General features: G+C 33.5%; 9 protein-coding genes and 2 long non-coding RNA genes across 35 annotated transcripts; 4 read left to right on the plus strand and 7 right to left on the minus strand.

Moving 5' to 3' along the window:
• The first annotated feature begins 9,066 nt into the window (after positions 1–9,066).
• Positions 9,067–16,603, plus strand: LOC107416206 (protein MEI2-like 2). 5 transcript variants are annotated; one of them, XM_016024672.4, is made up of 13 exons: positions 9,067–9,493; positions 10,490–10,542; positions 10,650–10,793; positions 10,878–11,344; positions 12,305–12,463; positions 12,555–12,671; positions 12,788–12,939; positions 13,571–13,662; positions 13,791–14,727; positions 14,832–14,916; positions 15,080–15,148; positions 15,247–15,426; positions 15,911–16,603. In XM_016024672.4, exons 2-13 carry the CDS (start codon positions 10,500–10,502, stop codon positions 16,025–16,027), a joined length of 2,562 nt encoding a protein of 853 aa, XP_015880158.3. In that variant the 5' UTR covers positions 9,067–9,493; positions 10,490–10,499; the 3' UTR covers positions 16,028–16,603. The 5 variants fall into 5 exon arrangements, with proteins under 5 accessions (XP_015880158.3, XP_024928467.3, XP_015880159.3 ...); XM_025072699.3 differs by having other exon boundaries at positions 10,490–10,530; XM_016024673.4 differs by having other exon boundaries at positions 9,067–9,488.
• A 3,598-nt stretch (positions 16,604–20,201) lies between these two features.
• Positions 20,202–29,375, minus strand: LOC112491264 (uncharacterized). Of its 4 annotated transcripts, none has more exons than XR_009638767.1 (9): positions 25,763–29,372; positions 24,027–25,339; positions 23,412–23,558; positions 23,129–23,264; positions 22,255–22,316; positions 21,766–21,865; positions 21,051–21,132; positions 20,618–20,718; positions 20,202–20,540 (listed from the first exon to the last, which is right to left on the minus strand). It is a non-coding gene; the product is annotated as an uncharacterized LOC112491264 (long non-coding RNA). The 4 variants fall into 4 exon arrangements; XR_009638768.1 differs by having other exon boundaries at positions 23,412–23,570; XR_009638765.1 differs by having other exon boundaries at positions 23,412–25,339; positions 25,763–29,375.
• A 478-nt stretch (positions 29,376–29,853) lies between these two features.
• LOC107416195 (ribose-phosphate pyrophosphokinase 4) lies at positions 29,854–34,546 on the minus strand. 5 transcript variants are annotated; one of them, XM_016024658.4, is made up of 7 exons: positions 34,249–34,545; positions 31,943–32,258; positions 31,477–31,572; positions 31,265–31,333; positions 31,064–31,192; positions 30,245–30,341; positions 29,854–30,112 (listed from the first exon to the last, which is right to left on the minus strand). In XM_016024658.4, exons 1-7 carry the CDS (start codon positions 34,365–34,367, stop codon positions 30,036–30,038), a joined length of 903 nt encoding a protein of 300 aa, XP_015880144.2. In that variant the 5' UTR covers positions 34,368–34,545; the 3' UTR covers positions 29,854–30,035. The 5 variants fall into 5 exon arrangements, with proteins under 5 accessions (XP_015880144.2, XP_060672631.1, XP_015880142.2 ...); XM_060816648.1 differs by having other exon boundaries at positions 29,854–30,160; XM_016024656.4 differs by having other exon boundaries at positions 29,854–30,166; positions 34,249–34,544.
• Positions 34,547–43,338: 8,792 nt separating this feature from the next.
• Positions 43,339–46,005, plus strand: LOC107416202 (glycerol-3-phosphate acyltransferase 1). The gene is made up of 2 exons (XM_016024668.4): positions 43,339–44,211; positions 44,585–46,005. The coding sequence occupies exons 1-2, from the start codon at positions 43,486–43,488 to the stop codon at positions 45,500–45,502; spliced, it is 1,644 nt and encodes a 547-aa protein (XP_015880154.3). The 5' UTR covers positions 43,339–43,485; the 3' UTR covers positions 45,503–46,005.
• Positions 46,006–47,932: 1,927 nt separating this feature from the next.
• On the minus strand, positions 47,933–49,298 carry LOC107416200 (uncharacterized). Its single transcript, XM_016024665.4, has one exon. The coding sequence runs from the start codon at positions 49,181–49,183 to the stop codon at positions 48,203–48,205; it is 981 nt and encodes a 326-aa protein (XP_015880151.3). The 5' UTR covers positions 49,184–49,298; the 3' UTR covers positions 47,933–48,202.
• A 2,597-nt stretch (positions 49,299–51,895) lies between these two features.
• Positions 51,896–55,815, minus strand: LOC107416193 (glucan endo-1,3-beta-glucosidase 3). Its single transcript, XM_048471187.2, has 4 exons — positions 54,951–55,815; positions 52,898–53,389; positions 52,724–52,754; positions 51,896–52,615 (listed from the first exon to the last, which is right to left on the minus strand). The coding sequence occupies exons 1-4, from the start codon at positions 55,021–55,023 to the stop codon at positions 52,456–52,458; spliced, it is 756 nt and encodes a 251-aa protein (XP_048327144.2). The 5' UTR covers positions 55,024–55,815; the 3' UTR covers positions 51,896–52,455.
• A 1,388-nt stretch (positions 55,816–57,203) lies between these two features.
• LOC107416201 (pentatricopeptide repeat-containing protein At2g42920, chloroplastic) lies at positions 57,204–59,239 on the plus strand. The gene has a single exon (XM_016024667.4). The coding sequence runs from the start codon at positions 57,352–57,354 to the stop codon at positions 58,927–58,929; it is 1,578 nt and encodes a 525-aa protein (XP_015880153.3). The 5' UTR covers positions 57,204–57,351; the 3' UTR covers positions 58,930–59,239.
• Positions 59,209–60,838, minus strand: LOC107416205 (AT-hook motif nuclear-localized protein 16). Its single transcript, XM_016024671.4, has 2 exons — positions 60,701–60,838; positions 59,209–60,244 (listed from the first exon to the last, which is right to left on the minus strand). The coding sequence occupies exon 2, from the start codon at positions 60,179–60,181 to the stop codon at positions 59,381–59,383; it is 801 nt and encodes a 266-aa protein (XP_015880157.3). The 5' UTR covers positions 60,182–60,244; positions 60,701–60,838; the 3' UTR covers positions 59,209–59,380.
• Positions 60,671–69,400, minus strand: LOC107416203 (uncharacterized). Of its 3 annotated transcripts, none has more exons than XM_016024670.4 (10): positions 68,997–69,400; positions 68,149–68,192; positions 67,568–67,685; positions 67,362–67,470; positions 66,025–66,722; positions 64,229–64,562; positions 63,887–64,151; positions 62,360–62,521; positions 61,484–61,912; positions 60,671–61,151 (listed from the first exon to the last, which is right to left on the minus strand). In XM_016024670.4, the coding sequence occupies exons 1-10, from the start codon at positions 69,166–69,168 to the stop codon at positions 60,870–60,872; spliced, it is 2,613 nt and encodes an 870-aa protein (XP_015880156.3). In that variant the 5' UTR covers positions 69,169–69,400; the 3' UTR covers positions 60,671–60,869. The 3 variants fall into 3 exon arrangements, with proteins under 3 accessions (XP_015880156.3, XP_015880155.3, XP_024928464.3); XM_016024669.4 differs by having other exon boundaries at positions 66,016–66,722; positions 68,997–69,398; XM_025072696.3 differs by lacking the exon at positions 68,149–68,192 and having other exon boundaries at positions 66,016–66,722; positions 68,997–69,137.
• An 11,786-nt stretch (positions 69,401–81,186) lies between these two features.
• LOC107416191 (uncharacterized) lies at positions 81,187–87,084 on the plus strand. Of its 5 annotated transcripts, none has more exons than XM_025072503.3 (8): positions 81,187–81,474; positions 82,368–83,178; positions 83,887–84,075; positions 84,217–84,308; positions 84,869–84,928; positions 85,052–85,121; positions 85,727–85,930; positions 86,506–87,084. In XM_025072503.3, exons 2-8 carry the CDS (start codon positions 82,423–82,425, stop codon positions 86,884–86,886), a joined length of 1,752 nt encoding a protein of 583 aa, XP_024928271.3. In that variant the 5' UTR covers positions 81,187–81,474; positions 82,368–82,422; the 3' UTR covers positions 86,887–87,084. The 5 variants fall into 5 exon arrangements, with proteins under 5 accessions (XP_024928271.3, XP_024928272.3, XP_048327157.2 ...); XM_025072504.3 differs by having other exon boundaries at positions 81,413–81,519; XM_048471200.2 differs by lacking the exon at positions 81,187–81,474 and adding an exon at positions 81,543–81,729.
• A 3,594-nt stretch (positions 87,085–90,678) lies between these two features.
• LOC107416197 (uncharacterized) lies at positions 90,679–94,725 on the minus strand. 8 transcript variants are annotated; one of them, XR_007240541.2, is made up of 8 exons: positions 94,491–94,723; positions 94,000–94,173; positions 93,104–93,175; positions 92,699–93,007; positions 92,315–92,440; positions 91,964–92,012; positions 91,623–91,879; positions 90,683–91,530 (listed from the first exon to the last, which is right to left on the minus strand). It is a non-coding gene; the product is annotated as an uncharacterized LOC107416197 (long non-coding RNA). The 8 variants fall into 8 exon arrangements; XR_009638843.1 differs by having other exon boundaries at positions 90,679–91,530; positions 91,623–92,012; positions 94,491–94,725; XR_009638845.1 differs by having other exon boundaries at positions 90,688–91,530; positions 91,623–92,012; positions 92,937–93,007; positions 94,491–94,721.
• Between the last annotated feature and the right edge of the window lie 49,454 nt (positions 94,726–144,179).

Below are 144,179 nucleotides of genomic sequence, written 5' to 3' on the forward strand. Positions count from 1 at the left end.
GCAATATTATAAATATACTTTACCTGTTTACAATTGTTTATAGGATCATCTAAATCGAAATTTAATTTAATTAGTTACTTCAAACAAATTTTAATTTAAGCAGTGGTCATTATTTACCCTAAAATAATTCACACATCGAAGTTCACTTCAATATATCTTTCAATATTTAGTTCTTATAATATCTGTTATGAGAACTTTTATTTTCGAATGTCACTAACTTCTTAATAATTATTAAAACACATTTTTACAAATATGCATAAAATGTAATAAATATGGATATGTAGTTGGTAAAATGCATACCAATGTTAACTAAAGAAACAAATGGATAAAATTTTAGATCAAGATTAATTCTAAGTCAAGTTTGATGGTTCAAAAATTAGTAGGATTGGAACAAAACAGAATCCACACCACTTAAATATTATATTAACTAACACCATTTTTGTCCTAATTAAGATTCAATAAGATATTCTTATGAAGATTAGAAAATGAATTTCATATATATATTCCAATTAAAAAATTTGTGCTGTATATTGGTTTTAATATGTTTGGTATTTGAAAGCAAGCCTCATACCCTCCAAACATTGACATTTTATCGAACCTGAATTGACTTTGGAGTTATGAGTAAACAATATATATAATGGGGGAAATAAAAATAAAAGATTATTTTTTTGTTTTTGTTTTTGTTTTTGTTTTTGTGCTTTTATCTATATATATATATATATATATATATAAACTAAAAATCTCAATAATGAGAGAATGATACATAATAGTTAGGAAGTCATAAATCAAGATAAGCATGGTAGGCCATAACTCCTAGTCATACAACCAATGCTGCTGCATATTTGTCAAGCCACTACTTTGTAGACGAAGCTTAATAGGATCCACTTATATTTTAGTACATTATATATAATTTTTCAAAAAAAAAAAAATTTTGGTTAAAATATTTAAAATTTTTAATACCAGTCCTAACTTCATTTATAGAGGAAGTTGATGGGTGAGATATTTGATGTATGTATATACCTACATGCCCAAAAAAATCTCCAAGACACATCACCATATAAAAACCATCATATATTTCAAATATTGATTATTGGGTATCGTCCTAAGCTTAAATATATGTGTGTGTGTGTGTGTGTCAATTTTGTTCTTCTTATAGGAAATAATATATCATAAGTTAGAATTGAAGGATATAATGACTTGATTTTTGCTATGAGTGTTACCTCGATCATAATTAATAAGGAAAAAAATTATATGGTGAAATGACAATCTTTAATGCTCACCTTATATATATATATATATATATATATTATTATTGTATATTCAAAGAAACGAAGGGGAAAAAACATGTCTTTTATTATAATTTGTAAAATAATTTTGTTTCACAATTGGTTTGATCTAGGAGTGTATAGATTGAAATCATATAATTATTGTTGGGAGTTTGAGAGAATCCCACACTGTTCACAATTTAGCTTTTTGAGTGGTATATATTAAAAAAAAAAAACCTCAAAACTCATATTGATGAGCTCAACTCCATTCTCTTCATTTGGAGATCTTAGAACAATATGTATTATGTATAGGGCTTGGCTAATTGACAAAAAAAAGGAGAAAAAATTCAAAAGTTTTAGCTTCAAGCACTCTAGCACTATTCCTGTATTGAATTACCATTTCTCTCACATTTATTTTATATTTTCCTTTAACACACGAGAAGCCTCTAAAACATCAATTTCTAAAAGGGATTTTATTTATTTATTTATTTATTAATTTTTGGTTGAAAAGACACAAAAGGGAATCGCGGACACAAAGAGAAAGTGGATAATATATCAACAAAAAAAGGTAATTAGAAAAATCTAGATACATGTTAATTAAGCAGTCAATCTTTTGAGTAAGAAATTAATAGGTGCATTAGAAAAAAAAAATCACATGGATTGAGATTAGCATCTATTTAAACTTTATCATTACATCAACAAAATTGGTAATAAGAAAAAGATCTAGGTATATTTTAGTTAAGCAGCCAATGTTTGCAGTAAGAAATTAAAAGGTAGATTAGAAAAAATCACATGGATTGAGATTAGTATCTATTTAAGCTTCATCATTAATATTTGATCCTGGTAAGGATTTAAATTGTCCCATATATATGAGATTCCTAATAATAAAACTTGAAAAAAAAAAAAACAAATTGAGAAACTTGTAATTATGGAAAATTTAGAGATGGAATTAAGACAAACTATTTGATGTGGATAACAGGGGTCATATGCATGCACTATAGACATTGGTTTTAGGGGTTAGTACTCTTTCACTGTCATCAACCAAAGAAAATTGAAATTAATACAAATATTAACCGCATGACAAAAAATATATATATATATATATATATTTTTTTTTTTTTTGCTGAAACTAAATATCATTTTGTGTATAGCAATTAACATCCCAAAATACGAATCTTTGTGAGGAATCTGTTTAAAGTTTAATTGTCATGTCAAGTTGATATGTGGAGCCCAGCGATTGAAGTCGGCAACATTTGTTTATTAGCATGTGGGAAATCCACAATAACGTGATACAAAAAATATATATATATATATTAAAATTTCAACCAATTCCAATTAAATAAATAAAAGCTGCCTGTCTGTATGTTTGTTCCCCTACCATCCACTCTCCCTTTTTCAGTTTTTATTTTTTCCTCTTTTTCTCTCCACTTTTGGGCAAAGCTAGCTGCCTAATTCTCTTCATTATTTTATAAATATCTCCCATCAACTTGGTTTTCAATTACCCAATTGAATGCTTTTATTATCACATCGTCTTCATATTAAAGACAAAAATAATTTGGTTGCATAAAATTGTTATTTCATAATCAATTAATTAATTAATATACAAGAAGACATTTGTATATCTACAGATATATATGTCCATTGAATTTATATTATAATTGGACTACATGTTAAAACTAGAGGAATCAATGATAAATAAATAATGTATACAAACATTTATCAAAAGAATTAACTAAATTAGTGACTCAATAAACATTATTTGATAAAATATATCAATCAATCACCTCTTAGTTAAATAAATTGCCTTGCCGTGAAATCTCCACAATAGAATGATTGAATAAAAAGAGTACTAATGAACTTTTTGGGAAAATATATAGGACAGTGGTTTGAATTCTTTTCAGTTGATGAATTTTATATTGTTTATGCATGAAAAGGAGCTTTGGAGATTGTGATCTGAAACTTGCATGCCCACCATTCAATCATTTTGTTGCTTTCTTTCTTTCTTTCTTTCTTTTCTTTTTTTTTTTAAATAATAATAATAATAAGAAGATGAAGAAGATATTTTTTTTGCTTGAAAAAGATGAAGAAGATTATGTAGGAAGAGGGTGGCCCTTAAAAAATGACGATGAAGCTTTGTTTTTATCTATAAAAGCGGCCCTAATTGCACACACATATAGTAGGGACAATAGGGACATTTATTCATGTGACCTATATAATTTGTTGAAGTTTTATTGCGAGTCTAATCCGGCCCCCCTCATGGGTTTGCCTACACATATGTACTCAAAAATCTCAAAAGATAATCTGAAGCCACACAAAAAACCAAAAAAAAAAAAAAATCTCAAAAGAGAATTAAACTAAGCTTTGGGACCAAAATTTAGTATCATTATTTGAAATTGGGAGCAAAGTATAAGAACCAAAAGTATATTTGACCCTCAATTTAATTATCCTCTTTTCTACCTACCAAAATTTAGTATCTTTATATCCCCTAAATAAAGTACAGTTGGCATATGTATTATGCAGTAAAGTAGTATTACCGACAATACACTTTATACCATTCACCAAAAAAAAAGAAAAAAGAAAAAAGAAGATGATATACTTTATACCAATTATCTAATTAATAATATGTTTGGTTTGTATTGAATCTCACTTATTTTGTACACATACGAATATTAATTTATTTATTATAGTATATATATATATTCACATCATTAATTTGGTTTTCATATGATATTTATTTTGATTCTGGTAGATTTACATATCAAAGATTTGATCAAACTAATCTGGAAGAAAGATTTGAAAATAAAAGAAAGTTTCATTTATTTTTGATTTTTTTTAAGTGGCTTTTTTTTTTTTTTGGGGGGGGGGAAGAGATAATGGTTGTATATTATTGCTTATAATTGAAGAATAATGAAAGACCCACATAAAAAAAGGAAACTATGTGCGTGCATTCTTTTTTCCCTTGTTTCACTTTTTTATTTTTTTATTTAGCCTCACATATTATATGACTCCATGCATTCAAATAAAATTTTCCCCAAATTAAACTCGTTTATATCCTATAGTTATGTTATTATATTTTTCTCCGATGATATATCATATAATTGTTAATTGGCAACCGACATAAGCTAACGAAGGAGTGAAGGGAGTAGTATTGTCTGTAATAGTATCATTTATATTAACAATTTTATCTTATTATTTATATACAAGTATTATTATTTTAGTGGCCTTTTTGACCCGCAAATCCACAATATTCTTTATGAATCCGCATATAATTCATACGAAGAACTTTTAATTTATTTATTAAAAATATAAAACAAATTCTTAATATAAATTTGTTTTATACATAAATAGATTGATTCTCAAATTAATTAAAAAAATCTGATGAGGAAGACATGCTAACTCATGCAAATTGCAAAATCCAGATTAAGCAATCCAAAGCTTGGGAGCCCAACCAAAACCGATCCAAAGACGCGTCAAACCGGCCAGAAGACACAACAACTAACCGTTACTTTTTTCATTTTTATTATTCCAAGCCAGTCCTCACCAGCTGCACGGATCCGTAAAACTCAATTAAAAGAAAGTCAAATTTGGGATGTTAGTCGAAATTACGAGTTTATCCCTCTCCGAATTTCTACGTATAAAAATACGCGAATCCGTATATACACTCGTATGAGAAAAAGAAAGTAGTATGGTAAACGTCGTCGTAACGTGGAAGTGCGTAGGGAGAAGAGAAAAAGGGATATACTTATACTTAACCCACATGACAAGGATATACCTGTCGGTTATTCCCGTCCACGTGGCCACGTGAAGTTTCCTTCGATCGTAGAAGAAGGAATAGGTGGATCCCACTTTCTTTTTTTTTCTTTCCGTTTTGCTTTGAAGGGAAAAAAAAAATAATAATAATAATAATAAAACGTGGGTCCCACATCATCTGTCCTCCTGTACCCCACACTACGCTGAAGGAGTGAAGAAGATTGAAAGGTGTTCTTTTTTTGTCTCCCTCTGTTGGTGATCTGTGAATCATCCTCTCTCTCTCTCTCTCTCTCTCTCTCTCTCTCTCTCTCTCTCTCTCTCTCTCTCTCTCTCTCATTCTAAACCCCATTTAAAAAAAAAAAAAAGAGAATAAATAAAAAATTTAGTAATTATAAGGACCAAAAAAAAAAAGAGTAAAAAATATACTTATTGAAAATAAAAATGCTTGCATTTTATAAATTATTTTTTAAAATTTTATTAAATATTATTATTGTCATTGTTTTTATATTTTTATGTTTATTGAAGAATGGATAATCAAACGTGATGACAATATACGACTTTTCTTTTTAAAAAAAAATAAAAAAAAAAAAGAAGAAGAAGAAAAGCATTCAGATAATGTCATATCACTGTGTATTTCTCAAATTTAGTAGTAAAAAAATTGATATACACGTTATTTTGAATTTTGTTACATATGACAGGTGGTGATCATGTCATGGTTGATGAGGTACACTGGTGACATGTGAATTATTAATTACTCTATTTATTTATTTATTTATTTTTCATTTTTTTTAAATGAAGCACATGAGTTTTACCCATGGATCTTGAGAACTCAACGAACCGAATAAAAGTTAAAAATTATCAATTTGCATTATTCATTTATTATTTTATCATTACTTTTGCACCAATAATAGTTAATAATCAGCACAAATATTTTTTTTCCAATATTCTTCGCACATTAAAGCAAAATAATATAATTATTGGATGATTTGCAAAATTGTCCTTTGAGAAAATTGGAAGGGAAAAGGATCAAAGACAAATACATATATATATATATATATATATATATATTATTTTTATAATTTTGAGAACCGAGAACTCATTTTACACGTGATCATTTAAGAAGTAGAAAAAGTCCACGAACTTTGGAGGTCTGAACACCAATTAATTATATGAGGATAGAGTAATCCACACACCACCCGAATTTCATAACTTATAGGAAAAAAACAAATAAGTTCGTGCATGCTGAAACGCGTGGAAATTAAATAAATATCTATTTCTATTTTTTGATAAAGAATATCTATTTCTATTTGTGGCAGAGTCCTAAAGCTATGATTTTATGTTATATTTTTCCTTTTATAGAGAAGTTTTATATTAATATTTGTTTGTTCGATGGATTCTATCATATAATTGCGAAATTTTATTGCATTCAGTTTTTAGTCTTTCACATTCTTTTTGTTAGGAATGTATATATATATATATATATATATATATATATATATATATATATATATCATATTATAATTCTTTTATATAAACTATGTTATCATTGTTATTTTTTGCCCTTCAAACAAAAACAATGGAAACCAAATTTTATGTGTGTCTATATATATACATATATATATATATATATATATATATATATATATATATATATATATATATATATATATATATATTTTATTGTCATCTCTTTACATATTTCAACCTCAAAATATAGAATCTCATATAATAAGACAAATTTTATTTTTAAGATAAAATTATAGGTTTGAGGAACTTCTCAAACTAGACAAATTTAGGCGAAGTCACCATTTTTAGGCTAAATCTTTGTCTCAAAGAATGGTTGATTACTTTGAAATAAAAGAAGAGTAACATGTTATTCCTTAGTAAAAAGAGAATTTTACTGTATCCTCCTTTGATCGAAGAATATGAGGCTCACTTTGATTGGAATTAAATTTTTCCATAGAAAGGAGTTATGATGGGAACCATAATATCTAGATCGTGTTTAAGCTTAAGATCGATTTCATATCTAAATCACGTTTATGTTGAAGATTACACTCACATTCCTTTTATGATTATGTGGAGGTTTTTTTACATGCATGTTTAGAGATTTGGTTGTGGTTGAAATTTATGGTTATAGCATACAATGCCTTAGCATGATAAATTGAGGTTAAGATTTTGTAAGTTGGATATGCCTTAGAAGCAAGGTTTGATATGGTACTTTAGTACATACTTTTTCCAGTTATTTAATAGTTCTTAGGACATACTTTTTCAGTTATTTAATAGTTCTTAGTAATTGTTATTCCTGTAAATACTCCTTCAGTTATTCAGTAGTTCTTAGTAATTGTTTATGATTGCTCTAGTTATGTTCCTAGTCATTTAAAACAGTTTAAAGAATTAATAACCCTTTTCAAATTATAAGTATTCCATAATGTAGGATAATCGTTTGATTGTTACATTCATTTAACATTATATAAAATATTGTTTTTGATAAAAAGGAAAAAGATAGAGAAAATGTTTTTTTCTACTTGGATATGGTTCATCATCTTCAAATTTTTATTTTTATTATTATTATTTTTTTAATCTTTTCCTCCCAAGCAATTTTGGACTTCTTATTTTTGTACGTAAACAATTTTGGGCTTTGAATGAACTTCATTTGGACTTTTGCATTCAACCTGGTTCAATCAAATTGACTTTTCCCCCAACTGTCCTCAAAACCATTTTGTGTTCGGTTAGCAACTAAGAATGAACTTTGATATATTGACTTCAAATGTGATAACTAAGAATCAACTTTGATATATTGACTTCAAATGTGATAACATTGCGTTTGGAATGTTCATCAATCCGGTCCACTTCTTTTTAGTAATAATGCAACCAATCCGTTTATAATATATATATATATTTATATAATTTTTTTTTCAAAATCTAAATTTCAATTGGAAATCCAATTGAATCAAGATCGGTTTGGATCGATTGTTTTAGCCCGTTTCAATTGGATGAGTTTTCATCAAATCTAGGCCAATTAAAAATTATCAAATACACATTAATGTTAGATCTAACTTTAAAACAAAACTATTCAATAAAAAGGAGAAATAGAAGAATATAATAAATCTTAAAAGATTTTAAAAGCTACTAATAACTAATAAAAAAGTTACTATTTGGAAAATATTTATATTTTTATATCGGTCTCGATCGATTATTTCGGAAGGTGGAAACCGATAAGCAGACAAATGCAACAGAATTTTAAAATTTCAATTCCAACCAATTCGATTACATTGAATCAATCCAATTTTAATGGGATTGAATTGGATTAAATTGATGGCGTTATGGACTTGTACGGGAGCAGTTGGTGTTATTTGGGACAATGGATTGCGGGCTTCATAGCCAATCTTGGCCCATAATAGCCCAAAATACTATATATTGGGCGTCTACGAATCGTCTCAATATAGATGAAATCCATTGGGCCGAAAATTAGCCCGGACCGATATTTCATCCAAAAATTAAAAACGTGGCAGTTAATGATAAGAACGGGTTATTCCTCGAAGAACCTAACATAAAAGCAGCTGAACCCACCTCCTTTTTGGCTTACGCAATACAATGTAATCGGGCCCACACGAACAGCGTGGAGCAATAATCACCTATACTCACGACCACAATAATTCTTCAACCTTTCACGATCTCATTCGTACAAATCCTTTAAAAACGATGCCCCACCGCATCTCCTATCCACTGATCAACATCCACGTGTTTAAGAACTTTTTATCCAGGGCCATCATGGTCATAGTATCTACCGTAATTTCAAAGGAACCGTAAGGTCAAATATTTATCTGAAATTATCTAAATGCGATTTTTTTTCTGTTTCTCTTTTTTTTTTTATTTTAATTTACACCAAAATTTTTTTTTCTTTTCTTTTTGAGTAACAAAACGAGTAGAAGAAGCGCTAGTGTTGTGTCAACGGACGCCAAATGAGATTCAAATACAGCAGAATTTTTAGTTTTAAGAGAGAGAAAACAATTAAATAATATTTATTTTTCATATATATTTTTATATATATAATTTTGCAGTCAGAGAGAAAAAGAAATAGAGAGAGAGAGAGAGAGAGAGCTTGTGAGAGTTGCAGTTCATTGTCTCTCTAATAATTATTTTTCCTGGTAATAATAGTTTGGTTTTCTTTTCCTCCAATCATTTTCTTGGGTTTTCTCTTCTCCCGTCACAAACACAAATTTTTTTTTTTTTGGTTTTTTCTTACAGTTTATTTTCTCTTTTCTCTCTGGTTTCCCGGCGAGAGAGGAGGAAGTAGAAGAGTAGAAGAAAGAAATTTCTCTGCTTCTACGGAACTCTCTCTCTTTTTCTCTCTCTTAATATACGTTTGTATTGATCAAAGATGAAAACTTTGTTTGAAAATCTCTGTTGAACACCCATCTCTCCAATGGACTTCCTTTAACCAATCAGTGTGTGTCTTGTTTTTTTTCTTCTGTAAGGTACTCTCTCTCTATGTTGGTTTTTTTTTTTTTTTTTTTTGGTGAATTATTTTAGATAATTCAAAATTTTGTGTTTGATCGTTTTTCTCTGGTCTGATCTCTTTTGTTTCTTAGTGTTTGCATGTGATTAGTAGATTCTGCATGTGGGTTTTCCATATTTCTGTGGAATTTTTATTTTACTGTTGAAGATAAAGTTAATTGATTGTGAAATAATTTTGGTGTTTGGTGTTTGGAGTTGGTGGGGTTTTAGGGTATGCTGAAAGTTGAGATTTTTTATTTTTTATTTTTATCATTTGACTGTGCTCAATTGTGGTTAGAACTGTGTTGAACCTGTCACTAGTTAAATTGCATGTACTGCTGGGATGTGCTGCTGCTGCTGCATTTTCCCCTTTTGTATTTCATTTTGATTGTGAAGTTATTATTGTTTAGTTAGGTATAGGTAAATTCTGGTGGAATTTTCACCGTTGGACCAATTATAGATGTACAAACCTTTCTGTGTGTGTTTATCTACATAGCTGAGATGTACCTTCAAAATCATAGATACTTAATCTTTATTAAGTTCAGTTTCCAAGTGACATTGCTGATGCATTTATAAAATCAGAAGCTGTACAATATAAAGGTATTAAAGCTCGTTAAGGATTCAATTATGTTTTCCTACATGTATTTAGGAACGTTATGAAGCTCATTCAAAATGGCATAGCGCTGAGGGCACTCAATCAGTTAATGAAACATGTTGACCAAATTTTAATGAACATGCAAACCATTTTTAATTGCTCTCATCCTATTCGTTTTTCAAATTTAAGTAATAGATGTTATTGAACTTAAAAAACTTTGACAATCAATTAACCCTTTTCTATTGTCCATTCTTTGCATCGTTATGTTTGCTGCACTCTCCTCTATATTTATTGATGGATTTTTTGTCCCCTGTGTGTTACTTTATTATGTGAGATTCTGTGATGGCTTACTTCTAGTTTTCTTTGGCTCATGTGCTCGCAGAATAATCAAAATGGAGAAACATTCTGAGGGTTCTATACCAGGTCGTTTTGAAGGTGCCTCATTTTTGTTAATTGATAAAAGCATGATACAATATTCATCCTTGTTGTGCATATATTTACATGAAGTTTTCTCTTGATAGTCATTCATAACTCTGTTGTAGGTCCCTTTGAGATTCCATCAATTAATTTTCCTAGAAAAGGGGGAAGTAGTGCATGGGGGATTCCCAGTGGTACTGATGCTTGTCATGCATCAAATGATGCCAGCTTGTTTTCTAGCTCATTGCCTGTCCTTCCACATGAAAAGTGTATGTATCAGCTTTTGTCATTTAAAGTATTTTGGATCTTTATCTCTTAGAATTGATATCAGAGTTCTTTTTGGTGATATACAGTGAATTTCAATTTGGAGCACGGTGGACAATCAATTGATGATAACTTGTCTACTTTTAAAAATCTTGATATAGAAAATGAGGATAAGGATCCACCCGAAAATGTTGAACCAAATGAAATAGGAAATATGCTTCCTGACGATGAAGATGAGCTTTTAGCAGGAATAACAGACGATTTTGACCTCAGTGGGCTTCCTAGTCAGCTAGAGGATTTGGAAGATTATGATCTCTTTGGCAGTACAGGGGGAATGGAATTGGATTTTGAGTCCCAAGATAGCCTTAGTCTTGGAATGTCAAAAGTAGGTATAACTGATGGAGTTGCTTCAAATGGAATCAGTCATTATGCACTTCCAAATGGTGTGGGAGCAGTTGCTGGTGAACATCCTTATGGGGAGCACCCATCAAGGACGTTGTTTGTTCGAAATATTAATAGCAATGTTGAGGATTCTGAATTGAGAACTCTGTTTGAGGTATTTTAGAATTACTTTAAGTTTGTTTTTGAACTTTGCCTCTGCATTTCCATATAATTGTGCCAATCTTTCGGCTTTTATGCTTTCATATTATATTTGGGTTTTAATTCTTGTCTTATTTTAGTTGGAAGAAAAAGTTGTTGGCCTTTATGTAGCTAGTGATTGAATTTTGGGTGTGATTATTCTTTGGAACAAAAGTAGTTTCATAGTTTTGCTCGCCGCTTTCCTTCTCATTCCCCTTAAAATTTGTTATCTAGGAAAGCAATTAAGTTTCTTCATGTGCACTGCTGTCTAACATACTTCATTTTACATAAGATTTGTCCAAAAGAAAAAGAAAAATTAAATGCTTACTTTTGCATGACTACTTAGTTATTTATTTTATTTTTCAATGTTGGAAGAAGTATGGATGCCAAAGTTTACTAGAGGGGGTTACAACCTGAATGCAGCATGAAAAAGCTAGTTTGCTTATCGTTATGTCTCATAAATTTTAAGGACTTAGTTGACCTCTAAAACTATCCACTCTAGTCGGTAGTGTATGAATAGAGGTTAGGTACTCAATGTAGATGCTTATGTTTTTACCCAGAGTCTTCTTGTCAATGAAGTTCTTTGCCTAGCATCTTGTGTTGGACCTTTGACACAGGATGTGATATTTCAATTGCTTGCTCTGCAGTCATTGTGAGTATGTCTTGTTTCTGAAGTTTGGGAGGCATTGCATGTTGTCTGGAGTTGGGGTGTGTACCTCTGTTCTTTAATTTGGGAGTGGATATGCTTTTCTATGTTTTGTACTTTAGATACTTGTATAAACTCTTTTCATCTTTATTTTACCATTCTTGGTGCTTGTAGTTGTGAATCTTTCCCATTATAAACTGTTTCCATATTCATTTTATTTTATTTATTTATTTATTTTTTACTCTCAATGCTTCTAACTTTGGACCCTTTCCATTTTCTATTATTTATTAGCAATACGGGGATATCAGAACCTTATACACTGCATGCAAGCATAGAGGATTTGTCATGATATCGTACTATGATATTCGGGCTGCTCGCACTGCGATGCGTGCATTACAGAATAAGCCATTGAGACGAAGAAAACTTGATATTCATTTTTCAATTCCTAAGGTTTGAAAGTTCCTGTTCTTATGATTCAGTTTTGCCACTGATTATTGTATCAACATCTATTAAAGGAACCATTTCCTCTCCTAAATTCCAGGACAACCCATCGGAAAAGGATATTAACCAAGGAACTCTTGTAGTGTTCAATTTGGATGCATCAGTATCGAATGATGACCTTCGTCAAATATTTGGGGTTTATGGGGAGGTCAAAGAGGTGCAAGTTTCAAATTTTATAGTGAATTTTGAGCATGTGACTTTCAACTACATAAATACTTTTTCACTATTTTGATTACTCTTGTGAATTTTGAATTTTCTTCTGCATGAATGCAGATAAGAGAAACACCTCACAAGAGGCACCATAAATTTATTGAATTTTATGATGTTCGAGGTGCTGAGGCGGCGCTTAGAGCATTAAATAGGAGTGACATAGCTGGGAAGCGTATAAAACTTGAACCAAGCCGGCCTGGTGGAGCACGTCGGAAGTTAGTATCAATTTTCTATCTTTTATATTGTTGATGGTATAAGGTGTTCCTTGGATGCTCATATGGAAAATGGCTTGAAAAACTGGTCGTTATTGGTATTAATTGCATGTGCCCCACCAAATTGAAGTGGTTGCAACTGAGTTTTTTTGAAAATTTTCTTCAAGATTATTAGTTAGTAAGATATCCTCATGAAAGATTTCTTATGGAGCAATCTATGCTTCCTTGGTGGATTTTGACATTTGTTCTTGTAATAAGTATTACCCTAATGGTTAATGTTGTGTGTCAAGCAACAGTAAAGTTTTGTTCATTTCTTAAGAAAACAGTTAACTTTGTAGTTTCTTTTTCAAGAGAGAGTACATGTGATAAATGTTCTATGTAATTTGAACTTCTAGCCAATTAAGGATTGGGTAATGGAAAAGGAAAAGGTTGAAATTTTACACTCCTGCTGAACTTTCCTTGTTATTTTCACTTACATTGTCTTTCTAAAATATTTTTTTTGCTGTTTGTCTATGTCTTTTCTGGTTTAACTCATGTATATTCTTTTACTGAATGAATATCTACTCTTGCTATACCTGTTTATTGTTATTTATGCTGGTGTAGGAATTAATTTCATTCTTTCTTTTATGTTTAGTTTAATGCAACAACTAACTCAAGAGCTTGAACAAGATGATGGTCGAAGTTTCAGACATCAAGTAGGTTCACCAATAGCCAACTCTCCTCCAGGTAGATATCTCTCTGTACTTTGATTGTTTTGTGAACTCGATCTGTTTCTTCTTATTTTTGACATTTCTTGGTCCTGTTCTTCCTGTGACATATTTAGTTATATGCTGCAATATCTTCTTTGATGACAGGTAATTGGCAATTTGGCAGTCCAGTTGAACATAATCCTTTACATGGTTTTAGCAAGTCCCCTGGTCTAGGAAGTGTTAGCCCTGTAAATGGAAACCATTTGCCTGGGTTAGCTTCAATTCTTCCACCCCATGTATCTAACTCTTCAAAGATTGCACCAATTGGGAAGGACCTGGGAAGGTTTGCAAATTCATTATATAACACTACTGGATCAACACAAGGAGCAGCCTATCAACATTCTCATTCCTTCCCAGAGCAGAAACTAAGCACAAGTCCTGGACCAATTTCTTTTGGTGAATCAAATTCAAGTTCATCCAACATTGGAACATTATCTGGTCCTCAATTTCTTTGGGGAAATTCAACATCTTTCACTGAGCGTGCTAATTCTTCTGCATGGCCAATATCATCTGTTGGACACCCTTATTCCTCTAGTGGACAAGGGCAAGGTTTTCCATACTCTAGTCGGCATGGTTCATTAATTGGTTCACATCACCACCATCATGTGGGATCAGCTCCATCTGGTGTTCCTCTTGATCGGCATTTTGGCTACTTCCCTGAGTCTCCAGAATCTTCCTTCATGAGTCAAGTTGCCTTTGGAGGTGTGGGTTTAAATCGCAATAATGGTAATTATATGGTGAATCTTGGTGCTCGTTCAGCTTTGAGTGCTGCTGTTGGTATTCCGGGGAACATTGCTGAAAATGGTTCACCCAGCTACAGAATGATGTCATTGCCGAAGCATGCTCCAGTATTCCTTGGGAATGGCTCTTACACAGGACCACCAGTAACCAGCAGTGAGGGTTTAGTTGAACGCAATCGAAGTCGGCGGGTTGAGAATAGTGGGAGTCTGGATGGCAAGAAGCAGTATCAGCTTGATTTAGATAAAATTATCAGTGGGGAGGACAATAGGACTACTTTAATGATAAAAAATATCCCTAACAAGTAAGAATGCTTCTGTTTTCTTTCTGTGGCAGTATTGTTGATAATTCTATCGATAACATGGTGATGCCTTAATAATGCTACTCCTTTTTTCTTTGTTATATTAGGTACACTTCAAAAATGTTGCTGGCTGCTATTGATGAAAATCTCAGGGGCACTTATGATTTTCTATATTTGCCAATTGATTTTAAGGTATATCTATCTGTAGACTTTTAGTATTTCTTGTCTAATTACCTTAATTATTGTAATGATTAGATTTCGTAGTTGAGCTCAAAGTCGTTAGGGTTTTTTGGCTTAGTTGATCTGAGTCCTAGCATCTTCACAAAGTGCACATGTTTGTGCTGTCTCTTTCCAGAATAAGTGCAATGTGGGCTATGCTTTCATCAATATGGTGTCTCCTTCTCACATTATACCCTTCTATAAGGTTAGATTCAGTTCCTTTGTTACCTCTCTTTTGTACAAAATAAGAATACCTATTTTAAGTTTAGCAATAATGTGAACAAGAACAACAAAATTGTACAGGCATTTAATGGGAAGAAGTGGGAGAAGTTCAATAGTGAAAAAGTTGCCTCACTGGCATATGCACGAATCCAGGGCAAGGCAGCCCTTGTGACACATTTTCAAAATTCAAGCCTTATGAATGAAGATAAGCGATGCCGACCAATCCTTTTCCACTCAGAGGGCCAAGATACTGGTGATCAGGTAATCTATTGGAATTATTGAACTCTGATTATCACATCTTGATGAAGTAAATACTATGCTTAATTTTTTCTTGGAGTGGTCTTTTTGGCACTTATTTTACTTCTTTTTAATTGAGTAGTTCTAGCTGTTGGATGGTATATATTCTAACTACAAATGATCTAAAGTTTAATTTCGTTGATATGGTTATGTGTGTTGATGAGGGTGCATTTGGAAGCAATTTCTGAAGTATGATATATCGACTACTAAAATATGCAGTTTAAAATTGAAAAAAAAATAAAAAATTAGGGATTGTGAAAGTTTTAATTTAATCATCATGTTGTATTTAATTTACTTTATTATATATTTTTTTCAGCCAACCACGTTGTATTTTATTTGATTGTTTGCTTTTGGTTCTATTTTGGTACTAGGAAAATAGGGAAAAACTTTTTTGCTGGATATTCTATATTGCATATTGATCTTCACTTTGTATTTGTGGATCATCCAGGATCCTTTCATTTCTAGCAACTTGAACATATGCATTCGTCAGCCGGATGGGACTTATTTGGGGGATTCACTGGACAGCCCGAAGGGAAATCTGGATGAGAAGGCGGAGCAAAATTAACATTGTATTCGTAATCTTACTCTTAGCCTTGAGAAATGGGGTTAGGCTTGCTAACTGTTTCATATTTAAGTGTATATTGTAGAAGAGAAACTAAAGAATAGGCGCATAATATATGCTCGTATCATGGTAGTATCCGCTTTTAAGTTACGGATACTTGGTAATATTAGATGGGAAGGTGTGGGAAAGAAGGGCAGAGAGCATTTTGTTTATATTAGAGTGACAAAATTGTTATTCATCCAAGGGAGAAGAATAAGGCGAAGCATATCGCTGAATTTGTGAAGTCTCTCTGCAGCAGCCATATGCATTTGCTTGCGGGTTTGTGCATGATCTCTCTCTTTGTGGGGAGTGTTCTTTTTTTTTTTTTTTTTTTTTTTTTTTTTGGTTCTGGGTGCTGTGTTTCAAGCCCATTTGCAAATATGATTATGTGTCTATATGGGGGTAAAAGTTGATGGTGGGGGTCAAAAATTGTATAGAAGGAGAGACAAAAATGGAACCCATTCTGTTAATGTGTTAGTGTTGTCATTGTAGATAAATTGTGAAATTGGATGATATATATGCTGTACAGATGTTTATTGACTCTCTCTCTCTCTCTCTCTCTCTCTCTCTCACTTTCCCTCTGCACAAACATAATCACAGAAGTTTATCCGAGCACTTTTCAGCCAAGCAGTGAATGACATAAAGCAAGACTCCTATTTGTGATTAGGAGGCATCAAAGTTGATAAGCTGCATGTGCATGGGGGTTAATTTTCTGTTTTCAAAAACTTATTTTTCCATTCAACAGGGATAAGCTTTTGAATGCTATAAAGGTAACCAAATATGCAATATCTGCTTCCTGTAAATTCAATGACGCATGACTTAATTTGACTAAAGTCAATTATATTTAACTAATTCCATACATACATATCTATATATATATATATATATATATGTTATAATAATGATAATAATAAAGGCAGGTTACGTAGCTAGCTTACTATGTATAAGTACTTATAATTTTGCCTTTCCGGAAAAGAAAAACCCTGTAACCATTGTCCCATGCATGGATTCCATGGAGGATAGATGGGTAAAAAAAGTAGCTAGATATTTTTTGCTTCTAGAAAACAAAACCCCTTGAAGCATGCAAGATCGACTGTCATAATGACGTCTTGAAACCTTGAGCATGTGTTTTCTTTCTCATCAAACAAACAACCTTGATGTCTTACAAATGAATTTTCTGTCCAAGCACTGGACAAGATTATGGAATCAGTGTATTGACCAACAAAGTTTCAAGGATTTCAAAGTGTTAAATGGATGCTTTTCTCCAAGATAAGGTAAAAGCGCAGACAATTCCGTAACATGCTGTTCAGCTACTCTTTGGAATCCAATTCGGTTATTGTGTTGGTTTCTGTGTATGATTCCAAAACACTTTGGCTTCAGAATTAACTTGAATAATAGTAATAATGCTAGCAGACAAATTGAAAATTTTCTAAATTCTGCTCTTGCTAGAGGTCTTGTGAAGTGGCATTCGTGTAGCAAACCGAAAAAAGATTACGATTTCTGACAATTTTTTCTGTTTGAATGATTTAACACTCAAGAATGCAGCAGTAAACTGTTCTTTATGCAGTTTAGATCTTATAGTTTGTGCAAAACTTGTGAAAGTGTCGTCATTCAAATTGAGTTTTAAGGGATCAGTGGTTGGAGAATCTTGTATCTAAACTTCCCCTGCTTGAGGAATTAACTCCGAACAACTGTCATGGTTTGAAGGAATTCAAAATTTTTAGTAGGAGCTTGGAGCGCTGGACAAGATTATGGAATCAGCGTGTTGACCTACAAAGTAGCAAAGATTTCAAAGTGTTTATGGATGTTTTTTCTCCAAGATGAGGTAGTACTAAAACGCACCCGATTTCTTAATATGTTGTTAGCTACTCTTTGGAATCCGATTCGGTTATTGTGCTAGTTTCTGTGTATCATTTTGGCCAGCTAAAGAAAATGAGATTATAAGAGCATAAAATTTACACAATTGTATATATTTGTCATGAAAATTTTGGATAAGAAAGACATTGTTAGAAATATATACATATATATTAGATCCTTAATTTTATTAAAATGACTTCCTCTCCACTTCAACTTGTTGATACGTTGTTTCTATATAACCTCTCTCAAAACTTCAATGCAACATCTACTTCCTCTACCCAGTATTATTGTTATGGTTTCCAAACTAGCTAATGCTTATTTTCAGATTAATTGGATTTTTATGATGAAAGAACTTCAACTCCTTCCTCAAGGGAACTACTTCCTGTGAAAACGTAAATATTGTTTTAAACATATTTGTAACCTCTTCTCCGGAAACACCAAGAAGAAAGACAACCTCATGCAAAGACCATGAGAGAAATCCTCTTCATACAGAAGAGACATACTTTATTTCGCTTAGTAATATATTTAAAAATGTTTTATGAGAATGAAAATAATAAAATTATGTATGGCAAATATATATATATATATGGTAAAAGAAATATTCACTTTTGAAAATGGTAATTATTATCAAATTTGTACGTGACATATATTAAATATTATTATATATATATATATTTATATTAAATATTTTCTAAATAAAAAATAATAAATATTTATGCATATCCTTAAATATTGTTTCCTAAAACATCTTTTGGGCGTCTTTTAAATTTATCCACATTTTAGAAAATGTTTTTAATTTTATTTCAAATTCTAAATTTCAAATTAAGCTACTGAAGATTTTTTTTGATCATTTTTTTTTTTGGTAAGATGAAAAATGATTTTACAAAATTTTTTGGGAATCAATTTTCATTCTGTAATATTTGGTTAATAATAGAAATATTAGGAATTAGAAATCAATTAAATTAAGTTTAATTTACAATTTAACAATTTAGAAAATCTATATATAACTGATTTTAGGGATCTTCAAAATAATATGGAAAGAAATTAAGAACCCTAGAAGCATTCTCTCAATTGCATGGATTCCATGGAAGATCGACTCTCAAATTTACTTATTGAAAACCTTAAGCATATATTTTCAATGTTATCAAACATTGATGTCTTTCGAAATGAAATTTCTGTCCAAAAGCGCTGGACAAGATTGTGGAATCATTGGTTGGCCTGGCAAAACTCCATCTCTTCCTTATCCAATTTGCAACACTTTGCCATGTCAGGTCCAGTAGGCTCTACACGCCCAAGTAGTGTGCAGCCTATGTTTAATTTAAAAAAGAAAAGTTGCTCACAACCAAATATCAGTGGCTAGCCACAAATCATTTTTTATTTTTTTATCATCCCAATTTATATGGAACACACACAAATAAACCAACCAAAAATCTCGACAAAAGTTTACAATTTATTTGCATGGCTATTGGCGTGATGTCTATGATATACTATAATATGATACTATAAGATATCTTTTCTTTTCGTTCATTATAAAAATGATATACTTTCATTGTGATTTTTTAAATTCAAACTAACCTTTCGTAAATCTGATCAAATAAACTAACCTTTAATAAAGATTTAAAGCCTTTTTTACTCAAAAAGGTGATATTTTGTGTGAAATCATAGAGTAATTTTTCTTTTCTTTTTTTTTTTTTTCTTTTTCTGGATACCCTGTTGTTGAGGATTTGTATTTAGGAGGAAATGCTCTGCTCCTTATAAATGTTGTTCAGATCTTACAGTTTGTGTAAAACTTGCCAAAGTTTCGTTTTCCTAAGTGAGGCTTAGTGATTACTGGCTGGAAAATCTTTTTTGATACTTCCACTGCTTGAGGGAATTATCTCTGAACAACTTTTACGGTTCTAAGAAATTCAATATTTTTAGTCCCAAGCTTTTAAACTCCTTCCATTTTTTTGAGGAAACTGGTGAAGTTGGATCAACAATTGATGCGGATAACCTAGAATACTTCAGCTACAAAGGAGGTGGATGCTCCTACTTTACTATTCCACATCATGTTGAAGCAGCCAAGTGTAAAAATTTCGAAACTTGTTTGGAGAACCTTAACTATTTATCAATATTCCAGACAAATGTATAGATTTCCTTTATTGTTAAGAGAAGCTACCATGCCTAAGGCACATGGAAGGAAAATCATATCCCAATTTTTATCTGAATCTTGCAGTGCATGTGAGGTCAAGTATATAAGCAATGGACATGTGTTTACACAATAAAAGTTTTCTTAAAAACGTGTAGCAATCGGAAAAAAAAATTTCACAGGGTAAACTTCTATTACAGAACTTGTATTAAATAAGTAATATAGAATGTGTAATTAGCTTCTAATGTAACATAACTTGCCCAAAAAAATAGCAGTACCAGTCAAATGTTTTTATTCCCGAGAAGATCATAATACATGCATGTTCTCCTCCCTCAAAGTCCCAAAAATGAATTTTCTTTCAAGTTTGTAGAGATTCTGCAATTGATCCTGCAAGACTTAGAACTTCGAACAGAGCTCTATTTGCTATGGCTTTTACTGTAAGTGGGCAGGAATCCGTGATCCAAAAGTAGGCAAATGCCTTATTTGAGACCTCTGAAAAATGAAATGGAATGGCAAATAAGATCATAAGAACTACCAAGGCTAGTAGTTGAGAATAACTATCTACTTACCATCTTTGTGAGTGAACCTCTCCCATGACTGCTTAGGAAAAACGCCATAAGGTACACAAGCACTAAACTTCGAGGCACCGTGAGCAGCCAAAACTTTTCACCTGAAACACAAAAGTGTATGTTTTAGGTTCCAAGAAGAACAGGTTTTTCAAATGCTTTTGGGTCCCATTTCCGCTAATTATTGAAGATGCAAAGTTTTATTGATTCAAATTCAACCAAAATTTTAATAAAACAAGTCAGCGAAGTGAAAAATCTAATTTTGATGAGCATTTGTGAGAACTGTGCAAACTAGTGTCACAACAAAACACTAGTTTATAAACTAAGTGCATTTGTGAGTCAATTTTATAAATAATATAAATTTAAGTGCTGTTCCTGAATCCTCATTTCTGAGAAAAGGTGTGAGATATTAGAACAGTGAACATCCAAATCTGACCTGTGATGCCAAAGACAGGAAATTATATGTATCCAAACCATATCGAACCAATGCTTCATTCTATCCAGGATTTATTGTACATCTAGAAAAAGATAAATAGAAAAATAAAAAATAAAAACAATATATAGGTATTAAGGGTAAGATGAGATAAACAATAACCAAGGTATAAATGAGTAATCCAATCTATTGTAATTAAATGCTGTGACATTAGAATATTGTTGGCTAAACTCTTATGGAAAAGAGATCAACTGTATGAGCCTACAAAATTGACTTGGAAATGATTTACGGCTAGAAGCTTGAAAAGTGGCATTTTTTATATTCTTTTCCTATTGCCAATATTTGCTTGATGCCGAATCAACAACATTTATGCAAACAAACATCACTAAGAATAGCACGTAACTCATCATACACTTTAAAGGTTTATTTTTCTATATATGGATATAGAAATCTAATTCAAATCGGTAAGAAATTAGTATTGTCGCTTCTCTTTCCCTTAGAAACCATTAACTGAAATCAAGAGAGAGAGAAATCTGTCTTACACCCACTAAGGAGGCAAGTTTGGAAGCATAAGAACTGAGAAAGGTTAATTCGAAGTGCAATGAAGAATAGAAATGCACACCACTTATTCATCTTAATGATCAAATTATTCGCCACAAATTTATCAATATATAATGGAAACAATAAAATGAACAAGAAAAAAGGACGAGTCACTCACATTGAATACACAATACCTCCACCAGGACGAACTAACTGAACAGCCTGATCAAACATTCTCCTTTGATACTTCCATGGATTCTTAAGGATTCAATTGTTTCCTAGGAAAGTTAAAACAGATCAGTATCCCCCAAAAACAGGACAGCCATAGGAAAAAATAAAAATATACACACATATATATATATATATATAAATACTAAAAGTCATATGATGAAAACTCATAGAAATCATGAGGAAAAATATCTATGTATTATGCTAAGATTTTCATGTTCTGAGGTGAATATCTTTAAATTAACTGGCGAAAATATAAAGCTATGTATCATCCATATCTTTATATAAAGAGGTGAATATCTGTAGTATAATATTTATATACTAAAGATCATTATATGTATCATCCACAAAAGATTTAATATATATTTTCAAATACAAAGATCACTACAAGGAAAGACATACAGAAATAATTTTTGATATCATAAACTTAAATACGTACCTAGTGCATGAGCAGTACAATGCTAGGCATATTTTGAAGAAATATTGCCCCCTCAAGCACATCTTGCAACCAAAACAAAAAGAAGATAGTTGTCATAAGGAATTTTCAAACAATGTCCAAACTATACACAAACCAAAGCAGAAAAATTACAAGGCCAAAAACTACAAGCCATGACATGGAAAAATAGATACAATAGTCAAAATTTTAAATTACTATATGAACCCATCAACTCATTAATAACCAAAGGAGTATAAAAAACCATATCCTCCACAAGATAAGATAGGATGCCTACACCAATTAACCTCAATCCTAGTCCTAGGTTATAGATGGCGTAAGACATAGGAAAAGTATTTTATACATTACTACATTGCTGTATTTGCCTTGAAACCATAAACAGCCCATTTTGAAACTTTACATGTTATTTAGAGCCAACCCTCCTACTGCGTGGGCAATCATCTAAACAGCTTAGTCCAAACAAACCGGCTTGTAAAAAAAATAAAAAATAAAAAAATAAGTTCCAGCATAATGGGTTCAATCATTGATAAAGAACTTTTCTTGCACCACAGACAACAAAAATTCAACTTTCATAAAGCGATGACTCATTTCAGGATAAAAGGACACTGTGTCTCAACGGGATAAGAGATGAGAGGATATAAGTAACAATCATTTATCAGATACAGATAATAAATTTGCATCAGCAGAAACCATAAATACCTTACAAAGGGCAAAGATAATAATATGCTAAAGGATTTATGCATGCAACAGCTGCTTAATTACAAAAAGTATTAGAAGTGAAATACAACAAATTTTGGTTATCAAAGCTACTCTGCTTTCCATAGAAACCATAAATTTACGAATAAACACAAATTCATACCATGAAAAGAAGGAAGTTTAAATACTCTACTACACATCCACAGCAACTCCTTGTGTAACACAGAAGATACCAGGCCTTGACATAGTTGCTTTTCCTTGGCCGATATACAGGCCACTTCATTGAAAATAGTAAGAATCTGCAGTGAATAAAATTGCAAACAAACCATCAATATTTGATAATTTGCTAAAGTTTACTTAAAGGGAACTTTGAACAGAAACTGGTCAATACTTGGTATTAAAAAAATAATCAAAAGTTAGTTCAATATTATCAATGTGGTCACAACCTGTCGACAGACCCTGCATGACAGTCCCTCGAGTTATGCAATGCCCCAACCACCATCAGCAGCAGGCTGCTCCACAGCAACTGAAACTGCAGCTACATCTCCTTTCTCAACATGGGCAATGCAAGCCATTACTCCAGGAACAAAGACCTACAGGTAAATCTTCTTAGGAAATTATTAGATATGAGAATCAAATTATCTCTTAAATTAATTTTTAAGTATTTTCAGTATTGGAGGCCTGCAGATTAAACTAGAAACTATCTCTCATAAAATACAGGTCAAAGTATAAACTTTAAAACTTGCAAAAGATTTCAACAAGTTTGTATTCATGTTTGTCGACACCATAATTTTAACAACTTGATTTGATTTCAAGTTTTTTAATAGACAAACTCTCGGTATCCGACCAGAATATGGTTAATACCAGTAAAATAATCATTAAAGTATTTGACAACATATAATCGAGTAGTGGAAATATAACTCTTTTGGTCCAGTGTTTTACCCAGGAAACCTAACAGACAACTATTTTCCTTTTTTTCTTTTTTTTTTTCCCCTCTTATTTATTTATTATAATTCAAAAGTACTAGTGGTTAGAAAAAAATGGTGAGGGAAAACAGCTACCTGAGCACCGCGAAGAACTGCCTCAGCAAATATTCAACTCGCAATTACCTCCTTAGGAGCTATACCATCTACATGTCCATAATCAATTTTGTGTGGTCCTGAACCACTGACAAACAGTAATAGTCTAACCCTGGAAACTGACACTTTGAAATGGGACTGGTATGAAGGCTCTACTTGGGCTTATTTGTCACATCATCTTGTTTTGAAGATGCTTTACCACAGTCATGCAAACTCTGAGAATTGCAATTGCATCAGCTTTGGTTGGATTTACATTGTCAGTGGAATTTGCAACCTCCTTTTCCTTAAAAGTTGCAAGTAACTTTTCAATAACAGCATCAGGTGTGGATTTAAGTGTATTCACACGTATGTAAGAGAAGCAAGATGGGGCCCCAATAAAAAACAAAGTGGCATTATAAAAGAAGAATTTTCATATTAAATTCCTATGAGTAACAATTTTAATTAACTCTTTTGCCCAAAAAGAACATGTTTTTGGACAAAATTTTTTTAGATGCTATGAATTTTTTGGTAGACAGCCAAAAAAAAAGCCCCATGATCTTAAGCAGCACTGCATGGTACAACTTATGCCAAGATATTTTCCTTTTCATTCCGGCAATATTGCATTACTTTCATGAGATTAATCATGTCTCAAATTCACAAATGAAGTTTCATAGTTTCTTGAATAAGGATTTCAAAATCTCAGATGCACTTTGAAACAATTAAAGAGATCACGGCAGCATGAAGCAGTTACCAGAAAGCTTGGCATTATTGAATCTGCTACTGTGAATAACAAAACTTTAGCAACAAAAGTTTAGCCTCCAACATAGGTTACTTGGAAAAAAAAAAAAAAAAAAAAAACCTTGCACAAGTTAACACATATACATTAGTTTTTGCCAGAGGGAAAATTGAATGGACTTGCATTTAAAAATGGTATTGAGTAATATTGCATCATATAATACATAACAGGCTTTACATGAAAGGAGCAAGTGTAGCTACTTCTGTTGAAGATAAAGGGAAGAGAAAAATTAATCTTACTCTGGCTGTTTCTTTTATGAGAAAGTGTGAGCCACCGACAGTATTGAAAATGAGAGCATTATATATCATATTATTACGCTTTGAAACATAAAATTCCCGACTTGAAAACCTTTTGAACTTGAAAATTTAAATTGTGGTGGACCTTAATTTGTTGCCATAGTAGAGGACATGCTGTAAATGGTCAGTCAGATAAGAAAAAGATGCGGAAAGAAGTTCTTCAGAAAAGCACTGCAACAGATTAATGGAGGAAGAAATTCTCAAACATCAAGATAGGCCTGCCTCTGGAAAATTAAATGAATTAACAATTATTCTACACATTCTGAAGTATAAGAATGAATAAAATATACCCAAAAAAAAAATCATCAAAATTTAATTAGATTTAAGTGCTTTCATTCTTGAAAAGAAAAAAAAAAAAAAAAAGATTAGAGAATCAACTCCAGAAACAAATGTTAAAAATTGTAAATCATCTCTATCAACAACCAGAAGCACGTTTATAATTTAAAAATTATTAACGTTTACTTCTTAATGTTTAGACATCAAATTTTAATACATTCATAGGAATGAAGAATGAAGATAACAGATATTTTTAAAATGAGGTGATAGAGATCGAATTCATTTAAAAATGATAAAATAAATTAAAATTCAAAGCATATGCCAGATATTATGGGGAAAAAAAACATATGGAAAAAGAGAAGAAAAAATACCTGAACCATTTTGGAGGACATTGCCTCAAACATCACGTATGTGTATATATGAGGGATGTGAGCGATCTTGGGCCAATCTTCCCCTGTATCTCTCTGGCACCGTTGAGCTACCAAAGGACAATACTGGATCGACAACTCTGCAAGAGAAGCTAGCAGACCTCCTTCTGGCAAGACTGGAGTTGACTGCAGAAAAATATTTTCAATTTTTGAAGGGAGGCTAGACTTCGAAAGGCGTTGCTATGTAGGGATTTAAGGTTATCAAGCCAAAATAGAGTGAGAAAAGTCAGGGTGGTGGGAAGTTGCCCTTCCTCCAAAAATGAAGAATCTGGCACTACATTTTGCCACCAGATTCAAGTACTGCATGTTGATATTACATTGGGAAATTTGAAGTGATTTTAAATTCGAAGGCCATCCCTCTTCAGTGAGACCAGAATTCTGCACTCCCGAATGTGAATTGTATGGACATTTGAGGGCAATCTCCCTTCTGGAAATGACACTACTTGTGGACAGCCTTTTAAAACCAACGTTACATTGGAGCAGTCCGGATCTGGGATCCCCAGACCAGAGCATCCTGAGATAGCAACATGCTTCAAGGATGGAAGATTACCAGGCAAGTAGGCTGTACTTAGCTTCGGACAATTTATTAATGTAAGGTTTCCAAGTTCAAAGAAAGGTCCATCTTCTTGGCCACCAGCTTCCATCAACAACCACTCTTTCCACGATGGCATATTTGAAAGTTGTAAAACTTGTAACGACTTGAATGGCCTAGTCATGGAAGAAGAACCACCACAGTAAAATTCATGCCCTATTCTCTCCAACATATCAACTCCTCCCACAAAAAGCTCTTTGAGAGCGGGAAGTTGTCCAAGCTGCGGCAACGAACAACAGTGTCTACAATTCCATGGCGTCATTCTTACCAAACGACAAAACGAATCAAGTCCAAGCCATTTGGGAATGCTTGTGCCTCCATAATTTACAATTGATACTTGTTTCCCGTTTATTGAGGTTCAAGTCTTTTTAATATCTCTTTTGCTTTATTTGAATCATCAGTATCATTTTCCCACTCCAGACTCAGTTCACTAAGGTGCTTCTTATTCATTAAATTTGCCGTTGAAACATCCTCAACGTTTACAATATTCTCAAGCCTTTCAATTCTAAGACAACCATGCATATTTGAAAGCTTTTGTAACTCTTGGATACCAGATCCACTGTCTTTGCCTACAACAAAAAAACTTAGTTCTTCAAGATATCTCAAGGCAGGCATTTGAGGTGGCAAGTCCAAGTACCTTAGATTTTTTAAATTGCCAATTGAATTAGGCAAACATGTAAGTTTGCAACAAAATGACAACAATAAGGTTTGCAAGTTGTACAAAGTACAAACTGCATCAGGTATTGCTTCAATTGCATTCCGATATAAATCCAAATACCTTAAAAGTTTTAACTTTCCAATAGAATCGGGTAACTGCGAGACTTTAATAAGCCTACGCAAAGAAAGCACTCTTAAGTATTGCATTGTTTGCAATATTTCAAAATCTACAAACAATTCATGATATAGCAGTGGACCATATAGGGTTGCGGTAGCAAAGTGCGCAATAACTTATTTTCAAAAAAAGCCTCTAAATTCTTAAATCTTTCATCAAATCTCATATGTGATGAATGGCGAGCATTTCTTGAAAGAATTTTTGAATGATTTTCATCCAATCTCAAACAGAATTCGCCTGAAACATAGCTAGCCAAATCATTCATAAGATCATGCATAGAAAATAAAGTCCTCTTGCATTGAAAGAAGACCTTTGACACTAGATCACTAAGGTACTCATCTCCAACTTCTTCTAAAGTCATATTTTGACGTGGTTGCAGAAGATCCTCTGCCATCCACAATAAAATTAATTCTTCTTTTCCAAATATATAATCTTTGGGAAAAATGGAGCAGTAAGCAAAGCAACGTTTTAGATGCACTGGCAAATAATAATAGCTCAACCATAGAGCTGGAAGAATATCACACTCCTTTTCACCAATCAAACCCCATATGTCATTCTCTAGTATTTTTTCCCGCTCTTTGGGATTAAGTTTGGAGCGCAAAAGACCACCAAGTGAAATTATTGCTAAAGGAAGAAATTTACATTTTTCAACAATTTCTTTACCAATTACTTCCAAATCTGGATATCCACTTGGCTTCACATTATTATTATTAGTATTACTGAATACGTGTTTTTTAAATAATTTCCAGCCATCTTCATCTGATATTATTTGAAGACAATAATTTGGAATGCTGCCCATCTTCAATCCAATATCTTGACTACGTGTTGTCACAATAATCTTACTTCCGCATGCTGCAAATTCAAGTGGACTCTTCAATGCATACCAGCGGTCATAATTCTCGTTCCAAACATCATCAAGAACCAAGAGAAGCTTTTTGCCCTTCAAAACCTTTCTCAATTCGATCTGAAGGCTGTATAGCTCCTCGACATCGATAGAGCATGTTGGAGAGTTGACCCCTCTGAGAATATTTTTTTGTTAAGGTTAAAACATCAAATTCATCAGATACTGTAACCCACACTTTGATGTCAAATAAGTTGTTTACTCTGACATCATTGTAAGCGAGCCTAGCAAGGGTGGCCTTGCCCAACCCACCCATGCCTACAATGGGAAGTACAGATATTTTATTACGAGTATCCGCATCTTTTTTATCCAATAGCAGCAACTTAACAATGGCCTCTTTCTCATCATCCCTACCATAAATATCAGATTCATCTTCCAAAGGTGGTGCTATAATTGGTCTAGGTGAAGATTTATTTTCAACACCTGCTTTCAAACCAATCAGATCCTTTTGTTGCACAATACATTCAAGTGTGTCAAGGATCTTGGCAATCCTTTGGTTTATTTTCTTAGCATAAGATCTAGTAGAGAAGAAGCTGAGTAGATGAGGAGGTTTACCTTCGATCTCGCATCGTAAAGCTTCGGTGTTGATCTCGTACACCAAGTCCTCTGTATTGTAGATTGTGTGTTTGAGCTCATTCAGCCATCTCCTCACATCTGGGTCAGAGAGTTGCTTCTTCTCAGCATCATCCAACACTTTATCAAGGGACGATAACTTGAACTTCAACTTGTTCAGCAGATCATCATCCACATTCTTTTCACGAACAAAGTCAACCATCTGCTTTGAAGCCATCCTATCAAACAGCAGCTGAAGGGAAGCTGAGAGGAAAGCTCCACCCACCACTTCCAGAGCCATACTTTATTATGTGTATTGATTCCAAGTTCACAGGAGCAGAAGAAAGAGAGAGACAGAGAGAGAGCTTGTGTGTTTTGTTTCTGTGCTGTATCGAACACGGAGAATTAGCTTTATGGTCTGGAGTAAGATCCAAGGCACATTTCGGTATTGGTGAAGTTAGTTTGTACTGACCTTGACTTGTGCAAATTTTGGATTGACCTTGACTTGTGCAAATTCGATCTTAGGCACATTACCGTCTCCAAAATATTTTTTTTTTCTTTTTCTAAAAAAGGTAATTACTTTAAATTTGAATTTTTGTTTTGAAAGAAGTAGTTACTTTAAATTTGGAGAATATATATATATATATATATATATATACACATTGACGTTCTATCGTAACAATTTTTTCAAAAATCAATCATTTTTTTTAAGCATCTGCACAATAAAAAAAATGCAATCGTTTATACCACAAAACTTTCCAATATATATATATATATATATGATATGCTTCCGCATGACCTTTTGACAGATTTCATGCAGCGTTCATAGTTCGGAATCATGGTACCTCTAATGGTTTGGCAACCTAACTGTATCATTTTTCTATATAAGCCTTGAAGAAGACTACTACACGCTAGAAATTTTCAACATTTTACCAAAATCTATAACTATATATTTTATCCATGTATAGATTTCCTCTATCGTTAACAGAACCTACCATGCCAAAGGCACATGGGAGGAAAATCATTTTCCAATTTTTATATGAATGTTGCAGTGCCTATGAGTTCAAGTATACAAGGAATGGATATATGCTTAAACAATAAAAGTTTTCTCAAAAACGTGTTGCAATCAGAAAAAAGAAAAGAAAAAAGAAAAAAAATTCACATGGCAAACTACTATTACAGAACTTGTATTAAATAAGTAAATATTGAATGTCTACTGGCTTCTAATGTTACAGAACTTGCCCAATAAAATAACAGCACCAGTCAAAATGATTTTATTCCCGAGTGAATCATAAGACATGCATGTTCTCCTCCCTCAAAGACCCAAAAATGATTTTTTTCAAGTTTGTAGAGATTCTGCAATCGATCCTGCAAGACTTAGAACTTCGAACGGAGCTCTATTTGCTATGGCTTTTGCTGTAAGTGGGCAGGAATCCGTGATCCAAAAGTAGGTAAATGCCTTTTCTGAGACTTTTGAAAAAATGAAATTGAATGGCAAATAAGATCATGTAAACTACCAAGGATAGTTGAGAACAACCATCTACTTACCATCCTTGTGAGTGAACCTTTCCCATGACTGCATAGGAAAAACGCCATGGGTGACATAAGCACTAACCTTCGAGGCACCATTAGCAGCCAAGACTTTCTGCCAGAAACACAAAGCGTACGTTTTAGTTTCCTAGAAGAATAGGTTTTTGAATGTTTTTGGTCTCATTTCTGCTTAATTATTGAAGATGCAGAGTTATGTGATTCAAGTTCAACCAAATAAATGCATTGGATTGATTGATGCCCATCATGATCATGTACAGTTGGAAGCCATTTACAGTTTTATCACCTTGAGAATGCTCAAATCCTAGAAGCACCAACTTGTGACAATTTTTAGTTATTTTGATATATATTTTGGAAGTGGAAGAATGGGTGATCGCCACCAATATAGAGCTAGCTATATGGTCTGGCCTCCTTTTTATCTTCATGCCCGATCTAAAATAATAGAAAACCAATATTCTAATACCATGTTCAGTTAGTATAACCCAAAAGCTTAAGCTATTAAAAAAGGAGACCCAACCATGCATGTCAAGCCAGCTCAACACAGATCAGCTTTCACATTTATGTACTTTGCACTGCATATCTGAGATGTATCCATGCTACACAAGTAATGAGCAGAAGAGACTTAAATATGCTACAGAAGTTAGCTTAAGACTTAATTAAAGTTTACAAGCTTTGAATTTCATCAAAGGATTGTATTTTCAAAAAAAATTTGTCTATCTAGAATGAACAAGAATTTGTCCAATTTTTTGGCACATAATTCAAAAGTAATGTTTAATTCAGAAAACAGTCAATATAATTAGGAGTCCACCAAAAAAATACCTGGCATTCAATCAGGGTGCCTCCTGATTGGACCAAATCGTCAACAATGACTACATGGCAGCCAGCAGGATTTCCCTCCTTCAGCCGGACTATTCTTTTATTGCCTTCACGAACCTTATTGCATACCACCTGCCATACATAAAAGTTAAATTTATATGGAGCTAATCAACAACATTTTGTCAAGCAGAAACATAAACCAACCGCGGGAAAATGATCCAACTGCTTGTGAAATCGCTTCCAAGCACCATCATCAGGAAATGCAACGACTATCTGCAAGAGGACATTAATTAGAATTGAGATCAAGGATGCTAATAAGAAATGTGACCAAGCATCTTATGTTTGCAATAAGAAACTAAGAAGTAATACTATTAAACATAAAAGGTAAAATTTGTGAAGTGAAGCAGTATAATTACCTTGTCAGAGTCAGGAAGCTGGTGTAGACGTTGCTTTAACAAAGGAATACCAGTCTCAAACAAAGGAAGAACATGGTCTCCAAAGTAAAACCTTTCCTGTGTAAAAAAAATGAAAATTCATGAACAAGGCATCAGAATCAAGCAGAAAAGGTTAATAATTCTCACACCACAAGAAGAAAAGAAAGAAGTTTTCAAAGATGAAAATAATAACAAAGCTTCTCTGACAGCCCTGCTTCATATCTCAAAGGGTAAAAAGAAAAAAAAAGAATAAGTATGCAACTACATGCCACTGAACTTACTACAGCTAGAAGTATATGCAACTGTTAAGTTTCCAATAGATATGCAGTTGGTCTTTCACTAAAGCAACAAAGTTCTCTGCCACATTGTTTACTACACGAGTAAAATTTCAGGAATAACTAAGAAAGTATAAATTATAATCTTTTACTTCCAAGTAAAGAAAACAAACCTGCAAGGCATGTATATCATAAATGACTAAGCTAGTTGGTCCACCTCTTGAGATGGGAATGTTTGACAACATTCTTGCCATGGTAAATGCAGTGGCCACATCCCCTTCTTCTTCCATTCGCTCAAACGAACCAGTTGGAAAGAAAGGCAATACTACAGTGAAGGAGGCAACAAACAGCCGCGGAAGTGCGTATATTACAGAAAGCTGTTCAAAGATGACTCCTTGGGAGCTGAAGGATGCCAAGAATGCAACATGTTGACCTCTAAGGTCTTGTGCATTGTTTATAAAAATGTTTGGAAATCCATCATCGAAATTTCTGCATACATAAATAAATCAATCAGTTTTCCAACTTATCTGACACTGATGACATACTCACAGTTTAACTCTATATTTTTGTAATATATTAACCAAAAAAACCAGCATGGGAAACTTGCTAAGATGAATAATTAGAAGGCAAAAAGCACAAAATGGTGTTCAATCTTTTGTGAACTTTGAAGAACTAGTAGTTTCTTATCTTTCAGCAACTGTATAAGGAATCGGCCACAGTTAAATTACACATTGAGGCCTGGTTTTCATGATTTGTCCTAACCCTATTAGAAGCCTCAACTGGTATCATGTCATTATGATTTGGTATGGTACAAAAGGTAAAATTACTACAAAAAGTTTTCATAAACACCTAGTACTTCCAGAGCCAATAAATCTGATATGAGAGATTAGCACATACAAAATCAATTATTATATAGGACCATTTTCTTAAATAAAGCAAAACAGAAAGTGAACAAGATTATGGAGAAAATTCTACTTCATTTTTCAAACAAAAATATGACTCCAATTTGAGAGGAATCCAATTTCCAAGGGACTTTCAAGCATCTTCACTATAAAGCTTCGGGGTAACCCAGTTAAAAAAAAATTAAGTAATCAGAATGTGAGGGATAAAGTAAAGAAATGTTCCACTTCAAAGGAGAACATATCCTTCAAGTTCTCTTCCTAGTCTTCCCATCAATGTTTCATGGACATTGATATGAGTGTTAAGTGTAAAAACTTAACTGGGTGTTTAACACATTGACTCAAAATATCAGGAGACAAGAACATGTTAATAAGTGTGCCCATCGTCTGTATATTTTCAACATAAGTATTATCTTATCTCTGGCTTTAAGCATAAAAGAACATAATATTCTAAGAAAATAAGTTCCTTCCTACTTTTTCAATTCAATTATCAAACATTTAGATGGTGCCTCTGCTTCTGACTTCTCAATTACTCAGCATCAATGGACAAAAGCCATAGTTCAGAGTGATATTTAAAATCATCATATGTTCTTGCACTTTGCATTCATATGCATGTTATATATGCATGTGTACACATGTATACTCTGATGAGACACAATTTGATCAATATTATGAATGCAGAGTTTTGAGGTTGCCATGCCTACTTTATAGCTAGAAAAATCAGCAATCAACGTCTTTAGCAAGAAAAGTACAAAAACATGGAAGGCATGAAGATTATAACTTTGATAATTACCAAATCAGGGGAGGTACAAAGGTAACATACTTAAATTTTACACCTTATTGAAGGGCATAGGTCTCATCTTGCATGTCCTTGAATGAAAAAAGACTTGGATGCAAACATAACAAAGTGATGCAGGGATACATTAATGCTTTATTCCTAATTGAAAATTGCTTGATTTAAAAGACTGCAAGACAGAGAGAGAGGAAAACTAAAAACTCTTTGTCTGTTTTAATTACCATAAGATCTGTTTTTCACAAATAATTGATTTCCTTAAGATGGCTGGTTATTGTGTACTTTAGTAATTCCAAAAACCAAAACAAACCCCGAATGCAACTCAACCTCAATTTTGTGTCCTTCGGTTTGTGATTTCTTCATTTTCACCATACAACAATCATCACCGCCCACCAATCAAGTTTTTCACTTTTCAAGTGCACCATATTTCATATTTCACAATCAGAATGGTTTCATAAAAAAAACAGGAACACGTTGTTTCTTTTCTTTCCCTGTCCTCTAGAATTTCTTGTCACATACAGAGGACTAAGAATTGAAAAAAAATAATAACAAATAAAAAAAGAAAGAAAAAGAAACCCATTTTCCATTCATGATAAGCAATATGATAAGGGAAATTGCCCATATTAAATTAATCACAAAAAGAAAAAAAAAATACAGCACTAAAACAAGCAGAACCCATGAAGAAATTACCATAATAGATATTAACATAAAACTTAGTAAAGTTTATGACCAAGTTTCGCATGCAAGTTTGAAGCTTTTGAGTATGAGAGAGAGAGAGAGAGAGAACCTCCATTTGATTGTCTGGAGGGTAATGAGGTCAGACTGAGAGGCAACCTTGCGGGCAAGGTCTTCACATTCTGCGCAGTAGAAGAGGACGACGTGCTTCTTATTCTGAGACTTGTCCATTGAAGCCTGAAACTGAAACTCAAAAACCCAACCAACAAGAAATACAGTTTCTGATACGGACAGCTCCACCCTTTAGGAATTTAGGTAGGGAAACTGTGTCAGTGATTTTCAGGGTTTGTGTATGACCTGTTTGGCTATTTCAATTTCCCCACACCAACCATGTATATAAATGCTCTTTTAATCAAGAGAAAAAAAAAAAAAAAAGTAATTCTATTTAGTTTTTAAATTATTCAATTAAGGTATAATTCCAAAAACCCTAATAAGATCCAACAACGCGTGGATTAGCTTCACTATGCATAAATAATTAAATATTTTCACTTCAACTTTAGGTTAAGAATATATTTTAAAATATATTCCCAATCAAAATTAAAAAAGAAAATAGATATAGACCATCAAAATTAACACTAAAAATATGAAAAAGGAATTTAGCACTTATGCCCCTCAATTATTAATATTTTGCATTTTAGTTCTTAAATTTTTTTGGCACTTTGGTTTTTTATTTATTTATTTATTTATCATGATATTGCACTTTGGTTTTAAACTTTAATCTATGGTCCACTTTGATCTTTAAACCAACTTTCCTTCCTTAGCATTTTCTAAGGATGCAGTACACTTGATTTAACATACTTGTCTAATTTTGTAATTTCATTGTTACAATAAATTCATTGTCTTAAAACTACTAAAAGGTAAATAAAAAAGAGTTTAAATGTCAACAGTGTATTAAAAATTGAATCCTAAAGACCAAAATGCTAAAAAAATATAAAATTAAAAACCAAAATGTTAAAGCCTAATAATTGAGAATATAGGTGCTAAAAACCCATTAAATGAAAAAAAAAATACAATTCTTAGTATGAGTTTTGCAAGTTATACCAAATCAAACTTTAATGACTTTTTAAATAATAGCCATAAAAAAGTATTTAAATTCATGAACTAAAATTTTGTGGAATGAGAAAATATTGTTATCTCTCCCAACGTATATAATAAAATTCTCTCCTAAGTTTCATAAAATATCCAAAGCATATGTTTATACTATCCTTCTCCCCACATGACCTTTGAAAATGCATCCCAAAAAATCATTATCCTGACCTTTGAAAGAATTCAATTCACTACTTTCGTTCTGGGTCAAAGTAAAATCAACCCCTAATACACTCCGACAATTTTCTTTTCTTTTTCCTTCTTTTTTTTTTTGGGTCAATTTCTTTTCCCTTTTTTGGTTAACATCTTTGTGGCATTAGAATAATTAAAGTGGTCCTTATATATTATATTTTGTAGGTCCTACATAAGATATGAACATCAAATTAAATTAAATTATAATAAATACCCTATAAACATTTGATCATGGTCAGCTTTCTTAGTAACAATATTCTTTTAGGTTGATTGATTCAAAATTTTTTTATTGGACTTATTTGGTCAATCATAAATGTATTTTGGTAATTCAGAAAGGAAAATATATATGTATTCTGGTTGATTGACCGTTTTCCTAAAATTAATTGGATTTTTTTTTTCTTTTTTGTAACACCTAACATGCCAAATCCATCCATAAGTTGCTCATGAATGATCTTTACTATACTAAATCTAAATATAAATAATTTTATAATGTGAATATTTAGATTAGGATTTTAAAATAAATAACATCTAATATGAATTTAATAACTAAAATTATTTAGTAAAAGTAAACCTTAAACTTTAAATCTCACTTTTTAAAACAATTCAAAAATTGAAAAAAAAATCTTAATGATAAAAATATGAGATTGACCTGATAAGATCATTCATGAGCAAATTATATGGTAATGACACAATAAAAATTATATGGTAAAAACAAATTATATGTCTAATCATATCATTAAAATATATTTTATTTTATTTTTATATAAAGTCAAAATGGGAAGTAACAACCTATTAAATGTGCATATGGGATTGATAATAATTATTAAAAAAAATTATATGAATATTTTTTAAATTTGATTGATAATTTATTTTTTCTATGTGGTAATCAACATCGATGACATAGCTAGGAATGTTCTCACAACGCCATTCCTATATTCACTATATATATAATCATTTCATATAGACCTTTATTAGCATTTGAATTGACTTAAATGCCTATGATTTAAGGGGGTGTGCCCCCTCTCCCCCTTCTTTTTTTTTTTTTTTTTTTCTAATGAGTTTAATGGATTTTAAAGTTTTAAAGTATAAAAATATTCAATTTAAGTTTTAAAAGAATTTATACAAGTCAATAGATATTTAATTTAAATTTTAATAAATTATAAAAATCTATTAAAATTAATGTGTATTTAATTAATGCATTGTAAAAATCAAATCAATATGGATTAATACAAGCTAAACCAAATCAATAACTAGGCCAAAGAAAGAAATTTAATTTAATTGGTTTATTTGTATTTCTTTTTCTTTAATCTAAAACTTGATTGTGTTCTTTCTTTCCATTGCAAAATACTACATTTATCATTTCCTAGAGTTAATTATAATTCTCAATTCTTTATGACATCTATGGTTTTACAATAAGAATTTTTATTATTTCAAGAGCTGAGATTCGAAAGTGAGTTACTCGACTAAATCTAGTCAAGTAGTAAAATCTCAATTATAAGGGGAAGATGAATTTTGTATGAATTTTTACAAACCTCAAATACATATTTAAATTTAGCTATTGAAGCAATTTAATAAGAACATCAAAATTCCTATATATAAACAATCTAATGCATAAAGATATTCTCAATTTAAAAAGTTACAAATAAATAGACTTTATTATTTAGCATCATTGAATTATATTAAAAATTTACAACATGAGATATAATTTCATATCTACCCCAAAAAAATATTTTTATTGCCTCTGAGTAATAGGTAGGATATAGTCTTAGCCCAAAAAAAAAAAAAAAAAAAAAAAAAAAAAACGAAGAAGAAATATATAACTGTATTTGTTTATGGTAGTGTTCTAAAAGATCCGCTTAAACCTTGCTTTGGCATGCTTAGGCTCCAAGTTTGGAAAAAAGGCCTTGCCTTGGAGCAGGGTTTAGAAAAAGGTGGTTGAAACTATATTGACCATTCGGGCTTTGATGCCATGGGGAACAAGCCTTCCTTTTCATCATAATTTTTTTTTTTAAAGATTAAGTTTTTTATTTTTTACTTTTTATTAAAACAAGAAAGAGTCAAAAAATAATTTACAAGAAATTAGAAAAAAATTTAAAAGAAGAGAAGAAAGAAAAATTATTGTTAAAAACAAAAACATAAAAAATATTTTGCAAAATCGTATAGGTACTTGTATTACATGGTTCACCTGTTCAAAATCGGAAAAAAAAAATCAATAATTATAAACATTAAACTGTACATTTTTAAAAGAGAATAAATTAGAATTCGATAAACACATAGACAAAAACTGGTTAGACTATTATTATATTTAAATTCTATATTATAAAAATTATTGAATAATCATAAATTTGTATTATATATGAGACTAAATTTTTTTGTTGGAATGTTAGAAATGATGAAGTTTCCATGAATCCATTATATATAGAGTTTTGTTATTTTTTTGTTAAAAATTTAGAATATACAAAATTTTCATGAACTTATTATAAATAGATGTTTGTTAATTAATATTAGATGTATGTTTCATGATGATATAAACTTATATATGTTTTGACTTTCAAAATATAAGTTATTTTATTGATTTAATAGTTTTACATAATTAAAATAATAATAAAAACATCAAAACATTTTGTTACATCTAAACTTCATTTAGTATTTGTTTGGCAGAAGTCAAAAACTTTATGTGAAGGCCAATAATTCTTTTGTTAAAAAATAAAGATATTTGGAAAAAGTCAACAAGCACTTGTTAACCACAAAAAAAAAAAATAAAAAAATAAAAAATAATTTTTTTAAATTGTTTTAGATAAATTTAAATTTTATTTAAAAAAAAAATTTTTTTTTGGACTTATATAGAAACTTAATAAGCATTTAATATAGTTTTTTTATTTACAGCCAAATACTGGTTAACTTTTTAATAATAGTTCTTTTTAAAAAAAATCTATTATACAAACCTCTACAGATTAAAGTTCTATTTTTATTAGTTATACCAAACGGACCTTTAGACATTCTAAATTCATAACGTTTGAGATGCAACCTCACCCCTTGTCACAATTATGCTTTTGGAACCTTTATTTATGGTATAGATCGTTTTGAAGAACTTAAATTAACAAGTAAATCAATAATTTACCAATAAAAATGTTAAGAAGTAAATTAGGGAGCCCACTCTTTGTAAAAACACGAAGGAGCCCATAAAAACACGAAAACAAGAAAAAAAAAAAAATCGTGATGGGCTTATTCTGTAGGATGTTTTTTTTTTTTTTTTTTTTTTTTGACGTATTTCAGTAGGATGTTAAGATCCATACATTTTCAATTGTCACGCAATGAGTTAGGAATTCTACTTCGGCATTAATATCGTTGTCAATTATTCCAGTACCTCTAATATTACCAATTTACTAGTTTTATAAATACATACATACATACATATATATATATATATATATACATTTTGATAAATAAAAAAATAGGTGTATATATATATACATACGAAGGTGTATATATCAACTTACATGTCACTATTCTATTTGCCTTTTTTCAATCCCCACCATTTTTTCTTTTGATAACAAATAAATTAAGGTTCTTTGATATTGTAAAAAATACAAAATAAACCTTTTTAATTACGCTAATTTTTTTCTTTTCAAGAATTTCACTTATTATTATTATTATTATTATATTGGAGGTGGAAAATTTGAATTTTATTCAACGTATTTTCTTTTGATAACAAATAAATTAAGGTTCTTTGATATTGCAAAAAATACAAAATAAACATTTTTAATTACACTAATTGTTTACTTAAAAGAATTTAACTAATTATTGTTATTATTGTTGTTGTTGTTGTTTGTTCCTCAACTAATTAATTAAATTAAGTGATGTGCTAAAATTAATTAGTTGTACGTGTACATTAACAGAAATTGAAATGGGTTTCAGTTAATTACTTATAAAATTAACTATACATATACATATATATATATATATATATATAGTATCAGGCTAGCAGCCCAATGGTCTATTTTCTCATAAAATTCTTGCCCAATGGTCTATTTTCTCATAAAATTCTTAATATATATATATATATACATATATATATATACATATATATATGTATATATGTATATATATATGTATATATGTATATATATATATATGTATATATGTATATATATATGTATATATGTACATATATATGTATATATATATATATATATATATATATATATATTTTACAAGGATTACAACATTTTATAAACTAAAGGGATTCAAATTCTCCATGCATCTAGATTATATATAATACTTATTTCAATTAAAATGAAATTAATGCCTTTTGCTACAACAGAAAGTATTAAATAGTGCAACAAAGTTTAATAATTGCTTGTTCTTCTGTGCGGTTGTTATACTTGTGGCTGATCCATCATATTAAATTGGCTTTTTCCTATCTCTGACGACTACAATGGCTAGCAAGGCATGTAGCTACACATATTTAATTAGCAAGTTTGGGTATATCTTTTTGAATACTGCTTCCATTCATTACTTTTCTTCAGTAAAGCTTGTTGGAACTCGGAAATTTATTGTGTCTGACCTTCACTGGACTTTCCACCCCAATTCATTTTATATTCTCCACCTAATAGTTCAAATTTAAATGAGTGCATGTGTATATACTATAATTACCACAAAGAGTCAATTTTTTGGAATTATAAACACCTGACCTGATGCTGTTTTTAATTCAAATAGATTTTTTTTCTTAAAAAAAAAAAATGTGGATATTTTATCTAAAATGGGAGTATTTCATACATATGAACTAAAATATTTAACAGATTATTTTGGAGTATTTACAATAAAAAAGTTGTAGGAAGGTGTTAGATAATATGAGACCATGATTTATACACCAAATGTAAATTTGATAATTTAAATATTCATAATTTTGCACTGCATCCATTTTTTTTAATTACTATAACTTGGAAAAAGTCTCATTGTTGCGCAGTCTGGTGTTTATGGAATGAGTAAAGGGTAATTCAAAATATAGGCATCTACCACCATGTGGTATTTGTCACTGTTTGATCAATCCAGTTACATGTAATCATACCTTGAAGATTCATCGGACAGTCCATTTATTTGTAACTATACCTCCATTGATCAGACGGTCATTTCCCATTTAGAGGTGGACAACATCACTCGTATTAGCAAAATCGTATATACAATATTTAAATACTAGTTTTTGGAAATGTCTCTGAGAGTATAGTAGAAGTACAACAAGTATTTATTTATTAATCAAGCATTGCACTGCTTATAATTAGATCGCATTAATTACATGTAATTGCACACAATTGAACGGTTGTCCCTAATAAGAAATGAGCAACATCATTCATATTAGCAAAATCGTGTATATATAACATACATTTATGCTTTGATTAGCAGCATCACCCAGGTGACCGCCTTAGTGCTTGATATGTCAACTCATTCCAAACATATAAATACAATCCAATCTCCCTATAAGTGTTGCAGGTTACTTTTATGTTCATCAAAGAAAAAAATGCAGGTCACTTTTATACTATCTTTTAACTTTTATTAATGCTGTTATTTAAAAAGATATAAACTTAATTTCATTGCAGCTTAAAGAAGGTTGATCACCTATGGCTACTACTTTGAAAGCTAGTGACAAATTAACTTCTAAATACTACTTAAAGGCATATTAATGCTCATTCACACAAATAGCGGTTCTTATATATGTATAAATATATATGCCCACCGTGAAGAATTAATGCTTATTCACAATTCACACAAATAGCCATCCTTATATATATTTACTAAGGAAGAACATGACAGAATATTGGGCGTGTAGTAGATATTTGTGAAGCTTGTATTTATGCTGCATGCAAACTATATGCTTGAGAAACATATGTATAAAATGATCAAAACTTCACCAAACCAAGTAGCAACAGAATTTGCATGATATTAACTGCCATTCCACTCTAAAAAACTATATGGAAAAATGATATGAAATGAAATAATGCTGACGGCTCTCATAGATTTTGTGAGACCAAAACTATGCTGCTTGAAATCTATGGCTCTTTTCACATGATCACCGTAATTAAACTTTAACATATATATGCATGTTACTCTACCAGCTATAGCTTCTGAAGGAACTTAACCCCTAGAGAAAATATATATAAAAAAAGTCATGTTTTTCTGGGTGAAAGGCCGTTGAGATCTCAACAACCACCGAATGAAATACCAGTTGTATTTCTATCATCACATGCATATTTTGATCTTTTTGAACGTTGAATACTTGGATTCAATCAGTAATTAATTTAAATCCCATTTTGAATTTGAAGATAAAGATGATCTTTTCTAATAAAATGTTTTTCTTTGATTCAATGGTTGTTATCATTTTCTTACAATGGAACCGACCTCATTCCGAGATCATTACATTAATATCCCCTAATTGATATTGACTAGTTGAAGTTAATATACTGCATGGGAAACCACACAGGAAAAAAAAAAAAAAAAAAGAAGTCAAATTTGCACTTTTTATTATTATTATTATTATTTTTTGGTTGGATGGTTTTGAAAGTCAAAACAGTATTCAGAGAAAGAAAAAGTAGCAGTCACCGCATATACAATTTACTATGAAATTGACATATGAGAGGAAGAACATAATTGGTTAAGAAAGTCAATTAATCAGATGGCGTATGGGTCATCTAACTCTGGATTGGTGGACGTCCATGATTTCATTTTGACTCGGAAAATTTTGAAATCCATTGGTTCTGTGGAAAATTTGAAACAACATTGAAGGTCCCCCTCTACATGTGCATGGTGATAAACCAGAAGACTCTCAAACGTGACCATAATATATAATAATAATATGCACACCCTCCAATGCCAATTATTTAAAAAAAAAAAAAGTGTTTAACCGAAAAAGAAAAATTGAACTACCAAAAAAAAAAAAAAAAGTGGTATGGTGTAGACAGATATAGAATTAGAGAGAAAAAGTTTTCAAAGAAAAACCAAAAATATTTGCAATGGCGGTCACCAATAATCCAACCTAATATAGTATTTTCCGCCATCCATGGGAGGAAATTTAGCTGAACAGCATGTTAGTAGCATTTGCGTATACATTTACATATAAATTAATACATAAATAATAATTTTTTTCATATCCCATATCCTTAAAATACCATCATAATGTTTTTTTGTTATCCTATATTTTAACAATGTAGTTGTGGATTTATGGATTTAGTAAAAAACTAAAACTTTAAAAAGTGTACAAAGAAAACTTACATGGATCCAAATTTTCTATTATTTATTCTTTTTTTTAATGCTCCTGTTTATTATTGATATTAGATTATCTAATTTAAAAGTATTAGTGAAAAATAAATTAAATTAAGTAAAAAGATTACTTTAAAAAATGAAGTGAAATTGTTTGAATATGATTAAGGACATAAGATCTTTATCAATGGGGAATGGGGTAGTATTTTATATACCAAGTATATTATCAAGTGGTGTTATGTTTATTTTAATAATTAGATTTATTTAATATCAAAAATCTATATGAGAAAGTGAACTGCTTGCATTAACTAAATGAAAAAGAAATATCCTCTAACCATAGAATAGTAATACCTTAATTAGTGATTTAAAACCAAAAATGTAGTAGACAAAGTGATAACTCTTTTAACATTTGAATATTAATTAAGGAGGAAAATACAAAAGGGAAAAAAAAATATTAAGGTTGCAATTAATGCCACCGGTGTGTCTAACCAAATGCGGTGTGTCTAACCAAATGCATTATGGTCAACTTCAACTCTTCACAACCTCCTTTAACCTTCCCTATAAAAATCAACTGCAAGCTTCTCTTCTTCTCCACAGCCTCTGCCTGTCCATTTACTCATCATTTTTTTCTCTCACAGACACTCAGATAAACACACAGAGAGCAATTCAGATACCTCACCTTTTCCTTCTCTCTCTTTCTCTTTCTCTCTCCCTCTCTGTTTCCCATAACTCAAACACAGCTTTTGACCCTCTAACCATGGTGCTTGTCAAACTTGCAGACTGGGTTTTGTACAAGCTCTTAGCAAATTCATGCTACAGAGCAGCAAGGAAAATGAAAAATTATGGTTTTCTTTTAAAAAACTCAACCTTCAGATCACCACCATCATCACAGCAACCTACTCTGTTTCCTAGCATTACCAAATGTTGTTTGGATGGTAGAGATTCTGATACACTTGTTTGTGATGTCCATGGTGTTCTTTTGAGGTCCAACTCTTTTTTCCCTTATTTCATGCTCATTGCCTTTGAAGGTGGTAGTATTTTCAGAGCATTTCTTTTGCTTTTATCATGCTCTTTTCTATGGGTTTTGGACTATGAACTCAAGCTGAGGGTCATGATTTTCATTTCCTTTTGTGGGCTTAAAACAAAGAATATTGAGAGTGTTGGCAGAGCTGTTCTGCCCAAGTTTTACCTTGAAAATCTTAACCGTCAGGCCTATGAAATTTTGGCTTCTACTGGTTCTAAGGTTGTCTTCACAAGTGTCCCTAGAGTTGTGGTTGAAGGATTTCTCAGAGATTATTTGGGTGTTGATTGTGTTAAAGGGACTGAGTTGCATACCATTGGGGGTTACTTTACTGGTTTCGTTTCCGGGTCTGGTTTCCTTGTGAAACACAGAGCTCTTAAGGAATATTTTGGAGATAAAATTCCTGATGTTGGTCTTGGAAATTCTAGCCTACATGACCAACTTTTTTTATCCCTCTGCAAGGTACATGTATATGTATAGCCTATTTGTTTATACATTGGGATTTTCTTATTTCAATTAAATTATCATTTGTTCAATTTTTTATAACTATTAGAAATTGTGAACCTACCTTCTTGAGGTTTAAATTCAACATATAAGAATTTGGGGCTACAAAATAGTTCTATATTAATTGCATTAGTACTTAAGTTAAAACATATACTTTCCACAAATTAGGCGGAATAAATAATTTAGTAAATTATAACAGCTGTAAGAACATTCCCAATCTTTAACCGAAATAAATGTGTTTCTTTTTTCTTTTTCTTTTTCTTTTTTTCCTTGTTTTTTCACCAAGTTGATATAACACATGCTTATAACATACGAATTTGATTGGTGGCAGGAAGCCTATGTAATCAACAAGGAAGAGTGCAAAAGCAGTGCAAGTTCAATTATGCCAAGGGAAAAATACCCAAAACCACTCATATTCCATGATGGAAGGCTTGCTTTCTTGCCCACACCATTTGCAACTCTTTCAATGTTCATGTGGCTTCCTTTTGGGATAATGCTTGCCATTTTCAGGCTCTCTATTGGGATTTTCCTCCCTTACAAAATGGCATTCCAATTGGGAACTTTGAGCGGTCTGGCTATAAGAGTTAAAGGTTCCATCAATCCTAACCCTTCATCAACACCAAATCATGATCATCAAAATCAAGATCACAAAAAAGGAGTACTCTATGTTTGCACACACAGAACACTCTTAGACCCAGTTTTCCTAAGCACATCATTAGCCAAGCCATTGACTGCTGTGACATACAGTGTGAGCAAAATGTCTGAAATTATAGCTCCAATAAGAACAGTGAGGTTGACAAGGGATAGGAAAAAAGATGGAGAAACTATGAAGAAATTGCTCAGTGAAGGTGACTTGGTGGTTTGCCCAGAAGGAACAACTTGTAGAGAACCATATTTGTTAAGGTTTAGCTCATTGTTTGCTGAATTAGCAGAGGAAATTGTTCCTGTTGCTATTAATACCCATGTGAGCATGTTCTATGGCACTACAGCTAGTGGGCTAAAATGTTTGGACCCAATTTTCTTCTTGATGAACCCCAGGCCTAGTTATTACCTTCACATTCTTGGGAAAGTACCAAAACAGCTTACTGTTGCTGGTGGGAGGTCAAGCTTTGAAGTGGCTAATTATATTCAAAGGAAATTGGGTGATGCATTGGGATTTGAATGTACTAGTTTTACAAGGAAGGACAAGTATTTGATGCTAGCAGGGAATGAAGGAATTGTTTGCGATAATAAGAGAAAGAAATCCTAGCTATACAGTTCGGTTCAGAAAGTTGCCGATGATGATGCCCAATAGCCCCTTTCTTATGATATATATATATATATATATATGTATTGGAGTTTGATGATCAACATTTTTTTTTTGTTAACTAACAAAATTTTCTTTAATTTGTTTTCTCTGTTAAGAGGCTGCATGTAAGGAAACCATATATCTTTTTGTCTGTTATTATATATTTGTTGTTGTTTTGATAGATCCACAGTTGTGAAACCCTTAATCTCTTATTAATCGATATTATTCTTGTTTGGTTTTCATTGATAATGCATGAATCTCGATAGACCATGCATGCATGGCTCATGCACAAATATGATAAGATATATATGTGGGTATGGATATGGGGAGCAATGTAATGATGATTATTCTGGGTCTTTAATTAAGGCCTGAGATGGGAATTGTTTCCCTAAATTTGTGTTGAGATGTGTGCACGTGACAGCAGGATTGCATTTTTTGTCAAAGGTTCTGCATCTGTATTGGCAATGAATGTTTTTATAAATGCATGTCCTCTTTTTAATACCTTCAGTGCCACCACACTCTGACCCACACCTTAATTTATGACCCTAGTGTCTCCTCCTCCTACCACCATCAACTTATTTCCTCTTAATTACCCTACTTACTAAACCATAATTCAATTACTTTATTTTATTTTTAAACAACACATATATAAATTTAGATATGGTTTATAGTGGCTTAGTGTAATTTATCACATGAACTACATAAAATAAAGGGTTTCTATATATCCATTATAATATGCTGTGGGTATGCAAGCCTCTTATAGTAAGATACATCCAAAATGCAAAGAACGCTTGAAGTATGAAGGTGAGAGGCAAGTTTTGCAAACGTCTATGCACTCTGCTATTAGCAATTTAGAATTTAGCTTCATTGAAACAAAAACTAAAATTGAAGCAATCAATTGAAACAATTGAAAAAAAATAGTTACCAATTTCTAAATTGAGGAAAATTAGAGGTCCAAAAATAGTTAATTCAAGAATTTAAATAAAATCAATTAATTATATGTTAGCAATGGATTCCATTGATCATCATTACCAGTGGTTAACAGATGGTAAAACTCATGGCAACCAATCAAATTTCATATCCAATTAGAGCAAGAAATACAAAAGTTAATTTGAGACTTGCAAAGAAGCATTTCACCAGTGACGAGAGGAGGGATGTTCAAAAAAAAATAAAAAATAAAATAAAATAAGGTATCAGAGAACGAAATCAATTTAGGCCTGAAACTGTAGGTGGGTTGACCCTTTTAGATTGATTAGGTTTCACACACAGACAGGCCCAGCCCAATTCAAAAATTTGTTTACTATATATTGTACTTTTTTTTTTTTTTAATTTAAGTTTCATCCATTACTGCAAAGATTTGATTTAAATGTAATTTGATTTTTCAGTTTCAAAAGTATATTAATCTCTCATTTGTTTTGAAAAATTTATTAAGTTCCCCCTATATTATTTTATTCATACCCTTCTAATCAATATTATCCACATTCTTTATAGGGCTATTATTTGCACCAATCAAATGCAATAATAATAATAATAATAATAATAATCAAATTTGAAAAGTAAGAAAGTTAATATTGAAAAACTAGGAGGAATCATGAATTGGTGCTTATTTTGAAAAGAATTAATTGTATTTTAGGACCTATACTTTATCAAATTACTTATTTCATCTTCAAACTTAAAATGTTTTACAATGTATTTTCAATTAAAATTTATTTTATATTAGTTTAATTTTCAAATTTATTAATAGAAAGTTTAAAAAGTAAGAAAAGTGATAAAATTTTCATCAATCAATCAATTAATTTTTTTTTCTCATCGCTTTTGTAAATTAAAAAAATCAGTCAATTACTTCAATTTTTACACGTTTTGTTTTATTAGTTAATTTAGAAATTAAATTAACGTGAAATAAATTGTAAATTAAAAATATAATGTAAACCATTTCAAAACTTAAGAATTAAATATACAATCTAACTACTAAAATGTAATTAACTTTTTGAAAAGAAAATCAATGTAGATGGAGGATCAAAGAAGTACAAAACTCATTGACCACGTGAGATCATGTGGTAGCCTTGATAGTTAGAGGCACCATTATCCCTCACCAGCCAAAAAAACTCTTTGACCATGTGTTAGCAAATTAATTTTTTTAATTTAAAAGGACAAAATTGTTAATGATATCTGTATGCCTAGAAAGTTACATGTACATAATGAGCTCGAATTTCTAACTTTTCTCCTCAGTCATATATTTTTACTTTCATTTGTTAATTGTTATTATCTTTTCCATATCAATTAATTTCTAATAGGTTAAAAAAATAATATATCCGTTTTTATTAAAATAAAAAAAGACTGATATTTGTCTTCTTTATAATATGCCTCAAAATATAAAACAACAATCTACCATACAACAAATTGCTTATTGCTTATACTCAATTGTATAAAAATTAATTACAAAATTACAAAATAATCCTTTTTTTCTGCTTGTGCAAAAATAATTAAAAATAAATAAAACAAATTAACTTATCTGGTTGGGACCCACTTACACTGATTGCATCGATGTCCAACGATGGTGATCATTCCCATGTGATGCCACACCCAATAATTAATCCTTGATGTTGGAACCATGTGACCCAGATTAGATCACAACCATTAATCATGTTTAACTTGATTATACTAAGATCTAGCTGTACTAGAAAAATTACATGCTACACACAAGGGTTGCTGTGCCCCTACACCAAGCGCATCATCAACTGTCCGATCATCCCACCCATCTTTCATGCCTCTATTCAACCGATGGATGAACCCTTTGTCATTCTCTTCCCAATAATTCAAAAACTTGGCCACAACCTTCGCATCCTTATCCTCCCACCAAGAATGGCTACCACATTCCGGCAAATCGCAGGCACCAGCGCCCGAGCCATAACTCATTTCACCAAATCCGGAAACCATGCTGATATACTCCACAATTCCGGCCAAAAGCTCCGGCGGAGCTTTTGAATGGCCATCCCAAAGCCACACCCGGGCCACACCACGTAGGACCGCCGATTCCATGGCACGGTTCGCATTTTCTTCTTCCATTAGCAGAGAATTTATATCGATTACAAAACCTTGTTCTTCCCCTGAGGAGGATTTAACGGCTACTTTTTCAGTCATTTTCCGGCTGGAGAGACGTAGCGTCACATGGCCGATCTGCTTCTTGGGTAGTCTGGCATTTGGGTAAAGAAGGTCTTCGACGATCTTGCTGGCTTTTAGGACTATGCGAGTCGCTTTGTCGTCGGAGATGTAGAAGAGGGCGAAGCGTTTTCCTGCGAGAGAGTCCAGGGGAGCTTCGTTGATGATGGTGATTTCGAAACCCTTTGATGCTTCGAAGTTTGCCCAGATTGAGATTATTGCAATGAAGAAGATGGAGAGGAGACGGATGGCGATGGCACGGTTGGAAGAGAAAGTTCTGGGTTTACCGGCTACTTCTCCGTTTGCCGGGAAATGGGTTATTGCCGGAGGGACGGTGACGGTGGTGGTGGATGAGATGAGTGGTTGGAGGAGAGAATACTGATGTTCCATTAGAGGAAGAAAATGAGTGGGGTTTGAGAGGTTATGGTCCAACATGGGAGCATAATTGAGTGGACTTGCATGTGGAAGCAGAAAATTTGGCATGATTGGAAATTGAGTCACGTGAGGAATGTTAATGTATAATAATTCAATTTCAACTTTTGTTTTTGTTTGGCTATAATCATCAAAAATTATATGATTATGATATGTGCAATGTTGACCCTTCTTATAAACTTCATTTTTGTTTTCATTTTCCAAATAAACTTCAAATTTTATTGCAAGATAAATAAAAATATATATATATATATAAATAAACTTTTAATTCCAAGAGTAGATTTGGATTTTTTTTTTTTTTTGGTAATGCAATTTAAGAGTTTCTATGAAGCCAAAAAAAAAAAAAAAAAAAACATTTTATACGATTGATATACCAATAATGTGGTATGTGCCATGTGGCGTCACTGTCACGTTCCATTCACAATATTTTTCTGTAGAAGCTGCGTTGTTATGGCTTTTGGTTTACCACGTGATTGACAATATTTTTCTCTTGTGAAACTTAGCAAATGACAAAGTTAATATATATATATATATATATATATTTTAGTCATAATTCTAAATTCTCAACTCCAATCTGCTGTGGGGTGGAGTTAGTGCAATATTAAAAATGTTAAAAAAAATAAAATAGATATTGTATAGATTTGTGTACATTCTAAATATCTATTTAAATATTAATATTTAAAATAATTCAATAAGTGAGAAATAACATCGCAAATTTTTAATATGAGACTTTCAAAATATGAATGTAAGAAAGTAATATATCAACTGAATTTGCGTTACTTAATTAACAAGAGAGCGAGTTAAAAGATTAATACATAAAAATGTGTTTATAAATTTTTATGATACATATAAAAATCTATAAACAAATACAGAATTAACTATTGTTTCCCAAAAGAAAAGAAAAAAAAAATACTATTATTGTTTATAAGGAACGGCATATGATAATTTTAAATTAAATATACTCACGCTTACATGTATTGCAACACAATTCTTAATTTCCCCCTCCCCCCCCCCCCCCCCCCCCCCCCCCCCAAAAAAAAAAAAGCACGATTCTTAATGTGCATTTCTTTTTCTTTTTCTTTCTTTTTTATTTTTTTTATTTTTTAAACAGGTTTAGCCATTTGTATGCTCTTTTTGTTTAGTTAAGAACGATCATTATTATGTTCTTTAAAAATTGCAATTCGGAGCAAAAAAAATTATATTAAATTTTTGGGTCACTTGTCTATATAAGTATGTTTACCACATTTATAAACGTGTGAACTTGAGGCTGAGACTGTACAAAAGTTGACGACGTTTTTTTTTTATTATTATTTTTTTAAAGTTCATGAGCAACTACAAAATTGAGTTTCTTGCTTATAATTCTTGCCAATTCAAAAAAAACTTTGGCCACCCTTTTCAAAGATTTCAATTTTGAACATAGACATGGTAATTATTATTATTATTATTATTATTATTATTATAAATTCCAGGTCATGTCTCTCATGGCAAAGTTTAGCATTTAAATTTTAAGGAAATATCTCATCTGAATCTTTGAAATTTGTATTAATTATAGTTTCATTATTTAGATGTTAAAAATTACAATTAACATTTTAATATGTATATTTTATATATAATATTAATTCAAGGACTATGAAATGAAATAATTAAAAAAGAATATGACAATTTTTTGAAATATGAAATAAAGTTTGTGATATTTTTAAAACCAGAACAATCCAATAAATTTTAGACTAAACCTCAAAGGAGGTTTTGTGATATTTTGAAAGTTGAACCCAAAGGATCAAAAATGACTTTATGAAGGTGATGAATGATACTATTCCAATTGTTAATCAAAAGGCCAAAGATATAATCATATAAACGCTACCCCATCTTAAATTATATTTATATCTCATCTAAGCCCTTTATAAAAAACGGATTAGATCACTTAGAATTGATTAGACAACATCCAGTCCACCACATGGTGTTCTATTGACTTTAAAGGCACTGTGTCTCGGAGATGATTCAGAAAGAGTATAGACTTCAGCCTGCCAATTAAATACAAAAGTTTAAAGGAAAATAATTTTGGGAATGAAAACTTGATTTTCAAACTTTTTTTTTCCCCTTTTCTTTTACACACTACCAGAAAATGAAAAAAGTTTTCAGTTCTTGTTTCTGTAATCTCACAGGTTTCCAAAAACAATTTTTGATAAGAAAGGTAACATGCAACAAACAACATAATAATTTTTAAAGATTAAAGCATAAGCTTACAAAATGGGCTGATTCCCCAAAAAAAACAAAAAATGCTTAAGAAAAGGACAAATTTAGAAACTTCTCTACAACAATTCAAAGTTGAATAAGAGTCTTAGAGTCGTGAAGTTGGTGGAAGAAAATTGATAAGGATCATGCTTACATGGCTTAAAACTAAAAGCTACTGAAAAAAAAAAAAAAAACAAATGGTTTTGTTCTTGTTTCTGTATTCTGACAGGCTTCCAAAAACAATTTTTGATGAGACAGGTAGTTCCAAGGATAAAGCATAAGCTTACAGCTTACAAAAGGAACTGATTCAAGGAAAGGGAGAAAAATAAACAAAAGGACAAAGTCAGAAACTTTCTCCATGCCAATTCAAAGTTGAATTAGTCTTGAAGCAGTGAAGTTGGTGAGGGAAATTTGGTTAAGAATCATGCTTACATGGCTTAACCAATTATATCATATATATAGTCTTGTGCAACATTTTTGCCTTACATATTTGATATTTTTATGGTTTCAAGTTGTATTCCGTATGCTATATTTTTCATAAAGAAAACATTTCATTCATTCCCAATAAAATTTACAAAATTGACTTCTCAAAACAAAGCCTAGTCGGCTTATACATTTGAGTAGATATTATCATCCTAATGCTATTAAAACAAAAAAAAAAAAAAAAGAACAAAAAAAAAAAAACAAAAAACAACACCATGGTTACTATCTCTACAGTTTAAAACCAACCCATCACATTCCTTTTCTATCTTTTTTCCTTTCTACAAACATCTCTCTTTATCACTAAAAACTCATTTATATATCAATTAGAAGTTTAATCTCAATTTGACACTTGAAACTAAGGTTGCAAAACATAGTCCTCAGTCAAGCACCATTTCTGCACATACAGAAATCATCTACTAGGCTCCATCGGGCAGTTTGTATTGGGCATTCATCATCCGATTAGCAGTAATAGGCAGCCTGATGGCATCCAGATATATAATTTCCATATATACGTATATATTTGCATGTATATACTTCTTTAGCTAGCATCTTCAAAACTTAAAAGCAAAAAACAGCACTTTGGAAACTCCTTTTGCTTTTTAGTGAATTTATTTGGCTATCAACACCACGAGACATGCCATGATAAACAAGTTGGGCAGGCTATTGAATTTAGCAGCTGGTGCTGCAGAGGTTGAGGGGCCAGAAGGTACAGCACCAAAAACAGTTGACCCACTGGAATTTGTTGTGTTCAAGACTGATGCACTTGTGCTGCAAAAAATCCAAATAAAAAAAAATGCTAGTGAGGATTTCTCCATATTAACACAGAAATTGTCAAAATAACTTAACAAAGCACATGTAAATGAATGGTAGAGTTACCTAGTTGATGGATATTGACATGTTCCTGTACCTGAAAAGAAAACAATAGTGAAAGATTAACAAGAAAAAATGAAAAATTTAAGGAAATGAAACTAACCATTAGGCATTAAGAAATAAAATATGGTTAAAGAAAGGAAAAAAGGAAAAAAAAAAAAAAAAAAAAGGGAATCTTACTTGGGTTAGTGCTAGTTATAACTGCAGTTCCACCAAAATTGCAGCTATTTGGAACTGGGTTTTTCTGGTAGTAGCTATTGAATGCATAAGAAGCATGATCACGAATAGAATTTGGATTGTAACAACTACCACCAGATTGAATTGCTGAACAATCAGCACCACCATAACCACAAGCATAGTCCAGAGCAACTTGTAATGCAGTCTGTGATGAACTTTGGCTAGCAATGCACCAACTGGCACCCGAAGATGCAGGGGATGCAGTAATGGTGGGAGGGAGGCTAGGTGTCATGTTAGCAGGAGAGCTGGAATCCGGGTTCGAGTTTGGGTTCAAGAGTGGTGTTGTTGAAGTTGGAGTAGTGGTGGGTGTTAGTGTTGGAACAGTTGTGATTGGAGTGGTGATGTCCCTTTTGGTGGTGGAAATTTTAGTAGTGAAATGTGTTTGTATATCTTCTTTCTTGTGTCCAATTGTCTCCTTCACTGTTACCTTTAAACCTGTACTTGAAATCACAAAAATTAAAGCAAAAGCTTTACTTTTTCCTATTTGGTGCTTTTTCAAAACATAATATAATATATATCTATATCTGTATCTATATATATATATATATGTATATATAAAAGAAAAGTGTATAATGGAGCTGAAGCTAAATCATGTTCACAAAATCATTTAATACAGAAACCTCTCTTTCTTTTTTCTTTTTTGTTTTAGAAAAAGAGAAAGTTCACTGATATCAAGTACTTCTTGTCTTCATGCAAACATATAATTTGACATAAATTTGAAATAGTACTTTGCTGCTATTAAAGGAGACTAGGATTATTATTATATGGTATTATTAGCTCTGATAATTGTAACAACTTAAAATTTGACATTAGACCAACTCAAAGGTTTCAAAAATCACCCCTTTATCAACCGGTCTTGTCGCATAGTTAGGTGGACAATTTAACCCAATCAAGGTCGTCCTGTTTGGTATGGCATATGGAATGCTAATTTCTAGCTTTTCAAGCTCAGAAACAGTTTCTGAGGATGCTTGGGCTAGAAGAGCTTTAGGCTTCCAAAGGAGTCTAAAATCAAAGCCAAGTGTAGCTTTTCAAGAAGCAATTCTAAAGAAGCAAAATAAGTTATTCCTAACATAGGGCCTAAAAGTGCCAAAACCATTGATTTGAAAACTAGAATATGGACAAATTGACTTGTAATCAATGTTGGATTGAAAGATTTTCCTGTTGCATTTTGGAAGAAAATGGTATAAGTATTTATACAGGGGAGTGCCTTATTTGGGACAAAATGAGCAAAAAGACTCTTAGTTTCAAGCTGTCTTCAATTAACTGCAAGGAGCTGGTTTAGTCAGGATATAAAGTTACTGAACCAAGACAGTTTTAAAAAGTTCATATTACCGTTCCGTACATGACTATGTAATTATTAACAAGAAAAAAGAGAAAAAAAAAAAGAAAAAAGGAAAAAAGAAAAAAAAAAGTTTGAATTGGACGTGGATAATTATTAGCAATTTGAAAAATCAAGCAGTTCTAAGCAAAAGAGACCCATTTCAAGAATGAATAGTGATTTCTTCTGAAGATCACTACTACCCACAAAGATCAGCAAGGAAACTACAAAGCACAAGAGAAAACTATATCCAATTCCAGGTTGATATCTTAAAAAGCAATTAAAGTATGGATATGAAGGATGAGATATGAGATTTTCATATCCATGTCTCATTGCACACTCTGATCATCACCCACTACCCCAAGAAAAAGAAAAAAGAAATTAAAAAAAAAAAGGCAGAAACTTGTTGAATTCTCCGGAAACTTTGAGTCAGTCAATTAGGGGACAAGATAATAAATTCACCAAGTGGAAAGAAAGCAATAAGGTGCAAAGAAAATTAAAAAAATAATAATAATAAAAAAAAGAAGGTTATGGAATTATTCTCATATAACATAAGCAATTGGGATGTGTATATATATATATATATATATATATATAGAATAGAAGATAAACCAATATAAAATTGTAAAAGGAATCAAAAAACACAAAGTATAGCCAAAACAAGACAAAGCAACTCACCTGAACAGAGGTAATGACCCAATAGGAAGATTAATATATGATAATAAGTTTGTCTTCCTCCACAAATCCTCATTCTTTTTTTTCTCTTCTTTCTCCTTTCTTCAGCCTCCTCTTCTTTCTTCTACAATTTTGTTCTTCCTCCTCAGTTTGAAACCAAGAAAGACTGAAAGAGAAGCAAAGATATCATAAACGAGAAAACCATCAATGATGTTGTGGAAAAGAAGAAGATGTTGTTCTCCTTGTCATGGACTTAATATATACATATATATTTGTATATATATCTTGAAGAATAAGTGGACCCTAGAGAGAGAGAGAGAGAGAGAGAGAAGAAAGAGGCATCGTGTGCAGGAAGGTGCAAGCAAGAGAGGGTGCCAAAAGGAGGGAAAAAGTGGGGGAGGATGGTTGAAAAAAAAGGTAAAGAGAGAGAGAGAGAGAGAGTGAGGGAATTGTTTGGAATTTAGGTTTGGTGACCGGTGTGTGGGGGTGGTAAGTGATGATTGTAATGATGGTGATGATGTGTATTCTTGCCTTTCCTTTTTTTTTTATGCCTGTCTCTCTGCTTTTTGCTGTTTCCATAAGAATTGTTATGCCAAGTGAGTCTAAACCAACTATGCAGCTTTGCTTTCTAACACTTCTCTCATTTACATATTTTATTTTGCCTTTCACCAAAAAATTGGACTGCTTCTTGAAATGTCCCGCCCGAGACTTCTTCTTAACAAACTTGGGATTCCCTTCGTTTGCAAATTTACTTAATAATACAGTTTGTACATATCCAAAGACATACATATATAATATGTGGGAGAACATGGACAAAGAAAACCCAGATTACCAAAAGTGAGAATCATTTCTTTAGTTCTCTCTCTGTATCTATCTTAACGGCAAAGGCTTTGGGCTTGGATTTTTATGTTACTGTGACAACCAAACAGCGTATATACCATAGTGAGGTTGTTTTGTGGGCAATAATAAATCTGAATGTAAATCCTGATTTTCCAATATATTATAAATTTAAAAAAAAAGCACGTGATGCTATCCTATAATTTTCTTTTCTTTTTTTTCATTTTCATTAACATGCATAATGATTTTTTTCGGTGAATAGTGTATGATGATTCTTTGTCAGTACAGAGAAGTGACAACTTCTTCCCCAAAAAAAAAAAAAAAAAAAAAAGATCGGTGACAACTTGCCCTCGGCAAAATTGTCAACATTATTTGACTATTTTTGGAAATTAAATCAATTTACAACATAAAAAAAGGGTGCTTCTCATGTAGTGCTTTGCAGGTAGTCTTGTCAATGACCTGAGCTACTTTTGTTTCCACTTCATTGTGAAAACCAATATACATGGTTGAAGAATTGGGCTTTCAAAATGTCATTTGTTAAGAATTTCATTTTTTTTTATATATATTTTATCTCTAGTAGTGGAGAGTTAATATGGGCCATTGATTTTGTTCTTGATTGTCCCATTAGTTAAATAATATAAGTTTGTGTGGTGGGGACCAAAGAACATATAAGAAAGGAAATAAATTGGTTGGTAAAATTAGTCCTTAAAGAAGTGTACCGTCCAAAATCCTATCCTAAAACTTGCACTTTTGACCAATTGTATTCGAAATATGCCTACATACATATTATATTCCTATATAGGCTTCATTTTTTCTTTCCTTTTTTTTTTTTCTTCCCACCCTCCAAATAAAGGCTCTTCTTGATTGTTGCTTCCACTTAGTATTAAGTGGGAATGTTTTGATTAAGACTAAGATTATATAAAATTATTTAGGGTAAGTTTTAATCCACATATCTACTGTCTTAATAGGTTTCAGACACATTTAAATTTTTCATATTGACAAATCTTGCTTTATGTACTAAATCTTCCAAAGTTTTTTACTTTATGCACATGCTATTTAACTTTCTTCTTCTTCTTCTTCTTCTTTATTTATTTATTTATTTATTTTAAATTTCAATAGCTTTTGGTCTATCAAATAGAGGCTTAGAAATACCTATGTGGAAAGTCAAACTAACCTCCACTCTAATGTAGTGCGATCCTTCTATTTGTTACAACCTCTAGCAGATGATTTGAAATTGATTCTAAAAAAAGCCTTTTGCTTGTCTCAATCATGTCTATCAAATGACATGCCAAAAAAAAAAAATAAAAAAAAAAAAATTTGCAAACGTAAATCAATTAGATAATTAAATTTGATTTTATGTTAAGGGTCCTCCGATAATACTAGAAAAGGTTACAAAAAACGAGTGAGGGACAAATCCCTATGGTTGGGTGGATATTAGGCTGTGACCATGGTTTAAATTTCCTAAAGATAGATTCCCTGTTCTGCCCCTATATGCTACTTGCTATCTTCCACATAGAGGATTGAACGGAAACTCAGCAAAACAGAGAAAACAAGGACCACAGAAAAAATGATACCATGTTGTTGCTCACAAACTCCATCATCAACCTCCATTTCCAAATTCATCTCAGACCAACCTTACCTCACCATGTTAGAGAAACACTGCACCACCATGACAGACCTCCAAAAGATTCATGCTCAGTTCATCAAAATTGGCCTTGCTAAAGACACTATTGCTGCTAGCCGTTTACTGGCTTTTTGTGCCTCCCCTGCTGGAAACATGGACTATGCTTACATGGTTTTCACACAAATCCAAAAGCCAAACCTTTTCATTTGGAATACCATCATTAGAGGCTTTTCTCAAAGCTCATCCCCTCAAATTGCAATCTCACTTTTCATTGACATGTTGGTAACTTCACCAATCCAACCTCAGAGATTGACTTACCCTTCAGTCTTTAAAGCTTATTCTCAACTTGGTCAAGCTTGTTATGGAGCTCAGCTTCATGGGAGGGTAATAAAATTGGGGCTTGAATGTGATCCATTCATACGAAACACCATCATATACATGTATGCAAATTGTGGGTTTTTGAGTGAGGCAAGACTAGTTTTTGATGAAGATTTGGAGTATGATGTTGTTGCATGGAATTCTATGATTATGGGCCTTTCTAAATGTGGGGAAGTCGGTGAATCCAGAAGGCTGTTTGATAAAATGCCATTGAAAAATTCAGTTTCCTGGAATTCTATGATTAGTGGGTATGTTAGGAATGGGATGTTTATAGAGGCATTGGAACTTTTTGGCAAAATGCAGGAGGAGAGGATTAAACCTAGTGAATACACAATGGTAAGCTTGTTGAATGCTTGTGGTAGCTTAGGAGCAATTAGGCAGGGGAAGTGGATTCATGACTACATAAGGAAAAATGGTATTGAATTAAATGTCCTTGCTATCACAGCAATCATAGACATGTATTGCAAGTGTGGAAGTATCAATGAAGCTCTTGATGTTTTTGAGACAGCCACCCAAAAGGGTTTATCCTGTTGGAATTCCATGATCTTGGGACTAGCGATGAATGGTTGTGAGGAAGAAGCAACGGAACTGTTCTCGAGGCTTGAATCTTCGAACCTCACACCAGATGGAGTGAGTTTTATTGGTGTTCTAACAGCTTGTAAACACACTGGCATGGTGGATAAAGCAAAGGATTACTTTTCAATAATGAAGGAACTATATAAGATCAACCCATCAATAAGACATTATAGTTGCATGGTTGATGTGCTAGGCCAAGCTGGAAGGCTTGAAGAAGCAGAACATCTCATCGAAACAATGCCTATAAACCCAGATGCTATTATTTGGGGATCTTTACTCTCAGCATGTAAGAAGCATGGAAACATTGAAATGGCTAGACGAGCCGCAAAGCACATGCTCGAATTGGATCCGAGTGAGAGCTGTGCACATGTGCTTATGTCAGGTGTTTATGCCGATTCTAAACAATTCGAGGAAGCAACAATGGAAAGACTTTCCATGAAAGAGAAAAGAATTAAGAAGGAACCAGGATGTAGTTTGATTGAAGTGGATGGGGAAGTTCATGAGTTCGTAGCTGCTGAAAGGCTACATCATAGAGCACACGAGATCTACTCACTACTGAATGACTAATGATTAACATTGCAAGGTTAAGATAGTTTATATCAAACTCGTTCTTTGTAAAACAAAAAATGCGTCTCATGGATATTTGGGGAAAGTCAGACTTGTTAACTCTTTCGTAGGCGAAAATTGCATGTTTATGATTTTCCATCTATATGCACTCTGAAGTGAACTCCTGAGAGTTCCAGAATCTTAACGAGTATCTTGAAAACTAATACTTTTACATCGATTACATAATTTAGTTAGTTAACCTGAAAAACGAAGGGGCAGAGAAAAAAAAAAAAAAAGAAAAAAAAAAAAGAAAGATATATGATTGAGGAAAGCAATTAATGATCTAAAAGGTACAGTAAAAGGAGCTACAAGTCCATTTCCTGGAAAGCTTTATATTACTTGGTAAATAACAGAGACATCTGAAGAACATCTAAGACCAGATATGACAGACACGGATTACTCCCAAATCCAACTAGGTCTTGGACATGGTTCGGCCAGATGCCCAGGAGTATACCTCAGGTGCCATAGTACCACTTGTGAGCAAGTTCTGTGGCAACCCATATAAATCCGAAATATCTAAGTGGTGGTGACGACCATTTTGGTAATGCTGATTTTGCAGGGTCGCAGCAACTTCATCGTCATCCAATGGTAGGCGATCAAACGTAGCGTTCATGAATGATGCAGCCATAATCACCACAGGGCCTGAAGCAATGAGTGCACCAACCACACTCCCACCCACAACCTGCCCCTGAGCCCCTGCTAAGTAGATGGTCAGGCCTGTAATCCCAGGTGGAGCAGGAGGGGGCAAGACTGATCCCAGCAGTGAAAGAATCTCAAAGCGGCCATGGAGGGTCACAATGGCTCCGGATGATGCTGGCTGCCTCAGTGTAACATTGGTAACACCCCCACTTCCACTAAGTATGCAAATTCCCCTTTGCTTTCTCCTTGCAAAGTTGGCTAAACTCTCACACACATCACAACCTGAGCTCACCTCCATAGCATGAGCTCGAAGAGCATTCGCACTGTCACGGGTGACAATTATAGGTGGTTTAGGCTTGTTCTTTGATCCAGCAGGCCTACCACGAGGCCGCCTAATGTTCTCCCCTTCAGATGCTGAAGAAGCGGGCTGCACCACTTTTGGTATGTTGGGAGAAATTAGCAAAGCATCAATACCAGACTTGTGGTGATTACCTTTATCTGCTTCTTGGTTCCTGTCAAGTGCAGCTTTCGATACAACAACAGAAGGGACAGCAATCTCTGCACCTCCCGCCATTGCAGCTCTCTTTGTGGAAAGCACCACTCCTCTCTCACCGATGACCAGAAATTCACCCAAAACCTGTAATCGGGACAAGAGTTTTAATACTAGCATCTGTGCTAATAATTATATCATGTGACCCCAAATGAATGATCCAGGATTAGGAGATGGTTAAGTAATACCAAACCCAAATGTTTATCGAATTTTACTCTGTTACTCTCACTGCCTACCTCCCAACAAGACTTACCATTCATGATAATCGCCTTTCCTAACAGATATCCAAAATCTAATAAATATTCTACTCGGGACTAAATATTGACAAACCATACAACTACGTTACTTAAGTCTATAAATTATATGAAGTACCATAAAAATGGTTATGGTTAAACTGCAGCCCAATAAATTCCAGATAATTGTTTCACCACTGTAACTTTCTTCATTGGGAAGATTTAGTTAGAAAGCTACCTAAATAAATTAAAAAATCGCAGCTAAATAATTCATGTAGGATACAACAACCGGGCAGATGGCATAAACAACCTTTTTTTTCTGTTTTCTCTTTTTTGAGTATGTACAATTGGACAGAGCCAGGCACCCAAAAACACATGACAAAATATGATCCGTTGCACCACTGCTTCGGCTCTGCCAAACTCACTAGAAATCCACGACAATTTCAAAAATAGAATCTAACGAAACTAAAGAAACTGGGTTAGTAGGTTTGCTGCCAAAATTGGTGCAACTGCTGAGCCGACAAGTCCTCAGAATGGCCTAATGTCAAATCACTGAGGCTTTGCTGCTGTCGTCCATGAGTAATCCCTGTTTGCGAATGATAGAGGTCGGAGTATCCTAAAGAACCATAATGCAGTCCAGACTGATGGACCTGTTGATGTCCAGCATGTTGCTGATTCTGTCCAAGTAAGCTGTAATATGCACTCTCTGAAACAGGCATCTGTGTTCTCAAACCAGCATTCCATGTAGAAGAGCTAATATTCTGGTTATGAAAGGGAAAGTGATGAGAACCTTCATATATAAACTGAGGTCAGAATTAAAAAAGTGAATTGGCCACCACAGTATGAAGTCCAATACATGCATATTTTAAATATTTCTCTACCATTACAAGCAAAAACAAACTTTTCATCATGCACATCATAGCATCATTGATTTCATTAGTACGCTACTTTTAAAATGAGCGAGATAGCTAACATAATAAATACAAAATTAAACAGCAGCACCATTGAGCACATAAATTTTAATTTAGTGATTTTATTGGAAACACGAAAAGGCTAAACATAGATTATAATTTTCTTTCATTTTTTATTCTACCTGTTGAAGAGAGGTGAAATGGCTTCCATCTTTGTACTGAGGGTGCAAGACATCATTATAGCCACCTTTAGTGATAATAGAAGCAGCAGCTGGACTGTTCAAATAACTTCCAGGTAAATTGGTAGAATTTACAAAACTTCCATAACCAGCACTAGCAGATGGCAATCTGCCCATAGAGGCTCCACTCTTATTATACTGTGAAAGGTTGTACTTCATGTCATCCAGTGACTGATACAACTCCATACCACCTGGATATGCTTGCTGGAAAGTTGATGGCAAATGCATGTAGCTCTGAGATGGGGCAGGGCAGCCAATAATATTAGCTCGTTGTTCCAAGGGAAGACTAGATTGAGAGTATGATTGATTTGTTCGGTGCTGTGGGAGTACAGAGGATGGCTCAGATAAAGATAAGGTACCTGATTTCAAAACCTGCACGATTTAAAATTTCATATCAACACAGCATCAGCTTTTATCTTCTTGTTCTAACACTTTTAGCTCGTTACCAAATCCACGGTTCAGGGTAAAAAGCATGGCAAGAGATACATCAATTATATATTTGAAGAATGAGAACCCACCAAAGAAGAGGCAAAATCAAAATCATAATAAGATGGTAATAGAACAGGATAAACATCTGGAAACCAGATAATCCATATAGATGATTATAGATGTCCTGACCCACCTGAGTCTTCTATGAGCTTCAAATAGACAGAATAAAACATCTGAATTGTCTGCATTTTATTGTATCAGTCTTAACTGTTCTACAAGCAGTCAGCTTTTTCCTTTACCCTTAAGGTGCTAATTTCGTTTTTAATTTATTGGGCATAAAATGTGGACAAATTACAGCAGTACCAACCACAAAATGTTATTTCAACTTGCCTCTGATAAAGAGATAGTTGAACTGCTTCTGGGTGATAGGGCATTGTTGTATCTAGAGGGCATAGATTGTGTTACTGGGAACTGCGAGTGGAGATTATCAGATACTCTTAATGACTGAATAGTTGGAACCAGCAAATCACTTGACACAGAATCTGAGTATGGCTGCAATAGAACATGAAGAAAACAAGAATTGTTGTTAACTTTATGGTTGCAATGGGAAGTTTAAAGAGAGACAAAGAAAGTTCTAAAAACTAAATAAAAAAAAAAAATTAAAAAAAAAAAAAGCCAATAAAGCGTAAAGGAACAAACATACTTGCAAACTTGATATCATAACAAGCATAAAGTTCGTCAAGGCTTTAAAAATTGATAGTAAGTGCAAGTGATATCACTTAGCATATATACATATATTGTAAAGACAATTTTAATCCACATCAACAGAGAGAAAACTGAGTAGCAAATGAGAGAACATTTTATTTAGTATGGGAACGCATAACTGGCCATCAAAAAGATCTAATTGCATAGCAAATTGCATTAGAACCTAAAGCTTCTGTAATTACTAAAATTTAAGTCTTAACGTTTCAAACCATTGTACACAAAGCAGTGTTAAAAAAATTCCAACCATCCAAACAAAAAATGGTGTACTTCTAGACTTCTAGCCAGAGGCCAAAATCCCAAATCAGGTTCAAACAAAAGTATCAAAGGCAAGCGTATTTTCTATGAATAACCTACTATCAGTGAATATTCTAACAAACTTGAAGGCATGTGGAAAGGGCTTTATGCCTACCACCTTCTCACTAGTGACATTGAAACTATGAGCAAGCAACTGAGATTACTAATTTTATCTGGTCTGAATTCTAAATGTACTAGCATTCATGACCATATCCTCTATGGCAATTTGTTGTCTGATCTTCACACTGTTTATTCACGTCTTCAATATGTGGCCTTGAGTTGTTCTATACATGCTAACCTTGACCATGACCATAACCATGATTTAAGAGGACCCAATTGATTTGAGGCCATGGAAGTGACTGGTATTGCTAAAAATCCTATGCTCCATGAATCTATCAACCATATCAAGGCGAATTATCATTCCATTTGATAAGTTGTAACAGAAGAGGATATATTGCACAGGCCAAAATAGAGAATCAATTGATGATCACTTTGCTAAAGCAGTTTCTAGAAGTTTGTTCACTGTATTTTGTTCAAAGCTGGGCAGTACTCCAGTCTGAGGGGTATAATTAAAATTAAGGCAGATTTAGAAATAATACCTTTAGGTTTAACCGTACATGCATTCATGTTCACGCGTGTGAACGCATGCAATATGTGTTCGTGTGTGCTGTATGTTGAGATTTATGAAGGAAATTCAGATTCCAGTTATCCTAGCTTTATTTGGTTCGTAGCAAAGCAAATATGTTACTGCAAAACTATAGTAGAGTTTGATGAAAATAGTAGAGTGCCATTTCAAAGAAGTCCACCAATAAGATCAGCCATGCACAATGCAAAGGAATTCTCTGATTAGCAACATACAGGTTCAGCTTGGAAAGGAAAATTTCCAGTTTTCATTTCCGTCCTTGCAAAAGACAACCCAGAACTTGCTTGTTCAACATTCCCAAATTGAGAATCATTTAGTGATGATTTGATGTATTCGTGTCCAAGGGTTGCTTCAGGGATATCCCGTTTCATCAACTCTGGCTGCAAAGGCGCAGATAAATCAAGATTTCCAGCATCTGCTGGCGCTCTATGACTTTCATACAAGGATGCAATGGTCCCATCACCATTGTATCCCAAATTCCTGAGCAGGTAAGAAAAATCAAAACAGCATGAGACATTATACATGAAGTGGTACAAATTGAGACCAAGAAAAAGCACCTGTGCCTTGTGTTCAGGTGCCCCCGTGTTAAACCATCCATCGCTGTCGATGCTCCTTCAAAGTCATCTTCAAATTGATTAGATGGTAGTGACCTGGTTAATGCAGAACTAACTCTGGATTTGTATGTACCAAAACTCAAATGTGAGCAATCAGCTGCCAATGCTTGGAGATGATCTGGAAGAACTACACTAAAGTTGTCATCTAGTTCACCCTTCCCTAAACTCAGGTTCTGCAAGTTTTCTGCAGCAGACGACACATCTACGATAACATTCTCAGTGGAGCACACAGAATTATTCTTCTTCGACACATTTGAACCAGAACCTGATCCTGAAGCTACAAAATGTAAAACGAGGATCACATTATATAGGCAGAATTTAATAGAAGCTAAATAAGAACAAACATATTAAGCCAGCCAAGTACGAATTTCAGTGTGTTAACCCACCATATCATACATTCATTTCGAAGTACTTGTCCAATATTTAAAGAAATACTATTAGATAGCTAAAATAGCCCATTACCCAAAATCATAGGACTCTACTGATACATAATACATCAGTTCAAATATATAATATTCTGTAATAATAAACATGAGATGTTCACATATTGAGACAAGAAATATATAAATATATAAGAGTTGACAAGCATGTAAAATACATCCAAACTTCCTATTTCACATATAGACAAAGAACGTGTGCTATCTAAAAAGCAAGTAAAATACATCCAAACTTCCTATTTCACATATAAACTAAGAACATGTGCTATCTAAAATTTTATATTTTTGGAAGTATAAATCTTCTAAATCTATTGTTGCATATAAGAGCCAAAAAGGATCCCCATCTCAAGGCCTTTCAGTGTTAAAACATAGGGTTAATTGATGTAAATGCTAAACTCAAGCATTTTCCGTTAAAAAAAATTCATAACTTCACAATGTACTCCCAAAAGAATTAACAGCATATATATATATATATATCAAAAATTCAAATTCCATGATTTAAAGTCTACAATGACAGATCACACTATTACATATTACTACAATGTGCACAAAGGCAATTATAATATTTGCATTTCATCCAGAACACCAGAGTTTCAACAAGATCAAGATGATCCTAGCTAATGAAGATATTCCTTTCTTTTTAACTACTAAAAAAGGAATTGATTGACTACCAATGTCTTTGTTTCTAACATAGTTTTTACTCTTCCAAAGCATCATGTATACAACAGCAAATTTTTGCACATTTTCCACAAAGAAATGGAGATATAACATAAGAAGCCATTTCGTATTAAAATCATACAAACAAGCCAAGAAGTCATCAACAAAAAATTTCACTTGCTTTCTGTTTACCTTTCAGTAACTTCATAAAAACAAAACAAGAAACAATAACGACAATAGAAACTAATTTAACACCCAAAAAACATGAGAAGGGATAAATAATGCAGGGTATATGCAGTAACTTATGCATTTAACCGAATTCATCATCATTGACCTAATTTACCTCGGCAAACAATATGCAGATCATGCCACTAACCTCAAGACATCGGCATTATTATATGCATTCACCAATAAATAAGTACAGAAACACAGATATCATTCTTTCAACAAATATTAAGCAAACCGTATCACTAGAGGCAAATAATCAATGTGGCATTGTGCAAGGTTTAGTAACAATGTGTCAGAAGCCAAAATTAATCTTCCAAATAACTTGCACGATCTCTATGGTTTATGCTGCAAACAAGGGAAAGAAAGAAAATATATCACATATCACATACTTATAATCTACAAAATTACCTTCCTCACATTTGTATGTGGGCACATGTGAATCAGAGGAACTTGAATCCTTAACCAAGTCCTCATCACAATGAGATGCTTCTGCAGCATGACCAACAAACTTATGTTCACTAGAGGAAGATGCAGAAACAGAGTTAATGCAATCTGAACCAAGCTTTTTCCTAGTATAATCACCCTCTGAAACTTGGCCATCATCTGACTGGTGGTTCCAAGACAAGTGAGATCCATTACCATAAATGTTCGACTCATTAGAATACATCCCTGAGGCTGAGGCTGCAGATGCTTCAACAGCTGAAGATCCATGAGCAGCAGTCAGCTGCTCAACCACGGGCCATTCATCAACAGAAGCATTCTGATAAGCAGTAACACCTGACTGACAAATCATTTCCGGCACATTAGAAGGGTTTTGAGAGTCCAAATCAAGGTGCAATTCTGGCTGAAAAGGTGCAGGAACTTGGGAGGGCTTAGCATAGTAATGGCATGAATTTGGTGCAACTCCATCCTCATGCACATATGATGTCTCAGATGAACTATGTGAGCCCTTATTGTACAGCGGCCTACCCATCCTGACAATATCAGCCATTGAAAGATGTCCTGTACTCATGCCCAACCAAGCAGGTTGACATCCTGAAGAATGTTGCACAGATGCAGAGACAAAATCACCTGTACTTATTGCCTGCCGTCTACCATCAGTATTTAAAGAATCACTGCAGCAGATAACTTAGTATTAGCAGACAGACAACCGGTCAAGTGACAAAGTCAACCAAGGTAAAAAGTACATTATTAAGCGATCCATGAAAAAATTAGAACTCCACATATACAAAATAAAGTTAAGACCAAGCTGACTCTTTAATTTAAAAAGCATACAACAAAAATGGTAGAACTAGCAAGTGTAAAGTAAAGAGCTGGTACTTCTGCTTACTTAATATTGCATACAGGTAACAACAGCCAATAATTTGTTTTTAGCAACAAAAACAACATAATTAGTAGAAGTTTCTGCTTCTGCTTCACCAACAAATCATTCAGATAATTTATGAGTATTATTTGGTTTAAAAGTCCCACATTTTCTTCCTGCTTAACTATACAACATGACAAAGAGAAAACAGTACCCTACCTTATCATTGCCAACCAATTTACATCCTGCCTTCATTGAAATCCAACAAAAAATTTCTTACCAACTCGATGAAAATTTCTTCACAAAATTCTTATCAATTCCACATGAAAACTGACTAAATAATGAATAAAGCAAACAACAAACAAACTTTTAATGCCCGCGTCATTATTGCTAGAACATAAAAAATAAATAAATAAATATCATGCTAGAAATTTGTTCAAAAATAATTAACCTGTGAGAAGAAGGTTGCTGGTTCAAAGTTTTTCCAGTAACATGGGTAGATGGATAAGGTGGTGGAGCTACTAACCCATTCTCTCCCTTGTATGCAACATTTCCAAACTCTAACAGAAGGAGCAAAGAATTTAGAAATCAAGAATATGCACCATCAAAATTGAGAACAATAGGTAAACACTGACATTGCACAATAGGCTAACATACCATTGTAATTAGCTTGAGTTGATCCACTCCGACCAACATTACGTTCACTAGAACTTCTAAGTACACGTGTCGATCCACTACCATTAACTCGAAACCTTGTTTCTTGTGTCTCCTTCATCTGAATATAGTTACAAAAATATATATCAAATAATAAAATACAACCAAACTAAAGAATAGCAAGAAAAAAATAGATATACATATTAACTAAGGTAACCATGCCTATAGATTGGAAATAAACCTAAAATTAAAAGCATATGGAACAAAGAAAGGGAGCCATACAACTTCATCTGTAGAGGAGAGGACAAACATTAAAGACAACACAACTACTACCATCTAGCAATTACGGGTTCAAAGTTTATAGAGCAACAATTATTCCATTCAAGTATTTAAAAGTTCAGAATATGAGTAAACGCATGCTGACTCCCATGCCTAACAAAAGTACCTAGAAAAGAACATAGCAAGTAAGGCAGACCCAAGAAGAGACAGAACGGGTAAGACCACAGAAATTAGGAAGCAAGGTAAAAAGCCACAGATCCTCGGGAGAAGAAAAAAGTAAAATCGAGCTATTCTCAACATGGTACCTCTTTTCTTCTTTCACGTTTGCTCTTCACTTCATGAAAAGAATCTACATAATCAAAAAATTGCTAGTTCAATGGCAACTTTGAATCACATTAATAAGTGGAAAGCAGAGATTAAGAGCTCCATGCACTACTCATAAGATTGCACAAAAACAATTTGGTAAAGTTTACAAATCTCAAAAACTAATTGCGTAACACCCCCAACCTTCCCCAACATGTACAAAAGATTCCCTCTTTGCCCAAAAAAAGGAAGATGATTTTACCAATCAGAGCAACATATCTATTGTATTGGGAATTTTAGGCTCCATATTAAAAAAAATAAAATTCCCTTTCGTTTTGGTATCAGTTTCTCCTAAGGCAAAAAAGCAAAACCATAAACTAAAAAATTAACAATGTATTCCTTGGATGTGGAAAAAGGGTAATAACAGAAAAACCAGACAAAAAGCCTAAAAGAAAACAAGAACAAAAAAATTTCATAATTGGCGAATTTTATAATTGGCTCAAATTTTCCCTCTTGGAAAGAATCTTAAAAAAATAAAAAATAAAAGTCTAAATTCCTCTGTGAAATATCAGTTACCGCCTCACAAGATAAATATAAAACCCAAAGCAAATCAATTTAAAAGAAATCTACTTCACTGTGTAACTGGGAAAAAAAAAAAAAAAAAACAGTGTCATTGTTTTTCCCACACATTCAAACATTTATCTTCCACATCCATTCCCAAGTTTTTCTGTTTCGAAAAATTTCAAGAAAACCAAAAAAAAAAAAAAAAATCATCTATAAATATTCTCTGATATGAAAGCTCCAGGTTAAGATATAATAAAGAGGAAAAAAAAAAAAAAGGCATAAGAACCTAGAGAGAGAAGTCGCTGAACGGCTTCGTTAGGGTCCATGTTACATTCTTTAAGCGCGGCATAGATCTCAGACTCGGAGCAGTTCACAATCTCTTTCAGGTTCTGTATTACCTTCTTCGTCCCCTGCGGCAACTGCAACACCCCAACACCATTCTTGCTCTCACTCCCCATCTCTCTCTTTCTCTCTCTAATATCTTTCTCTTTCTGACAGAAAAGAAAATTAGAAATTTTAAAAAAAAATCTTTCTTTAACTTTCTCTTTTTTCACGAAAGAGAAAAACACTCGTTTTTTGCGGCTGGAAAATATTTTCCGATCAGCCAAACAACAAACAAAAACCCCTTTTCTCTCTTTCTCTCTCTGTCTCTTCCAGTGCAGAAAAAAAAAAATAATAATAATAATACAAATAATCTCTTCCTCTCTATTTTTATTCTAATCTTTTTTAAAAAAAATTATTTTGTGGACTAATTTAGTAATATTAAGTCATGGAGTTGTGATAATCTAACTGACTGTTTCCTTGTCTTTCATGACAGGAGATTCACTGCCCGGATCGGACGGTGTGTGGTCGTTGAGAATAGTTAATGTACGGTTCGATTTGAGTGCTGAAATTGTGGGATTTTTTTTTTTTTGGGTTTTTTTTAAAAATCTTTTTTTGCGAGTCGGTACTTGTCAAAGTGAAATAGTTAAATTTTTATTTTTTTATTTTTTATTTTTATATAAATTTTAAAAAATTTTGGTTCGTTTTCCAGCCACTTAAAAGTGCTAAAGTGATGATCAATAAATAAATAAAAAAGAATAAAAATGAAAGTGCTGAAGTGTCCCTTTAATTTGGTACACGTTAAAACTCAAGAGGCCAAGATATGTCTAAAATAAATCATCAGCGAAATTGGTGAAGCAAAACAAAGCGTTGGTGGGTGGGTGTCTCTCTCCATGGGAGGTTCTATTCTCATGACATTGTGTCTGTAAGGTCTCTGTCTCTTTCAACAACACTGAGAAGTGTTCTTTTTCTTTTTGCGATTAATGAAGTTACTAATAGTTTTCAAAAAATATTAAGATTAACATTCCACAATAAAAAAACATTACGATTAAAATTCAACAAATGTGCTACTCTAGTCCTTCACCATGAGAACCAACTTGATGTGCATTCCTTTCAACAATGTCTTATTGTGCAAGCACTCACAAAAATCCGTTTTAATAAATTGTTTTTGTAGATATGATGCACTTTCTATGGGGTAACTCTTGTTCTGTGCAATTCAAAGAACTCAATGACTTTATGTTTCTTAGCCATTTGATTTCTTTAAAAGACAAAGAGCGGGTACTACAAGGTGCGCCATGGCATTTTGAGCGATCATTGGTTTTGACTAAAAAAGTTTCAGCATCAGTTATCCCTCACTCTGTTACAATCCATAAGGCTACGTTTTGGATCCAAATCCATAATGTTCCACTACATTGTATGACAAAATTTGTAGGAGAGGCAATTGGATCGACTTTGGGAGAGTGTCTTATGGTTGAGTTTGATGAGGAGGGTCTCTATTTTGGAAAATTCATGCGGGTACAAGTTAAACTTGACATCCGCCACCTTTGACGCAAAGGAATGAAGATTTATTTGGAAGATCAACAATCTTGTTGGGTGGAGTTTCAATATGAGAAACTACCGGACTTTTGCTTTCGATGTGGCTTACTGGAACATACACAGAAGAACTGCCCTACAGAAGTCGATGACCAAGGGGAGTTGTCTGGTTCTTGGTTATGTACAAACCACTCTATTAACTTCACACCGGTGGAAAAATTTTTAAAAAATGACAAGTTCGATCAGATGATCTTTCTAATGAAGTATCTTCCCGTTCTCTTATTCCCTCAAAATCGGATGATGTTTTCACATTGAATGCCGTGATTTCTCTGCTGTATCACGGCCAGCTACCACTAGCAAGGTAGTTACCATCATCGGCAGTTTTGAAAATTGTTCTCAAGGAAGGCGGTTCTAGCATTGGAGATTTGCAACTAACTCTGGCAGTTAGAAAGGATGATGTGGATATATTGAAAGATGTGGTAGAATCTTATGGAGATGATGTGAAAAAATTTACTGACATGGACATAAAGGAGATTAGCTTGGTGAATTTTGACCATAATCATCCTACATGAGTAAAATTATCTCTGTTAATACTTCTCCTATGTTAGAGCCACTAAAGCAGAAACATGTCTCTGGTGTTGAAAGAGCTAGACGGCCAAATCCAAAAATTTCTACCAACAATAAAGGTTTAAAGGTTTCCTCAAAAACAACAGAAGAGATTAACTCTTCTAAAGTGGTGGGGTCTGATCATTAGCTCCACCACGAGCCATGAAAATACTTAGTTGGAATATCCGAGGCTTGGGGAATCTTCGGCCGTTTAGAGCACTTATTCAAATGCTCAAAAATAAGGACCTTGATATTGTTTTCATTATAAAAACAAAATTATCTAAGAATCAACTTGAGTTTTTTCATTTCAAGAGTAAAATGACAGGATGCTTTAGAGTAGATTGTGTTGACTTATGGGGTGGTCTGGCACTTCTGTGGAAACCTAACATTCAAGTATCTGTCAAATCCTTTTTATCTGGTCACATTGGTATTGTAGTTGATAATTCTAGTAAAAGGTCGTTCAGGATGACAGGTTTTTATGGCAATCCTGATGCATCGTTAAGATGTTTTTCTTGGCAATTACTTGAAAAGATTGAGATCGAATATGGCTTGGTTCATCATTGGAGATTTCGATGAGATCCTGTTGCACTTTGACAAATTAGGAGGGCAATCATGACCAAATTTTTTGATTAACCATTTTAAGACTACAGTTGACAATTGTTACCTAAGACCAATAAGTTTCTCTGGGTATAAATTCACTTGGTCAAATAGAAGAGTTGATGGGGCAAATGTAAAAGAACAACTAGACAGGTGCTTCACATCAAGTAACTGTCAGATTTTATTTTCCCGTTCCGTTGTACACCATCTACCTTCATCCATTTCTGATCATCAAGCTATCTGTTTACTCTTATATGGTGAACCCATTAATAATTTACGTTTTGAAAGAAGGTTTCATTTCGAAGAGGTTTGGTTAAGGGAAGCTACGTGTGATAAAATTATTAAAGAGGAGTGGAATTCTTTAGATAGTAGAACTGTAACCATGAAATAAATCTCCATTGGCATGTCTAGATGTGCTAGGCAATTAATGAGATGGAACAATTACAGTTTCAATCATATTAAAACTTGCCTCAACCAGTGTAATTATCTCTTATCCAAACTTCAATTCAAGCCTCCTACAAAACAAAACTCACGGTTTCTTCACTGTATTGAATGTGAAATTGATTGCTTGTTGGAAAATGAGGAAACAAGATGGCGACAAAGGTCTCAACTGTCTTAACTATGAGCAGGGGATCAAAACTCTCAGTATTTTCACCAATATGCAAAAACCCAAAAACAGAAAAATGCTATATGTGAAATTATGGATTTGCATGGGAATTGGGTTACCGATCAACACTCTATCAATGGAATTTTCTTACAGTACTTTCAAATGCTTCTCTATTCTTTGGGTACTAATATTAATGTTGACCTTAGTTATGATATTAGGGGAAGGGTGACTGAAGACGTGAATTCTTTGCTTTGCCAATCTTTCTCGCTAAATGATGTCAAAAACAGTGTTTTCCAAATACACCCATCAAAAGCTCCTAGTTTTGATGGACTACCTGCAGTATTCTTTCAAAATTATTGGCCCGTTATTGGTGATAAACTGACTGCTACAAGCCTACGAATTCTAAATGATGGTGGTGACTTGGGAGATATTAATCATACACTAATTGTCTTCGTGCCAAAGATTAAAGAGCCATCACATATTTCTGAATTTTGGCCTATTAGTCTTTGCTTTGTTTGTTGCAAGATAATTTCCAAAATGATCGTAAATAGACTTAAAATTCTGTTACTAGACATCATTTCGGAGGAATAGAGTGCTTTCGTCCCTGGCTATCAAATTATAGATAACATCCTTGTTGCCTTTGAACACATGCATATAGTTATTAGGAGGAAGCAAGGACCCGATGGATTAATGACTATTAAATTAGACATGAGTAAAGCGTACAACCGTGTAGAATGGGACTTTCTGCGATGGATGATGGAAGAGTTGGGTTTTACGCATACTTGGGTTAATTTAGTAATGCGATATGTTACAGGCTTTTCTTACTCTATTTTACTAAATGGCAAACAAATGGGTTTCTTTAAACCAACCGACAAGAATATCCTTTATCTCCTTATTTGTTCTTATATGCTCGGAGGGGTTGTCTTGTTTAATACAAAAAACAATTTTTAATTCTACTATAATGGATATATGTAACAGTCTAGTCCACCTGCATGAGATATTGTCCGCTTTAGGTCCAACTCGCACGATTTTAAAAAACCTCTCAAGGGAAAGATATCCACACCCTCTTATAAGGCATATTTCATTTCTCTAAGACATGCTTCGTTCCCTTTTCCAACCGATGTGGGATCTCACAATCCTCCCTCCTTGGAGCCCAGCATCCTCGCTGGCACACTGATGCGGGTCTGGTTCTGATACTAACTGTAACAGTCCAGTCCACCCATATGAGATATTATCCGCTTTGGGCCTAGCCTGCACGGTTTTGTCAAAATGCTTCTCAAGGGAAAAATATCCACACCCTCTTATAAGGCATGCTTCATTCCCCTTTTCAACTGATGTGAGATCTTACAATCCACCCCTTTTGGGGCCCAGCATGTAACACTCCGTCCCGAACCATGTCGGAATTTTTGCACCTTGACCGAGGTTGACTGTTGACGGTTGACTTTGACTGTTGACCGTTGACTGAAGGGGTCAAAAGTTGACTTTTTGATCCGGATGAAATTCTAGGTTGACTGAGGTACCGTTACGAAGTACACGTTGGCACGAGTTCGTAGACTAGTAGCACGTTGAAAACGGAGCTACGGTTTGAAAGTTATGAGCAAGACAAGTTGAGGTCCAAACTGTCCAAGGGGTGCCAGAGTTGACTTTTTATTTATGGGGAAATGAGCTTTGAATCATGCATGGTTGTGAAGTGCTCTTCAATACGAGTTCACAGACTAGCGGCACACTTAAAACGGACATCCGGTTAAAAAATTATGGATGCGTGAAGTTTGCCAGATACCGTAATATTTTAATATTTTTGAGTCGATGAACATTGAAATGCCATGTGTCGTCACTTGATTGGTCCACGTGGATGAACAGTGTTACCACGGTGGCTTTTATTTGACAAAAATCTCGGGGAAGAGAGAGAAAGGGAGAGAGGAGAGAGAGAGGGAGAGAGAAAAACGACCGGCCACCACCGGTTGGCCACCGTCCGGCCACCGGAGGGCTACACGCGCCGGCCACCGGTGAAACCCAGTTCCCCGCGACCCTAACCTCCAATTTTCACGACCGCCGGCCGCCGAAAGCGCCGGATCAAGGCGCCGAAGTTCGGCGGCGATTTTTCCCTTCACCGTCGGCCACCGCCGTTTAACCCCTTTTCGACCGTTTTCAGGCCACACGCGCTAGCCACCCCTCACCACCTCCTCAAGTCCGGGCTACCCACCAAATTTCACGGCCACCGGACCTCCGACGCGCCGGGATCAGAGCTTTTTCCGGCGAGGGGCCAAAATTCTTCATACCCCAATTTCTCCGCCGTCCGGCCTCCGTTTGCCTCACGCCGGTCTCGTTGGATTCCTCTCCCCTCGATCTACAAATCTGCAAAAAATCTCAGCTAATGGCCACCGCACGCGCCGCCGCCGGCGACGGTTGCCGGCGACCGCAGCGGCTCGCTGGAAGTTACTGTTCCGGTGAGTACCCAGTTGCACCGCCGATCCCTCCCGACTGTGTTCGACCTCCTGAACCCGAATCCGGCATCCTTTTCCGTCAATTCGCGACGGTTTGGGAGAATTGCGGAGTCGAAACTCGAAAGCTTTCCGGCGAGATTCCGACCACCTCGGGTCCGATCACCGGAAATTAAGACCGAATTCGTGATCCTCATCACTCGAGCTTCGATTCGGTATATAACTCGTAAATTTTAGATGTCGTTTGGTGTTCGCTCCCCGGGTACCCATTTGGGAGTTACCCGATTAAAATATTAATATTTGTGGTTTGGTGTCTTGTGGATGTTTTAGGTGCACGTGCGAGTGGCGGAGTCAATCCTACAGAGGATCTTGATTGAGATACGTGCTTAAGGTGAGTGACCCACCTTCAAATTAATTTTGGGAATTTAATTGGTGAATATTATGTGTGATTTGAATATTTGGAATTTAATTTCTATGTGCCAAATATTTATTTGATTTATTGTGGAATTATTGGTGAATTTATTGGATTAAAGAAAATATGCATTATATAAATTTATGCCATGTGAAAATTATTTTATGGTCTTGAGAATTTTGAAATTCTTGTGGTTTTAACATTAAATCGGGCATGCTTTGATTTTCAAATATTTCAAGGAAAATATTTGTTTATGTTGGTGACTTCAATTTTTGTAAGCATGCGCATGGAATATTATGTGTTTTAATTATTATACTTCAAGAATTATTTATGCTATTGGGAAAATGTGAATATTTAAAGTGGTGGATTTGGGAGTTGGTGGATTTGGAAATCATGGAATTTATGATGTTGATTATAAAGAAATTGTGGAGAATTTCCGGGTTCAATTGGATGGAATAAACCCGTTATGTTTATGGAAAATTGAGATTTTGATATACAAATTAAATATGTGGATTTTATGATTTTTAGATGCACAGTGCACGTACTGATGTTCTGTTTATATGTGATATGGTTATGCACACGGATGTGATTAGCGCGCAGGTGGGTGTGAGTAGCGCGCAGGTGATTTTATGAGGTTGTCTTGTGGTTGCCATTGGATGAGGGTAGACCGCCCCTGCATGGCCGGGACACCAGTTAGCAGCGGTGCAGTGGGACGCCACGCGACCGTATGCCGGTTTCTTTCTATAACCTCTTGTCTAGCGGTACCTTGGAATGCTGGGTACTATTGGCGCCACTGGTATATGGTGGGTGCATCAAGTGATTTCAGAATTGGGATTTTAAAATAAATATTTTGAAACTGTATTGGAATTAAAAATATAATCATTACTGTTTCTGGTATTTATTTGATGTCTTGATTTTCGGGGAATACGAACAAAGGGTTTTGTGAAAAGGTTTTAAAAGGGGAACTTTTCCAACCGAGAGAATTGTAAGGGTTTTGAGAGAAATTATTATTTCCAAGTAATTATTATTATTATCTACTTTATTACCGTGGTATTAAATTATATAGTAGATAGGGTCACTCACTGAGATGATTAGCATCTCATATTTTCAAATTCCATTCCTCTAGGTACCAGGTTGTCGATGTTCATCCAGAGCGGATTTGATCTTCATCGCTGTCTTAGTTCGTGAAGTACCCTGTTCTTCCCTTATTGCAGTTGTAATATTTCTTTCACTCTTGTTGTATTCTATACTTAGTAGTACTTCATGAAGCTCTGTACACTGTATGGGACACTTATGTATTTATTATGCACTGAATTACTGTTATTTATTTTTGGAGTGCTGAAATTTATGGAATCAACTTGTAGTATTGTGGGAGGAATAAGGGGGACGTTATAGAAGTGTGTTTTCAGTGCAGGAATTTGTGGTAAGTCCATCCCTTAGGGGAGGTTCTGCCGGATTTTCCATAGGAGGGTCCGGTAGGATTTCCCTGGGATCAGGGCTTGTCTAGAGTTTCGGTGAGAAATTTTGAATGGGTCCTGACACAGCATCCTCTCTAGCACACCGATTCAGCTCTTATAAGGCATGCTTCATTCACCTTTTCAACCGATGTGAGATCTTACAATCCACCCCCTTTGGGGCCCAGCATCCTCTCTAGCACACCGATTCGGGTCTAGCTCTGATACCAACTGTAACAGCTCAATCCACCCGCATGAGATATTGTCCGCTTTGGGCCCAGCCTACACAGTTTTGTCAAAATGCGTCACAAGGGAAATGTATCCACACCCTTTTATAAGGCATGTTTCGTTCCCCTTTCCAACCAATGTGGGATCTCACAGTATATCTATAGGTTCTACCTCTCCTAATGTTTCCCATCTATTTTTTGCTAATGACACATTATTATTTACTGTGGCAACTTAGAATAATTGCCAAAGAATTCTTCAACTTCTTCATCAGTATGAAGAGGCTTTGGGTCATAGGATAAAGCTGGAGAAGTCAGAAATGACTTTCAGTCCTAACACTACCCTTTCTATCTGACATTTTGTCAATTAGTCCTTTCAAGTCCAAGGGAATGGGGGTCATAATAAGTATCTTGGATTACCTTCTTACATTGGGAGGAGGAAAAATGAATTGTTTCAACCTATCAAGACGAGTTCGGCATAAATTAGAAGGTTGGAATGGGAAATTGCTTTTCCGAGGAGAGAAAAAAGTCTTGATCAAATCTGCACAGGCCATTCCTTTTTACAGTACGAGTTGTTTCAGGTTGCCAAAGAAACTGGTTAACAAGATAACAAGTTTAATGTGTCGTTTCTGGTGGGGTTCATATGGAGGCCGAAAAGGGGTGGCTTAGACAAGTTAGGTGAAGCTTACTTAGCCTAAGGAAAAGAGTTTAATTGTGCTTTATTAGCCAAATAGTGCTGGAGGATTATTCAATTTCCAAACACTTTGTTGACCAGGGTTTTAAAGGCGAAGTACTTTCCAAGAAGCTCTTTCTACGATGCAAAATTGGGAAGACAAACATCCCATGTATGGCAAAGCCTCATTTGGGGCAGAGAAGTGCTATAAAGCGGAGGAATTTGGCGGGTAGGTGATGGACACTCTCTCCGCACATATAAGGATTCATGATTGCCAATATTAGGAGCCTTTCATGTGTTATCACCTTGGGTTCTTGATGAAAATTCTTGTGTAGCAAGTCTATTATCTGAAACGGATCATTGGAATGTGGATTTACTTCACTCTATTTTTTTGAATGATGAACTTGCACTTATTGATCATATTCTTATTGGTTGTATTGGACGTTCTGATTGTTTTGCATGGAAATACAATGCGAAAGGTGTTTATTCAGTTAAAATAAGGTACTGGGAAGTGAGGAAAATTGGCTCGGGTAACTTAGTTAGTGGACCAAGTGATCACAAGATTATGAGCTGGTGGCGATCTCTTTGGAAATTAGACGTCCCAAATAAAGTAAAATTATTTCTTTGGCATTCTTGCAATCAAGCAATCCCCTGTCTATCTTTACTAGCATCAAGGCACATTGTCAATAATAGTACGTGTCTCATGTGCCTTAATACAGATGAAACTATTCTACATGCTCTTTGGGGATGCCCTCGTGTGGTTAAGATCTGGAAACAATTAGATTTTTATCACAAATTAAGGGGTGGCATGTATGACTCATTTTGTTACTCTGGGTAGTGTGGTATTGATAGAGCTAAATGTTAGTTTGCATGGACGTCTTGGTGTCTGTTGAACAGAAGAAATGCTTTTTTGCATGGAAATTTTGTCAAAATAGATATTATTTTGTTGGACATTATCTCTTGATTACATATTGAATACAAAGATGCTATGATGGTTTCGATGCACAGAAGTCATACACGTGATAAACAGTACTGGTCACCACCACAAGGAGATAATTTTAAAGTTAATGTTGATGGTTTGTTCAACCTAGGCAATTCTAAGGTAGGGGTGGGAAGTGTTGCGAGTAATGCTATTGGAGAACTTATGGGGCCTCTAGCTCAACCTTTTGAAGCAGCCCAGTCTGTGCTCCATGCAGAGCTTATTACGATTCACGAGGCAGTTGTTTTTTGTTCGGAGGCAAGATTTAATTTAAGTGAAATTGTTAGTGATTGCCTTAACACGGTTAATTTGGTGAATTCTGCAACAGACGGAGATCACTTAGATCATCCTATTTTCTGGTAGAAAAAATAAAGTGATTGCTTTCTGCTCATGCAAAGTTGACGTGCTCTTTCAATTATAGAGAAACTAATACGGCTGCACATTGTCTTGCGAACTATGCAAATAGTTTAGTTGTATATGAATCTTGGCTAAGGTTGGCCCTCTGTTGCTAAATCATGTCCTTCAAGCTGATAATTGTAACTGGTTTTATTAATTAATAAAATTATTATGTTTCAGAAAAGAGGGAAGATATTTCTAAAATAATTATATCTTTTTTTTTCTTCTTTTTTTTCTTCTTTTTTTAAAAAAAATATTTTCTTTTTTTTAATTATTTTGATAAGGATAATGCTATTCATCTAAACTTCCATTAATGATTTTTTTATTTTTGTTCTTTTTGAGGTCAACTTCAACTAATAGTTAAGGATATATATATTTTTGGACGTAGCTAAGGATATAATTTTAGTATAATCTTTTTTTAATGAGAATGTAATATTTATTTTTGTTTGTTTTTGTAAATTACATGTGAATTGAATTATTTATTTACGAAAAAACATGTTATTTTAAATTCGTTTCCGAATATCTTGAAAAACTTCTCATCTCATTAAAATAATAAACTCCCTTATTGTCATATTTTATTCGTATTTAATCTTAAACAGTTTTAACCACATATTTCAATCAAAATTCACTCTTTCAAAGTTGTTATATCCATTTGTATCATACTAACTTCACATTTGAATAAAATCAACATAACAATTTCCTCAATCATTTTTTTTTTTAAGTTCATCATTATCTTTAAGGTTAATTACATGTTAATACCTTTTAATTTTGAGAAATTAAACTTTTTCCTTTTAAATTTAAACTTTTCCAATATCACCTTCATTTATTGCATATTGATCCAATTGTATTTTTAATTTTTTTTTTACTAGTGGTGATATTAAATGCAATTTGTTTCAATTTAAGCATTTTAGTTTTTTATTTATTTCAATTTAGGCATTCTAACTTTCTATTATTAATCGTCATTTATTAAAAAATCAATTGTAAAATGTACTAAAAGGCAATTAAATTTTCGACATGAGATATATATATGACTAAGCTTTCGATGTGAAAATGATAGGGCTTAAACCTCCATCTTCTTGTGAGAAGTACAAATCCCTTATCAATCCATATATTCTCTAGGGTATCTCATAATTAAAGTTGCTCCGAAAACGCTATCTGCATGCTCCACCGTAAGGTTTGAATATTTGAATTTTGTTGAGATAGTTAATGACATCTCTTCCAATTGGTGTTATATAGAATTATGGAAATTTATCGCACATTTGTAAGGTTTGAATATTGGATGTTAGCAAATGAAAAAATAGTTTTTTGTGAAAAGCTTTCAAGCGAAACCGAGTCAATTTGTAGGGTAACAAAGTGTATTTAACCCTTTAATTATTTTTATTTTTTATTTTAATGTTTGCTTAAATTAAAAGGTTAGGTATATATGTGAAATATATAAAGGAATTGAATAGGTATTATTGTTTTAAATATTTTTCATTTCACTGATGCCAAATGATCCATTGGAACAATTGTTCCTCAAATTTTAAGAATAATTATTCATTTTAAAACTTCAGATTAATTGTTCTTTATATATTTATCACATTTTTAATAACTTTGAATTTAGTTGAATTATCATCAAATAAAAATATTAACTTGAAATTTAAAAAGATAGTTCTCCAAACTAATGGATATTAAATGTATTATTAAAAAAAAAAAAAGAACATATAGATTAAAAACACTTATATACATTTAAAATGCAACAAATGGTGAGTTTGGTGATAGCATTGTTTTTTTGGGTTTTTTAATTTATTTTTAATTTTTTCTATCTAATTATATGTAATGTATTTATTTGAAACTTTTGTAAAGGTAAATGTTTATTAAAATTTTAAATTGACCACGAAATTTTATTTTTTGTTTTTTTCAAACAAATTAACTATAAATTTAAAAGAAATAAATAATCAAAAAACCAACACAATTCAAAATTATATCAACTTGATATTTATATGTATATATATAGTTTTTTTTTTCTTTTTTGTTTTCTTTTAAACTTTCTAGTCAATTGAAATATTTAATAAACTTTAACAACCAAATAATATACATATGGAGTATGGAAATTTATTATTTAAAAACAAAAAAACGACATTTACTTCAAACCTTAAAAAATGCGTGCACTTTTTCCTTAAAAACAAAAAAAGTTAAAAAAAAAAAAAAATGATGCAATCACTTGTGCCTGAAAAAAAAAAAATGGAAAAAAAAAAAAATGGAAGGGAAAGAATAAACCACGTTGCAGTGGTGAAGTGAATGTGTGTCATGTTCTAGTGATGGGAAGACAACTGCCAAGTATCACCGAGCGAGATGAGACAGACTTTGAAAACAGTTTTCCCGAAACTCATGCAAACCCTCTCTGTGCTGTGCAACACGTCACCACGTCCCCATATTAGCCATCCTCCTCCTCCTTTCCTTTGCCTGTATGTACTGCATTCTTCGCCGCTATGTATCTCTCCCTCCCCTCCAATTGTTCGGCAAAATGTGCCAACAAAAGGTATCATTGTCACCCTTTTCCCAATCATTTCTAAGTTTTTCTCTGGTAAGCTTTCTCTGGACCATACCCTTTTCAGTTTTCTCCAATACCCATTTTTTTCTTCTTCTTTTCTTTTATGAGGAAAGAGGAGGTGAAAAAAAGGCTTTTCTACTTTTATGGTATTGTGTTGGGTAGATGGCATTTTCTTGATTTATGGGGTCTTTGAATATATTGGAAAAATTTAAGCTTTTTGATCCTCCTACATGTTCTGACAGAGTGAGAAGATTTTGGTTCTCCTTCCTAAGTTTTGTTCTTGTTTGTAAATTCATTTCTGTTTTGTCATAATTTTTGTGATCTTTAGTTGTTCATCATAGCTAACTTGATAGCAGTTTAAGATTAAAAACATTCATGTAACATACCCCAAATTGACTTGTGTGATTTTCTCACATTAAAATTAGCTTGTTTGAGATTGATTTTGAAATATGTAAAACCACTTTAAAGAACATAAAAGCACTTCTTGTAATGTTTATTTTTGGTGATTTTGGAAGTGAATCTTTAGCAACCGCTCACTACATGAGCGAACTAATTTTGAGTGTGTTACTTGTGATTTATGATTGTCCTTTTATTTTATTTTTTTTAATTTCTTGAAGACCAATATATATACATATCGGAAAAAATGCAAATTTTGCAGAGATTGAAGAAAATTCTTCAATGAAAAAGGTGATGATGCATATAATTTAAGTCGGTTCATAATCAGCAGGAAACTATCTAGTTGATGAAACCTCACCTGATAGATGTGTAAAACTGGATGTTTAACCTTGCTGATTCTTTTAGAAGTAATTTGAGTTTTTACTATTCTTTCTGTAAAGTGAATGTTAGGTTTTGATAAGATGCTTTTAACTTGCTATGCATAGATGAATGTTGTGCGCATGATGTGAACTGCGATTCAGCTTCCCCAAGAAATAAGGAATGAAGAAGCAATTGAATTATAAGAACAACACCTGTAGAGATGTCACTCTGGGGAGTGATCTTTGGACTGATGGACTTATTTGTGCTTTTGAGTTTGTTCGAGGCCATAGGAAGGTCCAGACAGCACAGAAAGTTGCTAGGGAGGTAGTGAAGAAGCAACCAATTAACGATCAACATAATTCCTCACACCAAAAAATTTATAGGAACTGTTTATCTGAACCATCACATGATCAACATAGTTCCTCACCCCCAAAAATTAATCGGAAGTGCTTATCTGAATCATCACATGATCAGAATAGTTCCTTGGCTGCAAAAGTTAGTGGGGAAAATCCATGTGAATCTTCATCTGGATTAGAATCTAGAGTTGCTGATAATGGTATGTTGGATAACCAAAATTACAATCATGACTGTCATTCAGTCTGTTCCTATGGCAGGGAAAGCCTCCCAAAAAGTTGTTGGATGCCAATTGGCTGGGCTAGAATTTTTGAATTGGTTCAGACAATAAAAGCTGATGATGGTTGGGATGCACAGCCTTTGGACTTGCCAGACGATGAAGATGGTATTGCTGTAGCTGATGTAGCAACTCCATACTGGGAGCGGCCAGTTGGGCCCATTTGGTGGTGCCATGTCGATGCAGGTCATCCATTCATCAATTCATGGTTGAGTAGTGCTCAGTGGTTGCATCCTGCTATCTGTGCTGCTTTGCGAGATGAAAGTAAGCTGATCAGTGAGCGAATGAAGCACCTTTTATACGAGGTAAATTAATTGTTCAGCTTTGAAATTTCTAATTGCTATTTTCCATTTAAGAGAGCTGATTTGGGATCATCATGGAAATGAAAAGTGAGTGTTATCCTTGCGTTTAAGAGTATGGAGGTTACATAATGAACCAAAACCATAAAAGGATTCATAACACTGAAAACAAATAATAATTCTACTAACAAAAGCTCCTATTGATATCTTGAATCAAATGAGGAAGTTTTGCGTACTGATGAAGTTTACAATGCAACTGGAATTAATAGGTCTCATTGTGATAAGTGAATTTGATTTTCTTTGGTCAAAAGATCAAAACCTCCTGTGAAATTTAGGATAGTAGCTACCAATTGAGAGCATATAATAATAGCATTTTGAATTGTTGGACAATGGCTTACTGGCATTCTTGTATCTTTTTCTACTGTGTCATTCAGGTGAATGGTCTAAATTCAAATTTATGGGTTATTTTCATCTTGTTGATAAATTTAGTAAACCCCATGACGAGTAAACAACAATGTGTCTCTCCATCAATTTGAGAGGGAGTTTTTCAAGCTAGCAGCATGCTAGAAGTTTTATGATGCTGAATTAATTTCTGGATGACATATTACCATGCATTGTTTTTGATATGTTTCTTTATTTCATATAACATAAATGTATTTGGACGTTAATAGTTTCAATGCAGCTGACTTTTATAATTTCCTTTTATATTGACAGGTTCCTGTTAGGGTAGCAGGTGGACTATTGTTTGAGCTACTAGGACAGTCTGCTGGCGATCCATTTGTTAATGAAGATGACATTCCTGTTGTTCTAAGATCATGGCAGGCACAGAATTTTCTGATCACAGCATTGCATGTAAAAGGGGCTGCATCAAATCTTAATGTGATAGGAATTGCAGAAATTCAGGTTTTTAAAGTCTATTATTTGACTTATTGTTAATGGTTATCATGCATTTTTTTCATCAACATAGTTATGATGCATGTTCATCATTTGATGTTATTATTGAATTGAATTTTTCCTCGTGGTTAAATTTTGTGCTTTATGTAGGAACTTCTTGTTGCTGGAGGTAGTAACATACCACAAAATACTCATGAAGTCATAGCACATTTAGCTTGTCGGCTAGCATGGTGGGATGATAGGTAATAGTTTGATTCTTTTATGATGTATCTCCAAAAATGTTACTAAATCCCCTAGATTTATCTTATTTAGTACTTCTATTGAAAGTGACGGCAAATGCCGCTTTTTTCATTGAACGTCCAGGCTACTAGATAGACTTACCAAAAAAAAAAAAAAAAAAAAAAAAAAAGAACAAAAATTCAGGCTACTATATAGGCAAAAGAGTTGGATCCTCTTAACTATCTGTTGTATTAGCTTCATATGCATAGTTGGGGCTACATGCTAACAGCTTAATCTTTTGGGTTTGGTGGTAACTTAATGTGTTCAACAAGCATTAAGCCCTTAATCCTTGGATCAAACATAACTGTTTATTGTTTATAGTAGCATTAACACTTTTCTTGCTCTTCTTGTTCCTAAGCTTGTTTAAAAAGAAAATTTAGAAATATAAATTTCAAAACTGGAGCAAATCTTTTGAATTGGGCATGTTAATTTTGGTTAAGATGGAATTGTGACTGAGATTTCTCAGGTTGCTAAGTGCTACCTTGTTATGTTTTCTTTGTCAAACTTTAGTTCAGTTTTGTAGGTTATTTCGCAAGTACATATTTGGGGCTGCAGATGAAGTTGAGTTGAAGTTTGTGGACAGGTGCTTCAGTGCTTATTGGACCATATTATCATCTATATGAAAAATAATTTCACATTGGTGGTGAGGCACTGAGTGTTGTTTTCCATGCATGCGATGTATGACAAATAATTTTCTTCTGACTAGGAGAACCCATGAAGATATGCATCTTTTCAGTATAATACTGAATCAAGAAATCAGAAGGTTATCAAATCAGGTAATCTGTTGTCCTTATGCTTGCGGAAATTTATCTGTTGTATGGTGTAAAATTATTAGGACTTTGTCTGTAGAATGAGCATTAATCTTTTCCAAAGTATGAAGAAAAGCATGATCAATAAAGCAAGTTTTAACTTTTATATTTTCTGACTGTGTCAACTATGTCATCTTTCGATCAACGCCTTTCTCAGAGAGTTGCAAATGTTGACTTAAACTTTTCAGTATAGAAGAATAAAAAAATCAGTAAAAAATTTTCTTAATGCTTGTTTCACATATATTCATTAACAAGTAAAAAATTTTCTTAATGCTTGGTTCACATATATTCATTAACAAGAAAAATGTGTCTATGAAAAGGATGCAATAGTAGTGAAAGAAATATACAGATAGAAAGGTGAGGGGAGATAAGAAAAATAAATTTTAGGTTTAGACTATCTGGAAAAATTAAATGTGACATGAGATTGAATAATCTTGATCAAACTAACATGCAAATGGATATTTGTCCTAATAGTCTAAATGACATACGATGAGCAGCATTGCACAGTGAATGTATCTAAAGGGGAAAAGAAAAAAGTTGCAATTGCATATCATTATGTTGCTAACATGCAGGTTATAAGAGTGAAATGGTCCCTACATGCTAGAGAGGAAATTATGTTTGAGCTTTGTCAACATTTGAAAGGAAATGCAGCAAAGGGCTTATTAGAAGGTATCATTAAGAGTACAAGGGCAATGATTGAAGAGCAAGAGGCAGTTCGTGGTCGCTTGTTTACAATTCAAGATGTCATGCAGAGCACTGTCCGAGCGTGGTTGCAGGTTAAAAAAAAAACCAAATTCTTAATAGTTCTGTTGATTTTCTTTAGTTAGCTGAGCCTTGTCATCTTAAAATCTTGCAATAACAAAAGGATTCATCAATTATTTATTCGGATAGATAAATTTCTAGTATAAATCTGTCAAGTTCCGGCGTACAGAGTTTTGGTACTTATTAACAAGAAAATATACTTGACCATCATATAGCATGGTTAAATGCTATGTTTATCTCATATTAGTATTAGGAGAACTGTTTGGTAATATTCAAAACTATGTTATCATAGGTTTAGTCGATATACATGGAAAAGGTTGGTGCTTGTTTGAGTATTTAGCGAAAAAGTAGTTGTTCAAGTACAAGAAAGCATTGTATATCTCTTTGATACTACTGTTCAAGACTATTCCTTGTTATCTTTGTTTGTATGAACTGGTTGCTTGTCTTTGTTACTGCTAACATCATATTTTATATCTTCCATAACAAGAATTGTTTGTTTAAGGGTTAGTTATTAAGGCAGAGTTATGATTGTTACAGGGGTTTCTTCCTAATAGGCTCCTCACTCTTTTGTTTTTACTCCTGATTGTAGGACAAAAGCCTCACGGTTACACATAATCTAGGAATTTTTGGGGGTGGTGGCCTTGTTCTTTCCATTATCACTGGACTTTTTGGGATCAATGTGGATGGAATACCTGGAGCTGAGGGGTCACCATATGCGTTTCTGGTGTTTTCTGGCATCCTTGCCTTTCTAGGAATTATGCTGATCGGAATTGGGATGCTTTATCTTGGGTTAAAAAGACCCATCACTGAAGAAGATGTTGAGGTCAGAAAACTAGAGCTTCAAGAGCTGGTTAAGATGTTTCAGCAAGAGGCAGAGTCTCATGCACAAGTTCGGAAGACTGTTCCATCAACCAACCAGAATACTGCATGCAGACTTCAGGATGGTGCAGGCTATGTCCTCATCTGCTGAACACACAACTTTGCTAGTCTATCCATATTACTTTCTGTTGTTAATGAAACTCTTGTTCATTGGAATTTTGTATTTTTGAGCACGTTATTATATATTCTTCTTGGTCACAAACAGTTCCATGTATAGGAAAACAGAACCAAAATTTTGATGGAAGACATACAATTTGCACTCGATAAATGTTCATCACTATTTTCATCATTCAGCTTTTGCTACATGTGCTTTATTTTATCTGTGACATTATTTGTACTAATATCAAATGACTTTATCTGTTAACAATTTGATGAAATCTAAAGATTTTCCAAGTTTTTGGGGAAAAGGTCAATGCTGTGGCTGATTTACTTTTAAAGTAGCAAAAATAGGGGGAAAAAAAATTCAAAAGATTGCTTAATCATCTTGATGAAAAAGACACTAGTTTTATCCTCATTCCGGGCTTAAAGAGTTAGCCTTTTGCAACCAAGAGACTACTTTTATCCTTTCTTCTTTGAAAGTATTGATCTGCAGTCTTTATTTTAATTTAATTTTAAGGCAAAAAAAAAAAAAAGACTAAACTAATTTTTCTTCAAGTCATGACAAAAAGAAAAAAAAAAAAAAAAGGTTATTAGCACGGTTAGTCCCTAAAAATATATTCATATTTGCATTTTGTTCATTAAATTTTTATTTTTGGTACAGTTTGGTCCTTAAAATTATTTTCAATTTAATTTTGATCAATTTTGAAGTGTGCAATACACTTTATGCAACATAAAGAAGTTTTACAAGATTGACTAATTTTGTAAATTTGTTGTTTTCATGTTGTAGTAGGTATGTCTATGCCTTTAAACCACTAACAATTGGACTAAAAATAGTTCCAATGACCAAAATATAACAAAAACTAAAATTCAAAACCAAAATGCAAATATATTTATATATATACATATATATATATATATATATATATTAAGGACCAAAATAGGAATATAAGCATAGTCTAGGGGCTAACAGTGCCAATAGTCTAAAAAAAAGAAAAAGAAAAAGAAAAAAATAACTAATTTATCTTCCAATCATTTTCTTTAACTAAATTGCATCACAAGGAAAATAAAGAACCTAGCAGATATGAAATTGTTTTTCATTTTTGCTAATAATTGAAAAGAGAATATGATGAATATGAGCCTAAAGTAGAGATTTTAATGATAAAAAAAAAAAAAAAATACCATAGTGATTATGTCCAATTTTTGGGCGCGACCAATAAATTTTGAATGTTTTTGGACGATGCCAATGAGCCATGTCATTTCAAAATGTACTATTGCCATTTCAACCATCAAGTTGTAGCACTTTTTGGCCTTTCAAATTAGTGCTAGCACTCCTCAATTTTAAAAACTATGCATCATAACCCCAAATCGTTAAAACGGTTTTTTGACCTTAAATGTCTCATAAAGAAGGGCAATATTATTATTATTATTATTATTATTATTTTGCACCAATATCCTTTAACTATGCAAAAAGTTGCAAATATCACATACAACCAAAAAATTATATTACAAATGTAAAATATATATATAATAAATAAATAAATAAATAAATAAATAATAATTTCTATACAAATTCAAAAAATTCTCAAAAAATTTAAAGTATTCGAAACTTTATCATTTCATCTTGTATAATTCTTTTAATTCTTTTTTAATTTAAAGCATTCTAAAATTTTCAAGGACTTTAAAAAATATATATATATATATATATACATATAATAAATAAATAAATAAATAAATAAATAATAATTCCTATAAAAATTCGAAAAATCCTCAAAAAATTTAAAGCATTCTAAACTTTGCCATTTCATCTTGTATGATTCTTTTAATTCTTTTTTAATTTAAAACATTCCAAAATTTTCAAGGGCTTTTTAAAAAAATATATATATATATATATATATAAAATAAATAAATAAATAATAATTCCCATAAAAATTCGAAAAATCCTCAAAAAATTTAAAGCATTTGAAACTTTATCATTTCATCTTGTATGATTCTTTTAATTCTTTTTTAATTTAAAGCATTCGAAAATTTTCAAGGGCTTTTAAAAAAAATATATATATATATATAATAAATAAATAATAATCCCCATAAAAAATCGAAGAATCCTCACAAAATGTAAAGCATTCGAAACTTTATCATTTCATCTTGTATGATTCTTTTAATTCTTTTCTAATTTAAAGCATTCGAAAAATTTCAAGGGCTTTTAAAAATATATATATATATATTATATAATAAATAATAATTCCCATGAAAATTCGAAAAATCTTCAAAAAATTTAAAGCATTCGAAACTTTATCATTTCATCTTGTATGATTCTTTTAATTCTTTTTTAATTTAAAGCATTCGAAAATTTTCAGGGGCTTTTAAAAAATATATATATATATATATATATATTTTTTTTTTACTTTTTTAAATGTTTCTGGAGCTAAGAAATTTTGTGGACTTCTTGAATTTTGTAGAGCTTTGAAAACTTTTCTCTGATTTTTCATATATTTCTAAAATTTTTTAGTTTTGTTTGGAGCGTCTAGTCAGTTTTTTTATTTTTGTTTTTTATTTTTTATTTTTCAAGGCTTTAAAAAATATTTATGAAGCTTCAAAAAACTTATTGAATTATTTTGGAGCTTCCGTAATTTTTCAAGACTTCAATAAGCTCACACTTCTTCATGTGTACTCATGCCTAACGCAGTGTGGAGGTGAAAAATGGTAAAAATTTGTGGGGTAAAAATCAAAATGCTTGCATTGAAGAGATAATAAAAAGTAATCCCAATATTTATCCTCTCACTCTTTGTTGAATTGATGTTGCGAAACCATTTTAAGGATGGTCATTTTCTTATGTTAATTACCAAAAGCTTTCGGTTCCTAGAGATTCTCTCTCAGATTCCGAACCTGGAACTTTTAAATTGGAGTCATGTGATCGGTTGTTGTTGTTGTTGTTGTTGTTACGCTTTTGCCGTACTAGCTATACCTTAGGGTAATACTTTTTACTCTCTATTGTGTTATTAATTATATATCTGCTATAGATTTTTTTGCTAGTTATTATCAGGCTAACAAGTTTACAGGACGGGATAATTACCTAGAAAAACAACTTGTCTATTCTTTCACAAACAGAAGTCAAACTATTTAATTCCACATTGCAGGAGAGACAAATTTTTCACTGAGTCTTGAAAATCTCCAGCACACCCACTCCTTTTTTGCCTTCTTTTTCCTGCTTTTGCTAGCGCTGCTACGTCTTTATAATTCATAATACCCCTCCCTCCTATCTCCCCTCCTTCTGTTCAATCCTTCCACCAACATAACTCCTTGTTAATCATTATTTCTCAAAATTTCTCAAACGAAATTTTTTTTTTTCTTATTTCAAATTATTCTGATTAGACTTACGAGAACATTCTTGCATTCATTCTTAAACCTCAATCTTCCCCCTCAATCTCATAAAAACTCAGAGCAGAGCAGTTGTTTACGTGTATGTTACTGCATCTATAAAATATTAATGCTCGTTGAGCCAGGTTTTTAGTTAAGCCTAACCCTGGATTTTTGTGATCGAGTCAAAACTAAAATGAGCTTTTTTTTTTTTTTTTTTAATGAAAATTAAATCCAAATAAGAGCGCAAGTAATATCCCGGGATATCTCGGGAATAATCAAATGAAGAATCAAACTAAAATGAGCCTTTTTTTTTATGAAAATTATTCTAAACCAATATGTTAATTTTAGCAGATTCACAAGAATACAAATAAGAGCCCAACGAAAATCCGGGAACAATCAAACAAAACAACGGTGCTTTTCTGGCTTTCTATGCCATAATCGGCATTACAACACATCAGTTTTGATGCTTTTTCTGGCTTTCTATGCCATAGTTGGCATTACAACACATCAGTTTTCATGCAAGCGAGAACATTCCATATGCAACCTAGTCGACTCCATCTACTTCCTTGTGGGTCAGTGTTAAGCAAACATTTCACCATTTTTTTACTATTAGATGAGTTTGGGGTGACTGATATTTGGTTGAATGGGTTTGAAAAATTTATTTTTGATCGGATGGAGTCTGGTGTTTGAATTTTTATTTATTTATTTATTATTATTTTTTTGTGGCAGTAAATGTAAGTTGGTATGGAACATGGTCAAGAATAACGCATGGACAGCAAAAGAGAAGTTCCTTGGTATGCTTCAAACAAACTTAAAGAGCAAAAATACCTTCCTAGCGAAGGTCAAAAGAACAAAATGTCATGGGCCTAACTCTCTTAACATTCCCGTGTGGCACTAAGCTGAGAGAAGTAAAGTAGGAAGTAAAAGATATTGAGAGAGTTTGAGAAAATGTAAAGGATTTGTATTACAAGGATTCTTGGATGATCCAACCCTTTTATATAGATGGCTTATAAGGTTCCAGATATGTAAACATGGCATAAATCTAATTGAGATGATAGACTATTCTACTAGATATTGACATGAACTATTCTAAAGAGATTCCTTTCTATATGTCTAAATTTTTCTTGCGTTCTCTAGAATATTCCAAACTTTTCTTGAATTCTCAAGGAGAGTGGAGAGTGTAGCCTCGAGGATTCCATCCCTTTTGCACATAACGTGACAAAAGGCTAAGATGCTTGAGAAGGTCCAGACAGCAAAAGCTTAGATGCTCTAAAGCATCCTGTATTGCATAATGAACCATATTTTTATTACAAACAAGTTGATTAACTTGAGAACAAAAGGAGAGAAACAAAAAGTCATTATTCAACTCACAGCGATTTCATTGATTGCATTTTAGCCAATGTTGGGAAAGGAGATTCTTTGCCTTTTAAGTCAGTTGTCCTCCCAAAATCACAGATGTGGTAAACACAGTGCAGTTATATATACTCTTCTTGTTTGAACACGAAAAAAAAAAAGAAAAAAAAGAAAAAAAAAAGAAGACAGATTTTACAATTGCATACAGATCAGCTAATTTTGTTAAGGCATAAATGCTACAAGGTACCGGCCCTTTAGAGAACAACCCCCATATCCTAAAAGAAAGAATGAAAATTTTCCAGATCAGCTACTCTAATTATAACTATGATTAATGATAGAAATAATGGTAGGGAGCTTACAGTTTTTCAATCAGTGTCCAATTCCCAGAAATCAGTGTCATTTATCCTCCTATTAATTTAAAAAAAAAAAAAAAAAGAGAGAGAAAATAAAAGGGAGAGATTTATGCACTAAAAATAATGTACATATATATCTACAATATAATATATATTATATGTATAGAAATTGTTGCATTTGTGTTTATCTATGCATGTACGTGAGAGGGGCACTCAGTAAAAGGGGACTGCACTGAACGACTATGAGAAATTGGTCCAGCTCTTTTGTTGTGTCTCTTTGCATCTTTTGCGTATGTATGATATCACAAACAGAATATTTTGAGTAAAGCATGCTTGTTGCTCGTATAATGTTTATACCTACTCTTTGGGAACCTAAGGTAAAAAGGAAGTTCATTATAGTTTCTGTAAATTGGTCAGCTTCCAAATTTCAGGTGGAATTGGTCCAGCTGACAAAGTCAAACCACGCTGTGTCAAGCTGCCAACCTGCTTAAAAATAGACAGTGAGTTGACCAGCTATATATCTCAACTATATTAAACTATAAGTGGAGCAGGCTTGTTTCTAGTATCATAACATAAGCACACATATTTTCAGGAATTTTTTTTTTTTTTTTTTTTTTTTTTTCCTTTTTAAACTTTCTTTTAAACTAAGGAGATTGTAATACAAGTCTCATTGATTTTCAAATTTGTAATAAACAAGTCAAAAGAGATTGATCAACAATTAGTGAGCAAATCCGAACAAACCAGCACTCTTTTATCAGCTATCTATGAAGTCATTGGTATCAGAATAAAGGGAAGCATTAAACATTCAGGTCTGTGAGGGTGGTAATATTGGTGTGAACTTTTGGAAATGGTCCTGATAACATGTTCTCTATCAAAGAGCTGCATATTTGATGAAAAAGAAGTGTTTAATGCTATAAGTTGATTTAAGGAATGGAAACTGTCAAACCATAATAAAAGTAGAAGTAGCAGAGGTACTTACAGCTAGAAAACAAGCGCATTGTAGTCCATTCATGAGGTATAGTACTATTGAGACAGTTTCAACCGAGATTCCTTCATGAAAGAAACAGGGTGCAAGCTTAGTTATGTACAAAATGGATAAAATCAAGATGATTTCATAAACACAGAAGAAGATCTGGCTTTGCTTACAATATTTTGAGGTAATGGAGCTTAGAGAACCCTGGTGGAGCATTTCCTAACAGGTTCTGTGCCCTTAAAGCCCTGCAGTTAATATATCTCTCATATTAAAGACCTTCCAAAACTTTGATAATAAGGTATGCATAATGCAAGTATATTGGTGTTCCTCAATCATAACTTAATTATTTTTCCTGGTTCAGTAGAGCAAAATAATGGCTATCAAAATCAAAAGTTTAAAACTACTAAGGAATCAAAACGGTTTATGATAACAAACTTTAACTTAAGAAAGCTATTTTGCATATGCAAATATAAAATTTCACAGCCATCTATAGAATCTTCCACAATTGCAAGCTTCCTATCTTGTTATGAACTACGAACTTCAGTGACTCTTTGTAACTTTTTTAGATAAACACTCACTTCCACAATTGCAAGCTTCCTATCTTGTTATGAAATACGAACTTCAGTGACTCTTTGTAACTTTTTTCGATAAACACTCACCCACTACATAATCTAAAAGCAAGTAGAATCCCACAGTTGCAATTTTTTTGCTGCATACAACCCCCGAAAACTGTTTTTTACTTTCAAAACAAAAGTTTTCCAATTGTTGAAAAGCCTTTTGGTTTTAAAAACAGAAAACAGTTCTAAATGGTTTTATATATTCCCACTCCTCCACCAGAAATTTGATAACTCTTTCATAGCACCTAATATATCGGAGCACAATTACAGTAATTATGAAGCTTATGAACACTTGATCAAAACCGGAGCTGAATCATTCTAGAAAAGTTAGTTCCACTAGCTGACTCAATATGCTTCACCTTTCCAAAAGACAAGAGGTTTCTTTTTTTTTTTTTTTTTTTTAAATTTAAAATAAATAATTAACAAAATGAAAGTCCTAATTTTCTGCTTACCAGTTACCACATGGTAAAAAGGAATTGTGGTTGAAGCTGCAGTTACAGATCACTGAGTTCTCAAAGCCTTTCAGCCCATGTTCTTGCGCCCAGTTTCCTTCTCCATTGGATGGTCCTTCCCCTAAATCCAATCTTTATTCTCCAGTTCCCTCCCTATTTCTCTCAAAGCATTAACTGTTTTCCCCACAGGCAAAATATATAAGAATCAGTACATTAGTTATCCTGCTCGTTTACTGAGAAAAAAAAAAAAGGTGGGGGGGGGAGGAAAAAAATTCTTTCTTGGTTTGGAACTCAAGAGGGGAAAAAATTTATGATTTAAAGATTTCAAGAATAAACACTGAATAATTTTATAAAGATAGCTTAAATTAGTAAAACCCATTATTGTTAGATACCAGCTGAAACTAAGCTTATTAAAGAAATGAGAAATTGATAAACTTTCTTAGAAAAAATGAAAAAAAGGAATGCAAACAATTAAGTTGATAATTATGTACCTTCTTCACTGTGAATCTTAGATGTGGCTGCTAGTCCAAAGCTTGCAAAGCAGAATAATCGAACAGAGTAGATGTAAAAGACGCAGCTTTGGTAATATAAAAATCATGACCTCCCATTTGTTTTACTCTTTTTTATTTTCTTATTTTTTTTATTTTTGGCTGTGGCTTACGCTTATGAAACCCAAAAGATCAAGGATCTGAATATATCATATTCTCAGATTTTGGAGATAGAGAAAAAATAAAAGAGTGACACAGAAAATGGTAAAGTGAAGACACGTGTTAGAGTTTGGATTGTTTTATATGATTTATTTATTTGTTATTATTATTATTAACTTTTGTCTTTTATACACCCAGGTATGGAGGCAGCTTGTGGCCGACTTTTAAATTATTTTTTACTTTTTATATATTTTTATAGTTTTATACTTTTACCTCAGAACTAAATGTTTGTAACATTTTTTAAAGGTATTTATATTTGGCTTTTCTAACTAAGCTTTCTTAAGTAAGTTATATATTTGATTAATATATTTAATTTAATATATTTAAAAAATTATAATATATTAAGTTGTATATATTTAATAAATTATAATACATTTTGTAAAATATATTCAATAAATTATTATTTGATTAAAATTACCATATATATATATATATCTATATATATATATTTTTTATCCTAAGCCTGTACAATAAAATTAAAATTAAAATTGTTGAGAAAGAGAGCTAAAGGAGGAAATTGAGCTGGACCAAAGAAAAAATTCTCAGAACCCACATGAAGAAAGAAAAAAAATCCAAAAACAATCTTTGAAGGAAAATCTACTAAAAATTATCAATTAGTTTCTTCTTTACATCAAGTCTTCCATCGGTAATTTTTTAAATCACATCAATAATTAAAATTTAAAATTAAAAAATAATTAAATATGAATTAATGATATATAAAAACTCTAATTAGGAAGCTGAATTAGTCATTTATCATTATTTTTTTTATTAGCTCTTAAATTACATTTAGAGTTGGGATTTAAAATTTAAAAATAATTAAATATAAATTTAATCACATACTAAAATTTTAATTTAAAATTAAAAAATAATTAAATATAAATTTAATAACATATTGAAACACTAATTTGATAAAGTAAACCTCTCGTGACATGAAATTCTGACATTGTTCTTGATATTAAAGATATATTATTCTTGATATTAATAACTTTCTTGACACATTATTCTTGGTATTAAGAATTTGATTTGAATATGGTGGTATATTGAAATTAATAATGCTGGCATTCCAAAGAATTATCAAAATATTTATCAAATTACGTGGCAAATAATACAATAATAATTAATTAATTAATCTTTTTTTATTTACTTATCCATGTCAACTAATAATCATGTATTTGATGTCACAAACATTACCGAATTTAAATATTCATATTTCAACAGAACATGTTGAATATGTTGGTATATTGGAAAAGTATTCCAACTACATAAGACATTTTTGAATGCACCGGGTTGCCGCCTTCTGCATTAATGAACGAAAGGGAAAAATAGTAATAATAGATGGTGATTGTATACATTGTAGGTAAGATATTTATTAAACCAGTAGCGTTATATAGATAGAACAATTAATTCTATAGACTCAATGAAATATGAAAATAAAATAAAAGTAACTTATCATATTAATACTCTAAAATAGAAAAAAATTCTATGAAATTTTATTAATTTTGATATAATAAAATCTAAAAGAAGTCCAAAAATCACAACAAAAAAAAAAGGGATAAGAAACTTTAAAACGTAACAGCAGAGTTTCCCAAGACCAAAAGGAGGTTTCAAATCTACGGGTTGGAAATCTGATTGCAGAAAAGAGAAAATCTCTAGGAATCAAAAACTCCTTGTTTTCTGGGACATAAACATAAGAGAAACGAGCATCCTCAAAATGGAAAAGTATGAGTCTCAAATATCCATCCATGAGTATTGCAACATCACTATTACCATCAGGAAGAGCAAGAGGACTAACATTGGGATCGCTTTCCATAATCTTTTCAATGCAAACACTTCGAATCTTGCTCCATATGATTTTGCCATTCTTATTCACCTCTTTAACCCACAATTCCATGCATTGTTTTTCTACCAATATGCAAAGCAAACCAAGCCCACCCTCACACTCCGCAAGCGCCATCCTCTTGAAAACCACATCCCTCTTCCGCAGCTCGTCAGGCAATGACAAGAATTTCCAACACTCTTTCTTAGGATCGAACTCGAATATCACCTCTTCGTCTTCATGATCATCATCTTCGCCATTGCTTATAATCCAGTAAAACTTTCCGCCGGCGGATACCAAAGGTTTGGTAAAACCGTCCTTGGCCAAACAATGCAACCTTTGGATACCATTCAATTGTTTCCATGACCATGTATCCGAATCAAATATGTCACAACAAAGAGACCTGTATAGGACACTATCTGATTTAGTCAAAAAGAACCTGACAATCTTATAGTGTACTTTAGGTTTAGGTATGGGAATGATATACTTAAAGGAAAATCTTAATCGAGACCGCAAAACCACCATACCAACTGCAACTGCATTGACGAATTTCGGATCAGGCTTAGGATCCGGGATCGCTTTGCCTTGTTTAGTAGTGAGCTTGCAGACATAGTATTTGGAATTCTTATTTGGCTTGCAAAGTAGAATACCGGATTTGGTAGCTGCTATGATGTTGACTCGAGTACGGTTAACAACAGGTAAGAAATCAAACTCTATTAGTTTATTAAACTGATCAAAACCCACTTTTGCGTTCTTCGTAAGCAAACAATAACTTGACTTGTAGAGGAGTGTATATAATGTGTTGGTTCTTTGTAAGAAAAGCATGAGCATGTTTGTGCGGTAGGTTGCGTGCTTCAACTCTTTGGAAACCAACCTGCAACGCCCCAAGGTTTCCAGTGATGTTCGTGAAAGAATCTCATCCAACACAACGTCTGGAAGAGAAAGAAAACGAGAATTGGTCATGGCGGCCATGTCTTTTTTATTTTTATATTTTTTTTGGTATGGCGGTTACGAAAATTGCAGTTTCGCTAGCTGTTGATAAAGACGGTCTTGGTAGAGGCTTTTATTTTTTTAAATGATAAATATAAAGATGGTAGAATTCGAATTAAAAATGTGTATTAAATAAATTATAAAAGAACAATTTTAGAACTAATTGAGAATAATTGGGAAAAGAAAGATTTTGGATCTTGGTTTTTATTTATTTATTATTTATTTTTTAATCCTGTTTAGGATAGAAGTCTATTGTCAATATATATTTGGATATATACAAGTCGAGCCTTGGAAGAGTTCAAATTAAAAAGGTATATAAATAAATAATAAAGGAACAATTTTAGCTATATACAAATAATTGAGAATAATTGCGAAAAAAAGGATTTTGAATCCTCGTTAGTTTTTTACTTTTTTTCATCCTAGACAAGATACAAGTCTACTGCAAAATATATATAGGTTAGTTAGGATTCAAGTCATTTTGAGTAAAACCTATTGCAGGGTAATTTATATAAGCTTAAGCGAAAGTGTTGATAGCTAGTCGATGGTCCTTACACAGTTAAATGGATGCAAACCAAAAGTAACAAACAGGTTAACCATAAAAACTTTTGTCATAAGAAAAAATAAAAACTATAAAAACTATAAAAACTTACTTAATTAGTAAATATAATTCACTAGCTTTCCAATACTTCCCCTGTCTCCTCAGTCAATTTGCTTTTCTTCGATATGAAAATTCCTATGTCAGCCAAATTTTCCTTATCAGCGATCATTCTCGAAACCACAAGTGCACATTTTTTAATCTGGCCAACTTGGGCTTCTTTCTTGCTCTTATAGCTTCTAGTTCAACAATACATTCTAAGATATGAGACGATATAATTTTCCAAAACCTGTGTGAACTTAGCTTTACGAGCTATACTCAATTCCATCATCATTTTACAAGGTGGAAAAGAGGCATTTGGACTCTACATTGGTTTTTGACACAGATCATCTGATAATCCATAATAGCACTATCCATCTCCTACCTCTTTTTTCTGACTACATCACCGGTTTTCAAATCTGCATCATCGCTGATCTTCTCTTGTGAAGTCACTTTCGCTACCTCTCTCACCAGGAGTAAAAACAACCCCTGATTAATGGATCGAAGAAATAAGATCGAAATCTACTTTGAAACTTGTAAAGGATGATTGGGTGATATTTTCAAGTCTAATGACAGCCGTGACCATTGCACCAATTATACCGGAAAATGAATAGGCCATGAGGATCAATTTTGAGCCTTGGACAATGGCTGACCCAAGGAGTAATTATGGATTCTAACAGACTCAGATATTGGTGTATATATATGATGATGATTCCACAAGAAACTACACAGTTGGGCTGCCGGATGCAAAAACGACTCCAACTTACATAAAATCTCCCTCTAGAATTCGGTCGACAGTTGCGACAGTACTCGATTTCCTTCCTTTTTTCTCATCAGCAATCCTTTTGTGTGTCTGGCGGTTAGCCATGGTAGACAATGAGATAGAAATATAGAAACTGCAGTAAATTCTAATATTTGATTAGCTATTCAATTTAGAATTTGAAAGATTTAAGATGAATTATAAATTTTAAAGAATTTAGTGGATTGTTATGAAATTTTATAGATTTCATAAAGTATTCATAAGAATTCAAAGAAATTTTTAGAATGAAGTTTTCATATTGACTATTTTGTTCACAACTTTATTATTAAAATTCTTTCAAAGCCGTTAAAATCTATTATTTTTTAAAATTTTTTAAAATCAAAGACTTTTTGAATACCATTAAATTTTTAGAAAATTATACAAAATTTTAATTGAATACATCACGGATTTTTATAAAATCTATTAAAATTTGAATGGAATATTGAATTTATATATATTCCTTTAATGAGATTAGGGGGAAAAGAGTTTGAAAATGATTCCATATCTCACATTGTAGAGAAACCACTATGCAAAAATAGCGATTTAATGATACCAAGTTTGCGACATAATAAAAAAATACGCGATAAAACGTCGCTTAATAAGATAATAAGCGATGCACTTTCCACGGCGTCGCTAAAGACAAGCACTACGCCAAAAAAACGATTTAGCGTCACCAAACATGCGACGTAATACAAAAATGAGAAATAACACATCGCTAAATAAAACAACAAGCGATGCACTTTATATGACGTCCCTAAATAGATAGAAAATTGACGTCTAGTGACATAAACTTAGCAACGATACGAAAAGCATAAACCGAAAGTCGCTAAAAACAAAAATAAGCGACTCTGGTTCTTGACGTCGCTGCATATAAGCATATCAATTCTTTTTCTATTGTTCTTTAATTAATTTTTATATTTTTTTATCTACAAATAAATACTGAAAATATTTCTTAAAATATAAGGAAACTTACTGGTGTGGTGATTAATATTCTTATTTTTCAAGTACAGATTATTTTCTTTCAAAATTTGCAAGTAATTCAAATAGTATTTTTGTTTTATAATTACGAGAACCAGCGACGCAACTATTTACTCATGCGTTGCCTGATATATGAAATTAATTTTTTTATGTTTCTTAATAATTTTTTTTTTCATTTTCAAATAAGCACTGAAATTATATCTTAAACATGTGAAGCAATATTTTTTAGGTGATTGTTTATTTTTTTTATTTTTCCAGTACAGGTTATTATGTTTCAAAAATCTACTACCCATTTGAGGTTTTCAAATGCACAGACGACGCAGAAACCTTAGTTTTGAGTAGTCGGTTCAAAAAATAAATTTTTGTTTTTCAATAATTTTTTTCTCATCTTCAAATAAGCACTGTAATTATTTCCTAAATATGTGCAGTATATTTCTTAGGTGGTTATTTTTGTTTTTCGGGTACAGGTTATTATGTTTAAAATTTTCTATCCCTTAAATTTTTTTTTTTGTTGAATGGACCAGGCGACCCAGAAGACTTCCTTTTGCGTTGCTGGTTCCAAAGGATTTTTTTTTTTTGTTTTCTCAATAAGTTTTTATCTGACCATCAAATAAGCATTGAAATTATATCTTAAATATTTGAAGCAATACTGTTTAAGTGGTTGTTTAATCTTTTTGTATTTTCAATATAGGTTAGTATGTTTTAAAATTTTCTACCAAGTTAATATATTTTTTGAAACAAATAGGCGATGTGTATATTTTGCTTTTGTGTTGCCGGTTCATTTTTTTTTTGATTTAATAATTTTTTATCTAATCATCAAATATGCATTGAAATAATTTTGTAAATATGTGAAGTAATATTTCTTAGGTGTTTGTTTAATTTTTTTTGTTTTTCCAGTATAGGTTATTATGTCTTAAACTTTGCTATTAATTTAATTTATTTTTTAAAACAAACAGGCAACTCATAAACATTCGTTATGCATCGCCGATGATAAATAATTTTTTCTTTTGATTTTTTAAAATTTTTTACCTCACCATCAAATAAGCATTGAAATTATTTCTTAAATATGTGAAGTAATATTTATTAGGTCTTTGTTTAATTTTTTTTTTCATTCTAGCGACGCATTAGCCTACCCTATAGGTTGCTGGTTCCAATTTTTTTTTTTGTTTTTGAATAATTTTTTATCTCATCTTCAAATAAGCATTGAAATTATTTCTTAAATATATGAAGCAAATTTTTTAGGTGGTTGTTTACTGTTGTTGTTTTTCCAGTACATGTTATTATATTTTAAACTTAGCTATCACTTTAATATATTTTTTGAAACAAACCGACGACATATAAATTTTACTTTTGTGTCGCCGGTTATAATTTTTTTTTGATTTAAATATTTTTTATTTGACCATCAAATAAGCATTGAAATTATTTCTTAAATATGTGAAGTAAAATTTTGAAGGTGTTTGTTTAATTTTTTTTCATTCTGGTGATGCATCATCTAACCCTACGCGTCGCTGGTTCAAATATTTTATTTTTGTTTTCGAATAATTTTTTATCTCATCTTCAAATAAGCATTGACATTATTTCTCAAATATATGAAGCAATATTGCTTAGGTGATTGTTTAACTTTTTTTCATTCTCTAGTACAAGTTACTATGGTTGTCTAATTTTTTCTTTTTGAATGGACCGGCAACGCAGAGTACTTCCTTATTCGTCGTCGGTTTCAATTTTTTTGTTTTTGTCTTTTAATAACTTTTTACCTCATCATCAAATAAGCATTGAAATTGTTTCTTCAAAACGTGAAGGAATAATGTTTAGTGGGAACAGGCGACATGTAATACCCCGTCCCAAAGTACATCAAAAATTTCTAAAATTTAACCAAGGTTGACCGGCTTTGATCGTCGTTGACTGAGAAGGGGTTAAATGTTGACTTTTTGCTCCTGATGGAATTTCACATTGACCGAGCTACCATGAAAAAGTATACGTTGTCACGAGTCCATAGACTAGTAGCATGTTGAAAACGGAGCTACAAATTGAAAGTTATGAGCAAAACAAGTTGTGGTCCAAACTGTCCAAGGGGTGCCAGAGTTGACTATTTGTTCATGCAAAGTTGATCTTTGACTCATGCATGGTTGTGAAGTACTCGTTGATACGAGTTCATAGACTAGTGGTACGTTTGATTTGGACATGTGGTTTGAAAGTTATGGACATGCAAAGTTTTCCGAATACTGTAATATTTTAATATATTTTGACTTGAGTGAACAGTGTGTGTCACGTGTCGTATTTTCAGCCAATCCCGTGAGTGAACAGTGTCACCCATGGGTGGCTTTTATTTTGGCCAAAACATGTGAGCGTGGGGAAAGAGAGAGAAAGAGGGGAGGAGAGAGAGAGAGAGAGGGGGGGAGAAGCCACCACCACCAGCCACCACTGTTGACCGCCGTCCGATCACTTTTAAGCCACACGCACCACCCTAGCTTGAAGCCCACCTGAAAACTGGCCGGCCAGCCAAAAATCACGGCCAGATTGCTAGCGACGCGCCTAGATCGAGGCATTTTCCGGCGAGTGGTCAATTTCCTTCTCTCGCTGATATCTCCCAAACCAGACCTCCATTTGCCTCACCGCCGGTCCTGTTGAGTTACCATCACCATATCTACCACTTCACCAAGTTTCATGGCCAGTGGCTACCGGATGCGCCGCTGGCGGTGGCGAATTCTGGTGACCATGGCAGCTCACGGGAAAACCCAATTCCGGTGAGTTTCCGATCATCCCACCTATCATTCTCCACTAATTCGACCTCCCTAAACCCAAATCCAAGGTCGCTTTCCTCCAATTCATGATGGATTGAGAGAATCGAGGACTTGAATTCTGAGAGCTTTCCGACGAGATCCCGACCACCACGGGTCCGATCTCTAGGAGGTAAGCCTTAATCTGCGATCCTTGTTCCATAAGCTTCATTTCGGTATATTACTCACAAATTTTGGTTAACATTTGTGTTAAACCCCCCGGGTATCGGGTATTATTTATCCGAATAAAATATTAATTTATTTGAGTTATATAATATTGTTGTTCTAGGAGCACGTATGCGTCGTGGAATTGATCCCATGAAGGATCTTGGGTTAATTGCGTGCTTGAGGTGAGTGACCCACCTTCAAATTAATTTCGGTAATAAAATGTCAGGACCCGTCCAAAATTCCTCTCCGGAACCCTAGACAAGCCCTGATCCCAGGGAAATACCACCGAACCTTCCAACGGAAAATCCGGCAGCACCTCCCCTAAGGGTAGGACTAACCAAAAATTTCCTGCACTGAAAACACACTTCTATAAACATCCCCTTATTCCTCCCACGTTACTATAAATTGATTCCACAAACTTACAAAACTTTAAAGAACAATAAATCAGTGCATAAATAATAACTACACGTCCAAAAATAATATTAAAATAATACAGTATTTGAAAAACTCTACAGGTCCATAACTTCCAAACCACATGTCTAAATCGGACGTGCCGCTAGTCTACGGACTCGTATCAACTAGTATTTCACAACCATGCATGAGTCAAAGCTCAACTTTGCATGAATAAAAAGTCAACTCCGGCACCCCTTGGACAGTTTGGACCTCAACTTGTTTTGCTCATAGCTTTCAAACCGTAGCTCCATTTTCAACATGCTACTAGTCTACGAACTCGTGCCAACGTGTACTTCGTAAGGGTACCTCAGTCAACCTAGAATTCCAATCGGGTCAAAAAGTCAACTTTTGACCCTTTGGGTCAACGGTCAACAATCAACCTCGGTCAACGTGCAAAAATTCCGACATGGTTCGGGACGAGGTGTTACAACCTTCCCCCCTTACAAAAATTTCATCCTTGAAATTTCTTACGTTGCTGAAATGCATAAGAACATCAGTCGCAGACTTGTGCCTCGAGTTTCCACATAGCTTTCTCGACTAGATTAATTCACCACGAGACTTTTGCTCTGAGAAAATAGTCTTATTGACCCATACGCATTCTTCATGACTTAAAATCTATCTTGGTCGCTCCTTACATGACAGGTCTTCGATGTCTTTTCGTAGCAACAACACGTGAATTACGTTGCATGCCGATGTCTGCTGTCCCGCTTCCACTTGTCGGCAGCGTAACTTAGCAAGTATAATAGAGACCTCATCCACTATCACTACACTACCATCACGCCTAATAATGACTTTAACTTTCCTCTTGTGCAACTTCCCTCCTCATGCCCCCTAATTAAGGATATTCAAACTAGGCCACGAGAACACAATCTACAAGTCTTGGTCATAGTCGAACGCTAACCATAAAGTGCTTCTGAAGCATGCATCCTTAAACCAACAACCAACTCTCGTAACTCGATCAGCAATTCAAAGGTAAGATTAGAACTTAAGTCTAATTTCCTCAAATACTGGTATCACCAAGTTAAGGTTGAGATTAATTCTCTTATCTTCGATTACCCTCCTAGTACTTACAATTATAAAACCCTTGCTCCTCATTGATTAACCAATAGTCTTAACCTCGACAAACATCAATCTTTCTTTTAACTAAATTCATTAAGGTCATGAACAAAATTTCTCAACATCCAAATACCATTCTTGAAAACCCTAAGTTCCCCCAATTTCAAATAAATTCCATGAATCCACACCTCAAGCAATAAGGAATTTAAATCTTAATTCTAGCATCACCACCAATACTATGAACAAATCACTAGATCCTTAACCCATAAAAGTATTCCACACTTCTTAAATTCTAACTACGTCCCAAAAATCATATTCCTTATCATTGTAAATTATCACCAACAATATCAACCACCTTGAATTGATAAAGCACCACCAATACGAACCTTAAATCTCCAAGGAAATAAGATATCAAGATCTTAGCTTCTAGAATGAAAATAACCATGCTTAAACATCTAACCATGCCTAACGAATCATCCTCATCTCATTAACCTCATCAACAACCAAGTAGAACTTTAATCGCTATCCGGATCTTGTTTGATTCTCTAAACGCTGTTGTACCTTCTCTTTGTGAATGATAATTTAAGCACGAAATCCATGTTTACATCTCCCACCCGACACTGAAATGGGCAAGGATTAAAACTACCTCAACGTTTCTACTCCCCACTTTTACTTGTTGGCGACTTAAGTACCGTTATTCGAATCTTGCAACTTCCTTTATCATGCCAAACCATAATGTCATCTAGTGAGCATTCCGTACATCTTTGTACCTTTGGGGTGTATCGCATACATTGAATCGCGTGCTTCCTTTAGGATCTCCTTTTTGAACTCAACGATACCTTACTTTGGATTCTCAACTGGCGATACTTAACCCTTAAGTCGCTCCTGGAAAAAACCATAACATAAAACAAATAATAAAATATATTTTTCAAATATACCTAACTTGCATAGGCAATTGTTAAAACTCCACATTGGAACAATAATAAAAACACGAATAATGCATAAAATCATATCTTAAAATCCATAGCATAAAATGAAATGTGCACGCTCGTAATGGAGGTACGTACGATACCTTCTACATACTACGTGATCCATGATTCCAACTGTCACCGACACTCTGCTACCAATACAAACCATGGTGGTTGCCTATATTGGCCGTCCAATCCCCTGGACTCGTAGGCAACATGATTATGGGGCTAGCTCTACATGGACCACACTGGTTTGCCGCCTCCGTATGGTGCAGTATAATATCAAACAATATAACATACAAATACATGTACGAACATAAACGAAAAATACTTGAATAAAACACCCTTAATTTCAAATATCACTTTGAAAAGTATTTAATTTTTAATAATCGATCGGAAAAAATATTTTGACACCTTGAGATTGATCGACACACATCCATACTCGACAACAAGTATCGATTATGGGTGATGACCTTGCTAAGTCGTTGATAACCGATACACACCCTTAGGCAATCATCCTTCTTCTCCATGAACGAAACAGATACCATTCACGATGATAAGCTTGACCTAGTGAAACCTTTATCCACCAAATCTTGCAGCTGAACCTTTCAGTCCTTTAACTTTACTGGAGTCACACGACATGGCGGTACTGAAATAGATCGATGTCCAAAGCCAAATCAATAATGATTCGATATCCTTTTTACGGTCGTAATCCAGATAACTTGCTGGGAAAATTGTAACACCCCGTCCCAAATCGCACCGGAATCCGTGCACGTTGACCGAGGTTGACCGTTGACCGACTTTTTGACTCGGTGGGAATTTTGAGTTGACTAGGGTACCGTGGCGAAGTGCACGATGCCACGAGTTCGTAGACTGGTAGCACGTCGAAAATGGAGCTACGGTTTGAAAGTTATGGACGAAACAAGTTGCGGTCCAAACTGTCCAAGGGGTGCTGGATTTGACTTTTTGTTTATGGGGAATTGAGCTTTGACTCATGCATGGTTGTGAAGTGCTCATCGATACGAGTTCACAGACTAGCGGCACGCTCAAAACGGACATTCGGTTAAAAAGTTATGGACGTTTGAAGTTTACCGGATACCGTATTATTTTAATGTTTTTGGGTCGGTGAACAGTGAAATGCCACGTGTCAGTTTCTGATTGGTCCACGTGGCATGAACAGTGTCAAGCAGGGTTTTAATTTTGAAAAACTCTCGGGGAAGAGAGAGAAAGAGAGAGAAGAGAGAGAAAGAGAGAGAGGAGAGAGAAAGAGAGAGAGAGAGCCACCGCCGGCCACCGGATTTTGCCACTGTTCCGGCCGAGTTACTGTACACGCGCCGGACAGAAAGATTGCCCACCTCATTTCCGGCAAAACCTCCAAATTTCACGGCGAACGGCCGCCAGACGCGCCCGGATCGGACGTCCGAAGTTTGGCGGCGATTTTTCCCCCTCCACCGCCGGCCACCGCGAATCGGCACTATTCCGGCCGATATACAGTACATGCGCCATACACCCAGCATCCTCTCCTCAAGTCCGGCCTACCCACCAAAAATCACGGCCATCGGACCACCGACGCGCCGGGATCGGAGCGTTTTCCGGCGAGGGGTCGAAAATCTTCAAACGGTGATTTCTCCGCCGTCCGACCTCCGTTTTGCTCACCGTCGGTCCCGTTGGATTGCTCTCCTCACGATCTACAAATCTGCAAAATTTCACAGCAAACGGCCACCGTCGGAAATTACTGTTCCGGCGACGGTTGCCGGTGACGTGGCGGCCCGCCGGAAATTACTGTTCCGGCGAGTACCCCGAAAATTCCGGCCAGCTCCAGTCCACAGTGTTCGACCTCCTGAACCCAAATCCGACTTCCGTTTCCACCAATTCGCGACGGTTTGGGAGAATTGCGGAGCCGAAACCCGAAAAGCTTCCCGATAAAATTCAAACCCCGTCGGGTACGATCATCGGAAATTAAGACCGGATCTGTGATTAGCATCACTCGAGCTTCGATTCGGTATATGATTCGTAAATTTTAGTTATCGTTTGTGTTTGACCCCCCGGGTACCGGGTATTATTTACCCGAATAAAATATTAATTTATTTGACTGTCTGTGAATTTTGTTCTAGGAGCACCGGTGAGTCGTAGAATTGATCCCGTAGTGGATCATGGGTTAATTCCGTGCTCCAGGTGAGTGACCCACCTTCAAATTAATTTTGGGAATTTAATTGGTGAATATATAATGTGTGATTTAAATATTTGGAAGTTAATTTCTATGTGCCAAATATTTATTTGAATTATTGTGGAATTATTTGTGAATTTATCGGATTTAAGAAAATGTGTATTTCACCAATTTATGCCATGTGGAATTATTTTATGGTTTTGAGGATTTTGAAATTGGTGTGGTTTTAATGGTAAATTGGGCACGATTCGATTTTCAAATATTTCAAGGAAAATATTTGGTTATGTTGGTGATTTCAATTTTTATGAAATATGCCCATAAAATATTATGGGATTTGATTATGATATTTCGAGAAATTATTTATGCTTGGAAAAAATGTGGATATTTGAATTGATGGATTTGGGAGTTGGTGGATTTGAAAATCATGGAATTTATGGTATGGATTATAAGGAAATTGTGGAGAATTTCCCGGTTCAAGCGGATGGATTATGCCCGCTATGTTTATGAAAAATGTGAAATTTGTTTTATAATTTAAATTGTGGATTTTATGATTTTTAGATGCACCGTGCACGTACTGGTGTTCTGATTATGTGATATGGTATATGTGATATGGATATTGTGCACACGGATATGATTAGCGCGCAGGTGGGTGTGAGTAGCGCGCAGGTGATATTATGAGGGTGTCCTGTGGATGCCATCGGAGAGGGTGGCCACCCCCCATTGGCCGGGACACCAGGTTAGCAGCGGCGCAGTGGGACGCCACGCGACCGTATGCCGGTTTCTTTCTATAACTTCCTGTCTGGCGGTACCTTGGGACGCTGGGTACTGTTGGCGCCACTGGTATATAGTGGGTGCATCAAATGATTTTCAGAACTGTGTTTTAAAAATAAAATGTTTGGAAACTGAATTGGAATTAAAAATATAATTGTTACCGCTTCTGGTATTTATTTGATGTCTTGGTTTTCGGGGAATATGAATAAAGGGTTTTGTGAAAATGTTTTAAAAGGGGAACCTTTCCAACTGAGAGAATTGTAAGGGTTTTGAGAGAAATTATTATTTCTAAATAATTATTATTTATACTTATTACTGTGATATTATATGGTATAGTAGTAGGGTCGCTCACTGAGATGATTAGCATCTCACACTCTTAAATTCCGTTCCTCTAGGTACCAGGTTGTCGGCGTTCACTCGGAGCGGACTTGATCTTCCTCGCTGTTTTAGTTCGTACTGTACCCTGTTCTTCTTTATTGCAGTTGTACTATTTCTTTCACTCTTGTTGTATTTATCTTGCACTGGATTACTGTATTTTTGTTTTGAAGTGCTGAAATTTGTGGAACCAGTTTGTAGTTTGTGGGAGGAATAAGGGGATATTTTTGAAGTGTGTTTTCAGTGCAGGTAAATTTGTGGTAAGTAAATCCCTTAGGGGAGGTGCTGCCGGATTTTCCGTTGGAAGGTTCGGTGGTATTTCCCTGGGATCAGGGCTGTCTAGGGTTCCGGAGGAGGAATTCTGGACGGGTCCTGACAAAATACTTTCAAATTGCTTCCCACTATTAGCGGTTCCAACGCTCACCATCTTCTTTGTCATCAACCACTTGGGCCATAGACCCTTAACAACCATCCTCCGATAGCTCCTTACAATGACTGCAGAAATTAACCTCCGTAAAGACTTCCTAACTCCTCCACGAAGAACCACTTCAGCTAAGCTGAAACACTTTAACTTTACTCCCTTATGCTAGCGATCCATAAACATAAGTTGCCTAACCACTCGAACCATATCTAGGACCACTTCAATTCCCAAAAAGATTCACAGAATTCGATCTGCCTCCATTACTTGAGCTTCGAAAAGAAAAGGCAATCCTCGACCATCGACTAGGCCATAGGAATTCCCCGTTAGGATAGGTGATTCTCATTGACACCCTCGAAGATTAGAGTTATTTCAACTCGGACCATGAATTTACTTCGAGATAAAGGGAAAGAAAGCTTTAAGACGGGTAAAACGAGAGATTAGACGCGGATGGGATGCACAACAATGCACAGTCCCTTAGGAATACTAGAACCTAGAGCTCTGGTACCAACTGTCAGGACCCGTCCAGAATTTCTCTCCGGAACCCTAGACAAGCCCTGATCCCAGGGAAATACCACCGAACCTTCCAATGGAAAATCCGGCAGCACCTCCCATAAGGGTAGGACTAACCAAAAATTTCATGCACTGAAAACACACTTCTATAAACATCCCCTTATTCCTCCCACGTTACTACAAATTGATTTCACAAACTTACAGCACTTCAAAGAACAGTAAATCAGTGCATAAATAATAACTACACGTCCAAAAATAATATTAAAATAATACAGTATTTGAAAAACTCTACAGGTCCATAACTTCCAAACCACATGTCCAAATCGGATATGCCGCTAGTCTACAGACTCGTATCAACTAGTATTTCACAACCATGCATGAGTCAAAGCTCAACTTTACATGAATAAAAAGTCAACTCCGGCACCCCTTGGACAGTTTGGACCTCAACTTGTTTTGCTCATAGCTTTCATACCGTAGCTCCATTTTAAATGTGCTACTAGTCTACGAACTCGTGCCAACGTGTACTTCGTAACGGTACCTCAGTCAACCTAGAATTCCAATTGGGTCAAAAAGTCAACTTTTGACCCATTCGGTCAACGGTCAACCTCGGTCAACGTGCAAAAATTCTGACATGGTTCGGGACGGGGTGTTACATAAAATTTGTGAATATTTTGTATTAATTGAATATTTGAAATTGATATTCTATGTGATAAATATTTAATTGATGCTCAATTGAGTGAATCAAAATATTTATATATTAAGAAATATTTTGATCTAAAGAATTTTATGAAATTAATTGAAATTATTAATTATTAAATTAATTTGTTGGAATATTTCATAATTGAATATTTCAAAAATATGTTTATGTGTTCGATATTATGAGAATTTTTATCTAGAATTGTATTGCCAATTTATAATGTTTTTAATATATGTTTTGGTGCGAAAACAATATATTTGGGAATTTAAAGAAATTGTGGTTTTGATTTATTTTAATTATTGCTATGGTTATTATTCAATTATTGTGCAAAATTATATGAATTAATTATATATGGAATTTATATGGTTTTCATATTATTGATTTAAATTGATTTTTGAGAATTTGAGAAAAATATGGATTTAAATTATTATGTTTCAAAAATATTTATGCATTGAAATATTAATGGCTTGACCTTATGCCATTGGAAAATTTGTATATTCAAAATTGATGGATTTATAATGATGATTTAAAAGAGAATGTGGAAAATTACGGGTTTAATTGGATGGAATAAATCCGGTGGTATTTATGAGATTTTGAGATTTGAAAATAAATATATTGATTTTATGATTTTTAGATGCACCATACACGTACTGGTGTTCTTTATACATGGATATGATTAGTGCTCAGGTGGATGTGATAAGTGCGCAGGTGGATGTGAGTAGCGCACAGGTGATTATGGGGTTGTCCTGTGGTTGCCATCGGATGAGGGTAGGCCGCCCCTCCATGGCCGGGACACCTATTAGCAGTGGTGCAGTGGGACGCCACGCGACCATATGCCGGTTTCTCTCTTTAACCTCTTGTCTGGCGGTGCTCGGGACGCTGGGTACCGTTGGCGCCACTGGTACATAGTGGGTGCATCAAGTGGTTTTCGGAACATGATTTTCAAAATAAATATTTTGAAATTGTATTTAAATTAAGAATATATTTAATGTTATTTTTATTAATTATTTCAAATGGAGGTTTTAATTTGATTTAATTTTTCCTTTGCTTAATTATTCAATAAATTGATTTATTTTAATTATTTAATTATTTCATGAATTGTTTTAATGTGAGTTTTATTAATATTTCGGTATTTATGACATGCATTAATTATTCAGTAATTGTTATAAGTTATTTTTATTTCAATTTATTTCATTATAAATTTGGATTCTTGAATTATCGTATTTTATTAGAAAACTATTGACTAATTGTTTTCCTTGGTTTCGGGGCATACAAATAGCAGGTTTTGTAAAATGTTTTAAAAGAGGAACTTTTTCAAAGGAATGAATGGTGAGAGTTTTGAGGGAAAATATTATTTTTAATTTATTATCATTTATTTATTCTTGATTAACCAAGTATACTATGATTGTTATTATTACCATAATTGTGTATATAGATTGGGTCACTCACTGAGATGATTAGCATCTCATATTTTTAAATTCCGTTCCCCTAGGTTCAGGTTAATAGACATTGATCATCTGGGGCTAGCCCGACGTCTCAGTTCATTGCCGGAAGTCCAAGAGAAGCTTTTCCTCCCTTTTTCCTCTTCATCTTGTATTGCTTCTTTATCTGTCATTGTATTAAAGTCATATTTATTTGTATAACGCTCTATATACGGATTAGACTGATATTTATTTAATTGCTTACTGATTCACTGTTATTATTTTTGGAGTGCTGTAAATTTGTGGAAACAAATTGTAGTAAGGTGGGTAGAATAAGGTAGTGTTTATTGGGGAGTGTTTTATGTGCAGGGAATTTTGTGGTAAGTCCTACCCTTTGGGGAGATGCTGTCGGATTTTCCGTTGGAAGGTTCGGTGGTATTTTTCTGGGATCAGGGCTTGTCTAGGATTCCGGTGAGGAATTTTAGACGGGTCCTGACACGACGCATAAGTATTTACTATGCATCTCTAGAGAATTGTTTTTTTTGTTTTGGGAATTTGTTTTACCTTACCATCTAACACCCATTGAAATTATTTCTTAAATATGTGAAGCAATATTTCTTAGGTGGTTGTTTAATTTTTTTTGTTTTTCCAGTACAGGTTATTATGTTTGAAAATTTGGCATCACTTTAGTTTTTTTTTTTTTTTTCTTGGGGAATGGAACCGGCGACGCAGAATCCTTCATTATGCGTCGCCATTGATATATATTTTTTTGTATTCTTATAATTTTCTTCTCATCTTTAAATAAGCATTGATTATGGTTGTTTAATTTTTTTTTTTTTTTGAATGGAACCGGCGACTCAGAATCCTTACTTATTCATCATTTGTTCCCTTTTTTTCTTTTTTTTTTTTTTTGGTATTTTAATAACTTTTTCTTCATCATCAAATAAGCATTGAAATTGTTTCTAAAAATGTGGAGGAATAATGTTTAGGTCTAACAGGCAACACATACGTCTTTACTATGCATCGCTGGTGACATTTTTTTTTTTTTTGGGGAATTTGTTTTACCTTACCATCGAAGCGGCATTGAAATTATTTCTTAAATATGTGAAGCAATATTTCTTAGGTGGTTGTTTAATTTTTTTGTTTTTTCAGTACATGTTATTGTGTTTGAAAATTTGGTATCACTTTATTATTATTTTTTTTTTGGGGAAATGGAACAGGCGACGTATAATCCTTCCTGATGTGTCGCCGTTGACTCTTTTTTTATTTTAATAATTTTTTTCTCATCTTTAAATAAGCACTGAATATTTGCAAAACAAATTCACCATTGAATTAATTAAATATTAACTCATGTGCGATATTTACATATTGGTCAACCATTTTATATGTACAAACAAAAGCTATTACACAACCACGCATAGATATTCATTGTGATGAGATGCTTGAGATAATCTGTGTTGCCCATTCTTCTCTAAACTAGTTGACCTGATCAGCTTGTAGCCAAGTGACACCTTTATATCGAACATTATAAAGTTATATAATCATACATATACAAACAATCATAAATATTAATTATTATTAATAGAAATATGAAATCATTAAATAATTTACCATTGTTCTTATATTTTGTCGAAGAGGATTTGTCTTGACAATATCTCTCATTATCATTATAATATAATAACCGCATTCAGTGCTTCCAGGCTGCATAGGAGTCTGAATTTACGAACAATATGTAATATTAATAACAATACATGTGTAAGACAACAAATATGTAACTTTATTAACAACTAATAATGCTCACTTTATATATAATAATTACCTTAGCATTTTGCCACCGAACTATATAAAAATTATAAATATTGTATAATATTATAGTGTAGCTTAAATAGTATATTCAATATAAGAACAATTAATTAAATAAAATTAAGAGTTTTTAACTTACTCATCGAGCAAAGCTTTTAGATCCCCATCAATTCTATTCTTATGAGACTTCAAGAAATCAAAAAACCATGCTACTGCTTTGTATACATCAACAACACAAAGCATCCAATGATTGCTAAAAACACCAATAAATATATTAGTTAATATGAGGTTTTATTAAAGTAATATTGTAACAACATAATTCAATTAAAACTAACACGATATACCTTGCACAGTAAGGAAAAAACCATAGCTCATTTGGCGATGCATCTTGCCATTTACTCACTATATGTATCATTCGTTCATGAGGGTTTGTATGACCAACCAGTGCAATAATAATCGGATGAACAAAGCAAAATTTCTGTTCAGATGGTGTGCCTGTCATTCCATCACATAAAAACCTGCGTAATCCAATTACAAGTAAATATAGTTTTTAAAACCAAATTTATAAATAATTGAATGAAATAATTAATTATAAACACATCCAAATTTAGATGACCTTATATAGAATAAGATACACTCGGCAGACAATTCTTGCATGTAGCAAAAATCAGATATGTCACTTCTAGCTAGCACAACATTTGCTCTTCCCCAAAAATCTCTTTTTTCATTTGAAATGTATATAAATTATCGCTCTTGACATTTTTGATCCGACTCAGCAATTCATGTATCAGGGAGGTAATGATAACAGGATCAACATCATCATCTTTATCATCCTTAACATGTGAACTCTTCGGACTTCCCTACAAATATCAACAAACAAAATTTTTGAAGTATAACAAAAACGAAATTAGTCAAAACATACAAATATCAACAAACAAAATTTGAAGTATAATAAAAACGAAAATAGTTAAAACATATACAAAATTAATTATTATATATAGCTCAATCAAACAATACCTCATCGGATGGCAAAATAACAAGATGTCTCGGCATGCAACAAAGGCACCTTCAGCATCACCGACACATGTAAGGTCAAATGACGGAATAGGAAAAGGTGCAAATGCATCAATCACCTCATCGACAGTGACCTTATAATTTTGTAGCTAGGCACACATCGTTTGGCATAGAAGGTACCAAAGTGCCACATGCTACAATATGGCCAACATTGCCTTGTGCAAGATTGCATTTTACGCACTACAAAGTTAAAAACAAATTAATATATATTCACATGACAATATTCTGTCACTCGAAAGACTCGATCCCATGATCTCATGGGCAAAGATAAGGTACTCAACCACGGGAGTTACCCACTTGGACAACATGACATTCATTTAAACATATATGTAACTGCATAACATACATATTAATGTGCAAAATATGTTTTTTTTTTTTTTTTTCTTTTGGGGTCAAAATACCTCTACAGACGTCATGGGAGGAGGATCTACCGTAGTTGTAGATGGGGTCTCCTAAGCAGCATCATCGGATATAGCAAAAAGCGATGGGAGGCTAAAGCCACATGACGATAGGAGATTGCATACTTTCTCTTTGTTGCTTTCAATTTCGAGGATGCCCATAAGACCAACAATCAGCTTCTCCATATTCTTATATTTTTCATTATCCGGGGCCTGAGTCTTTTTTTGTGGACGTTGCTTAGGGGTATGGAAGAAGTTTGCCACTATGTATCCTCTGCCTCGACCCCTAACCGTACCTCCGTATTCGTCATTCCCCAATGCTTGTGTGAGGATATCAACCGGAGGTGAATGGTCAATTTCTTCTTCTGCTGCTTTGTTCTTTAGGATATTCTACAATATATTTATGAAATGATTAAATGTCTCGGTTGATATAAGATTTAACAAAATCATAATATATGCAACAAATAATCATAAAAAAAGTGTACTCACAATTTTTTCCACCATATTTTCAGTTTCTTCATTTGCATATTTTCCATCCTTCCCTATACGCGCCCGGATCCATAAGTCATCTCGGTCGATAGACTCTTGGGTGCCTCTTTCTTTTTGCTTCAAAAGTTACAAATAAATTTTAATCATGTAAGTTATTAACAATGGCCAAATTACATATAGTTAAATGTAAATAAAAATAAATTGCATACAATGGTTTGATCCAATCGGGCATATCCCATTGTACCCATTCGATGGGGATACTTATTTAATTTCTGTTTTTCGGAATATTGGAGACTTGTTGCCTACAAAAATTATAAACACATGTACGTATTACAAAACCCAAATAATGTAAGTCACCATAACACATTTTATACAAGTAACATTAACGTGCATTAAATAAAACTATACCTTGAATTCATCAGAAAACTTTTGTTTCACAAATTCATTCCACACCTCTGGGGTTATGAATGTATACATTTTGGGTTGATGTTCAAACACTTTGGATGTGTCGATATATGGTTTAATAAACTGTACATATAATTTATTCTTGAATTTTGTCCATTTTTCAGCACAATCGCTTAAAGTTCTCTTCTTTAAACTCTCGTCTTTTTTCGTATATTGCTGTAAATTTAAAACATATATATTTATTAATATTGGTTAACAAGTAAATGTGGTAAGTTAGAAATACAAGTAAAATGCATAAAGTTACTAATGCAAAAAACATATAAAATATGCATCAAATAAATATGACCAATAATAAATAATTAACAATAATGTATTACCTTTATCGAACCCCATAGGTTATCTTTTACCCCTTTGGCATGTCTCTCCATTCTTTAATAGTAATTGGAATTGTACTCTTAACCAACGAGCCCTCTAAATTGGTAATTTGGATAGCCACATGGTTAATAGCAATGCCAACCTCATTATATTGAGGTTCCAAACTTTTTTAGACCCCAATTCCGTCCTAAGGCTTTTCATCAGTGTAGCTCCTCTTCTTCTACGCTCTATGGATGACATAATCGGTCTGGCCATATCACTTGATGGCGATCCATCATCATCCTTATCCAAGAGGGCATGATCATTAAAAGGATCCATAATTCTACATACATGCACATTTAAAACATAATATTAACTATAATTACTGATTAATATTAATAACAAAAATAAACATCCATAGGTCATGTAATTTATTTAACTTGTATCTCCCTTAACAGTCATTTAACATTTTCAACCACAAAAGGCAACAAGATCACTAATTGGTTTTGAGGCATATTTCTCCCTAAAATGATGTCGTTTTTTATTTCCCTCGCATTTCATAACGGCTATATCTTGAATGTAAAACATCAACACATAATATAACTGTTTTTCAATAAGAAGCTAAACATACACCACAAAACACCATATATCATAAATAAAAAAAAAAAACAGCACACCTTTACAAATCCATCAAGCAAGAGGAACAACAAGCCACCAAAGTAGTCGACGGTGATGGCAAGGTAAAACCCCAGCAACCACTGTAGGCGCCGGCGACGGGGAAAACCCAGCCACCGAACCCCTGCGACAGCGATGGCAAGAAACCCAGCCACCTAATCCCGCGACAGCAACGGCGACGGCCACGACCTAGCCACCCAACCCACGGAAAAAACTTGAAGTGCTCACAATCCAACCAACGGCAAGAAGAAGAATATGAAAAAGGAATATTTTTTAGGAAATAAACCGTTAAAATCATTCAAACCCTTCAAAGAAACCCGATAGCCTAATGGGAGAGAGACCTTCAAATCCTTAAAATATTTTATAGATTGCTTCCAAAACTCAATTTCACCTGATAGATGTAATTGAGGTTAGTGGTTGACAAGAAAGCCTGTTGGAAGATGTGCCATCTTAGTTTCTTGTTATTTTCATTATTATTGGTAATTTTAGGGGTTTAGGGGCAAATAAATATATTTACAGACCCAAAATATATACACATATATCTCAAAAGGAACTAGCGACTCTAGGGAAAAAGTATTACGTCGCTAGTAAGTTTTTTCCCCCCAACAAAAAACCAAAACAATTAAAGAGGCTTCCAAACTTGAACACAAAATAAATTGTACTTCAAATATAAGCCAAATAAAAAAAAATGACAAAAGGGAACTGGCGACGCGTTATTTAGTAATAACGTCGCCGTTTTGCTACTTTTTTTTTTTTAAATATATACAATTTAAATTACTTGCAAAATTAAACACAAAATAAACTGTACTTGAAAAACAAGATAATTAAGGAGCCAAAAAAAAAAAAAATCATAGAGAGGAACAGGCGACGTGATTAAGTTTAGATGGGTCGCTGATTCAATAAATGTTTTTTTTTAAACACAATGAAGACTTGAAAGTTTAAATAACAAATAAAATGTAAATATGAAAAACAAATAAATATTTTATTAGAATTGCAAATTTTAAAAGCAAATAAACTATCATTGAAGCATTAACAAGTGAAAATACAGCCTTTTATCAAACTTATGTATAAAATTGGTCAATAAGTCTTTGTTGTGTGGTACAATTCTACATTTAGATCAATGGAATATATGTTCATTGGATTGCTACATAGGTATATTTGTAGATGAACAATAAAAAACAAAAATTAAGAAGAAAAAAAATTAAAATATGAATTGGCGAAGCAGTACGAACAAACTGGGTCGCCATATTAATTTTGGAAAGGGAACCGGTGATGCATAATGGGGTAATTACATCACTTGTGCTTATTATTTAAAAAAAAAATGCAATTGAAGTGACTTGCAGATTTAAACACATAATAAACAATACTTGAAAAACAAGATCATTAAAGAGGGGAACAAAACAACCATTATGCGAACAAGCGATGTGATATTTGTTCACTTGCATCTCTAGTTCAATAATTTTTATCACACTACATAAAGACTTGCAAGTTTAAACAGAAAATAAAATATGAATATGAAAAACAAATAAAAATGTTATAAGGATTGAAACTTTTAAAAGCAAACAAACTAATCATTGAAGCACTAACAAGTGAAAATTTAGCCTTTTATAAAATTTATGTGTAGAATTAGTAAATAAGTCCTTGTTGTGTGGTACAATTCTACATTTAGATCAATGGAATATATGTTCATTGGATTGCTACATAGATATATTTGTAGATGAACAATAAAAAAAAATTAAGAAGAAAAAATTAAAACATGAATTGCCGACGTAGTATGAAGAAACTGGGTCGCCATATTGATTTTGGAAAGGGAATCGGCGACGTATAATGTGGTAACTACGTCGCTACTGCTTATCATTTTTTTAAAAAAAAATGCAATTAAAGTGACTTGCATATTTAAACACAAAATAAATAATACTTGAAAAACAAGATCATTAAAGAGGGGAAAAAAACAACCATTATGCGAACAAGTGACATGATATTTGTTCACTTGTGTCGCCAGTTCAATAATTTTTATCAACCTATATAAGACTTGCAAGGTTAAACAGAAAATAAAATGTGAATATGAAAAACAAATAAAATTTTTATTAGGATTGAAACTTTTAAAAGCAAACAAACTAATTAGTGAAGCACTAACAAGTGAAAATACAGCTTTTTATCAAACTTATGTGTAGAATTGGTCAATAAGTCCTTGTTGTGTGGTACAATTCTATATGAAGAGCACGGACAAAACTGTTTTCTACTTTTAGATCAATGGAATATATGTTCATCGGATTGCTACATGGGTATATTTGTAGATGAACAATAAAAAGCAGAAACTAAGTAGGAAAAAAAATCAGAAAATGAACTGGCGATGCAGTATGAAGGAACTGGGTCGCCATATTGATTTTGAAAGGGATATGGCGACTCATAATATAGTTACTACGTCGCTAATTCTTATTATTTAAAAAACAAAAATGCAATTTAAGTGAGTTGCAGATTTAAAAACAAAACTAACTATACTTGAAAAACAAGATCATTAGAGAAGGGAAAAAAACAACCATTATGCGAACAAGCAATGTGATATTTGTTCACTTGCGTCGCCAGTTCAATAATTTTTATCAACCTATATAACACTTGCAAGGTTAAAAAAAATCAGAAAATGAACTGGCGATGTAGTATGAAGGAACTGGGTCGCCATATTGACTTTTGCAAGGGATACGGCGACAAGTAATATAATGGCTACGTCGCTAGTTCTTATTATTTTTTCAAAAAAATACTGCAATTTAAGTGACTTGCGGATTTAAACACAAAACAAACTATACTTGACAAAAAAGATCATCAAAGAGGGGGAAAAATCAATCATTATGCGAACAAGCGACGTGATTTTTGTTTAAGTGCATCGCCCATTCCGTAATTTTTATTAAACAATATAAAGACTTGCAAGTTTAAATAGAAAATAAAATGTGAATATGAAAAACAAATAAAAATTTTATTAGGATTGTAACTTTTAAAAGCAAACAAACTAATCACTGAAGCACTAAGAAGTGAAAATACAATCTTTTATCAAACTTATGTGTGGAATTGGTCAATAAGTCCTTGTTGTGTGGTACAATTCTATGTGAAGAGCACGTACAAAACTGTTTTCTACTTTTAAATCAATAGAATATATGTTCATTGGATTGCTACATGGGTATATTTGTAGATGAACAATAAAAAATAGAAACTAAGTAGGAAAAAAAATTAGGAAATGAACTGGCGACGCAGTATGAAGGAACTGGGTTGCCATATTGATTTTTGGAAAGGATACGATGATGCATAATATAGTGACTACATTGCTAGTTCTTTTTATTTTTTCAAAAAAAATAATGCAATTCAAGTGACTTGCGGATTTAAACACAAAACAAACTCTACTTGACAAAAAAGATCATCAAAGAGGGGGAAAAATCAATCATTATGCGAACAGGCAACATGATTTTTGTTTATGTGCATCGTTTGTTCCGTAATTTTTATTAAACAATATAAAGACTTGCAAGTTTAAATAGAAAATAAAATGTGAATATGAAAAACAAATAAAAATTTTATTACGATTGCAACTTTTAAAAGCAAACAAACTAATCATTGAAGCACTAAGAAGCGAAAATACAACCTTTTATCAAACTTATGTGTGGCATTGGTCAATAAGTCCTTATTGTGTGGTACAATTCTATGTGAAGAGCATGGACAAACTGCTTTTTACTTTTAGATCAATGGAATATATGTTCATTGGATTGCTACATGGGTATATTTGTAGATGAACAATAAAAAATAGAAATTAAATAGGAAAAAATATCAAAAAATGAACTGGCGAGGCAGTATGAAGGAACTGGGTCGCCATATTGATTTTTGGAAGGGATACGGTGACGAATAATATAGTGACTACGTTGCTAGTTCTTATTATTTTTTCAAAAAAATACTGCAATTTATGTGACTTGCGAATTTAAACACAAAACAAACTCTACTTGACAAAAAAGATCATCAAAGAGGGGGAAAAATCAATCATTATGCGAACAGGCAACATGATTTTTGTTTATGTGCATCGTTTGTTCCGTAATTTTTATTAAACAATATAAAGACTTGCAAGTTTAAATAGAAAATAAAATGTGAATATGAAAAACAAATAAAAATTTTATTACGATTGCAACTTTTAAAAGCAAACAAACTAATCATTGAAGCACTAAGAAGCGAAAATACAACCTTTTATCAAACTTATGTGTGGAATTGGTCAATAAGTCCTTGTTGTGTGGTACAATTCTATGTGAAGAGCACGGACAAAACTGTTTTCTACTTTTAGATCAATGGAATATATGTTCATTGGATTGCTACATGGATATATTTGTAGATGAACAATAAAAAATAGAAACTAAGTAGGAAAAAAATCAAAAAATGAACTGGCGATGCAGCATGAAGGAACTGGGTCTCCATATTGATTTTTGGAAGGGATACGGCGATGCATAATATAGTGACTATGTCACTAGTTCTTTTTATTTTTTCAAAAAAAAAATAATGCAATTTAAGTGACTTGCGGATTTAAACACAAAAAAAACTCTACTTGACAAAAAACATCATCAAAGAGGGGGAAAAATCAATTATTATGTGAACAGGCAACATGATTTTTGTTTACGTGCGTCGCCCATTCCGTAATTTTTATTAAATAATATAAAGACTTGCAAGTTTAAATAGAAAATAAAATATGAATATGAAAAATAAATAAAAATTTTATTAGGATCACAACTTTTAAAAGCAAACAAACTAATTATTGAAGCACTAAGAAGTGAAAATACAACCTTTTATCAAACTTATGTGTGGAATTGGTCAATAAGTCCTTGTTGTGTGGTACAATTCTATATGAAAAGCTCGGACAAACTGTTTTCTACTTTTAGATCAATGGAAGATATGTTTATTGGATTGCTACATGGGTATATTTGTAGATGAACAATAAAAAACAGAAATTAAATAGGAAAAAATATCAGAACATGAACGGGCGATGCAGTATGAAGGAACTGGATCGCCATATTGATTTTTGAAAGGGGACCGGCGACGTGTGTTGTAGTAACTACTTCGCTAGTTCTTCTTATTATTTTTTTTAAAAAAAATGAAATTTAATTTACTTGCAGATTTAAACACAAAACAAACTGTACTTAAAAAACAAGATCATTTAAGAGGGGAAAACAAAACCATTATGTTGACAAGCGACGTGATTGGGTTCACTTGTGTCTCCATTTAAATAAGTTTAATCAAACAACATAAAGACTTGCAAATTTAAACGGAAAATAAACTGCACTTTTAAAACCTAAATAATTTGAAATATAAATATAAATTAACAGGCGACTCTACATGAGTATATTGCGTCGCCGGTTTACTGAAAATTTTTGGCACCTTTTAAAATTTTTACGCGCGCCTTTGAATCCCTTTTCTTTTCTATAACTACATGAAATACACTATCTAATAGATGTTAGAATTGGAAGCAATCTATGGGGAATTGAAGAGTTGGATCTTTTGGGTTTACTTTTCAATTTTCTACGCTTTGTTAGGAAGCTGGGGTTTTCTATTTCGCCCTTGTGGTTAGCTGGGTTTCTTCTTCCTTCGTCTCCATCGCCTAGGTGAGTTTTGTTTTTTTCTTTGTGGTTAATGGTGGCATGTGGTGGGTTGTTTTTTTTGTTTTTTGTTTTTCCATTTCACCTGCAAGTTAGGCTTGGTTGGGTTTTCATAATCTTGCTTTTGTCAATATTTTGTTTGTTATATTGCTTGACATTGTTTTGCTTAGAGATTGATAGGAAAATGGATAAATCGTGGATAACAAAAGATATAACATCAAACGATTTTGCTAAGGGTGTGAAGAAATTTTTGAAATTTAGCATGGAGAATGCCAATGATTGTAATGCCATACAGTGTCCTTGCATGAAATGTGGGAATATGGAAATCCATTCTATTAGGGATATCAAAGGTCATATATTTTGGAATGGGTTTGATGTCAATTATCGGAGATGGATTTGGCATGGTGAGTCATGTAATGACGGTATTGGACCATCTTCTCATTTTAATAATATTAATGTAGAATTTAATGGAAATGATAGTGGTAGTGAGGAAGACGTGGCTTTCAATAACTTAGAAATGACCCATGCTATCTTTGATCATTTTGATAATGATCCTAATGAATTTACTAAGTTATTGGAGGATGCGAAAAAACCTTTATATTGAGGTTGCACCAAATTTACCAAGTTATCAGCCTTGGTTAAATTGTATAACTTAAAGGCAAGATATGGATATTCTGATAAGAGCTTCAATGTAATATTGCAATTGTTATCCGATATGTTGCCAACAGACAATGTGTTGCCAACATCCATGTACAATGTTAAGAAGACTTTGAGTGCTTTGGGAATGGAGTACACCAAGATTCATGCATGTCCTAAAAGTTGTATTTTGTTTAGGAAGGAATATGCGAACCTTAATGAATGTCCTAAATGTGGATCTTCTAGATGGAAAATTGGTAAGAATGGAGTTGTTAGCAATATTCCAAATAAAATTTTATGGTACTTTCCTATTATTTCATGTTTTGAAAGAATGTTTCGTAGTGTTGAAACGGCTAAAAATTTGACATGGCATGCCAATGGGAGAAAGGTTAAGATAGTGGAAATGCAACACCCTGTGGATTCTCCATCTTGGAAGTTGGTTGATCGTTTATGGCCAAACTTTGCATCAAAAGATAGGAATTTGAAACTTGGGATCACGGCCGATGGAGTTAATCCACATAGTATGTTGAGTAGTAGCTATAGTTGTTAGCCTGTGATGACAGTTGTGTATAATCTTCCTCCTTGGTTGTGTATGACACGGAGATTTATGATATTGAGTCTTCTCATTTATGGACCCAAACAACCCGGCAGGCATATTGATGTATAAATGGAGCCATTAGTTGAAGACCTGTAGAAGTTGTGGAACAAGGGTGTTAGTGTCTTCGATGCTTATTGTCAAGAGAAGTTCACTTTGAAGGCAGTGTTGCTATGGACTATAAATGATTTTCCAGCTTATGGTAATTTATTGGGTCATGCAGTGAAGGGATATTATGCTTATCCAATTTTGCAATGAAAATACCTTTGCTAGAAGGCTAAAGCATGGGAAAAAAATGAGTTTTACGGAGCATAGAAGATTTCTTCCTCCAAATCATTGCTACAGAAGGCAAAAGAAGGCTTTCAATGGATTTCAAGAGTTTGGAGTGCCTCCAATACCGTTGACTGGAGAAGAAATCTTGGCTAAGCTGAATGCAATAAGTTTTGATAACTCAAAGAAAAGGAAAAGGACTGTTGATGCTGAAGAATGTTAGAAGAAGAAGTCCATTTTTTTCAAATTGGAATATTGGCAATTTCTCCATGTGCGACATAATTTAGATGTTATGTATATTGAGAAAAATATTTGTGGGCGCATATATAGTACATTGCTCAATATTCCTAGTAAGACGAAGGATGGAGTTAATGCTCGGTTAGATTTACAAGAAATGGGTTTGCGGAAAGACTTAGCCCCTAAACAGCAAGGAAATTGAACTTTCCTACCATCGGCTTGCTATACATTATCCAAGCAAGAGAAGAAATTATTTTGCAAGTGTTTAGCGAACTTAAGGGTTCCAGATGGTTATTCTTCAAACTTTAGAAATCTTGTTTCAATGGAGGACGTAAAGTTGGTAGGATTGAAATCTCATGATTGTCATACATTGATGCAATAACTCTTGGCTTTTGCAATTCATGCAATCCTTCCTAAAAATGTGAGACATGCAATTGTAAGACTTTGTTTTTTTTTTCAATGCAATTTGTAATAAGTCCATCATTGTTGCTGAATTGGACAAAATTCAAAACGATCTTGTTACAACTTTGTGCCTTCTAGAGAAATTCTTTCCACCATCTTTTTTTGATGTAATGGTTCACCTCACTGTACATTTGGTTCGAGAGGTCAGATTATGTGAACCAGTACATTTCAGATGGATGTACCCGTTTGAGAGGTACATGAAAGTATTAAAACGTTATGTTCGAAATAAAAATCGATCAGAAGGTTGTATTGCTGAGAGTTATATTTGTGAAGAAGTGATTGAGTTTTGTAGTGAATTTCAAAAAGGGTTAGAGGCAGTTGGAAACCCCATTGGTAGATATCAAAACTTAAATGATGAAGATGATGTTGGTGCCCCCATTAAAGGTGGAAAAAATCAATCAATTGATCGACAACTTTAGGAGCAAGTCCATAGATGCGTACTTTCGAATGCACCAGAAGTGGCACCCTATGTCAGGTGTGTATATACATATTAATGTACAAATTACTTGATATTTTGAATATATACATTAAGAATATAAATTAGTTGATATTTTGAATATATTAATATGCATAAATAAGTTGATATTTTGAATATATTTATTAATTACAAAAACTTTTCTTTGTTTTAGTATTCATTTTGAAGTCTTGAAGTCAAGCAAAAAAAAATCGAGGAAAAAAAGCAAAATGGTTTCAAGATGAACACAAACGTACATTTATTTACTAGTTACGCGATAAGGTATGAAGAAGTTAAATATTTAATATAGTATCATTGTTTTAGCTTTAGCTTTAGTGAATAAATATTTTTCATATTTTTGTCAATTGACTAGATTGAACAGGAGCGAAGTCAACCAAATCACACAATTTCTGAAACATTAAGATGGGTAGCCCATGTTCCACAATGGATAGTAACAAAACATGAAAGATATGAGATTAGAGGGGTTCAATTCAACACTTTAGATAAGGACACTAAGCGGGTCATCCAGAATAGTGGTGTCAAAGTAATTGCTAAAAGTAAGCATTTTACTAGTGCTAAGGATAATAACCCAATTTTAGTTGAGATGGCATACTACGGGGTCATAAGAGAAATTTGGGATGTCAATTACACTGTGTTTCGAGTTCCTATGTTCAAGTGTGATTGGGTTGACAGCAACGGTGTGAAAGTTGATGAGATGGGGTTTACATGTGTTAACTTAAATAAAATTGGATAAAAATCTGACCCATTCATTATGGCTTCACAAGTTCAACAAGTATTTTATGTTAAAGATCAACTTGATTCGAGATGGTCAGTTGTTTTAACTCCACCACAACATCGTACTTTTGTTGAAGAAGATATTCTTGGCGATACTACGATGGCTCATAATCCATTTGTCATACAGTTGCCAAGTGTTGATGAAAATAATAATGAGGATGAATGTGAGAGTGACTATATTCGTAACGACTGTGAGGGTATATGGATAACAAATACCTTCTAAATAAATTGGTACGTAGATTTATTTATATGTTTTAAGTAATATTTATGACATTTATTATTATCCATTTATTTAATTTTGTTATTCGCTTTCATAAGAACAACGATAATATTCTTTAAATTTTCATCTACTAATTTATTACTTTTTCATACTTAATATATATTTATTTTGCATAAGTGTTTATAAATTTATTAATTTTTTCATATGCAGTATGAGAGTGTGTAATATCATCAACAAGGGGATGGCAACTTCCATCTCAATGAATATGCAATTCATGGAGATTTAGTTAATATTGCTTTTGCTTTTGCATATACAATAGTATATGGAATTGTAAAAATATTTCATGAGATATTATTTAATTTATTTGATAATTATTTTGTTATGCAAATGTTCACTTTCAATTTTGTATTCTAATTACTTAGGATGAAGCTAATTTTAATTTTTTTTTTTGTATTTATTATTTTTTAATAAATTGTAACAAAATTACAAAAAGCAAATTAGAAAAAGGAAACGGCAATGTACAAGAAGAAGGTTGACACTACAAGGATTTGTAGCGACGCATAATAACAACATTGTCGCCATTTTAGACATTTAGCGACGCATAATAGCAACATTGTTGCCATTTTCGACTTTTAGCGACACATAAAACAACTTCGACCTTTAGCAATGCACAATAACAACCTGGTCGCCATTTTCGACCTTTAGCGGCGCTCTAGACTTGCATGATAGTTTTTAGTGACGCTTTATTTAAATATATAGCGATGCAAAAAAAGAGTCACTAAAAGTCAAACATATATGAAATTAGCGACACGTAGTTTTAAGTAAAATGCGACGTATAACTACACAAGTTGCTAAAAATTATACAACTTAGCGACGCATAAATTTACATAAAATAGCGACGGAGTATAATAAGTCGCTAAAAAGTCACACAATTAGCGACTCATAAATATAGGGTCGCTGTTGCTTCCATATTAGCAACGCATAGTTTACATAACAAAGCGACGAAATATAATAAGTCGCGAAAAATGATAACAATTAGCGACTCATAAATGTAGAGTCGCTGTTTCTTCCATATTAGCGACACATTAATTTCAGTAAAACAGCGATGCAGTATGTACGTGTCGCTACAAATGTTATAAATTAGCGACGTAGGTGTTTAGAGTCATGAGTCTCTTTACATTTAGCGACATGGTTTTATATGGCGTCGCTGTTTCATCCACATTAGGCGACTTTGATTTATATGTCGCCGTTGGTGGAATGTTTTTAGCGATAGGACGTTAGGCAACGTGGTAAAATGCGTATTTGTTTATTTCATTTAGTGCATTTAATTGCGTCGCTAATCAACGAGTTTTGCGTAGTGAGCCAAAATACAAAAGAAGAAAATATACCAAGTTTAAAAGATTATGGAATAGGAAAAATTTTATTGTACAAAGGATATATACACACACGCACGTAACATGTATATATATATATATATATATATACATATATATATGATGTGCCCTATAATTATTATTAATTTTTTTTTGGGAGATAAATGATATATCTCATTTTATTATTATTATTTTGTTTTTTTGTTTTTTTGTTTTTTTGGGAGATATATGTTGATAATCGGCAAGCTATTATTCTTCATGTGTATATATGTTTCCAATTTTATCAATTAGGAAAATCTACTAAAAAATTGACAATTAGTTTCCTTCTTACATCAAATCTTTCTTTATTAATTTTTAAATCAAATTAACAATTAAAATTAAAAATTAAAAATAATAATATATAAATTTAATAATATACTAAAACGACAAATTACCAAAAAGCTATTTATCAGTATTTTTTTTTTATTAACTCTTAAATTACATCTACAATTAAGATTTAAAATTAAAAAATAATTAAATATAAATTTAATAATATACTAAAATCCTAATTTGAGATTTTAAAATAATCAATTATAAATTAGTCATGTACTAAAATTATAATAATTTGATAAAGTAAACCTGCGAAATCCTGACATTATTCTTAATACATTATTCTTGATATAATAACAACAAAAACACAACAAAACCAAAAACCATAAGAAACGGTATGACGTAAAATTAAAAAATCTAAAAGAAGTCCAAAAATCACAACAAAAACAAAAACCATAAGAAACGGTATAACGTAACAGCAGAGTTCCCCAGAACGAAGAGGAGGTTTCAAATCTACGGGTTGGAAATCTGATTGCAGAAAGAGAAAATCTCTAGGAATCAAAAACTCTTTGTTTTCTGGATAATCAACAAAAAGGAAACGACCATCCTCAAAATGGAAAATTATGAGTCTCAAATATCCATCCATGAGTACTGCAACATCACTATTACCATAAGGAAGAGCCAGAGGACTAACATTGGGATTGCTTTCCATAATCTTTTCAATGCAAACACTTCGAATCCTGCTCCATATGATTTTGCCATTCTTATTCACCTCTTTAACCCACAATTCCATGCATTGTTTTTCTACCAATATGCAAATCAAACCAAGCCCACCCTCACACTCCGCAAGCGCCATCCTCTTGAAAACAACATCCCTCTTCCGCAGCTCGTCAGGCAATGACAAGAATTTCCAACACTCTTTCTTAGGATCGAACTCGAATATCACCTCTTCGTCTTCATGATCATCATCTTCGCCATTGCTTATAATCCAGTAAAACTTTCCGCCGGCGGATACCAAAGGTTTGGTAAAACCGTCCTTGGCCAAACAATGCAACCTTTGGATACCATTCAATTGTTTCCATGACCAAGTATCCGAATCAAATATGTCACAACAAAGAGACCTGTATAGGATACTATCTGACTTAGTCAAAAAGAACCTGACAATCTTATAGTGTACTTTAGGTTTAGCTATGGGAATGATATGCTTAAAGGAAAATCTTAATCGAGACCGCAAAACCACCATACCAACTGCAACTGCATTGACGAATTTCGGATCAATCTTAGGATCCGGGATCGCTTTGCCTTGTTTAGTAGTGAGTTTGCAGACATAGTATTTGGAATTCTTCTTAGTTGGCTTGCAAAGTAGAATACCGGATTTGGTAGCTGCTATGATGTTGATTCGGGTACCGTTGACTCTAATACCGTTAACAACAGGTAAGAAATCAAACTTTTTTAGTTTATTAAACTGATCAAAACCCACTTTTGCGTTCTTCATAAACAAACCGCAACTTGACTTGTAGAGGAGTGTACATAATGTGTTGCTTCTTTGTAAGAAAAGCATGAGCATGTTTGTGCGGTAGGTGGCGTGCTTCAACTCTTTGGAAACCAACCTGCAACGCCCCAAGGTTTCCAGTGATGTTCGTGAAAGAATCTCATCCAACACAACGTCTGGAAGAGAAAGAAAACGAGAATTGGTCATGGCGGCCATGTCTTTTTTTTTTTTTTTTTTTTTTTTGGGTATGGAGGATAGGAAAATTGCAGTTTCGCTGGCTGTTGATAAAGACGGTATTGGTAGAGGCTTTTATTTTTTTAAATGATAAATATAAAGAAGGTAGAATTCGAATTAAAAATGTGTATTAAATAAACTATAAAAGAACAATTTTAGAAGTAATTGAGAATAATTGGGAAAAGAAAGAAAGATTTTGAATCTTGGTTATTACTTTTTGTTTTTCTAATCCTAGTTAGGATACAAGTCTATTGCCAAAATATTATATATATATATATATATATATTAGGATATATACAAGTCGAGCCTTGGAAGAGTTCAAATTAAAAAGGTGTATAAATAAATAATAAAAGAACAATTTTAGCAAGATACAAACACTAGGAACATTAAAGTAATTGAGAATAATTGGGAAAAAAAAAAGATTTTGAATCCTAGTTATAACTTTTTATTTTTTTAATCCTAGATAGGATACAAGTCTATTGCCACATATATATAGGTTAATTAGGATATAAGTCTAAACTTTGTGGCTTCTTTTTTTTTTTTTTTTTGGTTATTATTTTTGAAATCCATTGCAGGGTAATTTATATAAGCTTAAGCTAAAATGTTAATAACTAGTCCATGGTCCTTAAACTTAATTAACGGCACTCCAAAGTGCAGTTAAATGGATGCCATCAAAATGGTGATTATTTCATGCAAACCAAAAACTAACAAATAGTTTAACTATAAAAACTTTTATCAAAAGAAAAAAAAAATATATATATATATATATATATATATATATTAGGATATATACAAGTTGAGCCTTGGAAGAGTTCAAATTAAAAAGGTGTACAAATAAATACTAAAAGAACAATTTGAGCTATATACAAATACTAGGAACATTAAAGTAGTTGAGAATAACTGGGAAAAAAGGATTTTGAATCCTAGTTAGTTTTTTATTTTTTTAATCCTAGATAGGATACAAGTTTATTGCAAAATATGTATAGGTTTTTTGGGGTTTTTTTTTTTTAAAAAAAATTTTTGAGTACAATTCATTGCAGGGTAATTTATATAAGCTTAAGCTAAAATGTTAATAACTAGTCCATGGTCCTTATACTTAATTAACGGCACTCCAAAAGTACAGTTAAATGGATGCCATCAAAATGGTGATTATTTCATGCAAACCAAAAATAACAAATAGGTTAACTATAAAACTTTTATCAAAAGGAAAAACAAAATATATATATATATATAGTTAATTAGTAAATATAGTTCCCTAGCTTTCCGGTGCTCCCTCTGTCTCCTCAGTCATTTTGCTTTTCTTCGATATGAAAATAGGATCCTATGTCTGCTAAATTTTCCTTCAAGTAACGAATGCATATTTTTTAATCTGGCCAAGTTGGGCTTTCTTTCTTGCTCTTGTAGCTTCTAGTTCAAAAGTAAGATCTAAGATAGGAGACGCCAAGGTGGAAATATTTTCCAAAACCTGTATGAACTTAGCTTTACGAGCTTTAATCCATTACACCATCTTTTTACAAGGCGGAAAAGAGGCATTTGGATCTATAAAATCAACTTCCAGTACACACTCTACATTGGTTTGTCCTTTATGTTTTTGATACAGATCATCTGATTATCCATAATAGCACCATCAACCTCCTAGCTCTTATTCTGACTAGATCACCGGTTTTCAAATCTGCATCATCACTGATCTTCTCCTGGAAAGTCACTTTCGCTGCCTCTCTCACCAGGAGCAACAAACACGGGCCCCCTAATTAATGGATCAAAGAAATAAGATACAAATCTACTTTGAAACTTGAATGCAATAAAGGATTATTGGGTGATATTTTCGAGTCTAATGACATGTAGAGAATGAATCCATTTCTCGCATTATAAAGAACGAGATAGAAATCGCCGTAAAGTCTAACCTTAATTAGCTGGAAAAGAGTTTGAAAATGATTCCATATCTCGCATTATAGAGAAACCAAAATATAAAAGAAGAAAATATATGCAAGTTTAAAAGATTATGGAATAGGAAAAATTTTATTGTACAAGTATATACATACACACACATACACATATATATGATGTGCCCTATAATTATTATTAATTTTTTGTTAGAGATATATGATACATTTTTTCCTTCTTTTATTTTATTTTTTTTACGAAAGAGATATATGTTATACCAAGTTAATTAATCAATTATACCTTCTATTATATATATATATATATATATATATAATATGATGTGACTTATTATTATTATTATTATTTTCGAAGATATATGTTATATATATATATATATATATATATTGACGAAAGCGATATATAAGTTAATTAATCAAGTATACCATCTATTCTAAGTTCAATAAATAATTATAAAGTAAATATAAATTCAAGATTTATACGATTAATCTGTCATTTATATTCGCATCTGAAAAATTATATTTAGAAATGGAACAAAAACTATTGTAAATAATAAAAAAAAAAATTTGAATGAAAATTTTCAGTGTCTCTTTAGGATAGCCCGGTTGGCAATAAAAAATTATTGATAACAATAAATGTCAGGACCCGTCCAAAATTCCTCACCGGAATCCTAGACAAGCCCTGATCCCAGAGAAACCCTACCGGACCCTCCAAAGGAAAATCCGGCAGAACTTCCCCTAAGGGTTGGACTTACCACAAACTACCGGCACTGAAAACACACTTCTATATTCATCCCCTTATTCCTCCCACAATACTACAAATTGATTCCACAATTTTACAACACTTCACAAGAATAACAGCAATCCAGTGCATAAATAAAACATAAGTGTCCAGAATAGTATACAGAGCTTCATGAGGTGCTATTCAATAGAAAATACAACAAAGATGAAAGAAATATTACAACTGAAATAACGAGTACAAAGGTACTGATAGCGGCGGAAATTTGGTTCGCTCCGGAAGAACGCCTACCACCCCTTGCACCTAAGGGAACGGAATTTAAAAACGTGAGATGCTAATCATCTCAATGAGCGACCCTAGCTACTGAACACTTTTAATAATAATAATATAACAAATAAGGGAATTTAATTAATACCGGCAATTAAATAGGTAAATAAATAATAACAGTTGAAAATAATAATTTCTCTCAAAACTCTCACTAATCACTCCGTTAGAAATGTTCCCTTTTTAAAACCTTTTCACAAAACCCGATATTCGTACTTCCCGAAAACCAAGGGATCAAACAATTTAATAAACAATAAATAAATAAATACCCCAAATGTAATTAAAATGTAAATACATATAATAAATAATTTTTGAACACTTTGCGGTTTGAAATTTTATCTGAAAATTTACACTTGACGCACCATACCATATACCAGTGATGCCCTCCGATACCTAGCGTCCCGAGCACCGACCGGCGAGGAGATTAAAGAGAGAAACTTACAAACGGCACTTCGGTGTCCCGACAGTACCGCTGCTGAAACCGTCATCCCGGCCAAGGAGGGGGACGGCTGTGGCCAATATCAAACTTGCCTGCCCACGGTCCAATGGCAACTCACGGGAGACATAATAACTTCCGCGCTAACCACATATACACCAGAACACCAATACTGTATGAATGCGTCTAAAATAATTATTAAATTAATTATAACCGTACCGCTTTTTCCAAAATTACCATGGGAAATATACCAATTTTCACATTTACCATCCCACATATTTTCCTTTAACAAACCCGGTATGAAAACATCGACAACAGTAAAACAATAATTTTTCTCGTAACACGAGGTCCAACAAATAATATTCTACGGGCATAATTATAAAATTTAAACCACCAATTAAACAAATAATTTCCTTAAAATATTTAAACCAATTATGCCCGAAAATAATATTAAAATCACATCCAATTATTACTGAAATATACCTTGCTCATGCATAATAAATAAAATTAAATCACAATAAAATAATAATTAAATTGCACCACATGAGCATAATTTCAAATATCAATTAAACACCAATTAAATATAATTAATTGTCCCAAAATATTTTTAAAAGTGGATCACTCACCTTAAGCGTTTATACCAGCTAAGATCTTCCGCAGGATCAACTCCACTACTGGCACGCGCACCTAAAACAGCCACAGTACACTAACCAAATATATTAATATTTTAATCGGATAACTCCCAAATGGGTACCCGGGGAGCGAACACAAACGACAACTAAAAAAAATATGAATAATATACCGAATCGAAGCTTGAGTGATGAGGATCACGGATTCGGTCTTTCTTCCCGGATATCGAACCCGAGGTGATCGGAATCTCGCCGGAAAGCTTTCGGGATTCGACTCCTCAATTCTCCCAAACCGTCGCATATTGGAGGAAAAGGATCCCGGATTTGGATTCAAGAGGTCGGAATTAGTGGACAGGGACCGGCGGTATAACTGGGTACTCGCCGGAACAGTGACTTCCGGCAAGCCGCCGAGGTCACCGGCAACCGTCGGCAGCGGCAGCGCGTACGGTGGCCAATGGCTGAGATTTTTGGGGGTTTTGTAGATCGAGGGGAGAGGATTCCAACGGGACCGGTGGTGAGGCAAACGGAGGCTGGACGGCGAAGAGATCGGGGTTTGAAGGTTTTCGGTGCCTCGCCGGAAAATGCTCCGATCCCGGCGCGTCGGAGGTCTGGTGGCCGTGAAATTTGGTGGGTCGGCTGGAATTGCCACGGGTGAGAGAGCGGTCAGGTGCGTGTGGCTTAAAAGTGGCCGAAAATGGGTCAACGGCGGTGGGGGGAAAAATCACCGCCGAGCTTCGCCGGCTAGGTCTGGGCGCGTCCTGCGACCGGCGGTCGTGAAATTTCAGGGTTCGGCCGGAAATGGGGAGGTGCTCCCGTCTGGCCGGCACGTGTAGCAAGGATCGGCCGAAAAATTTGTCGAGTCCGGCGGCCGGTCGTTTCTCTCTCTCCCTCTCTCTCCTCTCTCTCTTTCTCTCTCCTCCCCGGCATTTTCGCCAAATAAAAGCCACAGTGGGTGACACTGTTCACCCATGTAGACCAATCAGGTGACGACACGTGGCGTTACTGTGCACTTAAGCCAGATATAATAAAATATTACGGTATCCGGCGAACTTCATACATCCATAACGTTTTAACCAGATGTCCAATTTAAGCGTGCCGCTAGTCTATGAACTCGTATCGACGAATACTTTACAACCATATAAAAGTCAAAACAAATTTATACAACGATAAAAAGTCAACTCCCGGCACCTTTTGGACAGTTTGCACCTCGACTTGTTTTGCCCATAACTTCCAAACCGTAGCTCCGTTTTCGACGTGCTACTAGTCTATGAACTGAGGGCATCATGCACTTCGCCACGGTGCCATGGTAAACTGGAAATTTCAACTGGAACAAAAAGTCAACTTTTGACCCACTCGGTCAACGGTCAACCTCGGTCAACGTGCACGAATTCCGATGTGGTTTGGGTCGGGGTGTTACAGTAAATTCTTATTCTTCATGTATATATATGTTTACAATTTTATTGTTCCCCACCCTAAGAAGTTTTCTGCAAGGTTAAAAAAGTAATTAAATAATGTTCAAACATTATGTTGTTTAGTTTTGAACACCTAAAAGGTTTTTTACTAGGTTACAATCCATTTCAACAATGTCAAAACAATTTGTAGTTTAGTTGTGGAAACACTTCTGTGTAATTTCTTGAGCTAATTGATTATAGCAACTAGTATTCACGTATGAAAAACCATGTAATTTTTACATATTACTTCATCTTACGTAATTTTGCTTTTCTATTCGGTTAGAGGCTTTTTTATTCCCAACTGTTTGATGAGAATTGGTTCAACACCTACAAAAATTTTGTATGGTTTTTATCAATGAAGATTAACCATGTCTTCAAAAAGCCCGCAAACAATTAACCTGACACAAAACTGAATCGCTTGGAAGGCAGGCAAGTCAACCAGGAAATACCACTTTGTCAAACCTAGTTTCTTTAGTTTAGTTGTTAAGCCCATTGAACATCGATTGTACCCGAACCGACCCACACAACCATATCAATGAAATTGGCCATTGAGCTGCCCATGCTTTTAGTATATTTCAGCTCGTATTTTATTTATTATATGAACATGCATTAGTCAAATCTACACTGTCTTACAGTAGTAAGAAATAAGGAATTTTATTTATCTTCTCCTATATATAATCACAAGCGTCTTTATACTTTTACAGGTCAAAGAGTTCAAGTTAATGGGCTTACTTTTTACATTATTTATATAAGTCAAATGAAAAAAATTTAAACTTTTGTAGCCTAAATACTATTTCGATTACCTGACCGTTCCAACCCGATATTAATAGAGTTAGGGTGGTTTGAGATTTCATTTAATTTTGGTTGGATTCCATTTCCAATTTTTCAAACCTAAGCTTGTCAAGTGGAGTTGGTATTTTGATAAAAACTAACTAAGCCAACCGATTATCAAATATAAATTTATGAATATCTACACCATAGAAAAGAAAGAATTCTTTTACACTATGTTTAGATTGAGGGAGTAAAATAGGAAAAGGAAAGGATTTAATTTCTCTGTTTGGATTGTAAAAATGGGAGGAAAGAAAGGATAAGGAAGGAAAGGGGAAAGAATAAATTACATTTATTTTTAACTAATCTAATTTTCCATTCAAATTTGACAAAAATAAAAAAAAGGAAAAAATTTTAATAATTTTTTTTAATATTTTAATATTATCCTTATTAATCAAAAGCTTAGTGGTTATATATTTTATATCTAAAATATTTTTATAAAAATATAAACTATATTAATTATTTTTTGCTTTTCATTTTCTTTCCATTAGTAATCATCTAAACAAATAATTATTATAAATATTTTCGTTTCTTTTCCTTTTTTTTTGTTAAACGTGTCATTTCTTTTCCTTTCCACCATTTAATCAAAACATAGTGTTAATAAGTAAATGATGATTATATGATAAATGCTAAATGTTACCACATCCTATCTATAATTTTATATTTGAATTTAAATATTAATTATCATTTCATCTAATAATAACATTTACCATATAGGCATTCATGATTTAACTAAATTAAAAAGTTCCTAATAAGTGACTTACATATATAGATATATAGACATACACAATAATCACAAAATCAACAAGCCCTTCCTCAAATCCTAGCCCTCTTCTAAATCAATCCCTTTGATTGTCTAACCAGCCATTATTCCTGGTGTGGTTTTGCAATCATAATTGTCAGAACTCGTCCAAAATTCCTTACCAGAACCCTAGACAAGCCCTGATCCCAGGGAAACTCTACTGGACCCTCCAATGGAAAATTTGGCAGAACCTCCCCTAAGGGTTGAATTTACCACAAATTTCCTGCATTGAAAACACACTTCTATATTCATCTCCTTATTCCTCCCACAATACTACAATTTGATTCCACAAATTTACAGCACTCCAAATGAATAACAGTAATCCAGTGCAGTATTTAATAAAATGCGTCCAATACAGTATACAGAGCATTATACAAATAAATGTGGAATTAATACAATGTTAGATAAAGAAGCAATACAAGATGAAGAGGAAAAAGGAAAGGAATGCTTCTTGGACTTTCGGCAATGAACTGAGACATTGGGCTTGCCCCGGACAATCAACATCTCCCAACCTGGACCTAGGGGAACGGAATTTAAAAATATGAGATCCTAATCATCTCAGTGAGTGACCCTATCTACTGTACAATTATAACCGTAATAATAATTATAGTACACTTGATTAATTAAGAATAAATAAATAAATAATTAATTAATTAATTGAAAATAATATTTTCTCTCAAAACCCTCACCATTCACTCCGTTTGGAAAAGTTTCCCTTTTTAAAAATCATTTCACCAAAACCCAAATTTGTACCCCAATTAATATCATAAAAATTGATGCTCAAAAATATGAATGAACGACCATTGTAATATTATGAAATGTCTCAAATCAAGATGTAAACATTTGAGCATACACCATAATAAATACAGTTCCACCAAATAAATATGAAAATGCAGAAATCACCCCAATATTTGTAACTCAACAAATATATATATACAAACATATACAATATACCATACGACGTACTAATCTGTAAACTGTGGGATACACCCACTCACGACCCTCAATATATGAACGGTGTCGTGGAAATAATAAATAACCGTTGGGACGTACCCAACCTCACGGTCCGTGGCAATAATAAACCGTTGGATGATACCAACCTCACGGCACCGTGGTAATAATACTAAAACCGTCGGATGAACCCGACCTCACGGTCCGTGGTAATAATAGATAACCGTTGGATGAAACCAACCTCATGGCACCGTGGTAAACCCAGCACGCTGTAATATAATACTGAACCAAACTCTGGTACTATATGGTACATCAATTAAAATAATCGATACAGTATCCTACTGTATCATAATCATAATTTAATTGTCAAGTTCAACCGCTTGTTCAAATATTTCAAAATCTCAAAATATCATTTGATACGAAAACCAGAAATACCACAGTGAAATATATTCACCATAAACCAATTTTAAGCACCTAAAATTATAAAATATTTGATCGTGCTTAAAATTTTATGATTTTCACTCTGGTTTCTCAAACCAAATAGTTTCCAAATGATTTAAAATCTCAATTTAAATACCAAAATATTTAACTACTCCAAGTTCACTTATGAACCCATTAGAAAATAAAACCATTTAATACATTGTCAAACCTTACGTAAAATGACAACTCATATTCAATAAGGCAAATATTTTTATATGCATAATCCAAACATTCAATCAAATGGTATATAAGCTAAATTATTCGAACACATATATATTATATTATACCCAAAACAATTTTTTTTTTAAAACTAATAACCATAGCAATAATTACAATAAATCAAACCACATTTTCTTTAAATTTCCAAATATATTCTTTTGGCACCAAAACGTATATTAAAAACATTATAAATTAGCAATACCATTCTAGATAGAAATTCTCATGATATCGAACACATAAACATATTTTAAAAATATTCAATTATAAAATATTCCAACAAATTAATTTAATAATTAATAATTTCAAATTCAATTTCATAAAATTCTTTGAATCAAAATATTTTTTAATATATAAATATTTTGATTCACTCAATTGGGCATCAAATTTTCACAAATAAATCCACTAAATATTTGGCACATAAAATATCAATTTCAAATATTCAATTCACACAAAATATTCACAAATTTAATTTTCGAAATTAATTTGAAGGTGGGTCACTCACCTGGAGCACGCCATTAAACCAAGATCCTCCATGGGATCAATTCCACGACGCATCCGTGCTCCTAAAACAATAATATTACACAACTCAAATAAATTAATACTTTATTCGGGTAAATAATACCCGGTACCGGGGGGGTTAAACACAAACGTTAACCAAAATTGACGGGTAATATACCGAATCGAAGCTTGAGTGACGAGGATTACGAATACGGTTTTACTTCCCGGAGATCGGACTAGAGGTGGCCGGAATCTCACCGGAAAGCTTTCGGCATTTAAAGCCTCGATTCTCCTCAACCGTCGTGAATTGGAGGAAAAGGACACCGGATCTGGGTTCAGGGGGTCGGAATTAGTGGGGACGGACCGGAGATGTAACTGGGTACTCGCCGAAACTGGATTTTCCAGCGAGCCGCCGCGGTCACTAGCAACCGTCGTCGCCGGCGACGGCACATCCGGTGGTCGATGGATGAGATTTTTGGGGGTTTTGTAGATCGAGGGGATAGGGTTCCAATGGGACCGACGGTGAGGAAAACGGAGGTCGAACGGCGAAGAGATTTGGGTTTGAAGATTTTCGGCCCCTCGCCGGAAAATACTCCGATCCTAGCGCGTCGGAGGTGCGGTGGCCGTGAAATTTGGTGGGCTGGCTGGAAATGAGGAGGTGGTGAGGAGTTGCTGGTGCTGTGGCCTGAAAATGGCCGAAAATGGGTCGAACGGCGGTGGCCGGTGGTGGAGGGGAAAAATCACCGTCACAGGAAAACGCTCCGATCCCGGCGCGTTACTGGTCGGTTGGCCGTGAGATTTGGGTGGCCGGTCGGAATTGAGGAGGCGAAGGTAGTGGGGTGGCGCGTGTGGCCCTCCGGTGGCCGGACGATTGCCAACCGGTGGTGGCCGGTGGTTCTCTCTCTCTCTCTCTCTCTCTCTCTCTCTCTCTCTCTCTCTTTCTCTCTCCTCCCCTCCTATTTTGCCAAAATAAAATCCACCGTGGGTGACACTGTTCACCCATGTGGACCTCTCAGATATCGACATGTGGCATCACTGTTCACTGATTCAAAAACATTAAAATATTACGGTAGTCGGAAAACTTTACACGTCCATGACTTTTTAACCAGATGTTCAATTTAAGCGTGCCGCTAGTCTATGAACTCGTATCGACGAGCACTTTACAACCATACAAAAGTCAAAGCAAAATTCTACAACCATAAAAAATCAACTCCCGGTACCTTTTGGACAATTTGAATCTCGACTTGTTTTGCCCATAACTTTTAAACCGTAGCTCCGTTTTTTACGTGCTACTAGTCTACGAACTCGTGCCAACGTGTACTTCGTAACGGTACTTCAATCAACCTAGAATTCCATCCGAGTCAAAAAGTCAACTTTCAACCCCTTGGGTCAACGGTCAACTTTGGTCAAAGTTGGAAAATTTCCGTTGTTCTTTGGGATGAGGTGTTACAATCTTCCCCCCTTATAAAAATTTCGTCCTCGAAATTTCTTACGTCACTGAAACGTATAAAAATATAAGTCGCGATTTACACGACTCTCAAGTCACTTTCCTCTGCTATATGGATTCACCAGTAGACTTTAACTTAAGAAATAGTCTTGTTGACCAATATGTATCCTTCACCTCCTAAGATCTGTATACACACAACTGTATGGCTCTTCTTCCGAACCTGAGCAGCTTAACTTAGCAAGTATAATAGAGACCTCATCCACTATCACTACACTATCATCGCGCCTAATAGTGAATTTTAACTTTCCTCTTGTGCAACTTTCCTTCTCATGCCCACTAATTAAGGATATTCAAACTAGGCCATGAGAACACGATCTACAAGTCTTGGTCATAGTCAAACGCTAACCATAAAGTGTTTCTAAAGCATGCACCCTTAAATCAACAACCAACTCTCGTAACTCGATCAGCAATTCAAAAGGTAAGATTAGAACTTAAGTCAAATTTCCTCAAATACTGGTATCACCAAGTTAAGGTTGAGATTAATTCTCTTGTCTTCGAGTACCCTCCTAGTACTTACAATTATAAAACCCTTGCTCCTCATTGATTATGTAACATCCCACAACGGTTGGAAAGGGGAACGAAGCACGCCATATAAGTGGGTGTGGATACCTTTCCTTTGCGAGGCCTTTTCCTATGACCTACCGTTGTTCTGGGGTCGGGAAGAGCAAAACCGTGCGGGCCCAGCCCAAAGCGGACAATATCGCATGCGGGTGGTCTGGGCTGTTATAGTGGTATCAGAGCCGGACCCGGATCGATGTGCCAGTGAGGACGCTGGGCCCTAAGGAGGGTGGATTGTAACATCCCACATCGGTTGAAAAGGGGAACGAAGCACGCCATATAAGTGGGTGTGGATACCTTTCCCTTGCGAGGCCTTTTCCTGTGACCCACCGTTGTTCTGGGGTCGGGAAGAGCAAAATCGTGCGGGCCCGGCCCAAAGCGGACAAATATCGCATGCGGGTGGTCTGGGCTGTTACAAACGTCTCCCAACCTAGACCTAGGGGAACAGAATTTAAAAACGTGAGATGCTAATCATCTCAGTGAGTGACCCTATCTACTGAACACCTTTAATATTAATAATATAACAAATAATGGAATTTAATTAATACCAACAATTAAATAAATAAATAATAATAAACAATTGAAGTAATAATTTCTCTCAAAACCCTCACTATTCACTCCGTTGGAAATGTTCTCCTTTTAAAACATTTTCACAAAACCCGATATTCGTACTTTCCGAAAACCAAGGGATCAAATAATTTAATAAACAACAAATAAATAAATACCCCAAATATAATTAAAATGTAATAAATTATAATAAATAATTTTTGTACTCTTTAGGGTTTGAAATTTCTATCCGAAAAATTTGTACTTGACGCACCACACCATATACCAGTGATGTCCTCCGATACCCAGCGTCCCGAGCACCGACTGGCGAGGAGATTAAAGAGAGAAACTTGCAAACAGCACTTCGGCGTCCCGACAGTACCGCTGCTGAAACCGTCATCCCAGCCAAGGAGGGGGGCGGCTGATGCGCAATATATAAGACTTGTCTGCCCTTGGTCCAATGGCAACTCACGGGAGACATAATACTTGCGCGCTAATCCACATATACACCGGAACACCAATATTGTATGAGTGCGTCTAAAATAATTATTAAATTAATTATAACCATACCGATTTTCCAAAATCACCGTGGGAAATATACCAGTTCTCAAATTTACCATCCCACATATTTTCCTTTAACAAACCCTGTACGAAAACATCGATAACAGTAAAACAATAATTTTTCTCGTAACACGAGGTCCAACAAATAATATTCTACGGGCATAATTATAAAATTTAAACCACCAATTAAACAAATAATTTCCTTAAAATATTTAAACCAATTATTCCCGAAAATAATATTAAAACCACATACGATTATTAATGAAATATACCTTGCTCATGCATAATAAATAAAATTTAATCACAATAAAATAATAATTAAATTGCACCACATGAGCATAATTTCAAATATCAATTAAACACCAATTAAATATAATTAATTGCCCCAAAAATATTTTTAAAGGTGGGTCACTCACCTGGAGCATGCAATTAACCTAAGATCCTCCATGGGATCAATTCCACGACTCACCCGTGCTCCTAGAACACAATTCACACACAGTCAAATAAATTAATATTTTATTCGGGTAAATAATACCCGGTACCCGAGGGGTCTAACACAAATGTTATCCAAAATTGACAAATTATATGTCTATGGAAAGCTTGTGAGATGAGGATCACATTACCGACCTCCATTGAGTTCAATTCGACCGGCGATGGCCGGAATTTGGCCGGAAAGTTTCGGCCAAATTTAAACTTGAGGGATCTCTCAAACGGTGGGGATTTTGGGCAATCTAACCCCGGAAATGGACTCAGAGGGGTCGAAAATGGTGGAATAGAGGTATGGGTTGAGCTGGGTTGGCCGGAAAACACAAGCAAAGTGGAGAGAGAAAATTTTCGGCCGGCGGCTTCTCTGGCCCGATCTGGGGGCGTCCGGTGACCGTGAAATTTTGCGGCCGAGCTCGCCTCCTCCCTCGGCTCATCTCTGGCCGGCGCGTGTAGCAAGGTGGTGGCCGGAAACGAAGAAACGGCGACGGCCCGAGAGGAAGAAGGAAAGGAAAGGAAGAAGAAAGAGGAAGAAGAAGAAGAGAGCTTCGGGTGTTTTCCCACGTGGGGGAAAAGAAAAAAAAAGAAAAAAGAAAAGAAAAAGAAATAAAAAGAAATAAATTAAAAAACAATATTAAAAAAATAATATTATTACATAAAATAATATGATATTAAACATGGTTGACATGTGGCATCTCACCATGGTGACACATGGTCACATTTATTAAGTCACACGTGGTACATCGTTACGCGTTTAAAAATAATATTAAAATAATACAGTATTTGAAAAACTCTACAGGTCCATAACTTTCAAACCACATGTCCAAATCGGACATGCCACTAGTCTACGGACTCGTATCGACGAGCACTTTACAACCATGCATGAGTCAAAGCTCAACTTTGCATGAATAAAAAGTCAACTCCGGCACCCCTTGGACAGTTTGAACCTCAACTTGTTTTGTTCATAACTTTCAAACCGTAGCTCCGTTTTCAACGTGCTACTAGTCTACGAACTCGTGCCAACGTGTACTTCATAATGGTACCTTAGTCAACCTAGAATTCCATCCGAGTTAAAAAGTCAACTTTTGACCCCTTCGATCAACGATCAAAGTCAAAGTCAACGGTCAAAGTTGGAAAATTTCCGTTATACTTTGGGACGGGGTGTTACATAACTTGTGTCTGGCCGAGCTAAGTTATGTCTGGCCGAGCTAAGTTACATCCGATGTCCGAAGTTCGAGATCAGATGTCCGAGGCAAGGCTTCGATATCCGAAGTCCGAGATCAGATGTCCGAGACATGGGTGTCCGATATAAAATGTCCGATGTATGGGTGTCCGATGTTTCAGCCTCCACCACTTGAATACTTAAAACAGGTCTTTTATCTTCAGGTATGGACAAGCCCTTTTGAGAATGAATTACTCTCTCGATAAAGGCAGCAAGGTTGTCCTTAAACCTCTTAGCTTCAGCCCTAGTGATTGGTCCAGACTTCATCCGTATCGGATCACTACCCCAGCGAGTTATCGGTGGTGTAAGCTCGGGCGGGTTTGCATCATTCCCCTCCTCTTGAAAAGGATTTGTCCTCAAATCGAAGTCATTACCTGCAGCAAAAGGAGATAAATCAGCAACATTAAAGGTGGCATTAACACTATACTCACCCGGTAAATCAAGTTT

This window comes from Ziziphus jujuba, chromosome 4 (assembly GCF_031755915.1).
Source record: "Ziziphus jujuba cultivar Dongzao chromosome 4, ASM3175591v1".
Lineage (NCBI taxonomy): Eukaryota > Viridiplantae > Streptophyta > Magnoliopsida > Rosales > Rhamnaceae > Ziziphus > Ziziphus jujuba.

Excerpts from the sequence above, each read along its gene's own strand:
- LOC107416206 (XM_016024672.4), top strand. The coding sequence starts at position 10,500 with ATGGAGAAACATTCTGAGGGTTCTATACCAGGTCGTTTTGAAG. Across the intron at positions 12,672-12,787 it reads TTTATGGGGAGGTCAAAGAG|ATAAGAGAAACACCTCACAA; the intron begins GTGCAAGTTTCA and ends GCATGAATGCAG. Across the intron at positions 13,663-13,790 it reads AATAGCCAACTCTCCTCCAG|GTAATTGGCAATTTGGCAGT; the intron begins GTAGATATCTCT and ends CTTTGATGACAG.
- LOC107416195 (XM_016024655.4), bottom strand. The coding sequence starts at position 34,367 with ATGGACAAGTCTCAGAATAAGAAGCACGTCGTCCTCTTCTACTGCGCA. Across the intron at positions 32,259-34,248 it reads CTCCAGACAATCAAATGGAG|AAATTTCGATGATGGATTTC; the intron begins GTTCTCTCTCTC and ends TTATGTATGCAG. Across the intron at positions 31,334-31,476 it reads AGCTTCCTGACTCTGACAAG|ATAGTCGTTGCATTTCCTGA; the intron begins GTAATTATACTG and ends GTCCTCTTGCAG.
- LOC107416202 (XM_016024668.4), top strand. The coding sequence starts at position 43,486 with ATGGTGCTTGTCAAACTTGCAGACTGGGTTTTGTACAAGCTCTTAGCA. Across the intron at positions 44,212-44,584 it reads TTTTTTTATCCCTCTGCAAG|GAAGCCTATGTAATCAACAA; the intron begins GTACATGTATAT and ends GATTGGTGGCAG.
- LOC107416200 (XM_016024665.4), bottom strand. The coding sequence starts at position 49,183 with ATGCCAAATTTTCTGCTTCCACATGCAAGTCCACTCAATTATGCTCCC.
- LOC107416193 (XM_048471187.2), bottom strand. The coding sequence starts at position 55,023 with ATGAGGATTTGTGGAGGAAGACAAACTTATTATCATATATTAATCTTC. Across the intron at positions 52,755-52,897 it reads TATAACTAGCACTAACCCAA|GTACAGGAACATGTCAATAT; the intron begins GTAAGATTCCCT and ends TTTTCTTTTCAG. Across the intron at positions 52,616-52,723 it reads TGTCAATATCCATCAACTAG|CACAAGTGCATCAGTCTTGA; the intron begins GTAACTCTACCA and ends GATTTTTTGCAG.
- LOC107416201 (XM_016024667.4), top strand. The coding sequence starts at position 57,352 with ATGATACCATGTTGTTGCTCACAAACTCCATCATCAACCTCCATTTCC.
- LOC107416205 (XM_016024671.4), bottom strand. The coding sequence starts at position 60,181 with ATGGCGGGAGGTGCAGAGATTGCTGTCCCTTCTGTTGTTGTATCGAAA.
- LOC107416203 (XM_016024669.4), bottom strand. The coding sequence starts at position 69,168 with ATGGGGAGTGAGAGCAAGAATGGTGTTGGGGTGTTGCAGTTGCCGCAG. Across the intron at positions 68,193-68,996 it reads TCAGCGACTTCTCTCTCTAG|ATTCTTTTCATGAAGTGAAG; the intron begins GTTCTTATGCCT and ends TTGATTATGTAG. Across the intron at positions 66,723-67,361 it reads CAGCAACCTTCTTCTCACAG|TGATTCTTTAAATACTGATG; the intron begins GTTAATTATTTT and ends TATCTGCTGCAG.
- LOC107416191 (XM_025072503.3), top strand. The coding sequence starts at position 82,423 with ATGAAGAAGCAATTGAATTATAAGAACAACACCTGTAGAGATGTCACT. Across the intron at positions 84,309-84,868 it reads CTAGCATGGTGGGATGATAG|GTTATTTCGCAAGTACATAT; the intron begins GTAATAGTTTGA and ends TCAGTTTTGTAG. Across the intron at positions 85,931-86,505 it reads CTGTCCGAGCGTGGTTGCAG|GACAAAAGCCTCACGGTTAC; the intron begins GTTAAAAAAAAA and ends TCCTGATTGTAG.